Raw genomic sequence first — 119,834 nt, forward strand, 5'->3', positions numbered from 1 at the left:
GAACATTCCTCAAGGAAACACAGAAGCGATTCTGCAGCCGTCATACCATGAGCTCTGCCCCTAGTATTCATTCCCCTTCGAACACATTGGGTTAATTGCTGCAACGTTTTCCCCCAGAAATGCAACATAGTCTATCTTGTAACAGTAACACCCCACTGTTCCTAGCCAGAGAATAATTATCACTTTAAAATTTTCCAGGGAGGGGACTGTGCTCAGGTTTAAATCAAACTAGATCTACTCAAGGTAAATGATGGTTGAAAGTAGACAAGTTGCTCCCAAAGTGTGTGGGTGGGGTGACAGTACCATTCTCTATAATTTTGTGTGCTTGAAACTGTTCATTAAAGTTGTATTTTAAGGAGTAATCAGTAAACAGTGCTCTTGAAATTATAAATATGCCAACTGAACTACAAGAGTGTGAACGAAACATAAAAGAATTAGCCCTAAAAATTAAAAAAAAAAAAAAAAACATGAAGACTTGCTCAATAGGAAATAAAAGGCAGCAAAAAGAACAATGTCTCGATGGAAAGCCTGTTGGAAACCCATGGGCAGTGTGTGGCTGTCCCCGGGGATGGGGGCACTATGGGCTTGCAGGTGGGGTGGGTGGTGGGCACAGGAAGTGCCCCAGAGCACAAGGAGTTGCAGTGAGCAGACTTTCTTAGAGTCAGATAGTGAAACATCTAGGCTCGCAGGCCACACGGTCTGTCACAGCTACTTCACGCTGCCTCTGTTAGGGAGCTGCCACAGACAGTAGGAAATGAGAGAGGCTGAGCTCCTATAAAACCTTAACAAAACAAGCAGCAAACCTGGAGCCTTAGTTTGCTGACCCCTGAGTTGCGGCATCATGTGATGTGGGTGGGATTCCCTCCCACACAGTGAAAGGCAAGTTGCACAAGATGTCAAGAAGGGGGCACTGGGTCCCATGTGGCAGGGAGGACAGCCCTGGGGGACCAACCAGAGACGACAGGCATCTACAACGAGAGAGCAGATGAGTCTGAAGGAGAGAAAGCATTTCTGCTTTAAGGGAAATGTGAGACACAGGAGGGGCTGGCTGGTGGGGGGGGGGGGGCGTGTGTCTGAGGTGGTTTCTGTGTGGGAACAATGGAGAGACAGGGTGAAACTGAAAACCTGTGAGCGTGTGCAGCCGGGGCAGTCACAAGTGTGCACACTCACATGAGAAGGTGCGTGTGTGCAGCTGCATGTGAGAGAACACTCTAGAACACGTACATGAGAGGGAAGGTCTGTATGAGAGCGTGATGGCGCGTGTGAGAGTGTGGGTGGGGTGAGCGAGCTCACGTGTGTCAGTGTGTCCTGTGGGAGTAAAGCACTCTGGAGGCCTGTCCAGTGCTGGTGGCTGCGATTTCCTGAGCAACAGCCAAGGCCACTCAACCGGGGAGATGGGGACCAGGCCTTGGTCTCTGGCGCCACCTACTGGTCCCAGACCCACAGGCTCCCTCCCTGACCAGCTCCCAGACCCTAAATCCGGGCAGAACCCAGAGGCCCTCCCGCCATGGCCTCCAGCAGGAAACCTTGGTAGAAGCTTGTCCACTTCAACCCCCAGGAACAGATGCCCCGGTCAGAATGGCGCCCACAGGACCCTCCCCAGCACCCACAAAGGGCCCAAGCAGCTCAGCCCAGAGCCCGACATCTGACTCCCAGGGCCCTGGAGACACACTTGCCCTTGAAAGAAGAGACTGAAGCATATACAGCAAGAGTGAACTAATGAAGCAGGAATGAATGACTGCATTCATTCAACATTCAGTGCAAACCCAGGTGCTCAGGCTTAATGGGGAGGGACCCTTAAATGGCAGCTCCAGTTGAGAAGTGGTAGCCAGAATATTCTGGAAATGAGAATATATGAGAAGACTCAAGATTTTCAGAGCTACTGTGTATTTCATACTGTAAGGAATGAAAAGGAAGATGCCTAAGAGAGAATACTGAGATTAAGCCCCTAATTTAACTTATGTGGGTGCTGGTCTGAGTTTTGTTGTTTTTTATTGTCTTCTCCATTTTGACAAATAAGGAAACTGAAGAGAGAACTAAAGTCTAACCTTTACCCCTCCACTAGAGGAAACCAAAGTAGGACATTTTATGTTATCGTCCTCCTCTGCTTCTGTGGACAGAAGTGGAAGGACGGCTCCAAGGCATGAAATAATAAAACATGTGCTTAATTCAGTGAACTGAGGGTCTGACTTACAGTCTGGAAGGGGGAGGGTCCCCCATCTTGGGTGCACAAGAGGCAGCCACCCCTCCCCTAAGCCACTGAGACAGTCTCCTGGCACCTTGAATCCTTAACTGACCCCATGTGCTTCCAGCATCCCTGGGCCCCTGTCCTCTTCTGGATGAAGGAGTCACCCACTCTGTCTGTCCAGCGCCCCAGCCCTCCATCACCCCTGGTCTGCAGGAGGAGCCCTTCCTGACCCGTCCACCCCCAGCAGGGACAGGAAGTCTGACCGTCACCTTCACCTATGCACACTCACTCTTGCTCTACGATCCGTCTGGGGGCCACCATCCCCATGGCCACCCCCCTCAGGTCAGCCACCTACCCCGGAGACATGGTCAGCCCTGATCATTGCGGGAGGGGGCTCCTGGAGTCGGCCTCGGTGCAGCCTCTGGGCCCGTGACTTGGAGGTCTGCACCTGCCTGCCCCTCGCCTCCTGCCCACAGCAGCTCCTGGGCAAGAAGGCAGGCTAGCTGACCCAGGGTGCCCAGGCTCCAGCACAGCCTTCCCCCAGGCCTGGGAGCCCGAGGTGTAAAAGGATTCACTGAGGGAATGAATCCTGCTGTCAAGACCTGACTCCAGGCATGTGGGAAGGAGGCCCCACACGGAGGGGCCCCCATCACTGAGGCCCCTGAACTGCAGGGCCTGGAACAAACTGATGTCCAGCTGTTCGTGGAGATAACAGCGGCACCCACCTTGCTGGGTGATCTGTGGATTCACTGGGGTCCAGCACAGAGAAGGAACACAGATGACAAACACATGGCCCCTGGTGGTCCTCTCAGCTCCACCAGCAGAGGCTGACTGAGGTTTCCAAGGATGCTGGGTGGACCAGCTGCACCTGTGGTGGGTGTGGGTGGACGAGGGCCCTGCAGTGGGCACAGAGCTGACAGTGGTACCGCGTGTGCTGAGTACACGCCATTTCTCAGCAGTCACTTGTCACCATTCTTACGGATGTCTCACTGAACCCTGGACCCCCTCACCTCAACATGGTGTCCACTGTCCACAAACATCTGTCTGAAGTCCCCGAACCCAAGGACCGCATCAGCTCTCCAGTGGGCCCCCTGAGCCCCAAGTGTCCGGGTCGCCTCCTAACCCTCCTAAGGGGTGAGTGTCTGGCCCTGAGCGGGCTGAAGCTGGGACAGGCTCTCAGAGCTCCTGCCCCCAACACAGCCTACCCCCTGGAAGCTGAGTTTGGGGAAATCAAGGCTTCTCAGAAGGAGGCGCTGGCTCCCAGCCACACCTAAGAGGCCAGTGGGTTGGGAGCCCTGGGTCCCCCAGATTAAGAGGGTCTCGTGAACCATGAATGGGACTTGGGGGAGCCACGCCCATGAGAATTGCCATTTATTCCCGAAGTTACCAAAATCATCACCAAGGATTCACCGAGGGGTGCATGAGGGGAAGGAGGCTCAAACACTGATTGAGGGGCCCACCAGGAGCTGGAGAGAGGGGGAAGAGCGGGGGCCCCCAGCTGTCCTCCCCTTTCTAATGCCATGGGAAAGGGTCCTCCTCTGTCCAGCACCCCTCCCCATCCCCCTTGTCCAGTTTCTCCCCGGGGAAGTGGGGCAGGGGAACGTGGGAAGAGGGTGTAGTGTGAGTGGGCCCCAGGAGGGGAAGGGTGCTGGGGTAGGGGCAGAGTCCCCCGCTTCACATGCACTCACAACACTGGTCTCCCAGGGAGCAGACACGGGGGAGGCTGGGCCAGGCCGAGTCCCCCTCCTGCCCTGGATTATAGGAGGAAGGGATTAGTGTTGGTGGCTGGGGGGCCTGGGGGCATCATGGGGGTCAGGCCAGGGCCCCCACCAAGGGGAGAGATGTACGACGGTGGCGCTCCAGGGACTGGGGGCACGGGGCTGAGGCGGAGCTGGTTCAGGGTGAGTGTCGCAGGGGGTGCAGGCTGGAAGGGGTTGGTGATGGAGGGGCCAGTGGCCGGGGCTCCTGCAGGGAGAGAAGAGGACAGAAATGCACAGAGCAGAGTCAGGGGGTCTGCCTGGGTAGGAGGTCAGACGGCAGGACCGGCGTCCCTGCTCTGGGAGGCCACACTCACCGCTCGGCAGGAAGGGGTTGGAGGCCTTGGCTCCTGGCGGCATGGGGCCCGGCCGGCTCACCAGTGAGTCCAGGTCAACGAGGGCTGCATTGGGCCCCAGGAATGACTCCGGCGTCTTCCTCGTGGGAGGCGTGGGGGTTGGGGTGGCTGCAGGCGGGGGGCTCCCCACGGCCTCAGCCAGAGAGCCCCCAACCCCACTCATGTCGAACGCCCCAGGGCTGCGGGCGGGCACCTCTCCAGCAAGCAGCTCCAGCTCCCCTGGAAGGAGCCAGAGAAGAGGCTCAAGGGGCAGAAGGGCGTGGGGGCTGCCTTAGAAAGGAGGCCTGCAGCACCCTGTGGCAGAGCCCAGGGTCCAACCAGGTGAGTCTGATGCCAAGGACAAACGTCGAAGGAACGCTATGTGACAACCTCCAGGGCAGTAAGTGAGCAGAGGAACCACCAACAGGCCGAAGTCAGCGGCGAAAGGAAGCATGACAGACTGCTTACAGGATGTTCACAATCCCACAAAAACCTCACCAGTGCCAATCCCACAGAAACCGCATGGCGGGGAAACGGTGGCAGGCGCCCACAAGCCCGGGTCACTGATGACATTTGCTAGTTTGAGGTCTGATTTTTTTTTTTGTAAACAGATTTAAGAATCCTATCTAATGTTGGAAAAAAGCACAAATTTGTATGGAAAAAAAAAAAAAAAAAAACCTGCACGAATGCAGACTGCAGACTGAATGGTAATTTAAGGTCATACTGGGACGATGGAGGAGGGCTGCCTGGTGCCACGGCTCCTCCCTGCGCGGCGAGGGCCCTCATCGGTCCCCAGGTACTTCTGCTTCCATACAAGTCCGCTTCACTCGAAAAGAAAAAAAGGGGACCGAAGGAAACGTCACCAGTGGTGGGAACAGATACTGCATGTCTCCTGGTAGAGGCTGCGATGAGAGCTGCCAACACCGCGAAGACCCTGCCGGAAAACAGGTGCTGAACCGCCCCGGAAGAGGGGCGCCAGGACGTCCACACGTCCACTGTGGACGGGACTCCAGGCAAGAAAGGGCCCTGGGCCCTGAGACGCTGGGGGGGTGGTGAGGAAAGGGAGCACTGCCCCCACCCCCGTCCAGTCACCGCACGGCTGGTGACACACGGCATAGCCGGCCTGGCTCTCGGAAACAGGCACAGAAGTGCCTGGGGGTCTGCCACGCACTCAAATGTTCCGGGGTACAGAGATAGATCAGAGGTCAGCATTTTGGGAAACTCGAGGAAGGGAATTTTTTGTACTATTTTTACAACTTTCTCTAAGTCTGAATTATTTTGAAACAAAATTAAAAATTTCTTTTTAAAGAGTGGATCATCAATGGACGTGGGGTCTGCCCCAGGACTTCGTTCTCTCCCACTGAGCCCTTAACCTGCGGCACCCAGGCTACGGAACGGGGTCTCCTGAGGAGCCAGGCGCCTGGGGGCCTAGGGCGGGGTGGGGGGCTCACCCGTGCTGCTCCCGGAGGGCGGCAGGGCCGTGCGCAGTCGGTCGAAGTCAGAAAACTCGTCAGGCTCCGTGTCAAACCCCCCGACTGCTGTAGAGGTCAGGACGTCCACTCAGCTCCCCCAGGGGGCCTGCCTCCCACCCCACCCACTCCAGGCCAGGCCTCGGGCCCCTCCCCCACTCAGGACTCAGGCGACAAGACTGCTCTCATGCTCACGTGCACTCACACACTCGAGCCCATTCCCTGCGCCCACCTAGTACCTGCGGTGCCATTGGTGCTGGGCTTGGCAGGTGACCCCCCCCAGGGATCTGAGAAGGCAGGGGCCGGGGCCCAGGGATCAGAGGCCGAGGGTCCGCCGACTGGGGCCCCACCTGGGTGAGGAAGGAGGCAAGTGAGAGGCTGGCGGCCTCACCTGCCGGGCAGTTGGGGCTTTGTCTCCTCTGGATCTGTGGCTGCTCACAAACAGCCCCACTTCCAGGCCCGCCTCTCCCCCAGAAGACCCGCCCTGCCATCCCCCGATGCCTTGAGGACTGCCAGGGCCCCGCAGCTGGGCATCCCAGAGGCTTCAGGCCCAGCCCCAGCCAGCCTCTCCCACCTTGTCCCCCCATACCAGTCACGGGCGCTTACACTGCTCCCTGCCCAGCATGCTCAAACCCCCAAGGCCCCCCACTGCGCTCCCTGAAGTCCCTGCCGGACACCCAGCCCCTTCACAGCCTGCATGCCCCCAGCATGACCAGCCGCCCCGCTCAGACTTGGCCCAGCAGCCTTTCCCAGCCACATCCCACAGTGTCCTTCCTGCTGTCCCTCAAGGCCTCCCTCCCCCACCCTCCTCTGGGGTGTCTGATCTGACCCTCTCCTCCTCAGAGCCCCCACAGCACCCCCACAGCTGCCTGTCACCCACTTGGCTGTGTCTGCCCCCACCGCAGGGCATACCCAGGACAGCACACTGGACCTGGGGGCCAAGGCAGGTGGCTGGCACTCACCGTCTGAGCTCCCCCACGGGTCAGGCGTGGGCCCCTCTCCAGCCGCGGGGGCCTGGGTCCCACCCCAAGGGTCAACCGAGGGCCCTGAGGGGGCAGCTGGCCTCCAGGGATCCCCGGAGGCTGGTGTGGGGGCAGGACCACCCCAGGGATCAGCAGCCGGAGGGACAGGGGGTCCCCCCCAAGGGTCCGAGGTGGGGGCAGTCATGGGGATAGTGGCGGCCATGGGCGCTGGGCCCCCCCAGGGGTCCGAGGCCGGTGGAGGAGCTGGGGCCGTGAAGACGTCGGCGAGATCCATGAGGGACGACTGTGGTGGAGAAAAGAGAGAAAGCATGAATGGGCAAGTGGGACAGACCCTAGGACTCAGAGAGAAGGCCATGACAAGGCGACAGCCGCAGAACAAGGGAGGGAAGTGGAAGCTGGGATGTCAGGTAGCCCCACAGCCAGGTAGGGACCGCCAGGGGACAGGGCGTCCGTGAACCGCGAGACAGGAGGCAGAGGCCCTGCCACCCACTTCTCCAGCCCACTCCCACTCTGTCTGCCTCTCGCATGTGCTCTGGCCCAGTCCTCCACCAACACACCCAGAGCCCCACCCCGGCCTCCTCCTGCCCTTGCCCCTGCATCCACTCTCCGCAGAGCAGCGAGGCGGCCCTTCCACATCACCTGCCCAATGCCCACTGCTGCCCCCAGGGCCCCTGAACAAACACAGTGAGGACAGGGGCCAAGGCAGCCCCTCCCAGCCCCGCATGCACTGTTCCCACACCTCTAGGAAGCCTTTGCTGACCCGCCCACCTAAGTTGGCTGGGCGATCCCAGGTCACCCTGAACACCCCTGGCCTGAGGCCCAGCACACGTTTCACATCACTGCATGCTCCAGGCTTGCCAGCCCTGCACATGCACCAACACATGTACACACCATCTCCCCGTGTCCTGGGGGAGGGCCAGAGCCCCTCTCCGTCTGGATGTGGAGGTGACACCCACCCACCCACACCGCCTCCCCAGGATGGAGTGAGGCCCCGAAGCCCTAGGGCCGTCTTCCTCCGGGACCCTTCCGAGCTGTTCTGGCCGAGCAGGCCTGAACCGGCTTTTCTACCAAGACAGCCCTACTGTGGCTGATCAGCCGGCCACGAGCTGTCTGCTGCCCCCACAGGACGGGGTCTGCGTCCCCACCCCTTGAACCTGGGCCAGCCTTGTGACCCACATCTACCATCCGGGAGGACGGCTGTGCTCTGCAGACACTCGGGACACCCATAGCGACCAGTGCGAGGCCACGGGAAGAGGACAGAGAACAAGCCCTGCTTGGACGTCCTGGCTGTGTGAGTGACCTCAGCCCTGACACGTGGGGCGGAGCACTGTCCAGCCAGAGCCGAGAGAAGTGCGGAAGCTGTGGGCTGTGGAGGCTGACACCCACTGCGGGAACCTGAAAAGCCGCTGAAACGCCATCTGTCTGTCTCCTCTGGGGGACTGGAGGCACGCCCCGCACCCACTGTGCCCGGGCCTGCTCTGCGCGCCTCCCTGTCCTCACACAGCCGCGGAGAGGAGGCCCCGGCGGGCAGGAGGAACAGCGGGTGACAGAGCCAAGGAGCGCAGGCGGACAGGACAGTGCCCGGAGGGCAGGCCTGCCACACTCACCTCCTCCTGGCCCCCAGTCTCCCTCTTGCTCTCTTCTATGGCCATCTGCAGCCTCAGGTCATCCCCGCGGCGAATCCGCTCTTCCTGTGTGGGCCGTGGAAGCAGGCCATAGAGGGAGGATCAGAATTTGAGCAATGGAGCACATGCTGCCCCCATCCCTCCCAACTGGACAACCCCGAGAACCTTCTCCCACCTAGACAATGGCTGCAAATTAAAAATGGGATGTGGACAATGTGTGAGATGGGGTGGGACACAGGGTCGCACGGCAGGGGACAGGGAAGAGTGTGCGGCCTGGGGGATGAGAACTCGGGGGTGGCATGGGGGGACAGGCCAGGCCAGGCGCTGCTCTGACAGGCTTGGGAAGCAGGGGACCATGGGAGGATGGTCCCTTCTACCTGGGTTTCTGACCCAGGTGTTTTCTGCACTGGGTGGAAATGACCAAGCCCTGGGCTGTGAGGGAGGGAGAGGGAAGGACCCCCTCACCACCCGGAGAAGCTGCCAGGCATCTGCTTCACAGACCAGGGGTACATCTGAGGACCTGCTTGATACAAAGTCCTACAGCTAAAAATGCTGCGGTGTGAACTTGTGTGAACTCCAGACGGGCCGAGGGGGTGGGGGCAGGGGCCCTTCAGGAAGGTGCAAGGGGGCAAGGACCTGGGGAGGGTCTGTGGAGAGCATGGGCGGGCAGGGAGGCTGCTCTGACCTTATCGTGTTCCTCACGGCTCAAACTAAGGGCCAGCTGGAGCTGGACGTCATCCTCGGGGCCGCAGGACGGGGGCTGGGGGAGAGAGAGTGTGAGGGGATGGGCGGGGGCAGGGCAGCAGGCCGAGGGGGGTGGGAGGAGAGAGAGAGACAGAAACACACACACACAGAGCCAGGGCTGGACAGAGAGATGGTCACTCAAACTGGTGAGGGGCGGGCAGCGACAGAACAGACACAAGTGTGGGGCAGGAGCAGGGTGGGGGCAGGACAAGCAGGTGTCCAGGAGAGGAGGGGCAGGGGAATCCCCAGGATGAGGGCAGAAGGAGAAGACCAGATCAGGGGGCGAGCAGAGAAGCAGAGATGGGAGGCAGAGAGATGCAGAGATCAAGTCAGAGCTGGGAGAGGACGGAGGGGCAGGCGGGGCTGGTGGTGAGGCATGGAAATGGGATGGCAAAACAAAAGTCAAGCCCCACGGCGCCACGCCCCACCAGGCCCTGGTACCTGGTCGGCCTCCTCCTTGCTCATGGCCAGGGCCAGCTGCAGCTGCAGCTCCTCCTCCCCGCTGCTCTGCGGCCACGCCTGCTCTGCCTCGGGCGGGGGCCCCGAGCCCACGGCTGCCGAAGAGGCTGGCAGGGGGAGAGTCGGTGAGCCGACAGCAGGGGGAGAAGGGAACCCCACAGCCCAGACAACCAGGCTTCCGCTTCCAGGCTGGCAGAGTCTGAGATCCCCCAATCCCCTCGGGCCTGGCCCTCCCCCTCCAAGACCCCCCTGAGGACCCAGACACCAAGTTCCTCAGGACAGAAGGGGTGAGGAGTGCAGGGTCCCATGGTCCCGAGGGAGGGGACAGTGAGCTGGGCTCCCTGCATCTATCCGGCCCCCAGTGGGGGAGGGAGGGGGAGGGCAGTCCCAGCCAAGGAGGCCAGGGGTCAGGGAAAGACAGCCCTGCTGGCCCAGGAGCAAAAGTCTGCTGATAAAGAGGGAGGGGCTTCAGGAACCTCTGAGCCTGTGCCCTAGGTTCCCGCACTACATCAGGGTGAGGGCTCCCTGGTGCCTTGGGGCCTGTCACAGGGCCCCACGGGGACAAAGGTCCTCCTCCCTGGTCCCAGGCCGGGAAAGCTCCCAGCACGCCCCAGGTGGGGAGACCAGGGTCTCAGTTTCCAGGGCTGGCGGAAAAGTACAGCTCTGGCAGGGACTGGCTAGGCATCAGGGAGGATAGCACCTGAATCCCTGGCTCCCAGCCCCGTCTCAGGCACGGCTGGGACAAGGGGCGACTGGCCGCAGGGACCAATGAGGAAGGGATGGAGAGAGAATGGGAAGGAAGGGGTCTGACTGACTGAACGGACAAAAGGGGGAGTAGGTGAGGCTAACACAGGCGGAGGACCACCTGAGCTAACGGGACCACCCTGCTCCTCCCACCTGGCCTCTCACTTCGTGGGTAAATAACGGCACCAAGGCAGCACCGCCCTCACCCACCCAACACCGGGAGCGGGGCCTCAGAGCTCCATGTGCCCCCTCGGCCCCTCTCAGCATCTCAGGGATGCACTCCAGAGTGGGGTTGGCAAACCGGGGCCCACAGCCATGCCCAGCCTGACAGCCACCTGCTCTGCTCAGCCCATGAGCCAAAAAACGGTTTCACGTTTTTAAGTAGTTGGGGGAAGAAAAAAAGCAAAAGATGAATAACATGTCAACACATGTAAAAAGTACAGAAAATTAAGAATTCAGGGGCTGAGAATGAAGTTGGAGGGGTGCAGAGCCAGGCCCACTCACTCATTTACACAGGGGCCGAGTCCAGTGGCTGTGAAGGAGGCAACCGCTGAGGGCGAAACAGCGACCCGCCAGCCACCAGAGGCCAGTCCAGGACCCCCGCTCCGGGAGGTCCCCGCTAACACGCCCTCTTCTCTCACAGCCCTCAGCTCCTGCGCCGCCTGAGTGTGTCCCAGCTTCCTTCTCTCTACTTCACACCCCCTCCCTCTGCCTGAAGTGCCGTCTTCCGTGGCCCTGGGCAAGGATGAGCCTCACGCCCACAGCGGTGTCCCTGACGTCCCTAAGCAGGGGAACCAGACAGCGACCCAGGCGTGACGGGTCCTGCAGAAGGCCCAGCCTTCCCCACCAGGCCAGGCTCCTGGGGGTCAGGGCTCCCTCCTGCTGCAGCTGGTTCGTCCTGCAGGCCCAGGCAGCTCTGCCTCCAGGTAAGGCTCATCCTCCCACTTCTCTCCATCCCGACCACCACCCGCTAAGACACATCTCCTATCACCAGGAAAACCTCACCTGTCTCCTAAATGTTGCCCGCTTCCCCTGCCCCAGTCCGTGGGCGGCCAGGCCCAGCTCAGGGCAGTAATCAGACTTGAACCTTCCTGCCGACGACTTCCCGCTGCGCTCAGGACACCATGTCTGGAATGTTTTAGCTGTGACACACACCCCCTCCCAGGATAAGACGCCTTCCCCAGCACCACTCAAGACTCGCCTGGCTGTCTGTAACGTGGCACATTTCACGAGACCCAGCTCGGCCTCACAATGTGGGCCGCACTCTGATTTTCTATTTCCTCCATTTCAAATGCTTTTTTTAAATGCTGGTCAGCCCCCACCAAACGGAGTTCACCACCTACAGACAACTTTTTAAAACTCTCAAGAGCAGGCCCTGTAGGCTCTGCCTCCAGCCAACGCCCCCGTGCCCACCACACTGGCCTCCTTTCTGTGCCTCATGCAGCCATCTCGGGGCCCTGGCACCACCTGCTCCCTCTGCCTGGCATGGCTAGACAGGAGGACAGCTCTCTCAGGTACCAATGTGTACGTTCCTGCTCAGAGCGCTTTCCCTAACCACAGATCTTGGGGAGCCCCCTCTGGTCACATTCTCTCTCGGGCACTGACCGCTCTCAGACAGGACCATGGGTGCACCTATGTGGCAGCTCCAGGGCCCAGGGTGAGGGCAGGGGCACACCTGGGCATTAGGAGGCGCTCGGTTAACATCTGTGGGTGAACGGGACGACATTTCTCAGTTCTCGGGCCCCACAGCAAAGAGGAAGGGGCAGGGAGTTGCAGAGGAGGCTCCAGGCTAAGGGAAGGGCCCAAGTGAGCCTGCCGGACCAAGACCCCAGGGTGAGGAGCGGGAAAGGAGGGAGCAGCGAGGAGAACGCCTGAATTTGGAACTCTGGGCCCTGCTGGCCAGGAAGGGGGGACACAGGGCACCTGCACAGGAGGAGAGGAGGCCCAGATCCTCGGCCATCAGGGGCTCTAAGGAGAGAGATGAGCAGGGCGAGGCCGGGAGGGAACAGTGAGGAAGGGGAGGTGACGCCCTTCTGAGCGGCAGGGCCTCACCCGTGGCGGTCTGCGCCAGCTTCTCCTTGGTCTTGAGCGCATGGGCGCGCTCCTCCCGAAGCCGGTCCTCATCGCGCAGCAGAGCCACTAGCTGCTTGGCCTTCTCGCGCACGTTCACGCCTTGGTCCTTGCCGTCGCGGTCCACGTACTGGAAGTCCTTCAGCGTCTGCACCGCGTACATGTTTTCCTTGCACTGCTGCGACACGCGCTCCGAGCCGGTCTTGATGAGGTACTCCATCAGTGTCATGGCCTGCAGGGCGGGGGACACGCCGGGTCAATCACACGGCCAACGCGATTCAAGTCCCAGTGCCAACGCAAAGGGCACCAGCAGGTGGATAAACCCACGTGCCCGTCCACGTGATGGTGTACTATACGGCCACGGAAAGGAATGACACACCGACACACACTCCCACTTGATAAACCATGAAAAGACGATGCTGAATGAAAGAAGCCAAACACGAAAGAGCACAGAGCCTGTGACTCCATTCATGTGACGTGTCCGGGGGGGCAAATCCATACAGAAATGATTTGTGATTGCCAGGGGCTGGGGGCCTGGAGATGACTCTTAATGGGTACAGGGTTTCTGTCTGGGGTCATGAAAATACTGTGGAACTAGACAAAGGCGATGGTTGCACAACATGTGAATGTGCTTGATGCCGCTGAACCGTACACTTTAAGAGGGTCAACTGTACAGCATGTGACCTACACACATCTCCACAAAAACACGTAAAAGGGGAAATGGCAGCTGCTGTCACTGCAGCCCCCCCCGGGCATCACTAAGAGGTGTAGACCCGGCTCTGCTTCTTTACAGTTAAAGTCTACACTAGCGTGGCCAAAAAAAGCTGGCTTGTTAAATCACGGTCAAGAGTACCTAGCACACGGTGCTCTCTCTGTTCTTCTGTAAGTTTGAAAACGTCGTCATTTCAAGTGCAAAACATCACACCAGGACGACTCGGGACGACTCTGAAGCTAACACCATGCCCACAGGGCCTGTCCAGGCCTGGGCTCTCTGGGGACGGGCACAGAGTGCTGGGAGCAGTGGGAACAAGAGGCCGGGGAGGAAGGAATATCCTCTGGTATCCTGCATATCTCATGACATGAGAACAAGTTCTCTTTTCAACAAGTTAAAATTAAATGGAAAACACCCACAGGGAAGGCCTGTGTGGTCTCGGCCCAGGCTACAGAGCAGCCCGGGGAGCGAGTGAGGGTCACAGCTCCTTGCAGACCTCGAAGAAGGCCGTGGCTGCCGTCCACGGAAAAGGGCACATCTGAGACTCTGCGGGTGATTCCAGGGGCTTCACAGAGCCCCCGAAACCCAACCAGGGCTCCACAGTCCGCAGTAGAACGAAACACCGCCGGGAGGAGCCAGCCATTTCAGCTAAGCTCTCTGAACCGCTGTGACACTTGCCAAGGAACGTGCTGTGGGTCACAAATGTCTCCCCAGCCTTCCGACGGAGCCAGACCCGGATCTGGCACAGCCTCCTGAAGGTGTGTTAACAGTATTTACCTCCCTAATCAGAAATTAGTCTTTAACTGGCCCCCAAGGTGTTTACGCATTTGAGGAGAAAGGAAAGAATGAGATCACCCCCGAGGGAGAGGCACGCTCCAAGACTCCTGGGCCAGCTGTGTTCTGGAATTCAGACTCTTCCCAGTGCGGACCAGAAAGACCACAGACACCACACGTAGGAGAACTCCCAGGGGGCATACCAACGGCCAGGCTACATGGGACCAACAAAGGAGGATAAACCACCTCACTGCAGGCCGGGCCAGGCCTTGCGCCAAATGAATTATCAAGACTTGTTCTCGGAGCTCTGGGACTTCAGAACTACAGTTAAAGACTGTGAACCCGGAAACAACCCAAACGCCCACCTAGGGTGAAACGCACACGTACAAACCGTGGTGTGTTTATGTGATGGGAATACCACACACAACAATAAAAACAAATAAATGAACGGGTGCTACACACGTCAACCTCCCAGAGGCCACAGAAAGCAAAGGAAGCAGACACAAAGGACCACGTGCCGCACGCGCCCACGTGAGGAAGTTCTAGAACAATCTCAGCAGACAAAAGGCACACATAGTGCCTCTGGGGGAGGGGTGTCATGAGCGAGCCCCCTGGGGGGGGGAAACGTCCTCTATCTCCATCTGGGTGGTGGCTACGCAGGTGTGCACACAGGTAAGAGCTAACCAGGTTGTACACTCACCATGTGGGCCCCAACAGAGAGTAAAACTTTTTTTAAAAGTGGGTAACTGGACAGCCCAATAGTCCCTGTTAAGTTTTAAAACAGCGTGGTCAAGGACGTCCTGGGACATCAGAACACAAGTATTAGATTAAAACGCTGATCAGCAAACATTCTCTGTCAAAGGCCACATGATAAATACTCCAGCTTTTCGGGCCATGAGGCCCCTGTCCTGACCGCTCAGCTCTGCGCTCTAGAGCAGAAACAGCCGCAGATGACTGGGCCTGGCTGCTGCCAACAAAGCTTTATTTACAGAACAGGCAGAAGGCCAGGTTGGGCCCACTGGCCCACGGGCCGTAGTTTGCTGACCCCTATTTTAAGAAATAGAGACTGAGACCCTGCATTCCTCAGAGAAGGCAGGTGACAGAGCCTGGAGTCAAGAGGGCAGGCTCCAGGGCTCCCCTCCCAGTCCCACCACATCCTGGGTGGCCCTGAGCCTCTTCGTGCCTCAGTTTCCTCACCTGCAAAACAGAGACAGGAAAAGTCCTCCCACTGTTCTCTGTCCACAGCAGTGTCTCCCCGGCCATGGTAAGGAGAGCCTGCTGTCCGGGGCCCCTCAGGACTCACTTGTCCTCACACACTCGTCCCTCCAGCCCCACCAAGCTTCTCTCCCGTTTCAAGCCCTCCAGGCCCCATCCCTCCTCCTCGAGTCCACACAAAGGCTTCCCCGCCCTTCCCCTGATCCTCAGTTGGACAAACAGCCCCCCGTCCTTCACGTGAAATGATGGAATAACTGACTCGACAATGACTCAATCGAATCAGTGACCCAATCTTGGTTTGTCGGGATGGGCATGGAAAGGATCCAGAGCAAACGGGCCTCAAATCCCTGCTCCCACCGTAAGCAGTGCCACCTCTCTGGTGTCAGACTCCTCGTCTCAGAACTGAAGGACCCACCCCCACCTCCGCAGGAGAGTCCAGCCAGCGCAGGCCCCAGTCCGAGTCCACCGCCACAGACAGAGCAGGCCCTCAGCCAATGCCTACTGAAGAAAGAAGAGGCCTCACCAACACTGCTGAGCCTCACTCACCAGCCTCGGCGTCAGACCCTCACGTGGAAGGAAGTCCATGACTGGCCTGAGGCCACACCGCTGGAAGTGGGGCCTGGCCACCTGCCCCAGGCTGTGCCCTTTGCCGCTTCTTGACCTGAGGCAGGGACAGAAGGCCCCCCAGGTCCCCAGAGCAGCAAATAGGAAACCCGCCCACTGAGTGCTGCCCGCAGACACGTCCCCGTTGTCTAACGCCTACGCTCTGCCTGTCCACTGGATCAGGGTGTGCGCACGCATCACTGGGGACAGCAGACAGACCACTGCTGTGGAGGGCACTTTGGCCACATTTATCAAATGACATATGCACATGCCCTTCGACCCATAAATTCCGGTTCTAGAAAACGGCAAACATACAAGGCTGTTCACAGCAGTCTCACTTGTAAAAGCAAAACACTGCAGACCACTTAAAAACCCATTGCCACGTAGCTGGTTACACCAATTACAATCAACCCCTACAGTAGACTGTTACGCACTTGTAAAAAGCAACAAATCTTTTACGTCCCGATGGGGAAGGATCTCTAAGATATAGTCTCGTTTTCCTTTTTCAAATTGGGGTTTAACACATACAGTAAAATTCAGTCTTTTACGTACAATTCTGAGTTCTGATAACTGCATGTGGTCGCATAACCACCGCTGCAACGAAGATACAGAACAGTTCCATGGCCCCCCCAAATTCCCTGGGGCCGCCCGTGTGCTTGGACGTCCACGCATAAATCACCCTGGAGGAAAACACAGAGGCTAGGAACACCAGCTGCCTCTAAGGGAGAAAACTGGGCTCCAGGCACACAGAGGGACGGACACTGCACTCACTCAGGCCTTCTCGGTGGATGAACTTTGTGAATGTGCCACTTCTTCAAAAATAAATTTAAGTCACAATGGTCAAAATCCCTAAAAAGTTTTTTGTTGCCTCCCTTGAACAAAAGAGAGATTTTTACATAAAGACACAGAACTCCAGCTCCTTTCCATAACTAAGAAGGGCGGAGCAACTCCTGGCGCCCCTCCAGGCAAGGTGCCCCCAAGCCCCATCCCACGAGCTCGCACCCGAGCCCTGCGCCTGCCCACGGAGGGGTCGGAGTGTGAGGACCCGGCACTGACCTTGTAGACGTGCCGCCAGTTCTTGCCGTGGTCGTTGAGCCGCTTCCAGATCATGCTCATGATCTCCGAGAAGGCGACGACATTGTACGTGAGGTCGGCGATCTCAGACATGAGGGAGCTGGACGGGCCCCACGGGTCGTTGCTCGTGGCTTCTCGGACCTTGATCTCCGCCTCCGAGTAGTTGTGGACGATGTTCTTCATCTGGCGCCTCAGCGACGAGGTTGACATGGTGGCCAGCAGCAGCAAGGGGGACAGGCCCCCCGGGGTGTGGAGAGATGGGGCGACTTGAGGATCAAGGCCACAGCAGGAGCTGGTGGGTCACCGCATCTGAGGAGAGGAGAGAAACGCTGGAAACACAAGTGGGGCCTGGGGCTGCCCAGCCTCCCTCCTGGGGCCCCCCACTGTCCGCGGGATCGAGGAAGAGGTCATAACTGCAGCCTAGAAGGCTCTGGCCCTGATTAACCTCCATCTCAGACACCCCATCCATCTTTCAGTTCCTCAAACGTGCCCAGCTCCTTCCTGCTTGGGGCCCCTGCTCAGTGAGGCAGAGTGTGCAGTGGCCGACCACAGGCCCGGGGGGCACGCCCCAGCTCAGCACTTCCGAGCCCAGCCACCTTGGGCGGGCCGCGAACAAGATGCACCTCAGTTTCTTCCTCTGTAAAATGGGGCCTCATTCGGTAATCCAGAGACCTGAGAGAACGCGGCGAGTGGGAAGTGTGCTATGAACACAGGTCATGAGACAGTCCCCTGGTTTTCCTCTCCCTTGTCACCCAGTCACTCCCACTCACCCCAAGGGCTCCACTTAAATTCCCAGATCTTGAAACACCCAAACACAGCGGTCACCGTTCCCCAGGCCCTGGTCAGTAGACTCAGTGGCCCTCGTGACTTTAGACTCATTTGTCTGATTCTGTACCTAAGGCCGCCTCGTGAGCCCCACGGGGGCAGAGACCACGTCCGTCTGCACATGGCTCTTCCCATCAAGGGAGCTGGCCCGGAAGAGCTATTCAATAAACAGCACCGGAAGGAAGGGAAGGAGGCAGGGCAGGAAAGACCTCTGGAGCAGGGGTGGAAGGGGGCAGAATCCACGGCAGAAACAAGAACACACAGGGAGGAGGCTGATGAAGGGAGTAAGGAGATGGAGACATGGAGTCCCAAGGGTAGGGGAGCAGAGGGTCAGAGGAGGAGAGATAAGGAACAGCACAGCCCGGCAGCTGTGTGCCAGGCGCTGAGCACGAGACATCCATTATCTCATTTAACACCAAGGGTGGTGTTCTAACAGATGAGGAGAGGGGGCTCATGGAAGTCAAATAATTCAGCCACACAGCAGGCAAAGCAGCGCAGACTCAACCTCAGGACCACTTGGACTTCAACAACTGTACTTTTAAATTAACCTGTGCCGAGAGAAGGGAGATGGGAAGGTAATAGAAGGGTGGGAATCAGGCAAGTGATGATGATCAAAGCAAGGACTTACACAGCCCTTGCCCTGCGCCAGGTGCTGTGAAGTGCTTTACAAGAGGAACCCAATTACTCCTCACAACTCCATGATTCACCACCACCTCCCCGGAAGAAAACTGAGGCACAGAGAGGTCGATTCCCTTGCCCCAGGACACAGGCCTCATCCCCAGAGCAGCCTGTTCCAGAGCAGACACGGTCCGCGGCCTCTCCAACAAGCCACGGACGGAGATTTACTGAGCCCTCCCATGACGTGAGTCCCAGGGTAGGCGGCTGGCCCCTGCCTTGAACTCAGGCTGAGAGCCAGGCACTGGGCGACAAAAGTGAACAGTTGAAAAGAGATGCTCACGGCGCCAAGACAGGCCCAACCAGACACACTAAGATGAAGATATGACATGACAAATACAGAGGAGACTGACTGGAAAGGAAACGAGAGAAACGAGGAGAGAAAGAGGCACAGGGAAACCCAGGCAGAGAACCCACTCAGAGCCGTGGTGTGACAAAGACACAACAAGGAACAGGTACAAAAACGTGGAAAGACAGTGAGGCAGGAGGATAAAGAAAAAAGAAGGGGTTCCTAAAACAAAAAGTGGCAGTAACCTGGCACTGAGAAATAAGAGTCAAGAAAAATGAGATACAACGGACAGAACACAAAATTCTGGTTCAAATCCTGGCCGTCAGCTACCAGCAGAGCAACCTTCTTGAGATTCAGTTTGCTCAACTCTGGACCGAAGGAAAGAATTCCTATCTGGCAGGCTTGTTGGTTAAATAAGATGGGTACATAAAGTGCTTGGCACCATGCCCCAGATAGGAGCTCAATCCTCAATAACGTTACTTATTATGCTATCATTATCAGAGAAGAAACAGAACATTTCCAAACAGCAACATCAAAAGATGTGCTATCTTAATACCACACATTTATACTAAACTGTGTTAGAAAAAATACTACTGAACTAGTGCATCAAAGCTAAGACTTCACAGATACTGCTTAGAATGAGACTAAGTTTTCCAAAATAAGTTGATTGATAATTATTAAATAGAGAACAAATGATATGACAAAATTCTCCACGGGGTACTCAAATGACCGCTAGCGCACATTTATTGCGTGGAACAGAAAATCTATAAGTAATAATGGAAACGAGAGCTCCCACTAGTTAATTACTTCCTATCTGCCAGACAGTGTTAAGCACTTTACCAGCATCACCTCCGTTAATACACAGCGGCTCTAGGATGTAGGAACTGTGAATACCCTAATTTTACAAACTAGGAAACCGAGGTCTGGAAATAAGGGAAGTCACCTGCCCAGTCTCACAGGCGGGCAGGCAGCGTGCCTCTGATTCCAGAGCCGGGCCCTTCGCCACCACACCAGACTCAGGAACCTGGGGGAGGAGGCAGACCCTAACCGAGCACCAGACCTGCGGAGAGGGAGTCGGGTTGGAGGACACGGGTGCGAGGACGAAAGCGGGACGGCAAGGCAGGGGAGAGCGCGAGGCGCAGAGGCAGGGAAACGGGAGACACCTGGGGCACTGGAGACACGGAAGCCCGGCGGAGACGCGAACGCCGACCCTGACCGTCAGACACCGACACTGCAGAGACAGGACGAGACCCAGGGCGGACACACAGGGACGGCGCGTTGTAACAACACCAACACGGATACGGAGAGCAGCCACCCCGGGGCACCGGCGAAGGCCCGCGGGGGACAGGGCGCTGACAGCCGGAGACACGCCGCAGAGACGCGGGCGGTCCGAGCCGACCAGGCGCAGACACACAAAGGCCGCGGAGACGACCGGGGCCGACGTGCGACCGACGCCCGAGCGCCCCGGCCCGCGCTCACCTCGGCCCCCTCACGCCGGGCTCCGGGGGGTCATGGCGGGCAGCCCCCTGCCCCCGCTCGGCCTCGGTGTCGCGGGGCGCGCGGCGCTCAGACGCACGCGCGGATGCACGGACGGCCGCACGCCGACGGCCCCGCCGCCCCGGCGCCCAGGAGGGGCGCGGAGAGCCGGGCGGGGGAGGGGAGCCGCCGAGAGCACGGGAAGCAACCGAAAGAGGCGACGGACCGGAAGCGGAAATAGCGGTGCGCCCCGCCCTCCGCGCCGAGCCCTGCGGCCCCGCCTACGGCGAACCTGCGCAGCCGCCGCTTCCGTGGCCCCGCCCATCCCCAGCGTCACTTCCGGCGCGCGGGCCCCACCGCCAGACACCACCTCCCTCACTTCCGCCTGCCGCCGCGAGGCGCTATGGCGTGCACGCAGGCGCAGTGAGCCGAATCCGGCCCGCACTCCCGGCTGGGGGAAGCAGGGAGAAAACCGTGCCCGTGCTAGCGCCGCGCCAGCCCCAGGGCCGCGACGCCACGCCCCCACCGCCTCGCACCGGGAGTGCCATAGGGACGTGCACGAGGCCGGGCTGCCTCCCTCCTTCCCTCCCTCCTTCCCTCCCTCTGCTGTGCCGACACGGAGCCCACGCGGGGGCCACGCCCTGCGCCCGACACAGAGGGGCAGGCCACGCAGGCGGGGTGTGCCCCTTGTGCCACTTGTGGGGAGTGCCTGGGGCCAGAGGCCCAGGACAGCCGGGCTCCTGCCGAGCCTCGGCCTGGGGCCTAGGGAACCGCCAGGGAACTACCGGGGAGGGAGTTACACACACCGGACACAGAGCAGCTCCATAAAGTAAAATACAACAAAATGTTTAATGAGCAAATTCGTCTTAGCAAATATGAAACTGCCACAGAGAGTAGGAGAGGGACAGGGGCCACGGGGCTGGGGGCAGGTCCGGGAGACTGAAGAGAGAATCGACTACATAAGAAACCAGGGAGGACCAGAGGCCAAGAGGACGGGAGCTGTGGTCCTGGAAGGGAGAGGGCAGGGCACGGGGCCGGACAACAAAATTCAAAATAGTTTGGCCATAAAATATAAACACGCTATGTTCTACGTGGAGAAGGAGAGGAAAAACGGGGTCTAAGGGAGGAGAGGCTGTTCTGGAGAGGGGCTATGGGGGTCCTACCCCGCCCTGCTGTGCACCCCCTCCCCATCCCGACCCCTTCCCTCTGTGTCTGTGGGTGTGTGTATCTGTGTGGGCCTGTGTGCGCACTTCCCCAGTCCCCTCCCACCCCAAACCCCTACCCCCACCCCCCACCCTTAGTTGCTGCCATTCCAGTTGCTGCCGGCTGTCATTCGGCTGTCACTCGGCTGTCACTCCTCTGCCCATCATCTTCAGAGAGGGAAAAGAGGGGGGGCGGGAGGGGGAGAAGCCCCCAGCCAGCCCTGCCCCCGCCCTCCCCCACGGCCTCTACCAGAAGTCCCGGCGGTGGTAAGAGTCGGGGTCACAATATTTTGTGACAACCACTCTGTTGGCGAACTTGCGACCCGTCAGGCCCTGCATGGCTTTCTGGCAGTCAAACACAGAGGTGAACTCCACAAAGATCTGCAGGAACAAGAGGCAGGTTGTGAAGGCAAGGTGGCCTCTCCACCTCCAAGGATGAGCCAGCTTGCTCACAGCAACCAGCCAGCATCTCCCCAACCCAGAACTCCTGGGGAGTGAGAGGCAAGGAAAGAGGGCCTCACCACAGGTTTGGGGGCATTTACCCCAACATCCTCCAGAACCCCAGGATCAAACAACAAGAGAGCACAGAGCAGACATGCAGATGTGTGGAGAGTGAGAAAGAGCAGAGGCAGGCTTGAATCAAGAGCCACAGGGAAGAGGGGTGAGCTCCCCAGAGCAGAGATCACTGTGTTAAGCCAATTCCACAAGAAAGAAACACACTTAAGTATCTCAGGTGAAATATAATACGTGAGATATGCTTTAAATTATTTCAGCAAAAAAAAAAAGAGAAGCTAACATAGAAACAAAGAATGACAGGATACTAGTAACTTGAACCTGGTGCTGGGGCACTACAGTACTGCTATATGTGCTGTAATACAACTTAAATGATATGCTCTAATGTTACTACATCACTAGGGTAATTTCTCTCTACTTTTAAGTACGCTTGAAAAGAATGATGATAAGGTTTAAAAAGAAAACAGGCAGGCTGATCCCAGAGACCAGGCAGAGTCTTTCCCTTAGTTCTTCCCCCAAATTTTTACTCAGCCCCTATGCAAGCCGGGCTCCCTTCTAGTGCCGATGACAGCACCGAACAAAACTGACATGGTCAGGGACCACGTGTTTCCACCACCCCACAGTGAAGAGCGGGCGAGATGAAACACTGCCCGCCCTCCGGTGCCCACCCTCCTCTTCCTGCCCTGTCCCTTTTGCCCTCTGCTCTCCTCCCCCGCTCCCCGCCCCGTGATGCTCTTTCCACTGCTGGAGGAGCAAGCTCATCCGGCCTGACACCTGAACCAGATGAGTGTGTCAATGGTGCCTGCGTTTTATCGGACCCCATGCTTAGAACGCGGCTCTGTCCAGCTCACTGCTTCCTACGCCTCTTTGCTGGGCTGTCTCAGGACCCCAAAGCCAGGCCCTCAACACTGACCGTGGTCCCCCTCCCCTGAAACCTGCTCAGCTCCCATGCTTCTCACCGGCCGTTTCCACCCAGTCACCAAGGCCTGAAGTCGCAGCACCCCACCTGACTCCTCCCTCCCTCTCCTGGCATCCCCAACTCCCCACCAGGGCCTGGGCATTTCCAGGCAGATGTGACTCCCAAATCCATTCACTTCTCTCCAGCCTCCCACTCCTACATTACATCAGGTCACCATCTTTCCCCAAGCCGACAGCAGGCTGGTAGTTCACAAAGCTCCAGCGATCACACGGCCGTCACCTCTGCCCCATCCAAATTCCAGCCTGCAGGTCCCCGCTCTGCAGGACTAGACTAAGTCCCTGCTTTGCGCTCCATGCCCACCCTCGTCCATCTTCCTACAGGGACCATCTCTGAGTGTCAGGCATTCAACCACACCCAACGCCTATCAAAGGCTTTCCTCCCTCCTCACTCAAAAGAACACCAATCTTCTCACTACAAGACCTGCCTCGCCGGGCCCCAGCCCCTACCTCAGCACCCACTGCTCTCTGCTTTCCTCCACTCGAACTACACCAGCCTCCCTGCCGTCCCCAACCACACTGAGCACTTCTGCCCTGGGGGCTCCGCACTCACTGCACCCTCTGCCCAGCACCCCACCTGCCTCACTGGAGCCTGCTTGACGCCACCTCTTGACCTTGACTTTGACCTTCCCATCCAAAAACAGCACCCAGCGCGATCCTGCTCCCTTCCCTGCTACTACCTAATGTAGCATACATGACTCTATCAACACCCCCCCAGGACCTGGCCTGCTTGAGAACAGGAAAGGCACCTCGCTGAGTCACTGAGTGAGAGGATGGGTAAACTCAAGTCATGCACACTCCCCGCCTCCCGAAGCGTGGTGTGAGGTTCTGACAGCTGGCACAGTGCTTGGACGTGACAGGACGCAGTGGGCTGGGAAATCAGACCGCAAGAATCAGACACCTGACCGTGTGGGCCCTGTCCTCCGAGGAGGGGCTCCAGGAGCTGCCGTGAGAGTTCAGGGGTGACACAGGTGAGCTTAGCAAAGAACAGGGCACCCGGAAGACACAGTGGGGTTATGTGGTGACTACTTTTAGCACTTTCCTCCCCAGTCCACAGGCAAGGCCAAACCACTTGCACGAGGTCACATAACAGAGCCAGGTTTTGAACCAAAGTTGCGTCAATATAGAGCCCAAGTCCTCGGCCATGGCAGTACTGCACTGTACTCCCAACCCCCTACCGAAGGGCCACACACCTCTCTGGGCTATAGTAGTAGAGTGGGTGTGTGTGTGAGGGAGAGCGAGAAAGAAGACAGCAACAGAGCGAGAGGTGGGGGGGAGAGGACACCCCCACACACACCTTTCCGCAGCCAGGCACCTCGACGCCGTCCACAGGCCGGGGGATCTCGATGGACTTGACAAGCCCGTACTTGCTGCACTCGTCGCGCACGTCCTCCACAATCTCCTCATACTCCTCATCGTCCAGCAGCTCCTCGGGCAGCACCATGTTCATGAGGCACAAGACCTCGGTCGGGTGGCCGCCCATCTGCACCTGGGAGCTCATCAGGCCCGGCACTTGCAGGGTCACGGGGGTCTGGTTGATGGTGCTCTGTAGGGTGAGCGGGGAACAGGGGCGTCACGGGGCCTGATCCAGCCCGTGCCGTCCTCTCTCGAGGCCCGCCTCCCCGGCCCAGCCCTCCCTCAGATGCTGTCCCAGTAAAACCTGGGCCCTGCCCTTGAAGGCCCAGGCACCCACTCCCAGCTCAGCCCAAGAAAGCCAGGGGCAGAGCTTAGGAGGACCTGCCCCTAGTCCCGCCACCCAGTCCCACCCCCCAGGTGTCCCTCTAGCCAATGGAAGATGACGTGCCGGGGGGCTCACCAGCGTGGCATTCTTGGCTCCCACACTTGCCCTCTGGACGAGCAGTTTCTTATCCCCCAGCTGCATCCCGTTCAGCCCCGCAATGGCCTGTGTTTGGAGGATGAGGGGTAGGGGGTGCAGGGGAGAGGTGCGGGTCAGGGGCCAGGAGCCTGACACCTCCCCCCAAGCCCCAATACCCCAGAGCCAGGTACTGGTGGGGGAGAGGGGAAGGCAAGGGGTGAGAGCTTAGAAAGAGCCGTAACTGAGGGAAAGGGGCCGAGTCCCCCACTCGGGGCCCTGCTCGAGGCTGGCCTCCTCCCGCCCATCCCGAGGGGAGACCTCCGCGTGGACACAGAGCGGGGCAGGGGGCGGGGGTGGGCGAGGCAGCATCAGGGCCCAGGCTCACCTGATCCGTGACGTTGATGTCCACGTACTCACAGAAGGCGTAGCCCTTGGAGAGCCCCGTGGCGCTGTCCTTGACCAGGTTGAAGGCCTTGAGAGGCCCAAACGAGGTGAGCAGCTCCTTCACCTGCAGCGGGCCGAGATGCCATCAGGCTTTGTCTGGGCCAAGGCCGGGGGGGGGGGGGGGGGGGGGGGGAGGGAAGCTGGGAGGAGGCGAGGGTCTACCTGGTCATCATTCAGGTAGTTGGGTAAGCCCCCGATGAACAGCTTGTGGGCAGAGTCCGGGACCACGGTGGACACGACTCCTGAGGGAAGAAGGAAGGAGGCAGACTTGACTCCCAGCACAAGAGCACTACCCAGGACCTGGGCAAGTCTGCAAGGAGAGGCCCGCGGCTCCCCGTCCACACCCACCCCACTCCAGCAGCCAGGGGACAGAGAACATGCTGTGTCTCCCAAACCTGCCCAGGCTCCGAGTCTCACTCTAGCAGCATTCGTCAGGATGCACTGTGATAGACACCAGCATGGAACAGCAGCGATAATTCCCACCCTGGGGCCACCAAGACTTGAGCTCACACTCAACCCACCACCTGCCACTGTGTGACCTTCACAGGTCACATGCCTCTGGCCCTACTGTTGAGGGATCATGATGACACATAACCCCCTTCTTCATCCTTCAGGCCTCAACTCGGAGCCCTGTCCCGTCACTGCTGCCTAAATCAGGTCTCCCCATCAAGCCTCTAGGTTCCCTCCCTCCATGGTCCTGCACTTGGCACAGCTACGCAGACCCCAGCAAGTCACACTCACAAGTTGCGCTCTGACCTCAGTCATATGTGACACTGGAGGGATCTGCTGTTTGGCGTCCGCGAAGACTAGGACATGCCCAGCTCAATCAGCACTCTGTCCCTGGCGCCCAGCAGGGGCTGACACAGCAGGGTCAGGTCAGCTCAGTGGGTGCAACCACCACTGTGCATCCGCCCCCAATCCTGCCCTCTCCACTGAACTCTGGATTCAGAGACAAGCACCTGCCAGGTGGCTCAGCCCAATGCCCCACAGGCTTCAAAATGTGTCACTCAATTCCTGGAGCATTCCCATGGGGCTTGAGCTGTGCAGAGCCCCAGCCTGGCACCTGGACACAAGAGGATGGAAACGCGGACCACCACCCATCTAGCCTGACCTGCTCCTGACTTTCCAAGTTCAAAGCCCACTACCGCCGGCCGCACGGCCTACCCTTCCTCTGCAGTCCAGCACCAAGCGGCCCCACCCCACCTGCTCCTGACCCTGGGGGAGGAACAGGTGAGATGAGGAAGGAGAAAGAGCCTCAAACACTGAGCCACTGGGCCCATGGGAGGGTGCTCCCTCTCCCACTACCCACTCAGCCCCTCCAGCCCACACTCACATCACCCTGCAGAAGTGCTGGCACCAACCCAACCACTCGGATCGCCAGAGCTGAGCCTGATCAGGGGGGTGCCATGGGGCGTGCAGACCACAGACACCCCACTTGTCCAAGGTGGGATGCTCGGAAGCACTGTACAGGGAGCAGGGGCTACGGACCCAGCATTCACTCACCACAGGCTAAGCACCACGTTCAATTTATTCCCCCAATGCTCTCCAAAACCCTACCCACAGTCTAGGAGAAGTAAACCGAGGCACAGGGAGTAACCACTAGCCTGAGGTCACAGAGGCAGAAGGGGCCTCCCTTCTTCTGGGCCCACACTCGCCCAACTCCACAGGCAGCTCTCGGCAAGCTAAGGGTTTTGCACGAATGCCATTATTCTGCCCAACAGCAGATGAGAATACGAGCAGAGGTTACATCACCCAGCGGGTGAGTGGCAGAGCCAGGTGAACGCCAGCGGTCAGGTCCGGGCTGTATCCACTATGCCATACACCTCAGGGAAGCGCATCGTGCTGAGGGGGACCAGGGTCAGGCTCCCTAGGTTCAAATCTGGGGTATAGCACCAAGGAAGGCTCCACTGAGCCTCAGTGTTCTCATCTGTGAAATGGGGAGAGCACTCGCACCTTCTGCAGAGGGTGTAGATGAGAACAATCTGTGCAGAGTGCGGACGTAAGACGGGGCCTGAGGCCAGGCCTGGGCCAGCACTAGGGGTGGTCCGTCAGTGCCGCAGTGACTGCAGACCCCTCGTGGACACTCGGCTCTGACGCAGACAAGGGAGGAGAGCGACCTACTCAAGGTCACTCGGCCGGGAAAGGGCAACGCACACTGGGAACCCAGGTCTATCCTAGCGCCCAAATCAAGCCCCTGACCACGTCATTTCCTGACACAACAGGCAGGCCTCCAAACACACCAGCAGCAGGCTCCTCCCTGCTTCACACAGCTGTTCTCTGCCCGAGGGGCTACCTCCCGTCCTCAGCTCTAAAGCCTCCCCTCCCCTCTGAAGACGGCCCTGGACCCCCCATAACCAAGCAATCTCTTCTGGCGCCAGCAGTCACCTCTGCCTCGGCAGGAGGACCATCACTGCCTCGGGCACCGCTGTGCCCCCAGCACCGACCACAGGGCGTGGCAGAGGAAGATCTTGCGGAGGGAGTGGGTGACACCCCACAGGCAGGAGCCTCCTGAGGCAAAGTCAGACTCACCCCTGGGTGAGTTTGGCACAGGGCAGAGGCTCAGGGATAAACTGATTCACAAATCCAAAGACTACTGTGCCTTCCTGTCTCCCAAACACAGCTCTGGCTCTCCCTACTCCCGGTTTCCATCTGGTCTTAAGAGGACCGACCAGGATCCCACATCAGCACTGGACAGTGGCACCTGACATCAGTGAGAACGCATTTAAGGTTCACAACTCCAGACTACGCACGCTTACAGTTTCAGGGCCCTACCCTTTTATCAAGGAAAGGAAGTTGCCTTCTAGGTTCCTGAAATGTTTCTTTTCCAGATAATAAGGTCTGTTAAATTTTATCAAGTGCTTTTCCCCTCTAGTCATACAATTGATTTTTTTTTTTTTCTTGGAAGAGAAAGGCAGATCAAAACATTAGCTTTATTACACAGAAAGTTGGACCAGAGGGTGGTTGACCTACTGGCAGAATCCTCCTTCCTGCCACCACCCTCACAAAGGAAGAGACTCACCCCGCCACAAGCGACGTGGAGCCCCAGATCCCTCGGGTAGGCAAATCCCAAAGCAAGAAGATCAATGAATAATCTCTTTACTGCTTAATTGTAGTAATGGCCACCTCTAGAAAACAGCCTGTGGCTAAGGGAAGGTGGTCAAGAGCAACTATCCCCGTGTCTGCAAGGCCTTCGTTTCCACAAGGAGGAGGCAGTACAGGGAAGGAGGCGCCTAGACTCTGGAATCAAAACACCTCACTGGGAATACCACTAATCATGCCCCTGAGCAAGTTTTGACTCGTTTTGTGCCTCGGGTCACAGTTTCCGCAAGCAGCGGATAGCAAACCTATTCAGTAAAGGGCAGGTAGTAAATATTTTCAGTTTCTCGGCCAGGTGGTCTCTGTCACTACTCACCTTAGCCACCACAGCACAAAAGCAGCCTAGATGATGCGCGAGCAAGCACAGCTATACCGATAAACCTTTATTTAAAAAACAGGCAGTGGGCCGTATCTGGCCCCCTAGTTGTCACTTGCCAACCCTTGTACTACGGGACTGTCACAAAGATAAGCAGATGATCCACGGAGCACACTTGGGACAGTGCCTGACACAGTAAGCGTTGGCAAGTGGGTGGTCTCCTTAGGTAATTAAAAATGAGTTAAAACACATCAAATTTCCCAGGAACAGGCACAAAAAAACGTTCTGGAGCTTATGTGGGAGATGGTCCCACACATGTATTCACAACATAAAGTCACCAGGCTGTACACATGAAGAATGTCAGTATGCATCTTCCCTCGACTTTTAAAAAAGTTAGAGACGCAATGAATTTACCCAAACCATTATGATGGCACTGGAGACAAGCCCGGAACCCAGTCCAAGTCCCGAGGTGCTGCCCCAAGACTCCATATCCCCCGATTTGCAAAGTGCTGACTCAGTTTCTAAAAGGCGTCCTTCAGTGCGAAGCCTCAGCCAGCAGAACCCCCCATTCTCTAACCCCAAGGGCCTGGCTTACTCCCTTCACTCCCAGCGCACACCAGTGCTCACCCCATCTTTGCCAGAACAACGCCAGGGGCCTGAGACCCGGGCCTCCCAGCTCAGCTACAGCAGCACGGGCTCCTCCAACCCCACTGTGCTCTGCACACTCCAACAGGGCCTCAGAGGCCCGAATCCTCACACCCCATCTGCTGGCCACAGGGATGAGCAAACCACAGCCTGTGGGTCGAGTCCGGCCTGCTGCCTGTTTCTGTACAGCCGGCAAGCTTTTCAAAGTTGTCTCGTGACACGTGAGTACCACAGGAAAGCCGCATGTCGGTGTCCACAGACGTCAAGGCGCATGGGACACAGCCACGCCCATTGGTTCAGGTGGCGGCTGCGGCTTTCACACTGCAGCCACGGACACAGTCACTGCAACTACTTACGGCCTGCACAGCCCGTGTTCACTATCTGCCCTCACCAAAGGCTCTGCCAGCCCTAGGTCTGCTATCTCATCTGCCAACCCAGGAGGATACTGACACGGCTGTGGGCAACGGCCCAGAGCACAGGCGAACAGAAACACTGAAACAAAAAAGGAGAGAACGCCCAGGTGCGGGAGCCCACACCAGGAGCTTTCCTGACAAACCGCTGACCCGCGCGTGCGCACACATGCTCAGTGACCCAAGGTCGCAGAGCCGGAGGCCCCTCGCTTCCCACAATACCCTTGTTCTGGTCGAAGCTCTGCGACTTACGACCTGTGAATCTTCAAGCACATCAATCCACCCTCTCTGGGCCACCTCTACCAAGCAGGGAGAACACCCAACTCCCAAAGGTTTGGGGGACTGGACGAGAAGACGAGTTGATTCCGAAGCACTCACACCGCTTCCCAAATAGCTCCAGCTGGGCTGGAGAGGGGAAGGTGGGACAAGAACCCCACTCACCAGGCACATAGACAGAGGGGTTCTCCGACATGCCAGGCAGGGGCTGGTAGTCATGAGGCCTGCGGATCTTCAGCGACTGGCCCTGAAAGATGATGCCATCGAAGGCCATAGCCTGGGTGGTCTCGTCCACTGAGCGGAACTGCAGGAAAGAGAAGGGGGTGGTGAAGGGCACGGCCGAGTGGCCGGACCAGCCCCCCAGCCCCTGGGAGCTCTGGACAGCAAGCCAGTGGAGAAGAGAGCGCAGAACGGCCCAGGGAAAACAAAGGCTGCTGCTGGGTGCGGGAGCCGAAGCAGCATGCACGCCCAGTCCACCCCGCACCCAGCTCACCTCCAAGAAGGCAAAGTTCTTGTCCTGGTTAATCTGCACAGCCAAGACCGGGTTGCCGGGGGCCTGAGTCAGCCCCCCGAGGCGCATCTGGGCGTTGAAGAAATCCATCATGGCCTCCTGCAGAGGGAATAGGAGACAGGGGGGGGCGGGGGAGGGAGGTGGAGAGAGGAGGGGAAGGGTGAGAGAGGGAGACACAGAGGGGTTTGGGGGTAAGGGGAGAGGGAGGAGGGATGAGGGGGTGGGAGGGGGCGGGAACAGGGGAATACAGTGGGCATAGAGTCCACGGTAGGAAAAGAAGCAGGAGAAAATGAAAGACAACAGGGAGGAGGCAGAGGCAAGCGGCAGCCAGGGGCCAGGAGGTGAGACAGGAGGGTGGGGAGAGCCACAGGGGCCCCAACCACAGGAAAGAGAGAGATGAAGAGAGCGTTCACAAAAGATGCAGGAAAATCACAACAGGACAGGAGAAAAAACACAAACCAGTGAAACAAGAAGACAGAACACATAAGAAAGAGAAAAGTCCAGCAGCGACAACAACACGGAGGTGGTAGGAAAGTGGAGCGCAGCAGCAGGACAGAGAGCAGAGCAAAGGGACAGAGGGGAGGGGCGGAGGGACGCAGGGCGGAGGGAGAGGGGGCAGGGTGGGCGGGAGGGGAGAAGAAAAGAGTGATGTGGAGGGATCTGGCCCTGGAGTCCGGGGGCTGGTTTATCAAATGTAGCAAAGTGCAGGTTGAGAAAGTCAGAATGGACCTTACTTGCCTTCGACGATGGTAGCAAACTTTTTGTTGCTACGAGGGATCTCAGCCCCACAATATTTCACTTTAAAGAGAAATGGAAACAACTCTTTGATCTCGGGATTCTCAGGGGGTGCCACGGGAGGGGGTGGGGAAAGGGGAAGGGGAGAGGAGGGGAGGGAGGTGGGGGTCAGGGCGATCAAAAACAAAAGAGCAGCGACCACGGGAGGGATGTGGGAGAGGATGGGGACAGGCGGCAGAGAACGAGAGGCGTGTCAGAAAACACTGAGGGGAGCGTGCGTCTGTGTGTGTGTGTCCGAGTCTCCCTCTCTGTCTCTCTCGATTCAGATTCGGATTCGTAGGTACGTTCTGTGTGTGCTTGAGCCCTGGGTTGCTGGAGGAGGTTGGGGGAGGGGAAACGGGAGAGGGGAAGAGGAGGGAGGGAGAGGGCCACCCCCAGCCCGGCCCCTGGCTGGCTCAACTCCATCGGTCCGTCTGGGAGGGGGCCGGGGGGTCTTGCAGGAGCAGAGTCTGACCCGTGCAGGTTGGGGAAGGGAACGGAGGAGAGGAGCGGGTGGGAGTCGGGAGAGGGTAGGGCAGGGTATGGGCAGGGGAGGGCAGTACCTCAGTTATGCCAAAGGGGATGTTGCCCACGTAGAGGCGCCGGGCCTGTCTGGTCATCTGGCTCCCGACCACGGGCACCGGCGTCGGGGTCACGGCCAGACCATCAGGGGTCATGGTGGGGAGAAGGGCGGTGGCTGGAATCTGACCCGCGGCTTCAAGAGGAACGGAACAGGATCAGACGGCATCAGGGCAACCCTGGCCCCGCACCCCAGGACCGCCCCATGCACTCCAAGAGCCCCCTGTCCTCGTCTACGGTAGCGGGGCCGGTGCCCTGACAGGCTCAGATGGACCAGCTCAGCCACAGCACCCGCCCCGAACTGCTGCCTCTGAGAAGCCAGGCATCCTGACAGCGGCCCAATGGAGGCCTCATCCCCACTCCCCCACGGGGATTTCAAAGAGGCAGAGGCTGAAAGCCCACAGCACAAACCTCATTTGCCCCTTCCCCCCAAGAATGGGGGTCTGCTTCCTCAACCACCAGGAGCAGAAATGCAGAACAACGAATGACAGAGCGGCGGCCAGCGCCTACCTTGCATAGCCTTATACTGCATGGGCGTGATGTGCTCGAAGCCGGGCGGTGGCACGTCCCAGTATTTACGGACCTTCTTCTTCTTCTCATGGCGAGGGGAACGACTGGGGGAGGGGGAAGGGAGAGCGGGGCAGGGCGACCTCAGTCTGACCAAAGGTGGGCCTGCGAGCCCCCCAGGCTCCCCTTGGCTTCCCACCAGTAACTCAGCTCTCTCCAGGAGAGAGAGGATTTGGGTCAGGACCGCGCCCAAGCGTGGGGGAGCGTGCTCGTTTCAGGGCAGGTGGAATCTCTTCCCCAGTGCCTGGGCCAGGGCTGGACAAGGGCAGGGCAGGATGCACGGAGGGAGGCAACGGGAGCGGACGTCAGGGGAACGGACAAGAAGAGAAGCTCACATCAGTCCACCGTGCTCCTCTTTAGCGCCTCTGGTCAAAGGTTTGCTGGTGGGGGAGGGAAAGGCATGGGGAGAGTGACTTGGGACCCTCGATCCCCCACACACCACACCCCCCCAAGGGCACTGAGCCCCGAGGCCGGGGACAGGGCCGAGGCAAACAGGGGGCAAGCAGGCCCCCTCGGCCCTGCCAATCCCCCCCAAAACCCCCCACCCCAGGAAAGAGGAAGGGAAAAAGGGCCAGACAGACCACTTTCAGGTCGGAGACACTAAAATGGAAGGAGACAGAAGGACTGTCACCTACCCCGCCCTCCCTCACCTAAGGCAGCAGAGGGAACAGAGAAGGGAGCCTAGGAAGGGAGGAGGCATGAGAAGAACAGAAAATCAACATCTCAGAACCAGAAAGGGGCCCGGGGGGAGATGTTGGCCAGCTCCAAAAACTCCCTTTTCCCGGGAGGCGGCATGCAGCCCTACCCTGAAGACAAGAGTCCCACAGAGAACCAGAGAAAGAGTAGAAAAGAAGGAAAGACCCTCACTCAGGGAAGGGGGGGAGCCCCTTCTGAAGGAAGAGGCAGAATCAACACTCTGTCTCCAGACTCGCCCCCAACAACCCACCGGAAACTATGCGAAATCAAAGAAACAGGGAAAAACCTGAATTCAAGACAGATCAGCAACAAACCCCTCCCCTAGTTACACACAGAGAGAGAGGCCACAGAGGCCCAGGGACACAGCAGCACACACAGTCTAAGTGTAGGGACACCCCCACTGCTCCCCTCCCAGGCTGGCTCCCCCCATCCGTGCCCAGCGGAGGTCCCCGAGCCCTGGTACCTTCTTCGCCTCCTGTCGCGGGAGGCGCTCCGCTGGTCCCGGTTTCGCCGGTCCCGGCTCCGGCTCCGGCGCTTGCGGTCCCGGCTTCGAGAACGGCTGTGGCTGCGCTTCCGGTGGCGGTTCTCCTTATCCCGCTCTGGGCAAGGGTGGGGGGCAGGAGGATGAGCTGAGGGAGGACCCGGCCCAGCCCACCCTCGCACTGGTGGCTATGACCCAAGCCCCAGGAAGGCCACCCCCAAAGGGACGGGATTTGATGGAGGAAGGGAGAAAGCAGGCTTCCTGGGTCCACAAGTGAGTCCAGGGACCTGGGGACCAGGGGGATGGGAGCTGGTTACCTGAGGGGACAGGGCCTGGAAATGCCCCCGGGGTGTAAGATACCTGAGGATGCTCAGGAGGAGCTGGGGAGCCAGAGAAGACAGAGGAGGCTGGCTCCTGGTCCCCCTCGAGGGCTGAGGGGCCTGACCCCAGGGTCGTCCCTGAGAGGGGCAGGGCTAGAGGCTGGGGAATCAAGAGACCCAATGATGTTTTCCTGAAGGGACCCAGTGACCCCTTAGGAAAGACCTCCTCAACCAGCTGGCACCCACAGCCCCACCATCAGGCCTGGGGAGTCAGGTGCCAGGCAGGATCTCATATCCCCAGGAAGTAGGCAAACCCAACCCATACCTTCCCAGCCAGGTAAATAACGCAGGCCACCCTCCCCAGAGGCCCCTCTTTCTGAATTTGGAATGGGGACAGATACCCTGCCCACTGCCCCACCCAGACCTGAATCCCAAACCACCCCACCCTGCCAGCTCACTCCCTCAGTCCCTCAGCCTCACAGCCCTGGGCTGGGGGGGCATGTTGGGGGCTGGGGCTGGGGGCTGGGGGCCAGGGGCCAGGAATTTCTCTTGGAGCTATCCGCCAGCTCTAGACCAGCCTCCAGTCATCCTTCAACCCCTCACTGGCCTGGGGGTGGTGCCTAAGAACAAGCACAACCTTGCCAACAAAACCACAGACACCACTGCCACCAACAGACCTCTCAGCCTGTGAAGGAGGTGCAGGCTAAACCAGGAACTCACGCGCTGCACTGTACTCTGTTTCCTTGGTTCAAAGACACCACTGACTCAACTCCCTGTCAGCCACATGTTAACGTACCTATAAACTCCACCACGTGTCTGGGGACAGGAGGCGGAAGAGGCCATAAGCAGAGCGCGTCCAAGCGAACTTTAACCTCATCCAGTGTTTTGTGTTGTTTTTATGATTTAATTAAATATGAACTTTTTGTAAATGCATCTCAACATCAGAATCACTAAAAACCCAGGAAAAATATGCACCTTACAAGGGAAAAAAACACAGTGGCAAACACTGGGACGCTTCCTGAAACCCTGCTGAATAGCTTCACTTGCACTTGATCCTTGGGAAAACACGCTGGGGGCTCCCGTTACAGAGAGGGAAACTGAGGCGCGGGGTGGTCACACGACTGGCCCAAGGCCAAAAAGCAAGAACGTGGTGAAGCCTGAATGTTCATCCTGTCATGTCAGTGAGTTCAGTTAAGCACCAGGCTACGTTTCTAAACGCAGGTCAGGCAGAACACTCCAGGATCCGGCTGAAACCACTAATAACAATGAGATTATCTCCTTGCACGTAAAACAAAAAAATAAACACTGGCAAGACAAGCGGACGGTCAGGGGCCCGGGCCAGCAGTGTGAAGTAGGAGGGAGGCACTCAGGCATGGCACTGGGCACAGGGAGGAGCGCTGGCCTGGGGCTTTGGGCCTCTGGCTCCACGCTTGTGAGATGGGCAGCCCCAAGTGCCTCTTCTGCTGCTAAGGCTCCAAAACAGACAAGCAGGCAGACAGACACCGACACAGAGGGAGCAGTGACGCCAGCTGGGTACCTGGGACCCAGGCAAGGAAATTAATTCCCTGCAAACACAGGTACTGCTAGGCAGGGGCTGAAGCTGGGAAGAGGCCAGCCCACAGACACAAACACGTGGGCAGAGCTTCCCCCTAAGGCAAGAGCTCCCCCTCCCAGACACACACTGATCCCGGACAGATCAGAACAGAAAGGGAGCTTCAGCGGCTCAAAACGCTGTGGCCACCTTGTGGGATCAGCGCCACCAACACAGATGGTCCAGGGCTGAAGGACTGGCCTCCACATACCAGTGGGGACAAGAACCCAGGGGCACGGCAGCAAGAGCCTCAAAGAAGGGCTCAACCAGCTCCACCTGGCGGACCAAGGTACTGGAACCTGGCCTTGCAGCCACCAGGCCTCAGGGTCAGTTTCAGCTTTCCTGCTTTCCAACTGCATAAAACCACGAAAAAGCAATCGAACCTGTTAACACTCCGCTTTCTCTTTTTTAAACGAGGATCATGTCTACCCACCAGGTGTGTGAAGACTTGGCAGAATGACATTTGTACAACACCTTTCCCTGCCATTCCTCAACTTGGACACCATCTCTGAGGGAGCCGAGGACCTGCCTCTACTTCCTAAGAACGAGCTCACTACGCTACAGATGATTTCACAGTAAGAAATACCACTTATTAGACACTTAGTGTATACAAAACCACACGCCACACACTTTACATATGGTATCCCATTTAATCTCAGCTCTGCCTCTAACCAGGCCTGGGACAGTTTTTAAACTTTCTGAGCCTGTTTCCTTCTCTGTTAAATGAAAAAAAATCATTTCAGCCTCACAGAGCTGTGACAATGACCCACTCAGAAAACACCACACAAAGAGCTTAACAAAAAACGCTAGGAGTTTACCTATCACTGCTACCACCCTTATTAATTCCGAAAAATCAGTAACAAAAAAACAATAACAATCAATCCACAGACGAAACAAACAAGCACAAAAATATTCAAGTAGCAGAGCTACGAGGCAACAAAGTAGACATGTAAACCAGGTACGCCCAGCTCCCAAGCCTGCGCTGTTAGGCGACACCTCACGTAAATGCAGACGCCCCGCGGGCACCCATCAACGTGGCTTCTTCCCCAGGCGCTGTCTCCTCACCCAGCCGCCCCTTACCCAACTCTAGGCTGGATTCGAAAAAGAACTGCTGCGCCCCTTCTCAAGCCCCCCACCTTCCCTCAGCCTAAGTTTCTTCACTCTTAAACCGAAACAGAGCGACAAGAGGGATTTCTTAACTAGCGACTTTCCCAATTCTAATAATCTTGGAGCCTCCAAACTGATCGGCACCTGCACGGCCCGGTGCTAACTCGGCATCCCGAGGAGGACTTGCCTCTCACCCTCCCCTGCGATTCCCCACTGGACCAGATCCCCCTGCGCGCTCAGAGCCTGTTTCCTCATCTCCACGTTCAGGCGATTTACGAGGCTGACTCTAGGTGCCTCGAGCCTGGGGTTGGACGGGACGCGGGGCTTGTGTCCAGCTGGGGCGGGATGAGGGACGCCCCCTATTGCAATGGTGGGAACATGTAAGGAGAGTGCCCGCGCGTGGGAGGGACACTTTAGGAAGACACGAGACGCCCCCCTTTCAGGAGAAAACCCGCGTGCGTCCCCCGCGTTGACCCGAGGCGCCCCACGACCAGAACCAGGGCGGGGATCCCGGCGGGCGCCTCCGCAGGACACGGCGCAAAGGGCGACAGCGGGAGAAGGCCGGCCGACCCCGCGCCCTGCCCAGCCCGCGCCCACGTGAAAAGGGGGGGGCTCACAACCGCCATTTTGGAACAAAGGGGGCGTGGAGAGCCGAGACGCGCGCCCGGCCGGAAGCGGAAGTGCCCAGGCATCGGGAGAAAACGAGGGATTTCGGGACCCGATACGTATATATCATCTCCTTTCTGTATTATTAAAAAAAAAGACCCTGCGAGCGGACGACCGGCGAGCCCGCGCCGCCTCCGCCGGGACCACGTGGGGCGCGGAACCGAGCGCGGCGCGCATGCGCCCAGGGCCCGCGCCCGCCGCCCCCTCCCCTCCCGCGCGCGGCTGCACGCCGGACGGTCACGTGAACGAGGCGCGCGCCGGGACGAGGGGGGGCGCCGCGCGGCCCTGAGAGGAGGGGGAAGCAAGGGGGAAAATGGCGGGGGCCGCGGAGAGAAGCCAAAAGCCGCCCCGCCCGCCGCCTCGCACCCCCGGCGCCCTCACCTTGCTTATTCTCGTTGAGCTGCCGCTCGAACTCGTCGAAGTCCGACATGCTGAGGCGGCCGCGTAGGGCCCTGTGCAGCTCTCGCCTCGCCTTGCCGCCCGCCCGCTCCGGCCGCTTCGGCTACTTCCGCCGCTCGCTTCGGCTACTTCCGGCCGCCGCCGCTCCGCCGCCTCCTACCTAATCAAGCCCAGGCCGCCCGCCCGCCCCGCCCCGGCTCCGCCCCCTCTCTCCCCGCCCGCCGGCCCTCCCCCCCAGAGCCGGCTCCGAAACGAGTCGGCTACTTCCGGACCGTAGAAGAAGGAGTTGGGAGCGGCAGCTTCGGCTGCTTCCGAAAACACCCGAAGCGAGGGTTTCGCCGGCTTGCCAGGTTTTCGTAACTTTTCGGAAATTAGCTCCTCAATGTTCGAGTGTTTCCGTAGGTCCTCGCGTTCCTCTGCGCCCAGCCCTCCCCCTCAAGAGTTCGGCTTCTTCCGGCAACTCAAACCGTCCCAGTCTTTGGCAGCGTCCACAGATTTTTCCTGCTCTTCTCCGCTGGCGCTGTCCAAACAATCGTCTACTTCCGACAATCCTAACCGTCCCAGGCCTTGGCACTTTGCGAAGGTTTCCAGCGCCCGCCCTCGGGCTCTGCCAGAGATTAAACTCGATTCCAAGCTTCGGCTCTTTCCGGAGATTCCACTCGCTCTCTCCTCCCTCGACGGAGAACTTCGGCTTCTTCCGCCACCGCTTCGGGACGGCCTCAGTCAGGGGAGACAGCTTCGGCTTTTTCCGTCAGCACTTCGGCCCCTTCCGGCTTTGGGTACCGAAAAGGGAGGGAGGACGGAGGCGAAGTGGGTCAGGGGAAGGTATACGGAGAAGGGGCGGGGTCCCGGCTCTCGGCACCTGGCTCTCCGGGTGGGGAGTGTGGAGGAAAAGAACGGCCGATCTCGCAGAAGGCCTAAGAAGGTTGCGCGAGACAAAAGTAGCCCGTAGGGTGACGAGTGCGCGCGACCGCTGCGGAGGTTGGTAGCGCGGCTTTGTGCGCTTGCGCAGAGTGGTAGAGGAGGGGCGCGAGATGGGCTTTTGCGCCTGCGTAAAGGCCAGTCTGAGGCGCGGTTTGACTGCTCCGGAAGGGGGCGGGTTTCAGAGCCCCCAGCGCGCGTGCGCGAGACGCTCCCTCCCTCCAGGGAAGGTACTGAGTTCCAGACCGTTAAGCAAGGCTGACCTCCTGGTTGCCGTAGCAACCGCGTAAGCGTGCCCGCTCCTCTCCGGACGCGCAGGCGCAGCAGGCGACATAGGGGGCACTTCCGGGAGACAGATATGTCGCATTATCGCCTCCTGGCGGGCGAGTGAAAACCTCCGCTCAGAGATGCTCTGTTCTCTCAGGTGGCCGCCTCCGCTAGAGGACATTGAGTCCCGCCTCCTGCTGCCGCGCCCCGAGTCCAAATAGCCCACCCGGTAGAGTTCAGGCCTCTTTTCCGGAGCTCTGCCCCTCCGAGTTCCCCGGGGCACAGCTGCTTCTCCCCCTCCCACCCCGCCTCCGGGGGGCTAATTACACCCTGTCTCCCCAGCCTCCCCGTTTCTCGCCTGACCGCCCGCTCCCTGGAACCCCTTAGAGCCCCCATCTCCGTGGCAACGGCCACCCCCTCCCGCTAAGAGGCGGGGGCCTAGTTTATTCCAAATTTTATCGTTTCTTTTTAATTTAAATTCTCTGAATAATTCTGTTTCACGTGGAGTCGGGGTTGGTCCTGGAATGCGGGTGGGGAGCTCCGGGCACGGCAGGCTGGGCGGGCCGGCCTCTCCTCGGGGCTGGGGCGGAGACGGGGTGTGGAGAGAGCCCCGGCCCGGCGGAGTCCCGCAGTTTTCCCAGGAGGAAGGACCCAGTGAGAGCAGGACGGTGCAGCTCAAGTGGAAGGGGTGCCAGTGTTCAAGAAGGGACAGAAACCAGCCCCTGGGCAGTAGTTCGTGGGAGCCTGGCTAAGTGAGATCCCCCCCACCACAGGGAATGCGGAGGAAGGGGAGGATGCTGGGAATGTGGGAGGCAAGGGGGGCGGATCTATATACAAGGGACCTGGGGCGGGAGTGGGGGTCTGCAGGAGGAGAGGCACACGCCGCCCACCCGCGAGGCCCTCGAGAGGGGCACAGCACTCATGCACACGCTCGCCCGGGTACCGGAGGGGCGGAGTGGGGGCCGGCGGGGGTGTCCCGGCCAGGTGGGGCAGGATCACCGCTTGAAGCGGTAGGTGATGGGAAGCAGCAGCTTGCTCTTCTTGAGGGCCTGCACCTTCTTGAGGGTCTCGTCGTCAAGGGCCAGGAAGCAGCGGCGCGAGTACTCGAGCAGACGCTCCTTGGAGGGGTCGAACTCTCCCACCTCCGCCAGCTTCTCGGGGGCCACGATGAGCAGCTCGGCGATGGGCGTGGTCAGCGCCACCGTGTTGCGGTCCACGCGGTGGTGCTCAAAGGCCCGAGACATGCTCTTCAGCTTCTGGAAGGTGCCCAGGATCTTCTTATAACGGCAGAGGACTCCATCCGCGTCCTTCACTGCAGGACCAAGGGGGTGCATAGAGAGAGAGACATGAGGGAACGGAGAGACACGTGAGGGTAGATAGAGATAGACACCGGGGGAGATGTGGAGGAAGCCGGACACAAACGGGAAGGCAGATGCAGAGGACAAGACAGAGATGGGGTGTGGGGACACAGGACAGGGATGGGGACAGGGAAGATAAGCGCAAGCAGAACAGACAGGTGAAGAGTGACGAGGAGCCCAATACAGGAAGAGCCAGGAGAGCAAAATGGAAAACAGGAGGAAAGCAGGTGAAATTGTCCAAGAAGGTGAGAGAAATGGAGACAGAAGGAAAATCGGAGGAGGCAGGGCCCAGAGAGGAGGAGGGAACATGAAGGAGAGGGTGGGCTAAACGGTGAGCTCTCAGCCCACCTGAGCCATCACGCCTTACCTCCTTAGTGACAGGAACCTGAGGGTCAGGAAAGTCAAGGAGGCCTCTGGGGACCATGGTGAGGGGGGACCAGCATGTAAAGACTAAGAGAGGACCACACATGGAGACTGGACAGGGTCTGGTCTGTTTACAGACGGAGAGACTGAGGCTTGGGGAGGAGAAGGGAGGCCCTCTGTGGAGGTCACACAGCAAGTCCCCGGCCCAGTCCCCTGGAGCCCCCACCTCCTTTGCCTCGCTTACCCCGCTGCCTCTCCCGGGCCTTAGGCCTCCCGAAGCGCCTCCGGCCAGCACCTCCCTTCTGCTTCTGCCTCTTCCTCTCCACGTTACTGCCTTCTTCAGATGCTCCACTGAGCGAGGAGGCGGCAGACTCAGGGTCCGAGGCCTCACCCCCGGCCCCACCTCGGCCGTCACCCTCAACCCGCCGGGGCCCAGGCTTCACTCGGCAGTGGTCCTCTGGAGGGAGGTAGGGAGAGACACGCACACATGTGAACTGAGGGAACGGGAGGGAGGAGGAGCAAGAGGTCTGTCTGCAAGGAGGAGGTGGAGGTCATGTCACACAGGTCCCCAGGCAGGGGGGCCCCCAACCAGGGCTGAGGCCCCGAAGGAGACAGATGAGCAGGAAGTACAGTATAGATGCTGAGGTCCCTACCGAGACGGCTGGGATTGGGGGGCGGGACAGGGGAGGTCGAGCTGCAGACGGTTGAGGATGCTCAGCTAACTCCTAAACTCGGTGGCAAGAAGTCTGGGGGAGGGGTGGAGTGGACCAAGACAGGACCGGGGACCTCAGGAGAGCCTGGGACGCTATGGGGTTCCCACAGTGGAGGAGGGTTTTTCTGGGGAGCCAGTGGGACCTCCAGAAGAGTAGACTCTATAAACCTGGGAGGCAGGCAGAGATTGGGGTGGGGGTTCAGATCCTAAGAGAAGTCTCAGGCTCTGGGTCCAGTGGGCTGGGAAGGGCAGGCACTTGCCTTCTCCCAGACAGAGGGAGCGGCTGTGGCTCTGGCCACGGCCCTCCAGAAGGTGGGTTGGGGGGAGGTCTGGTGTCGGGGTTCCCACTGAGAAAGTCCCCTGGGCCCAATCATCCTGGGTAGGTTCCCATCAATGTGGGGAGACAGCAGTACATCCCAGCAACCTGGGCTCGAAGTGGTTCCGGAGCAGAGGGTCCCCAATAATGGAGCAGTTAAAAAAACACAGGCCCCCTTGCCCAGGTTTTGGGTTGAATTCACAGAGAGGGATGCGGGATTTTGAGGGAGCCGGGCAGGGGCTGAACACCAGGAGGGGGAGAGTAGAGGTTGCATTGCCCAAAACAAGGCGAAAGATTTGGCAAAGAAAAGCGCCGACTATCCGCAGAAGGGGATGCCTAGTGTTCAAAGTCCATAACACACGGGGCACAGGGTCCTCGCCAGAAGCAGTAATAGAGCAGGAAGGAAGCTGGGCTTGAAGTCCTGCAGACGGCCACAGGGTAAAGATGCCAGGTCCCCACTGAGCCACTGAAGGATGACTGTGTGGGTGAGAAAGATCCCATGTCCCTGAGAAGGGTGGGAGCTGGGTTCCAGGGCCCAGGAGTGAGACAGGAGGGGACTGGCTCATGCTGCGCCCTCACCTGCATCCATACGGGCAGAGGAGATGAACTTGTCCAGCTGACACCGCAAGAAGTCCCTCTCCTCCTCCAGGTCCTCAATGCGCTTCTGCAGCCACGAGTTCCTCTCCAGGGCCATGTGCAGCTGGGCCCTGACCCCGTTCATCAGGGCCACTGGCGGCGATGCGGCCTCCGGAGGCTCTAGGGAGAGCCGGGGACCCCAGTCACACCTGAGCCTCGAGGGCTCTGCATCCCAACTGACTCAAATCCCTCTGCGCCCGCCTCCACAGCTCACCCTCGAAGTTTCCCCGAGAAGGACTCAGACTGTAAAAGAGCTGTGGCTCTAGGTGGGGCGTCTCGTCGAAGGGGATGGAGATCTCGAAGGCCTCATTGTCCTTCTTCACTGGAGACGAGAGGCCGAGGGTCACCGCAGGGAAGTCACCGGGCCCCTGGGACCAGCCCCCAACCCCCGCCCTGGAGAGGAAAGGGCAGGGATGGGCAGAGCGGCTGTGGGACCAAGGGTGGGGCAGGGCCCCAGCTTCCTCACGTGTCCTCTTCCGGCTGTTTCGGTCATTCATGGCGCGGCCTCCAGCGGACCCGGGCAGCTGAGCGCCTCAGGGGCACTGGACAGAAACAGCAGCCATAGATGGAGGAACACAGATGGACTCCTCGGGGACATCCCGGGGGAGGCGGGGCCCGACTCAGGATTAGGGGAGAGGTGCTGAGTGCCGGGACTCCTGGGTCTGATGGAGGCGGGAACCCAGACCCCCAGGCACACCTGGGGTTCCGAACTCCGAGACTCGTAGGGAATGAGGGGGCTGGGGGCTCAGATACCTAGGTACTGACGGAAAAAAGAGCTGGGTTCCCCATGGAGTCGACACAGCGGGGACATCCTGGCCTGAATGGGACGGGCCCTCATCACGGGTCACCTCGGGGCCAAAAGAAGCGAGAGGTGCAGGGGATGGGGAAACTGTGCCCCAACTTCCAGGCAGAGGGTGGGGGTCCAGCCCACGCGCGGCTCCTTCCCCCCCACAGACCCCCCCCGTGCCCCTCCCTCGCATTTGCGTGGGCGAGCAGGACCTCTCCCCCGTGGTGGGGGGTCTGGGCGCGTGCGCAGTGCGGGGGGCGGTCACGCGTGGGGGTGCACCCCCCGCCCCCGCCCTTTGTCCCACGGGTGGGAGGGGGAGCGATGGTGGCAAGGGTTCCCAGCGGGGATGCGCCAGGCCGCAGGCGCAGACGCGGCCCACCCCACTCCCGCCCGCAGGTGCCTGGGGTCCGAGGGGCCGGGGCCCCGCGCTCACCCACCCGCGCGCGGAATCCGGCCCGGGGACCGACGGCGGCGGCGGCGCCCATTCCCGGCGCCGGGGAGCGTCTGCAAAGTGTCGCGGGGAGCGGAGGGAAGCGCCCACCCACCCGCTGGCGGGCGGGGCGGCGAGTCTCCGAGCCGGGCGGCGGGGCGGGCCGGGACCCCAGCGCTCGCCGGGTCCGTCAGTCGGCGCGCCTCTTCGGGAGTCCCCGGCCGCAGGTGAGGCCCGCCGTTTGCGGCGGAGGCCAGGGCCGCACTTGCGCCATGGCCCCTTGCAGCACTCCCCCGCCCGCCGCGAAGCGCGGGCAGGGAACGTCACGAAATTCCCAATTCCTGGAGAGCGGCGGATCGGGGGTCCCCCGGCTGGTGGCGACGCGGAGAGGCGGGGGAGTGCAGGAGACAGCCAGGAAAGTTGGAGCACGGGGGGGGGAAGAATCCCCTTAAACTGGGATACCCTGGGAACTGGCCGGTGTGGACCCCGCATCCCGCTCCTTCATCCCCCACGCGGCATCAGACCAGACCGCAGGATTCCCAGGATAACGGGCACTGCGAGTCCCTCTCCTGAAAACAGGGGCCTAGACCCGCCACCATCACCCCCGTGTAAGCGAATAAGAGCTGGCTTTGGGACAGTCAGACCTACACCCCAGTCCTGGCCGCTCCTCCTCCCCAACCTCAGCTGACTTACCTGTAAAGTGGGCAGATTATAACCGCTTTTATGTTCGCTGTGAGGATGCAATGACACGACACGCAAAACGCTCAGCCCAGCGCCCGGCCGTAGTCAGGGCTCAAGATCTGGGCGCCGGTGGTGTTATTTGAGGTCGGACAGTGGGAGGCTGTCCCTCTCTGGGGAGTGGAGACGGCTGGTTTGTTCTTCCTCCCAAACAGAGGTCGGAAGAAGAAATGAGGCCCAGCACAGTGCCTGGCACAGAACCGACGCGCAAGGAAACCTCATTGAGAAGGCAGACGTTGATTCAGCTCCCGGCGCAGCTTTCCTGCCTCGCCGCCTCCGGCTCCCCAGTAGCATCCGTGCGCTGGAGTTTTCCCCCGCCCTTTGAGAGCGCGGCTTTAACCCTGCAGAGGGGGAGCGAAACGCCTGCCCCACGTAGCTGTGGCCACACTCCTCTCCTACCCACTTCACATTACAAACACATTGCCGCCTGGGTCAAAACGCCCAGGGGGAGGCCCCTGCCCTAGATGGGTGTTTCTCAAACTTACAAGTTCATGGACAGAGAATTCAATACAGTAGGAAGATGGAATCGGCAGTTTAAAAAAAAAATTATAGGTGAAAAAAGTATCAGTGACCTGCACATGGCAGAGGAAACTATCGTTAAACTTTTGTTTCACATATATTTTGTGTATCTGTCTACTGGGTTGCCACATAAAATGTTTCTTACAATGGATTGTGGTTTAAGAAAGTTGAAGAACACCGCTTAGATGACACAGGTCCTGAGGAGCCAAGCTAGGACTCACCCCAGTGCAAAAACCCAACCTTCCCATTCCCCAGCCAGGCGAGCTGGGCCTGAGGGGGCCAGGCACTTCCTGAGCACCCCCCCACCCCCACCCAGCCCCGGCTACGCAGGGCCGGTCCAAGCCGCTGTCCCCAAAAACAAACCTCCAGTGCTCAAAGTAGAAAACGTGTTTATTCGGTATTCAGTCTCCAGCCCTGGCTGGGGGGTGAGGGGGGTCCCTTCCCCCAACATCAACCTGGAGGCCTCAGGAAGATGGTGCGGATTCCTGAAGACCCCCACCACGATTTTCAGGCGAGAGAATAACCTCCTGCCCCTGCCGGCAGGGCTCAGCCGTGGAACAGCTGATGTCTCGAGGCCGGAGAACTCCACTCTGTGAACGTGCGGTCTTGTTCCCGTCTTATCTCCAAACACTGAGGACCCGAAGATTACTCGGGGGGCTCCTCCTTCAGGAGGCTCGGCCTGCACACGAGGTGGGCCTTTGTTTGTGTCCAGAGGCCGCATCCCAGCCTCCAGCGCTGGCGGGTGTCTGAGAGAGACAGGAGTCCAGGCTCCCCCCAGAACCCCATGGTGCCTGGGGTACCCCGCAGCCTGGCTCACGGATGCTTCCACCGAGTGTGCTTCTGCAGCGTGTTCTGCTCCATAAACCGGCTCGGGCAGTGCGGGCACTGAAACGGGCGCTCCCCGGAGTGGACGCGGCTGTGCTCGGCCAGCTCGCCCGCCTCGCGGAAGCGGCGAGGGCAGAGTGGGCAGCCGTGGGGCCGCGCGCCGGCGGCCCGGTGGATGGAGTGGTGTCGCGCCAGGTGGCTGGCCCGCTTGAATGCCTTCCCGCAGGTGTCACACTCGAAGGGCTTCACCTCCGAGTGGGTGACACTGTGGCGCTGAAGGTACGACATGTACTCAAAGGCCCGGGAGCACACGGGGCAGCTGTAGCACTTTTTCTGAGCCGAAGCCCCGTCGGCCCCGGGCTCCCGCTGAGGCTCCCCGTGTTGGTCCACCAGCACGGTGTAGGGAACGCCCTGGGTGTCAATCAGCAAGTAGTGGCTGGGCCTCGCAGGGGACGACGTTTGGGGAGATCCTGTGGAGGAGGAGGGTCCGGGTTCTGGGGACCGGCGCATCCGAGGGGGAGGGGCCTCCATGGCCTCAGCAGAGGGAAGCGCCAGGGGGTGGGGGCAGGGGGCCGGCAGCACCAGCATCCGGAGGGGTGGCTGAGGCCTGGCGGGTGGGAGAGAGGATGAGAAGGTTACGGAGAGGAGGAGCAGCCCCACGGCTCCATGCTTGCCCCCTCTATGCAGCCTGCCCAGAACTTCTGAATCCCCCGGTCTCCGTCTCTTCTCCACTCCTTCCACCCTGGGCTCCGTGACCCTGTGTAAGGCACCTAGGGTCTCCCTCCTGGGGAACTCCTCCTGTCCTCTGATCACAGCCCACTGTAGGCGCAGGCCCTCTTCGCCACTCGAGGCACAACCCGGAACTCGCTCCCTCGGCCCCCTCTGTGCCCTCCTCGGGTCACGGGGTGCCCCTCTACTCCGGCTACCCCGCAGGGCGTCTCTGCCCCACCCAGTAGCCCTCCGGATCCCTGCACCCTCCTCTACGCCCCTGCCCCCGGTGTGGGTGTGGGCCCGTCCTCCATACTCCACCCAGAAGCATTTTCCACCCCCCTACCTACGCCCCAGCTTCTCCAACGGGCTGCCACGTCGGGACCCCCAAGTCCCCACCTGCCCCCTGGCCTCCTCCCTGAACTCCTCTGGGCCCCCCGCCCGGCCACCTTCAGTTCTCCAGCCCACGCCCCCCACCCCCAGCTCTCTCTAGGGCCCCGCGCTCCCGAGGGGTCCCCCCCAGCCCGCGGCCCCGGCCCTGGCGCCTTTCTAGCGAGTTCTCGGCGGCCCCGGAGCGGCCTCCCCGCGCTCACAGGTACCCTCTCTCCCGCCCCGCCCCTCTCCGCGGCCCGCGCCCCGCGCCCGCCTCCCGGCCCCCGTACCCGGTGCAGCAGCCTCTCGGGTCCGGGCGACTCCGGAGCGGCCCCGGGCTACCCCCGAGGTGGCAGGTGGCGGCGGGACGGGGGCCTCCGGGTGTTCCCCGGGAACTGGCGGCGCCGGTGAGTGGAGAGAGGACCGGGGGACAGAGAAGAGGGTCTAGGCGAGGGAAGTGGGGGCGGGGCGCCTGGGCCTTCGGGAAACGGCTCCGGCCAGAAACACACATCGAGAGGAAGGTTCCCAGGCGCTTACGGTCCGATTTCCACCCCCAACCCCGCTGCTCCCCTAAGCCCCATACGCAAACAAGAGCCCTAAAGTGTAGTGTGGAATGTTTATTGAGTCAAGGTTGACGGTAGTGGGTGGAAGGGGGGGGATACAGACATGAACCAGACCGTGCCCGTGCTCTTTTGTCACATCTACCATGCAGACGACAACCGTTCACCACCTTCGAGCAGAAAACCAAGGCTCAGAGAGGTTTTGTCACTTGCAAAGGCTCACACAGCACAGCTGGGCCGGGAACCCCGTTCCGACTGGCTCCCAGGCCCAGGGAGGGGCAACGGCTTGGTCTACATCACACAGCTAGAGAGGGAGGGAGGGAAGGAAGGAATGATGCTTCTCCCCTTGGAGACGTGGGGAAACTGAGGCCCAGGGTGAGGCAGCAACCTCAGCAGAGCCGGGAGCGTGTGCGCGAGGCCCCGAGGGGCTCAGTGGAGGCGCACGTGCTGCGCCAGCTCCGCGGCGTCCTGGAAGCGGCGCGGGCAGAGCGGGCAGGTGTGCGGCGGGCCGGCACGCGCGCGGTGCGTGGCGCGGTGCCGCGACAGGTGGCTGGAGCGCTTGAAGGCCTTGCCGCAGGCGCCGCATGTGAAGGGCTTGAGGTCCGAGTGCGACACGCGGTGGCTCTGCAGCCGCAGCGGGCTGGCAAAGACGCGGGCGCACTCCGGGCAGCTGTAGCCCTTGCGAGGGCTGGGCTCTCCCGGCGGCGCCTCGCGCTGCGGCGGGCCCCGGGGCTCCTCCTCCAGCTGCACCGTGTACGTGTAGGGGACCCCGTTGGCGTCGATGAGCAGGTGGCGGCCCAGCCGCGGGGGGCGGGGCCCCGCCGCCGAGGAGGGGGTGGAGGCAGGGCCTTCCGTCTTGGGGAAAGGCGGAGCCTTGGGGGGCGGTGGGTCCATGGCCTCCGGGGAGGAGGACCGAGGGTGGGGTGGCCGCGGCGGCAGCAGCAGCATCGGGAGCGGCAGCTGGGAGCGGCGGAGGAAGACAAGTTAAAATCGCCCCTTCCTGGGGAAAGTGTCCCCGTTCTCACTGCTCGTTACTCCCTCTGTGCCACTGGCTTACCTCCCCTACAAAAAAGAAACTGAATCCAGGCCAGATCGCTGTGGTTCCACCAAGATGCTTGGGGCTGCCTCCAAATGAGCTCAGCTTACCCCAGCCCCAACCTGCCTTTCCTCCTGGGTCCTCTCTCAGCCCCCAGGTCAGACCTGGAGGACATCATCCTGCCACTCCCCAGCCCAGCCCCCAACAGCCAATCAATTTCCAACTTTATTTCCCCTCTTTACATCTTCAAGGCCTCTTCTATCTCAGACCCAGGCCCCCTGGGTCGCCTCCTCTTCCCAGCCCCAGCTCAGGTGGCATCCTCCCCCCTACCCAGGACCACCACAGCAGCCTCCTCTGGCCTCCAGGCCCTCCTAGATCTCCCGCCCCACCTCGGGTGGCATCCTCCCCCCCCTCCGCCCCCCAGGACCACCGCAGCAGCCTCCTCTGGCCTCCAGGCACTCCTGGATCTCCAGCCCCACTGGGTGTCCGGAGGGCCTCCCCATCTCTAGACACATCCGCGGCCTCTCTCAATTTCCTCTCTAGGCACATCCCCAGAGTCCCACTAACCCAGTTCCCCACTTTCACTCAGGGCTCCTCTATCCCGCTCCTACACTGAGCACCTCCGGGCTTCGACATCCTCCCCCGCTACCTAGCCCATCGTCTCGGTTTCACGTGTGCATCCCCAGGACGCTTCAGCTGCCCGCCTTCTGCGCACCCCACGGCCCCTGCACGTTGCTCCTGCCACCTTCCCCCCAAGGTGCCTGCGTTTGAGCCCCTGACATCTTTACTTTTCTCTCTGCACCCCTCAGGGCCTCCTCCACTCCCGGTTACACACAGCAGAGCCCCTGGACCCCCTTCTCCCTCCTTTCCGTGCGCATCCGGCATCCTTTCTCCATCGCCCCCCTGCCGTACCCGGCACGGCCTCCCCCAGCCGCTCCTCTGACCCCCTCCTGCACCCCCAGGACCCCTCCCGCCCCCCACTTCTGTAAGGCGCGCGGGCATCTCATCTCGGCCTCCCCTCCGGCCCGCCCCACCCCCACTCGGCAGCGCCCCTCCCCCGCCCTGCGCGGCCTCGCGCCGTCCCGGAGCCAGGCTCCTCCCTCCCTCCCGGCCCCCGTACCCGGTGCAGCGGCCTCTCGCGTCCGGAGGAGCGCGCCGAGGTCCCGGGCGGCCCGGGCTTCCCCTCGCGAGGGCCGGCGGCGGCGGGACCGAGACTAGCGGGAGCTCCGGGCCGGCGGCGCCGGGGACGCGGGCGCGGGGGGCGCGGGCGCGGGGGCGCGAGGGGCGGCGGCGTCCCTGGGAAAAGGCGCCGATCGGAAACGCGCGCGCCTCAGCCCAAGTTCCGCCGCTCCCGCCGCCCGCCTCTGTGAGCACCCCGCGGAGAGGGAGTAGGGGGGCGCGGGCGCGGGAACAACCAAGCAGCCCGCCCCTGCCGCGCCCTCCGCTCCCGCCCCGACGGGACGTTCGGTCGCTGCGACAGAGATCGATTGGTGATAAACGGAGGCTAGGCGAGGTTAGGTCTTCGCCCGAAGTCCACAGGGCGTGGGCGCAACCGGGTTTGTCCTGTTCCCCCCGGGCTGTGCCGCCTGCAACCCTCTGCCCTGCAAGGCCGAGGGCGGGGGACGGCTCTGTCGGTGGGGCAAACGGGGAGACCGGGGTCCAGACACCAGCCATGGGCTCCGATGTGGCACAGCCATGATCTCTCGCTCAGCAAATGGGGAAACTGAGGCCCAGAAAAGGCCAGACGTTGTCAGACACGGAGGGGGAGGAGGGTGCATTTCCCACCGGACGGATGGGGAAACTGAGGCCCAGAGAAGGCCAGATGTTCCCAGATACGGAGGCGGAGGAGGGTGCATTTCCCATGGGGCGGATGGGGAAGTTGAGGCCCAAGGAGCAGCAGCGGCCCCGTCTCGATGGCACCGGCACCAAGCGCGGAGAGACGAACGCCCCCACGGCGCAGAGCGGGAAACTGAGGCCCGGCGGCAGCGCCCTAGTGCAGGGCGTTGACCCGGAGAGGCAGGGAGGCGCAGGCCAGGCCTGGAACCGAGCGCAGCCGGCGCAGGCAGAGCCGGCAGGCGCGGGGCTCGTGCGCCCGGGCGCTCGAGGTGGCGGGAGCGCTGGAGGGCCCGGCCGCAGGCGGCGCACGCGAAGGGCTTGAGCGCCGAGTGCCACGGGCGGCGGCGCTGCCGCTGCACCGGGAGCCGCCCTCGGGGCGCCCGCAGCCCGTCTTCTGGGCGCCGTGGACTTGCAGACACGCCGCGCGGTACTGGCGCGGCGGGGGACGCGCTGCAGACGGCGGGTGCACGGCCTCCGGACAGGGCGGGAGGGCTGGCGGCCGAAGCGACGTCTGGGGGAGGGTGGTCTGGGAGCGCAGAGGGGAGAGGAGGGCCGTTATGGTCGCGCGCAGCCCCAGGATCCCGGGCTGGCCAGAGCTGCGTCCCAGGGAGCTGTCGAAAAGAACTTTCTACAATGATGGAGATGTTCTGTGATCTGCGCGCTGTCCAATGGGACAGCCACTAGCCACCTGGGGTTCTCGCGCACTTGAAATGTGGCTCTCGCAGCTGAGAACCTGAATTTTAAATGTTATTTAATTTCCCTAAATTTAAGTCTAAATAGCCACACGTAGCTACTGGCTACCTCCCACACGGGACGGCTCCTAATGCACCCTCAACCAGCTGGAAACTGGAGGGTCAGAAAGGGCTCACGATTAATTAGGTTTGGACCACAAAATATTTTTTAATGTTTTACTGGGCTATGTTTTAAAAGCCAGAAAATGCACATACAAATTCAAGTTCCTCAGCACACTTGGGAAAAAATCTCTAGATGTGGCAAGAATAAGCTGGAAATGAGTAAGTATTCTTCAGAAAACCTTCAAGAAACCCCCAAGTGACCCAACAATTGTGATATTATGCTAAAATTGAAGATCCTCTAGAATTGTGCTGTCCAAAAAGGCAGCCACTGGCCACATGTGGCTCTTGAGCCCTTGATATGTGTCTGGTCTGAATTAAGATGTGCCATAAATGCAAGACACCCAACGCATTCTGAAGACAGTACAAAAAAGTGTAAACTATTTCATGAATGATTTTTATGTTGATTACATTTTGAAATGATAACACTGGATATACTGGGTTAAGTAAAGTGTGTTATTACAATTAATTTCACCTGTTACTTTTCACTTTTTTTAGCATGGCTTAGGTTCTATTTCTACTGGACAGCGTTGTCCTAGAGGTTCTTCCTCTTGTAATTTCATGGGGGGGGGCAGTAGGGAGAGTAGAGACTGGGGAACTGAGAGGATGTGCCTGGTTTAAAGGGGCCACTACCCCTTCTGTCTACACCACGTTTTCTCAACTTGGGCACTACTGACATTTGGGGGCCAGATCATTTTTTGTTGTGGGGGGCCGTCTTGTGCATTGTAGGATGATGAGCAGCATCACTGGCCTCTACCCTCCAGATGCCAGTAGCCCCCTCCCTCATCCTTTCTCCCCGTTGTGACAACAGACATTGCCAGATGTCTCCCTCAGTGGGCAACATTGATCTGGTCTGCACAGACAACTACCCAATATGAGTCTCGCCCCCAGATCCCTTTTTTGAGTTTCAGACCTAGATAGTCACTGGCTGCATCCATGATGGCCCCACCCACCCCACCCCATGCACATCCCTGGAAATAATGACCACAATGACCAACATTTATGGAGCCCTTACTATGGCGCCAGCAATTGCTAACTGCACCGCGTCCTCAGAGCAGACCTCCAAGGTGGAGGCCATGAGGAGCCCTATTTTATAGATGAGGAAACTGAAGCTGGGGGAGATCATGTGACTGGCTGGGGGTCACACATCCACAGGTGGGAGAGCCAAGACGGCACTTCCTTCTGCCTGACCCCTGAGCCACAGCTGGTGACCATGGTCTGCAAACACCTCACACCTCCCCAACCCACCGCCACCACCACCCCACTGCAAACCACGGATGGCCTGCGGCTTACAGACAGCCTCCCCCCACCCCTCTGCCTCCTCCGGTGCCTTTTCTCTATGCCAATATTGCAGCAATCTATTTTTTCAGCCCACAGAATCGTGTCATTCCCTAACTTAAAACACTCCTCGCTGCACCTAGAATAAAACCCAGAAGCCCTGCAGCCTGTGTGGACCGGCCCCGGCTGCCCTGCCTCCCTGGCCCCCATCACCACAGGGCTGCCCTGCCAACCTCTCCCATCTCCAGGGCCTTTGTGCTTGCTGTTCCCCTCTCTGGAATGTTCCTTGCAGCCCCTCACAGGGACAGATCCTTTCTGGCCATTCAGGTCTCAGCTCAAATAACACTTTATCACTGAAGCTTTGCTGTTTATGTTAGAGATCAAGTTGGTGGTGCCCTGCTCTGCCTCCTCAGTCTGTTTATTTCCTTCGCATCCCATGATGGTCTTGCTTATTTACTGATTCGCTATTTTACTGTCTGCGTTACTCACTCTCCATGAGCAGGCAGCTCTGTTCTGGTCAACATTCTATCCTCAGAATCTAGCAAGGTCTCGGGAGAGGGTAGGGGCTCAATTCAATATTGGTTGAATGAATTCATTAATTCAATCACCCTGTCCAAAAATGAAGCATTATCTCCTCCCCACACCCACCCCCAAAAAACCAGCTTCTCTCCTGGGGCGTGATCACGATGAAGCCCACACCCACACAAGTCCAGGACCTCCAATATCCTCATCCCCCCCCTCCTCACTCAGCAAAGCCAGACAGGGACCAAGCTCTGTCCCTCCCTCATCTAGAAACGTTCTCAGAGCCGTATGCTCCCCTCCCTTCCCCAAGCCCCAACCCTGGCTCCTTCCTCTCCACCTGGACCCCTGGACCAGCCTTCTCTCATAGCCTGGTCTCCAGCTTCCCTCAAACACTGGCCCGGCAGAGACTCTTCTCACAGACTCTGCACCATTCAAAACCCTGTTGTGGGCCCCATCACCCTCAGGACCAAGTCCCCAGGTTCTTCCGCCCGGGATTTGAGGCCCTTCATGAGGGGGCCCCTTCACCTCACCTCTCGCTCCTGTGCTCCAACGGCACGCGGTGTCTCGCAGCTCCCTGACCAGCCCCTGGACTTGCGGGCTCTGGGTGCAGAGGCTCCTGTGTTTTCCTCTCCTGGGACTCTTCCCCTTGCCTTTGCAGGCAGCCCCCTCCTCAGGCTTCCGGAATCCTGTGTCCCGACCTCCCAAGCTGCCTAGGCATCCCCGACATGCCGCCTCACCAGTCCACCAGCTCCACAAGGACCCTTCTAACCCCTCCCCTGTGTGGGACCCTCCCTACAGTTAAAACCCCTGAGCCCGGCATTCGAGGCCTCTCACCATCTGCCCCAGCCACGTTTCCCACACCGCCCCTCACCCACCCTGTCCAGTCAGCCACAGTGAGCCACTCTGACACCTCAGTCCACGCTTCGAATTTTGGAACCCTGTGCCTCTGCTCATGCTGTGTGGGGTTCCCACCCCAGCCTCCTCCACCATCAAACAAATACCTTGGCCCTCAGCAGTCCCTCTCTCTCTCTCTCCAGCTTCACCTGTGACCAATTACTCATGTCCCCCAAACTTCAGTTCACACAGCATGTTCATAGCCTCGCTTAATCCTCTCCACAACCCAGTGAGGCAGGCACTGCACTGAGCCTCAGAAAGGGCAAGAGCCTTGCCTCGGATCTCCAGCCCAGGTGGCAGAGACAGTATCCAAACCCGGTGCCCCCACTCCAGCATCCTCATGTCCCTCTGGCTGCCCCAACCCTCCCCAGCTAGAGCCTGAGCCCTGCCTCCTTCAGGAACGTTTCCTGGATGACTCTCTCCTCATCGTCCACCACTCATCCCACGTTATCTTGCGTCCCCGTGCAACAATCCCTTCTCCCCTGTGGGGAATGAAGTGATTGCCAAGCCTGTGCCTCTAGGTCAATTTGGCTCCAAGGAATCCACTCGCCAGGCTTCCTGCCCTCCTCTCCGTACCCTGCCCCGAGTCTCCTGACTCTCCCTGGGGGGGATTCTCAGTCTGCAATCTGAACTTCCCCTGAGACCACTCCGTCCCACACCCCTACTTGCTAAAGGCATCAGTTTTGTGCCGTATCAGTAATAGACTCTGTCTGTCCTAATGCACCAGGACGTGCTGAGCAGCTCCTGGTAATCCTGGACCGCCAAGGGCAGGAGGAACAGCTATAGGAAGCCGGGTGGATGGCAAAGCCTGCTGGGTCACTTGAAGGCCTCCCCACAAGCCTCACAGAGGAAGTGTCGGACATCTGGGTGGGAGAGGCGGTGAGCCTTGAGAAAGAAAGCATTCTTGAAGACCGGCAGGCACTCAGGACAGCTGTAAACCAGGCAGGAGTCAGCTCCGTTGACTTCCTGGTTGTAACCGGGCTTCTCCGCTCTCGCTGTGTACGTGTGGGTGTACTATACGCCCTTCTAGTCAGTGAGCAGGCACGGCCTTGACTTGGGGCAGAGAGAGGAGGAAGAGGGTCTAACTCAGAGGAGGGATACCTGCTGGGGCAGGAGAATCCACGGCTCATCAGGATAAACTCACTCTCACCCGTGAATCCAGAGAAGCAGCTAAAGGAAGGGGACACTGCATTAACTGAAGGAGGGGAGAGGTACTCCATCACCTCCCCCACCCCCGTCCAACTCCATCACCTCCCCCGCCCCCGTCCAACTCCATTACCTCCCCCGCCCCTGTCCAACTCCATCACCTGTCCAACTCCAACACCTCTCCCACCCCGTCCAACTCCATCACCTCCCCCGCCCCTGTCCAACTCCATCACCTCGCCCGCCCCTGTCCAACTCCATCACCTCCCCACCCCGTCCAACTCCATCACCTCCCCGCCCCTGTCCAACTCCATCACCTGTCCAACTCCATCACCTCTCCCACCCCGTCCAACTCCATCACCTCCCCGTCCCTGTCCAACTCCATCACCTCCCCGCCCCTGTCCGACTCCATCACCTCCCCGCCCCTGTCCGACTCCATCACCTCCCCGCCCCTGTCCGACTCCATCACCTCCCCGCCCCTGTCCGACTCCATCACCTCCCCGTCCCTGTCCAACTCCATCACCTGTCCAACTCCATCACCTCTCCCACCCCGTCCAACTCCATCACCTCCCCAGCCCCTGTCCAACTCCATCACCTGTCCAACTCCATCACCTCTCCCACCCGTCCAACTCCATCACCTCCCGCCCCTGTCCAACTCCATCACCTCGCCCGCCCGTCCAACTCCATCACCTCGCCCGCCCCTGTCCAACTCCATCACCTCCCCGCCCCGTCCAACTCCATCACCTCCCCCGTCCGTCCAACTCCATCACCTCTCCCACCCGTCCAACTCCATCACCTCCCCGCCCCGTCCAACTCCATCACCTCCCCGCCCCGTCCAACTGCATCACCTCCCGCCCCTGTCCAACTCCATCACCTCCCCGTCCCTGTCCGACTCCATCACCTCCCCGCCCCTGTCCGACTCCATCACCTCCCCGCCCCTGTCCGACTCCATCACCTCCCGCCCCTGTCCGACTCCATCACCTCCCCGTCCCTGTCCGACTCCATCACCTGTCCAACTCCATCACCTCTCCCACCGTCCAACTCCATCACCTCCCCGCCCCTGTCCAACTCCATCACCTCCCCGTCCCTGTCCAACTCCATCACCTCCCCGTCCCTGTCCAACTCCATCACCTCCCCATCCCTGTCCAACTCCATCACCTCCCGCCCCTGTCCAACTCCATCACCTCCCCGCCCTGTCCAACTCCATCACCTCCCCGTCCCTGTCCAACTCCATCACCTCTCCACCATCCCTGTCCAACTCCATCACCTCCCCTGCCCCTGTCCAACTCCATCACCTCCCCGTCCCTGTCCAACTCCATCACCTCTCCACCATCCCTGTCCAACTCCATCACCTCCCCCGTCCCCGTGCAACTCCATCACCTCCCCCGCCCCTGTCCAACTCCATCACCTCTCCACCATCCCCGTCCAACTCCATCACCTCCCCCGCCCCTGTCCAACTCCCTCACCTCTCCACCATCCCCGTCCAACTCCATCACCTCCCCACCCCGTCCAACTCCATCACCTCCCCACCCCCATCCAACTCCATCGCCTCCCCACCCCGTCCGACTCCATCGCCTCCCCACCCCGTCCGACTCCATCGCCTCCCCACCCCGTCCGACTCCATCACCTCCCGTCCTGTCCGACTCCATCGCCTCCCCGACCCCGTCCGACTCCATCACCTCCCCCACCCATCCGACTCCATCACCTCCCCACCCCCGTCGGACTCCATCACCTCCCCCGTCCCTGTCCAACTCCATCACCTCCCCACGGTCCCTTCACGGCCCACCAAGGCCTCCCTGGTTTCTGCCCCTTCTATGTTCCCGAGGGTGCTCTGACATGAACCTCCTCCCCCATCATCTCCCCAGCTAGTCAGTCGGCTCTGGTCTTTCCCACCCCCCTGGATGCCCACCCGAGCATCACCCCAAACGTTCTGGGGGACCCTCCCTCTCAGCACTCCGTCCTCACGCTCCAGGGCCCCTACCCGAGCAGGGCCATTTCCGCCCGTGCAGAATGAGGAGCAGCCACCCAGGAGTCTGTTCCCAGGGACACAGGAGGAGGGGGGACTGGACCACCCGGGAGCCCTAAGGGGGCCATCGGGCTCCAAACAGCAACAAGGGGGAGGGTGTTCACGTGAAAGCCTTCCGGCTGGAAATACACACCCTCAAAGGAAGTGTTCCCACAGCCTTTTGTCCCCCTGATCTGAATCACAGTCATTCATTCAACAAACATTTAAGTGTCTCCTATGTGCCCGTTTCTGGGGATAAAAGCGTGAGCGAACCAGACGCAAGTAGTCCCTGCCTTCCTCCATCATAGAGGCGACAAATCCTACCTTTATTGGACACCTGGTGCAACAAGGAACTCTCCCAGGCCTCGTGGGGGCGACAAAGACCAAAATATGGAAAAGTGCCCCCCCCCCGCCCCCCTCACCTGGGAGAAGCAGGGGGGATGCTAATCAGGAGACTGAAAATCAGAGACACGCAGGGATGCATGTAGCATCACTAATGAATCTTACACAGGCCGAGACTAGAATTTCCAAGAAAGTCCTTTAGTGTTTCAAATTCAGCTCTAGCATCTTGCAGATGAGGAAACTGAGGCCCAGAGAGGTTCAGTGACATGTCGATGGTCCCACAGCAAGTGGACGGCAGAACCAGAATCACAACCCAAAGTTGGGGAGGTCTTCACGGTGTCTCATCCCGAGATCTTCATTTCAGGGAAATTGTTCTATGGCCCCTGAGAGCTACAGGGGCCTAGAAGAAAGTTTAGGTGGAGAATGAAAGAGAGCTCCCTTAAGGAAAACTGCCTGAGTGTGAAACAGAGGCCTCAAAAGGGGTCAGTCTTCCAGCCCTGGAGCCAGGGGTCTGGGCCGGTCAACCACGTGCTGGCTGTGGGGGCCAGCAAGGAAAGGCAAGAAAAACCAGAAAGCGAGGACTTTGAATTCCCGACCACGAGAAGCCCTGTGAATTCATCCACGAAGAGCCACCTTCTTGCCTCAGTGCCCCCTGCCTTGGAGGATTAGGCATTCCATCAGGATTTCATGGCAAACATCAGATTTTAATGAGGCAGCTGAGAAATGACTGGATCCCCATTCTGGTCTCAAAACCACCAGACCTCAAGCCTCTCCAGGCAAATCCGAAACGCACTGTGTGACACCAGTTTCCCCATCTGTCATGTAGAGGCCACCATGCTTTTTTTCCCCATTTGACTTTATTTCTATACATTGAGATGAAAGTTACGTAAAGTACAGAAGTCTTAAGGTTACAAATGAATTTTTACATATGTACATAGCCATATAACCAGCACTCCAGAAGGCCCCCTCGTGTTTCCCATTCATCATTAACCCCCACCAAGAGTAACCACTATTCTGATGTCTATTCCCAAAGATTACTCTGCCTTAGCTTTTAAACCTCATATAAACATAATCGTATTGTAGGTACTCTTTTGAGAGTGACTTCTTTCACTCAACATTATGTCTATGAGATCATCCGTGCTGCTGTTGTATATCAACAGTTTTTTTTCCGCTGTTGTGTAGATTCTATTGTATGACTATTCTACAATTTCTTTCTTTCTTTTTTTAACTGTCGATGGACATGTGTTTTGAGTTTTGATGTATTGTAATAAAACTACTAGGAATATTCTCGTACACGTCCTTTGGTGGACGTAAGCACTCATTTCTTCTGGATGTATACCTGGGAACGGAAGTGCTGGGTCCTAGAGTATACATCTGCTTAGCTGTGGTAGGTAGTAACAGTTCCCTAAGTGTTTGTACCAGTTTACATTCCTGTCAGCAGTGTGCGTGAGGTCCATTTGCTCCACACCCTCCCCAACACTTGATATTGAGAGTCCTTTTGTTTTGGGCCATTCTAGTGGGTGTGCAGTGGTGTCTCATTTCACATCTCCCGCCTAATGATGCGGAACCCTTTCCTGTGTTTATTGACCGCTTTAATAACTTCTTTTCTGCAGTATCTATTGAAATATTTTCCCATTTTTAAGTTGAGGGATCTCTCATTCTTCATGGCCAGGTAGGAGGCTGGGAGGGTTGGGGAAACTGAGGTCTGGGAAAGCTAGACGACTTGCTCATGTTGCACAGCTGTCCTAGTCCTTTTGGGTGGCTATAACAGAATATCACAGACTGGGTGGCTTATAAACAACAGACATTTATTTCTCACAGTTCTGGCGGCTGGAAGTCCGAGATCAAGGAGCTGGCAGATGCGGTGTCTAGTGAGGGCCGGATTCCTGATTCATACGTGGCCATCTTTTCACTATAACCTCACATGGCAGAAGGGGTGAGGGAGCTCTGTGGGGTCTCTATTATAAGGGCACTAATCCCATTCATGAGGGCTCCACCTTCATGAAGTAATTGCCTCCCAAAGGCTCCACCTCTGAATACCATCACATTGGGGAGTAGGTTTCCACATATGAATTTTGAGAGGGCACAAATATTCAGTCTATGGAAACAGCAAAGAGGGGAAAGATGCATAATCTCCATCTTAGCACCCAAGTTTCTGATAGTGAATGGAGTCGGATAGTGCCCCGCCTAAGGGTTCCCCTAAATGCACCTACCAAGAATCTGGGAAGCAGCTGTGACAGAAAGGGCAAGGAAAGGAAGCTGGATGGATGAGGTGGGTGCTTCCAGAGGTCATGCATACTTGAAGGCCTTGAATCCAAGTGGGAGTCCAAGCTGCAAAACTTGAAGGAAGAAGCCATCTCCTGAACCCAAAGACACTAGAATTTAATGAGGATGTGGGAAAACTGGAACGCTCATACATTGCTGGTGGGAATGCAAAATGGCACATTTCCTCAAAAAGTTAAAAGTTACCATATGACCCAGCAATTCCACTGCTAGATAATATATCCAACAAAACTGAAAACATGTGTTCACACAAAAACTTATGCATGAATGTTCAGAGCAGCATTATTCATAATATCCAAACGCTGGAAACAACCCAAACGTCCATCAACGTTTAATACGTGAATAAGTCATATGCGTTATATCCGTCCCGTGGGATATTATTCAGCCAGGACTGAAAAAGCCTAGAAAACTACTTGTCTTTCAGAGTGACTAAGCGTAATGTACGCAGCCAGGGTGACGTAAAGTGACTAAGCATAATGTGCACAGCATAAGTGCTGGCTGGAGACATCAGCAGGTACCAGAACTTGGACTTGTGCTGCAGGCATCATGGGAGTGTTTCAAGCTTAGCAGGGACAGTATCATGTAAGGGCTTTAGAAGGATTCCTCTGAAACTAGTGTCTGAAGGCAGCAAAGGAGAGAAGCAGGGGTGTGTGTCACTCAGCCTGGCAGCTGGAGGTGGACAGGAGGTGGAGGTTGCTTTCTAGAGGAAATAAGTCCTGAAAAAACGGCCGGGTTCCACGGGAAAGGAGCAGCTGGAACAGTGCAAGACCCAGCACCTGGAGGTACGAAAGAGTGAGGGCTTTAATGGGGGTATGACGTGCTGTGTGGCCGGAGCACAATCACACAGGTGCGAGGCCAGGCTGGACAGCTTGGTGGGCGCCGTATCAGGAAGGGCTTCAAATGCCAGGCTGTGGAGTTGAGCTTTCTGTCTTGAGTCAAGAGGTAGCCAGGGAAGGGTTTTGAGCTGGATGAAATCAGAGCTGAGTTTTAGGAATATCTGTCTGCGTATGTTGGCCAGATAAAGAGTGGACGCTGAGAGACTAGTGAGGCTGGTGCTGTAATCCAGATGAGAAAGAATGAAGTCTGAGCCAGGGAAGGGGTGGTGGAGATTGAGAGACCTCAAGGGCAATTATATGGCAATCCTAAAGTCCTTTTTTTAAAATGCCTGATTGCCTGATTTTAATGCCCTAAAGAATTTCAGAGCTACAGAAAGGAGTTCAACATGCGAAAATAATAATAGCATTCGTTCCCACGTGTTACCTACTGTCCGTGCAAAGGCATTATGATGCTTGGCACTTTCATACATGGTTTTATTTAATTACCGAGAGGTAACAAGTAATCATTCCAGTTTTACAAGGGAGAAAAATGAGGCGCAGAGAGGGAGTTCACTGCTCAAGCGACAGACCCAGAAACGAAGGCCCGAAAGCGCCCCCCAAAATCCCCATCCCTCAATCCAAGACTCTTTCCTGTTGTCTCTAGCTCCCGCCTTCGGAGGCCAATCCCCCTCCCCACACCTCCTTTCGTCTCCAGCCCACGATGGCTCTTCTAGCCTCCGCCAGCCTCTCTATGGTTTTCCTCTCCCACCCATCTATCCACACGCTTCCTCTCGTTTTCCTCCCACCTTGGCCCCTCTGTCCGCCGTCAACCTCTCTATGGTCTCCCCTCTCCCTCATTTCCGTTAAATCCGCTCCGTCTCTAAACTCCTCAATATTGGCCATCTGCGTCCCGCGCCCGTCAGGTCCGGTGTCTGGGCTGCCTCTCTGATCCGGCCGAGCGGAAACGGCGGCCAGTAGTGGGAGAGTGCTTTTAAAGAAAGCCCGAGAAAGGAGGAACCGTGACTTGTAGAGAGCGACCCTGGGAAGAAGCTGCGCGTTTCAGGCCCTTTGCGAAAAGGCTCCGGCTGGAAACACGAGGCACAGGCAGAAGGGATCCGCTTTGCGCTTGGGCCTCCCTCTAATAAATGGGATCCCCAAAAGATCACTCTCTACAGAGGAGTTTCCTGTCCCTTGTTTCATTTTTGTTCTGACAGCGCCAGACGAGGAAATCGGGAATTGCCCACCTCATTACACAGATGGGGGACAATGAGGCCAAGAAAGGGGAAGGAACTCATTCAAAACTAGTCAACCAGGAGCCCAATGGGACTAAGGCAGGGTCTCCTGACTCCCAGTTCCCAGAACCTCAGCGTTTTTATGTTTTAAAATAGGAGGGGTAGATGGTGACAGGAAGGCTCCTACAAGAGGCATGCAGGGACCTCACAGTCAGGTTGCAGTCTGATTCCCAGCCTCGTCTACCAAGATTCCCCTTTACATGTTGCAAAGCACATATTCTTTCCTTTAGAAGTAGTTGAGCTGCAGAGGGGGATTTACCATGAGGTTAATAAAGCTTAAGCATCCGAGGCTCCTCGCTTGCACAAGCTCCTCCCTGGGCGATGAGTGTTGACAATTCAGAGTAATTAAGATTAGTCACTGCTGAAAAACACTTGCAAAGCCCGGTAGCCTTAAATTCATAGATGAAAGAAACTAGGATTCTCCTAAACTTGACAACAATACTAAAACTAGAACAATTGTGAGTCCGAAATAAAAGTTTCTTAAGCTATCAGTAATGAAAAGTTTTTTGATCACGTTAAAGGAAAGATCAGATTATCTTTCTGTTTTCTCTATAGAAAGTGATATTATGAAATTGTTGTTGTATAAAGAGCCAATCAAAGAATATACGGTGAAAGTATTATAGAGTTAAAAGTAAGGTAAATTGTAGGCGGTAAATTAATAAAAATACTGTATGTACTTTTAAATTTGGGGGTTGTATATGGTAATTGTCACTTTTTAAATTTTGTTATTGGTTGGAATTTATTTTGTCACACTAAATAAATGTCCACCTGTATACTTTATTTTGTATTTTAAATTTTGTATTCTTTTTCTTAGTTGTGTAAGATTCACACCCCGCAAAACGTGGATCTGCTCCTACCTCACACTCAATGAGCTATCAATAAACACTAGTTACTATTGTTAATATTATTGTCATTTGCAGACCCAACAGGAAGGTTTGAGGATGATCTACTCTTTAAGGATCAATATTGGCTTAGCACTTCAGACAGCCATAGTTACCAGCTACTTATTCATTCACACACTTATGTGTTGATTCATTAATTTGATTTTTTTTTTTTTTTTGGTGAGGAAGATCAGCCCTGAGCTAACATCCATGCCAATCCTCCTCTTTTTGCTGAGGAAGACTGGCCCTGGGCTAACATCTGTGCCCATCTTCCTCCACTTTATATGGGATGCCGCCACAGCATGGCCTGACAAGCAATCAGTGCATGCCGGGGATCCAAACCCAGGCTGCCAGCAGCGGAGCGCGCGCACTTAACCGCTGCGCCACCGGGCTGGCCCCAAATTTGATAAATGTTTATTGAATACTTGTAACACCCCAGATACTAGTGGGGGTGCTGGAGATGCAGCAGTAAATGATATACACATGGTCTCTACCTTCAGGGAGCTTACAGTATGATAGGAATTATCCATGGAATTGATTTGAGGTTTTCAAAAATCAGATTTTAAACATCGTCTACAAGCACCCCCAAACACACAAATTTTATTATGAAAATTTTCAACCATAGAGAAAAGCTGAAAGAATTGTAAAGTGAACATCCATATACCTACCATACAGGCTTATAAATATGATCTACAGTTTGATCCTAAGAGAGCATCATAGTCAGCTGATTCTTTTTTTAACAGCTTTATTGAGATATAACTCACACACCATACAATCTACCCATTTAAAGTGTACAATTCAATGTTTTTTAGTATATTGACAGATATATGGAAAGATCACCACAATTTTAGAACACTTTCATCACCTGAAAAAGAAACTCTGTACCCTTCAGCTATCACTCTCGTATTCCCTCATCCACCCCCCCATCTCACCTCCCCCCAGCCCTAAGAAACCACTAATTCACTTTCTATCTCTATGCATTTCCCTGTTCTGGACATCTTGTGTGAATGGAATAATATAATATGTGGTCTTTTGTGTCTGACTTCTTTCATTTAACATAACATCTTCAACATTCATCCACATTGTAGCATGTATCAGTACTTCATTCCTTTTTGTGGTCAAATAATAATATTCCATTGTATGGATATATACTAAATTTTGTTTATCCTTCATCAATCAATGGACATTTGGGTTGTTTCCACTCTTTGGCTATTATGAATAACGCAGCTATAATAATTTGTTTACAGGTTTTTGCATGGACATGTATTTTCATTTCTCTTGGGTACATGCCTAGAAGTGGAATTGCTGGGTAACTCTATCCGCCAATTCTTTTAAAAGGCAGGGGATCCAGGCCCAGTGAGGAGAAGTGATGTGCTCAAGGTAGGGACAGAGGGAAACACACTTAGACCCCACATCTCCTGGATTCCAAGTCTAGGACTTTTTCTGCCATTTTCTAGTGGTTCCATGTAGCCAGACTTCTAGTCTCAGCTCATGCAACAGACTGTTAGAGTCGTGTCAGGCCCTGAGGGACTCAGAGGCAAACAGGCAATAGGAAAAAAGTCAAGGAACCCACATTTATTGAGCACCAGTTGGTTTCGAGAATTATCCTAGACCCATAGCATTCTCAAACTGTGGCACTCTCACTACAACCCTGCCAAGTGGCATGATAGTGCCCACTTTGTAGATGACAACTGGACACTGAGAGGGGACATCTCTTGCCCAAAGTTACATAGCAAGTCGATAGATGGATCTGGACCCAGGTTTGTCTAACTTGAAAGCTTATGATCTTTCCACTGAACTATGCTCTCCTCTTCAAATATTTAATATTCTCAAACTCTGGTACCCAACTCTTCCATCTCCATTAATACAGTTATTCATTCATTCAGCAAACATTCACTGAGGCTTCTATATGCAGAGATGAAATGGACCAGGCCCTCAAAAAATGGAGAACAGAGGATGAGTTCTGTGTGCTAGACCCTGTGCCGTGAATAATCTCATTTAATAAAGAGAATCTCAATGAGAAACCATTTCACACCCATCACATTGGCAAAAATTTAAGTTTGACTATCAAATATCGATGAGGATGTCGAGCAACAGGAGCTCCCATTCGTTGCTGGTGGAAGTGTAAATTGGCAACAATTATAGCTAATACATCGTGCCTACTTTGTGTCATAAAACACTTTATATATAACGACTCATTTAATCATCATAGCACATAACACTTAACTGTGTTAAGTAAGTACGATAATAATTTGTATTTTGCAAGTGAGGAAACGGACAGAAAAGGCTGACTTTCTATTAGACACAGCAGGTGCATACAGTGCCTAGGGCCCATGACACTTTTAGGGGCCCACGAAAAAAAATTTTTAATTTTTAAATCAGAAGACAAGGTACATAATTCAGCCTAGCTTACAATCATCTTTATACCAACACAGTCATAAAATATAACTTTTAATATATTTTTTGGAATGAAGGGGCCCACAAAAGCACAAATGCCAGGGTCTATGGCAGCAGTGGAGACAGCGAGGGGTTAAATAACTTCCCCAAGATCTCCCAGCTAAGAAATGGCAGAATTATTATGAAGAACAATTTGGCAGTATCTACCAAGTTGACGATGGATGTGGAAGATGTTCCTCTTCTTTGATCTAGCAACTCAACTCCCAGTTACATATTTTAGGGAAAAATCCCTTTTGGGTTCAAGGAGACGTGAGCAAGAATGTTCATGGCAGTATTGTCTGTAATAACAAAAAATTGGAACCAACCCAATGTCCATCAACAGGAGAATGAATAAATGAAACACGGCATCATCGTCAGCGGGATATCACACCAGCATTGACAAGGGGTCAAGACTACAGGTATCGAGGTATACACCTGTAAAAAACAATGGTGAGAGGAAAAATGGAGAAGGTTACCCTGAAATGACATCATTTATCATAAAAGTGTGAAAATATGCAGAACAATATCACATCATTTCATATATATAGCAAAATAAGAAAGACATGCATGGGAATGATATACAGAAAATACAAAACCTAATAACTTCGGGGGAGGGAGAGAGGAGAACGGATGAGGTAAGTACACAGAGGACTTAGATTGCATCTGTAATGTATATTTTAAGTTTATTAGAGTACAGTGAGTTATTTATAGTTAATCTGAATACTTTTTGTATACAGCTAAGGTTGATAATAATATTAATAAAATACTCCCTATGTTTATCAGTTAAGACAGAATAGGTTATGCGGCAGTAACAAACAACCCAAAGCTCGGTGGCTTAACACAGCAAACGTTTATTTTAAATGCTACGTCTCCAAGGAAGATCAGCACCAGGTTCTGTTCACTGTAGATCCTCTGGAACTCAGGCTGATGGAAACTTCACTTCATCCGACAGAGCCCCAAGCACAGGACGGCAGGACTGGAACGTGGTGGACGGCTCACCGGCTCTTGCTGTGTGCTGAAGTTGACACACGTCACTTGCACTATAGTCCACTGGCCAGAGAAAAGCATATGGCCACCTCTAACTTCAAAGGAAAGTGTAATCTTATCATGTTCCCAGAGGAGGAAAAACAGTGAATTTAGGAATGATAGTAATGTTTAGGCATCTCCTACCCTGCTCTTCAACAAAAAACATTTAAAGGTGTTCCAAAGGTCTTCCATATCTCTTTCTCATTGGATTTTACAACCCTCTACAGTTTATACATGAGAAAATACATACACCGTCCAGAGAAGTGCAGTGACTTCTCCAAGGTCACACAGCCAGGCCATGGCATGAATAGGCGGACGGCTAAGCAGAGCCCAGCCCTGTCCTTGGTGCTGCCGAAAAGCCCTGTCTTGGGCTCTTTCCTCCAGAGCTGCGTTTCCCAAACGTCACACCAATCTGTGGATTTTTGCTAAATCCCATACCACCAGTGTTGCTGTTGGCTGAATATCTTTCTATAAACTGACTTAAAAATCCTTACATGCGTAAACTTTGTCTCACCACGTTATCACGAACCATGCAGAGGAGGTGACGACAAAAACGTGCAGCACGAAAACAGAACAAAGGTTATTCAACGCTGGTGAGGGTCAGTTGACTTTCAGCGCCTATACTGTAGTTGGTTAAGAAGAGAAATTCGAATTACTTCGCAGCCACCCCACCGCCACACGCAGGCTCTCTCTTTTGGGGAGCTGGCAGGTAATTGCGAAGAAAATGCATCACTTTCTCCCTGGTTGGGGGGAGGGGCTCAGCCTGCCTGGAAGCCCCGCCCCTTTCAGTGCGCCTGCGCGGTGGCTCTGACGCCAGCCTGAGCCCCGCCCCCCTCCCAGAGAGACCGCTGGCCTCGGGGGCGGGGCCTGGGCACAAGATGGCCGCCGCGCGCCCGGAGCCCCCGAGTCTGAGCTCAGCGGCCCCGGAGCCGCGATCCCCGGAGCCGCCGGACCTGGTGCGGGCGAGGAGGGGGCCTGGGCGGAGAGCTCGAGGCGGGAGGCGGTCGCAGGGCAGGGGGCGGGGCCGGGGCGGGGCTTAGGCCGGGGCGGGGGGAGGTATTTAGGACTCCGTCCCAGGGGGCGGTGCTTCTCGGGGAAGGCGAGGGGCGGGGCTTGGGGAGGAGCCTATGGGGTGTGGGGGCGGGCCCTGCGGGGGCGGGGCCTGAAGAGGGCGTTGGGTGGAACATGTGGGCCAGAGGTGGGTCCAGGGAAAGGAGTCTCAGAGATTGCATTTGTCTGTTTAGGGGGCGGAGCCTTCAGAGGGGGCGGGGCCTCCGAGAGAGATTCTGGACCTGTGAACTTGGGTAGAAAGTTGTGGAGGTGACCCTGAAAGACAAGGGCGGGGGGTTATCATGGGGCACCCACGTTGGGGTCGGGGGAGATGATTCGGCAAGGGTCTGTATGATGCATCTCAAATGCCCAAGGGAGGATTTGGGGGGAGAAATGACTGCTGCAGGTGACTTTGGAACCTCCCCAGGTTCCCCTACTGAAGACTGGAGAGTAACTGAGGACATTCATTCATTCAACAAACTTGCTGATCTCCTGCTTGGGCTCAGTAGATAGGGAGACGAACCAGACAGAGAAGGACTTTATTTTCTTGGACTTGCAGCCTAGGAAGGGAGAGAGACAATAAAGGAGATTTATTGTGTTGCATTCTATGAAGGAAATAAAAAGTGAGCTGATACAGCGGGGGTAGAGGGAGCTAAATTTAGACGAGAGCAGTCAGCTGTGTGCCGGCTTATATTTACGCAGGGGTCAGAGAGACAAGCAGGAACCAGATTATGATGGATATTATGGTGATGGTTTTGGGTTTTAAGCGCAGTTGGAGCCATGAGAGGGTTTTGAGTGGTATAATGACTTGATCTGATTTCCGTCTTCAAAACGGCATTCAGGCTGCTTTGGGGAGGTGGGTTATAAGGGAGCAGCGCTGGAACAAAGGTTTGCGTTCAGAAGGCTTTTTCAGTTGTCAAAGCGAAAAGCGATTGGCTTTTAACTGGGGTAGAGGAGAGAAATGGCTGGATCCGGGATATATTTTGGACAGGAGGGGAAGTCTTGATGGGTGAAGGCAGGATCCTGCAGGATGAAGAGCGGGATCTAGAACTTGAGGGGCCCAGTGTGCTACAGAGGAGTGGGTGTTTCCATAAGTGTGGGCGTGCTGGGGAGGCCTTGAGGCAGAGTCCACAGGCTCCTTGTTTCTTCTCCCCCTCACCCAGGTCCTGGTGCCTGATGATGGCCGCCCCACCACACCCCCGAGTGACCTCATCGAGATCCAAGTGGTGAAGGTGACAGACACCACGCTGGTACCTGAGCCCCCGGAGCCAGGTTCTCTTCACTGTGCCTTGTGCCCAGCTGCCTTCCGGCTGGTCTCCGAGCTGCTGTTCCACGAACATGGACACCTGGCGGGGGCTGAGGGCGGCGGGCAGGGTGGGGACCCCAGCCGGTGTCACGTGTGTGGCCACAGCTGTCCGGGCCCCGCCAGCCTGCGTGCCCACTACAGCCTGCACACGGGAGAGCGGCCCTACCGCTGCGCCCGCTGTCCCCGGGCCTTCAAGGCCCTGGCGCCTCTGCTGCGGCACCAGCACCGGCACGGGGTGGAGCCGGGGACCACTCAGAGGCCCTCAGAGGCGGCCGCGGCTCGGGAGCAGAGGCCGGGGGTGCCCCGGGAGAGGTCGGAGGTGGTGATGGCGGCGGCGGCGGCGGGCGCGGCGGTGGGGAAGCCGTTCGCCTGCAGGTTCTGCGCCAAGCCGTTCCGCCGCTCGTCGGACATGCGCGACCACGAGCGCGTGCACACGGGCGAGCGGCCCTACCACTGCGGCGTCTGCGGCAAGGGCTTCACGCAGTCCTCGGTGCTGAGCGGCCACGCGCGCATCCACACGGGCGAGCGCCCCTTCCGCTGCGCCCTCTGCGACCGCACTTTCAACAACTCCTCCAACTTCCGCAAGCACCAGCGCACCCACTTCCACGGGCCGGGGCCCGGGCTGGGAGACCCTGGAAGCCAGCTGGCCTCGGGGGCCGAGGGGCCAGGGAGTGGGTACGGCGCAGGAAACACCCTGGAAGAGGGATGTGGGGGGACGGTGAGGGTGAAGGTGGAGGTCGACCAGTAGGCTGGCAGAGCAGGGCCGCCGGGGCGCTAACGTGGGAAGGAGGAGGCAGACTGCAGGGGAAGCGGGGTGGGAAAAGGAGACGGAGGACAGAAGAGGGGAGACTGGAGGAGAGATGACCTAAGAGCTGAGAGAGGTGGTCATGAGCAGCTAGTGTTGGAGAGCGGAGGGAGGACTTGGTGCAGGACGCCCACAGACCCACACAGCACCTCCGTGAGACTCCGAGAAAGGCGCAGATGCCGCGCTGTGGGTGCCCAGCTAAATGCGAGGAACAAGGGCTGGATTTCATTGCCCCATTTGCCTGCTCATTGGGTTGTCCTTGTGCAAGACACAGCTTGTCTCAGCAGAGCCTGGGCCCTCCAGATGGGGAGCCAGGGTTGAGTGGAAGGGGCAGAATCAGGGTGTGCCATAGTGTCCCTGGGCCAGCCCTTCGTCTGCAGAACCCTGGACTATCTTGGGGGCCCCTAGGGTGGACCGGGATGGAACCTTTTGCCTACCTCACTGGATTGCACTGAACATGGGACGCCGACCCACCCTCAGGCAGAAGGCGTCTGCCAGGTTCTCCATAAAGAGACTCTGGATCCCATCACCTCGAAGCCTGAGGGTCCCCAAGTCATAGCCGAGAGCACTCGAGCCTCAAGGATGTAAGCCTGGCCATAAGGATCTTGACCCCAAGAGCTGCTGCCCCCCGCTCCTGTGCTGGTCCCTCCTTCACCCACCCAGACTCCTTTTCCAAGGCAAATGAAAACCCGGACAGCCAACAGCCACTTGATATCCCCCTCCTAAAGCTTTAGGCTCAGAGCCCATGGCCCCCCAGGTCTACACAGTAGCCTCAGGTTTCTCCAATTTCCTCCACTCCCAATTTGAAGCAAACGGTCTACGGCCTGGTCCCACGCTATCCCAAGGAAGGGCTGGCGGATGGCGCTGTGGTTGTGGGTGTGGAATGAGTTGAGGGACTGGTGGGGTTAAGAGGAGGACTCGGGAGCTGGAGGTCGGATGCCTCCAGTTTTATTCCTATTAAAGGACTTTGTGAAGGGTTTCTCTCTGTTGGCCTTGTGTTTGGGTTGTGTGCATTTGGTGGGTGGGGGCAGAGGGGCCACACTGTGGTCTTGCCACCAACAGTGAATTGCAGCATACCTCTCCCCAAACCTGTTTTCTTATCTTTAGAATGGGCGTGGACAGCATCTGGCTATTCAGAGATGTTATGCGGTTCGCTATGGGAGTGGGGGCCAGAGAAAGTTTGGCAAAAGGAAGGCACTCCCATGATCAGTGTGTTTATTAAGGAGGGAAAGCTTCGGATTTGCACACTTTCCTGTTTGCCCAACACCCCCCACAAGATATCCCATAGACAAGTCATAAGTGAACAGAACTCAAACAAACGTCCATGTTTCCTATCTCATTGGCATCACCACCCAAGCTAGAAAGCTGGCAGGTTCCTTAAGCCTTCATCCCTCATCCACTTATCTAATCCCTTATCAAGTTCCTGCTGTTGATCCAGTTAAATATCTTTGGAATCTGAACACTTCTTCTCATCATCACTACTCTCGTAGACCAAGCGAACAGTGGTCTCACCATCTGGATAACTGTCCAGCAGCCCAGCCTCCAGGGCCTGCCCTCTTCATTCCCCATACCGCAGCCACATGGATCTTTCAAAAATGGATCCCGGGCTTGTCACCAACCCACAGCTCCTTGTGGCTTTGAGAAGACACAAATCCCTGTAGGATCTGCGTGGCAATGGAAATCAGTGAGGAAGGTGGCCGGGTTCAAGGGGAAAATACCAACATGGGCGAAGTGAAATATGGCACGTGGGCTCAGTGTTGGGATTCGAAGAGTGGTGGGAATTGGCAGACTGGAAAGTGTGTGCCCCGCCTGAAGAGGGAAAAGGCTGCTCAGTTCCGGGCAGATGCAAACTGTGTTGCTAGATCTTCCAAATTTGTCAGAAGTTGCATTAGTTCATATTATGTAAAATCTTGTGATTATCAAATGTTGGCAACTAAATCAAACTTTATTTTTTTTAAATGCACGGGTTAAACAAAACGTGTCAGTGGTTTGGGTCCAGCCTGGCAGCTGCCAGCTTCCAGCCTCTGGCCTATGCGACCATCCAGGCTCCTCCATTTGGAATTCAAGGCCCTTCAGGATCCAGCCTCCCACACCCCACCACTCCAGCCATACCAATCTATCTGAAACTCTGGAAGAGCTAGGTTTGGTCAGACTCACCAAACCCTCCACCTGAAATCCTCTGCCCACTTTACCTGGTAAGCCCCATGGCTTTGCATCATCGTTCAGGCATAACTCCTCCTCCGGGAGGCTTGTTTGCCCCCCAGTCTGATCAGGTGACTCCTCAGTGCTCTCACGTCTTTTAGCGTGCAGTGCTCCACATCCCCGGGACTTTTGAGCCCCGGGGCCCTGGCACGAGGTCTGTCTCACGCTGGGTCTTCAGCGTCAGAGCATGGTGGCCACACTGGGTTGCCGCCCTCTTGGGGGTCAAACAGGACTCACCCAGGCAGTGCCCCCTGAACGGGCTCTGCCTTCAAGTGTCAGCGTGGAGACAGCCTGGGACCACAGTCCTGGTTCCACTATGGATTTGCTAGGTGTCCTCGGGGCCTCTGTCTTCTCCAGGATCCCAGCCTCCTCCTCTGACAAATGGAATAACTAAACACATGTCGCAGGGCATATAGCTCACTATATTTTGAAGCTCTCCCAAATCATCCTGGAGGCACAGGTGCTATGAGCGAGCTTTATCATAAATACGAGTCCACCCATGGCTGCCCCGCAGCAGTGGTTCACCAGGAGTTCTCTTCCATCTCTCGAGGACCAGAAGCATGTCTAATTCATGTTTCCCCAGTGTCCAGCTTCAGGAAAAGGGGCCGAGTGAACAAATGCTGAAAGCATCTTGAAGGGAAAGGAGTCCAGGCACGTCGTCAGTTCCTGAGAACAGACTTACCTGTCTTGTTCATGCCCCATTTGCCCAACTCGCAGACTTTAAAGCTTGGCTGTGGTAAATCCTCAATAAATACCCCGTGAACGAGGAAAAGCAGAGAGCCTGAGGGTGAGGCAGAGGGGGCCAGGGAATCAAAATTCCTGGGAGGCAAGTTCTCAACCTTCCTTTTGCCAGCACTTAATCCCCTTTCCCTGGGATGCAAGAAAGGACTCCAGCGGCCCAGTGATAAGATTTATTATTCTCCACTCTGTAGAAGCCTCGTCTGCCACCCCGCCCCCCACCCCCACAATCCAAAAGAGCACCCAGTCCCCCCTTGACCCTCCCAACTCCGCTCATATTCCACTGTCCCGCCAGAGCCCAGAAGAACAGGGAGGGGCAGTTCAGACCCATCTCCACCGAGGCTTATGGGGGACAGAATGCCACGGGGGCGGGGGGCCGATGAGGGTTACAACACGGGGTTGGACAGAGGATCAAGTTCAGTGTCTGGTGGGATGAGAGGAGGGCCAGAGAGGTCCCGGATGGGAGTGATTCAGTCTTGAGTTTGTACGGCATGGGCCTTGAAGGAGGCTAGTCTGTCTGAAGGTCTGAAGGATGAATGGGACAACAGCAAGGAGGGGGAGGAGTCTGATAGGCCGGGGACGGGCCAGTCCGGAAGGGGACATCTGACTGGAGTGGCAGACGGGAAACCCTGTGGTCAGGCATCCTTCCCGGCCAAGGTGCCTGCCCCTGTTCCCGGCCCCCCCAGGCCCTCGGCCTTGTGGGCCAGGCGGTGTTTCTTGAGGCCGTAGGTGTTGGCGAAGCCCTCGCCGCAGGAGGAGCAGCGGAAGGGCCGGCCGCCCTGGTGGGCCGCCAGGTGCTTGCGGAAGTAGCCGGGATCCTTGAAGGCCTTGAGGCAGGCGGGACAGCGGAGCTCGGGCCGCGGCGGCTCGTGGGCGCGCTGGTGGCGCAGCACGGAGCTCAGGTAGAAGAAGCCCTTGCCGCAGTGCTCGCAGCGGTAGGCGCGCTCGCCCAGGTGCAGCCGCTGGTGCTCCAGCAGGTTGGAGCGGTAGCGGAAGGTCTTGCCGCAGGCGCCGCAGCGCTGGGGCCGGGCCACCGCATGCAGCCGCCGGTGCTCCGCCAGGCTGGACGACTGCGCGAAGCGCTTGGCGCACACGCCGCACTTGAAGGCCCGCTCGCCCGTGTGCACCACGCGGTGCTGCCGCAGGTACCAGGAGCGCAGGAAGCCTCGGCCGCACACGCCGCACCGGTAGGGCCGCTGCTCCGTGTGGCAGCGCTGGTGGCGCATCAGCAGGGCCGCCTCCCAGAAGCGCTTGCCGCACACCGGGCAGCGGAAGCCGCGCTTCTGCCGGTGGCTGCGGCGGTGCAGCAGCAGGTCATAGGCGCCCGCGAAGCTCTGGCCGCAGAGACCGCAGCCCAGGGTCCGCCGCACCAGGTGCACGTATTTGTGGGTCACCAGGCCCAGGAAGTGCTTGAAGCTCTGGCCGCACGTGGCGCAGCTGAAGCGCTCCGGGCCCGAGCTGGCACCCCCACCGCCCCCGGCCGCCGCCGCCCCGCTGGCGTCATCGCCCCCAGACACCCCAGCCAGCGCCGCCACGGCCGCCCCCACCTCTCCCGCCAGCCCGTTGTCCAGCACACTGGCCGCATCCGTGCTGCCGGAGCCATCCGGGGGCTGCGGGCCGCCGGGCGCAGGCGGGAGCAGGCGCTCCGGGGCCGCCTGGTGGACCAGCTTGTGCCACATGAGGTTCTCGATGAAGCCAAACGTCTTGCCGCAGGCATCGCAGCCGTAGGGCTTCTCCGCCATGTGGGCCTCCTTGTGGCTCATGACGTGGAAGAGATCCGGGAAGTGCTCGCCACAGTCCGAGCAAGCGTAGCTCAGTCCGTCGGCGGCCCCCGCGGACGTGGCCGAGCCGCCCGGGCCGCAGGTCCCCGGCGCGCCCTGGGTGGCCGGGAGGCCGGCGGCCCCGGCCAGGGCGCAGGGCAACTGCAGCCGGTGCACCTGGCGGTGGCGGGTGAGGCTCTGCGGGTAGCCGAAGACCTTGCCACAGAGCTCGCACTTGTAGGGGCGCTCGCGCGTGTGCACCACGTGGTGTTTGCTCAGGTGGAAGGACTCCCGGAAGCGCTTCCCGCACACCGGGCACTGGTGGGGCTTCTCGCCGGTGTGGATGCGCTCATGGCGCTTCAGGGTCTCCCGGCGCCCAAAGCCACGCCCGCAGATGCCGCAGCAGAACGTCTTTCCGGGGACGCTGGCACCGGAGCCCCCCGACCCGCTGGTCCCGGCCCCGCCGAGCAGCAGCGGGTGGGCCCCCAGGAGGGGGACGGGCACGGCGCCATACACCACGGCCGCCGCGGCGGCCGCCGCCTTCTCGCTGTCCGTGGCGGGAGGGTCAGGGGGCAGGAGATAGGGGCCCGGGGGGAAGGTGGGCGGGGGCTGCGGCACGGAGGCCACCCCGTCCTTCGGCGCGTCGGGGGCGGCAGGCGGGGCGTGGGCGGCCTTGTGCCGGAGCAGGCTCTGGGGCGCCGAGTAGGACTTGCCGCACAGGTCGCAGGGGTACACGGGCCGGGGCCCCGCCGCGCCCGCCGCCGCGTGGGCCGCCTGGTGCTTGAGGAGGTAGGCGGCGTCGCGGAAGGCCTTCCCGCAGATGCCGCAGGGCAGGCGCAGCAGGTCGGCCGAGTGCGTCTTCACGTGCCGCTTGAGGCTCTCCCTGCGGTTGAAGCTCTTGCTGCACACGGAGCACGAGAAGGGCTTCTCGCCCGTGTGGATGATCTGGTGCTGGTGTAGGTGGCTGGGCTTCTTGAAGACCTTCCAGCAAAGCGGGCAGGCAAAGGGGCCCTCGCCGCCCCCCGCCGCCGGAGGGGGCGCCCCCACACCCGCGGGGGCGGCGGGGGCCGAGTTCCCGTCCGTGGAGGAGGCGGCGGGCGCGGCGGGCGTGACCGGAGGGCCCGAGGACGCTGGCGGCGGGCGGCGCGCTATCGCGGGCGCGGGGAGCCCCAGCGGCGGGAGGGGCGCGCCCGGCTGCGGCGGGCCCCCGGCGGCGGGCGGCACGTCCTTGTGGCAGCGGCGGTGGCGGATGAGGCTGGAGACGTGGTTGTAGGTGCGGCCGCAGACGCCGCACTCGTAGGGCCTCTCCCCCGAGTGCACCAGCATGTGCTGGACCAGGTGCGAGGACTGCTTGAAGGACTTCTGGCACACGCCGCACGGGAAGCGCCGCTCCATCAGGTACTTCAGCCTCCGGAAGTAGCCCTTGTCGTCCTTGCTGGGGTCGCAGGCCGCCCCCGCGGCGGGTCCCGGGGGCGTCTGCGAGGGGGCGGGCAGCGGCCCGGGGGTCCCCGCAGGAGCGGCCAGCCCCGGCGTCGCCCCCGACCCGGACGCGGGCCCTCCGCGTTTCAGGTTCCCAAACAGGTGCTGGTGTCCCGAGAGGTCGACGATGCCCCACTGCGGGGCGGGGAAGGCGGCGTCAAAGAGGGGGGGCGGCGGCGCCCCGAAGGCGGGCGGCAGGGGCGGGTCGGGCTTCTTGGCTTGGGAGGAGGAGGACGACGACGACGAGGAGGACGAGGAGGACGAGGACGGCGCCTCCGCCTTGGGCTTGAAGGTGGCCTGGGGCGGGTAGTCGTACTGCGGCGGCGGCTGCGGCGGCGGCTGCGGCGGGGGCCCCGGGGTGCAGGGCAGGGCCGCCACCGCCTTGGCGTGCTCCCCGTAGAGCTCCATGGGCTCGAAACGCTGGTGGTTGAGGAACTCCAGGAAGTCGAAGGGGTAGCTCTGGAAGTGCACCCCGTCCTCGCCCCCTAGGCCGCTGCTCCCGCCGCCCCCGGCGCCGCTGCCCGCTGGGTTCGCCTCCATCTCGGGCGGTGTGGGAGACGGGAGACCCTGCGGAGAAGAGGACAGGGCTCAGGACACGGGACCGCCGGGTGTCCCCGCCAGGAAGGGGCTGTGTGCGCTGGAGCCCCCTTCCCCACCTTCCAGCCTCGCTGGTCTCCCTCTGGCCTCCCGGCCCGGAGAACAGTACCCCCCCCACCCCAGCTCCGCGCCCCACAGACCTCTCCTCCTCGGCCCTCACCTCCTCTGTGTCCTCACTGCTCCTCATCTCCCTTCTGTCTCTTGGAGTCCCTCCATCTCTCCCATTTCTTCCGGGGTCCTCACACTCCTCTCTATCCATCCCCCACCCTCTATGCCTGCCTGCAGGCCCTCCTTCTCCGACTCGGATAGTCCCAGCACCACAGTCTCTGCTCTCAGTGCTGTTTGCAAATTCTCTCAGGCCTGTGCGTCCTTGCACCCCCCTCCCAACACACACACAGACACACACCAGCCCTCTGTTCTCCATCTCCTCAGGTTTTGCCTCTGTCGAATGGTAATAATAGTTTCTGTCAGAGTGGTTACAAGGGTGGCCTCTGGAACCAGAATGCCAGATTGGAATCTAAGCTGTGTGACCACAGGCAGTTCCTGAATCTCTCTGTGCCTCGATTTCCTCATCCTCACGGGGCTGCTATCTGTGTAAGGCTCTTCAGTGCTTCCTGGTCCTCTGTAAACACTAGGTAGGTGGAAAGCATTCTCCTGTCACCACTGGTAGGGGGAAGTCAGGACCAACCAAGGGAAGTGGGATAAAGTCAGTGTGGGGGAGGGGCACGTCCTTTTACTACAGGTGGGAAGGAGACCTGCTAGCTTGTGAGAAGCAAGTTACAGCAGGGGGGCTGGCACTTCGAGAAGGCGCCTGACACAGTGGAAAACATGGGGCCCAGGGCGAGGCAGACCTAGGTTCAAGCCCCATCTCCTCCCTGATCCACACGTGCCATTTCTAAAAGGGGGCGGTAACCCCAAGACTGTGGGAGGATTTAAGGCGGCTGACAGGATGACAAAGCTCATTCAGTCTCCTTCAGTGATGTCACACCTGGGCAGAGCCTGAGGCAGATGCTCAGGGAACACGGGTTCCTGTCCTCACCCGTGGGGGCTCTTCCTGCCCCCTCTGAGATGGTGGTCATTCTCTGGGCACCTCCTTTACAGCTCTTTCCATCCCAGATGACAGCTTTCTACACCTACCCCCACCTCACACCCTGGAACCTAGGCTCCTGCAAGGGGTCTCTGAGCCTCAGACCCACCCAGGGGCCTTGGGTCACGTCTCCACTGAGTCGGTGGAGGGTCTGTGGGAGAAGGGCCCCCGAGGTCCAGCATGCTTCCTGGCCATCATCCCTCCCCCAGGGGCCTGGCTCTGCGCCCAGCCCACTGTAGGGGTCAGTGGGCCCACCAAGGCCAGGGCCCGTCAGCCCCCATCCGCCCCCTGGCTCTCTCCCCCCAGAGGTGTAAGGTGAGTGTCTCCTCCAGCCCTGCCTGGAGGGTGATATTTTTAGCCACCAGCTCTGGGTGTTCTTGGATGAGACTCAATGTCCCATGCCCTTCACACCCCCTCTAGTTAATCTGATCTCCGGAAGGAGCAAAGGCGTGGCTGGGGTGGTGGTGGAACCTCAGACCTGGAGACAGCGCTGGAGGGGACTGGGGGACGGAAGAAAGCACAGGGAGGAGGGGACCGATGAGGGTGCCACGGCAGAGGGGAGGGAAGGTGTCTGCGGAAAGAAGCCGCTGGCCTGGCTCGTCTCCATTAGAGCCCATAGTAATGACAGCCTCTGTGGACTGGGCATTTCCTGCAGGCCAGCTACCATTCTAGCACGTCACAGGTACTTGCTCACTGAATCCCCACCACCACTCTATTAGACTACGACATAGGGACTCTTGTTATCCCCACTTGACAAATGAGAAAATGGAGGCACAGAGAGGTCAAGTGACTTGCCCAAGGTCACAGAGCAAGTCTGTGGTTCGACCCACCCTTACCCCTCACAGGGCTGTTTTACCAGGGTTGTTCCCTGAGGTGGAGGAAGGTGGAGGTGGAACTGTGGGGGTAGGAGCCTTAAGTGGGGGTGCTCTTTGGGTTATGAGGGGCATTTATACATGGGGCTGGTGGGAGGGGAAGGGGATTACTGTCCTGAGCAGACAGAGCAGTGACATGGTGAGACTGTGCCCTCTGCCTGGAACGTTCTTCCCCAGATCACAAGGCTCCCTCCAATGCCTCCTTTAGGTCTCTGCTCAGATGTCACCTCCAAGAGAAGTGACACCCCCCACCCCATCACTCACTAGCTCTCATCCTGCTGCATTTTTCATCAGGGTCATTGCCACCGACTCACTGTGTATATTTCTTTTGCTGTGTGTTTACTGTCTGACCTCCTCACCTAAGAGAATGAGGATCTAGCCTGTCTTTTTTTTTTTATTTATTTATTTATTTATTTATTTATTTATTTATCCCCCAAAGCTCCAGCAGATAGTTGTATGTCATTGCTGCACATCCTTCTAGTTGCTGTATGTGGGAGGTGGCCTCAGCATGGCCGGAGAAGTGGTGCGTCGGTGCGTGCCCAGGATCCGAACCTGGGCCGCCAGCAGCAGAGCATGTGCACTTAACCGCTAAGCCACGGGGCCGGCCCAAGCCTGTCTTGTTCACTACTGTGTCCCCAGCACCTAGCCTGGCACGGTGCGGGTGCTCCATAAATATTTGCTGGTATGTGGGAATTAAACAACACCCACCTAAGTCACCAATGGATCCACGAAAAAATCACAAGGGAAATTAGATGAACAAAAACGGAAACGCAACATACCAACTTAGGAGATGCAGCTAAAGTAGTGCTCAGAGGTAAATTTATAGCTGTAAATGCTATGTGTATAAATAATTGTTGAATGAGTGAAGGGATGAGACTAAGCTGACCAGAACTCCTCGGGGGGGGGGGGGGACATTTAGCAGAGATGAAGCTGACATGAGGGAGCAGGGTCCCCAGGAGAAGGAATTCTGGGGGCAGTGATGTTACGAGGAGGGCCCTGAGGGCAGGGTGAGCAGACACTGAAGGGCTGCCACTGAGAGAGAAGCAGGGAATTGATCAGGCTCACGATTATTTCCACTGGGAAATAAGAGACATTTCTTCTTTCAGGGCACCCAGGCCTTAATTGGTGTCTTTCCAAGGGGAGATGTGTCACAGGAGGGTTTCATGCAGAGAAGCATGATGGGGGGAACCTCTCCCAAGGGGCAGGAGTCCCTCAGCAACCACAGCCATAATTCTAACAGCTCGTGTTTACTGTTCGACCAGTTTCATATGTACCATTGCCCTGATGCCTCACAATAGTCGTGGACCATTATTGGTCCCATTTTATAAGTGGGGAAACTGAGGAGAAGGGGCGGGTCTTTTCCCCAAGGTCATGTAGCCAGTAAAGGGGAAAGCAGGCATTGGATTCCAGGTCTCTGATGCCAGGACCTGAGGGCCATTTCACTGCAACAAAGATGCCTTGTGATGAAATTCTGGTCTGTTAATGACAGTAACATATAGTAACACATAACACTGAATGAGTGCTTTCTACGTGCCAAGTACCCTTCTAAATCCTTTATGTGTGTTCACTCAATGAATCTTCCCAATAACCCTAGAAGATGGTTATGATTATCAACCTTGTTTTACAGAAGAGGAGACTCAGGGCCAGAGGAGGAAATTAATCTCCTAAACTCATACTACTGACAAGTGGCAGATCCAGGATTTGAAGGCAGGTGGTGGGGCTCCAGAGTCCATGCTGTTACCTCCCTTTCAATATGTCTCCAAAATAAAGGAAGGACCCACTCCACCTTATACTGGAAATATACTTTGCCCCACCCACTTCCCTGCCACCCAACTCCAGGCCTAGCCACAGGCATTTATTGAACGCTCACAGGGGCTGTACTATGTGCCTTATATGGCTTGTGGCACTCAAACTTCCCAACAGATTCATTAGATAATTTATACATAGGACGACTAACGCCAAACCCTGTCCCTCCTCTGCTCAAAACCCTGCGGTGACTCCATCTCACTCTAAGTCAAAGTCCTTATAATGACCAACACAGCCCCCATGGCCTCCTGGCTGCTCCTCCAATATGCCAGCTCCATTCCTGTCCCAGGGCCTTTGCACTGGCCATTGCTTCTGCCTGGAATGCTCTGACTCCCACGTATACACCTCTCTCACTCCCTCACCTCCTTCACGTCTTTGCTCAAATGCCGTCTGCTCAGTGAGGCTCTCCATGACCACTGTAACCTGTCACCCACACCCACACTCCTGCCTCAGTACTCTCCTTTCCAGACAGCATCATCTTTAAACCATATATTCTGCTTGTTTGTCTTATTGGTGGTGGCCTCCCCTCTAGAAGGTGGGCTCTGTGCACGCAAGAATTTTATCTGTTCTGTTCACTGCTCCATCCCCAGGACCTAGACAGTGCGTGTCTCCAAAAATATTTGTGAAATAAATGAATGAATGAGGCTAGGAAAAGAGGGCATGGTTGGCTCAGAGAGATAAACACTAGTGGACTCCAGGCCCCATCCCCTTAACCATTTCCCTCTTGGGGGAGAGGAGCTGTTAAGACAGCCCCGTGGTGGCCCACAGTTGTCCAGAAGGAGGGAGAGTTACACACAGGTGTAACTTTTTGGTGCGAGACTTTCTGGGGGGACAAGATGACAATAGGAATCTCTTGAAAGAGGCCTTCCTGCCACCCTCTCTGACACTGCAGCCCCTATAACTCTGTACCCTTATCCTGCTGTATTTTCTTCACACATACACACATATTTTGTTTTTTAACTGTCTGCCCCATGAACTAGCATATGCACTCCACGAGGACAGGGGTTCTTGTCTATTTTGTTCTCTGCTGCATCCCCAGTGTAGGAGGTGCTCATTAAACAGCTGTTGAACAGTGAATGAATGAACAAATGAAAAAAATTCTCGGCTTGGTAAAGCTGACAAAGGCCAGATAATTGATCAAAATGCCCTCCCCTCCAAGGTCCTATGAGCAAACTCTCTCCCTTCGTTCTTCCCTTCAATTCCTCCACTCTGACCTCACAGGCCTCCCCTGTCACTCCTCTATGCACCATGATCATGGCCACCTCAGGGCCTTTGCACTTGCTATTCCTTCTGCCTGGAACAGTTCACCCAGATCTCTGCATGTTAATTCAGGTTTCGTCTCTGAAGTCACTCATCAGGCTCCCGGAGAACCCAGAAGACAGCATTTATCTTGTTTATTTATTTAATTGTTTTTGATCTGTCTCCTCAATGAGACTGTAAAACCCTACAAGATGGAAGAGTGTGTGCCTCTCTCTCCTTCTCAACTGTATGCCCTGAACTAGGTTCAGTGAAGAACGAACAAATGAATGAATGCCCAGGGGAAAAAGAGGTCATGCCCTAGTGAAGCTAGGGGTGTTCTCTAGGATGTCCAGGAGGATGGAGTGAGAGCTGGGTAAGAAGTGTGAGGTCAGGACGAGAGGTGTTATTGAGGGGAGGGGGCGCATTCTGAGAGGGACAGCCTCACTGTGGGGCACTGTTCTGTGGGAGAAGGACTGAAGACAGGAGCTGACCTGGATGAGGGTGCGGTGGGAGGCGGGGCAGAAGTATTCCGTGGGAGCCTGAGGCTAGACAGGCAGCTATTTCTACCTGAAGAGCGAGAGGATGTGGGTGTGAGAGCAGAACTCTAGAGGGAGCTGTTCTATGGGGAGGGTCGGGGCGGGGGGTGGCTGCAAGGGGTATTCTCAAGGGGAATTACTGAGGGGCTGCAGAAGGAAAACAGGGCATTGTTGGCCGCTGACCAGAATAGAAAGTATTTTTACACCAAGGCAGGGAGTGTTCTGGGGAGGGGAGTGGTTAGGAGCTTTAGGGAACTGTTGTGTGTGGACAGAGATAATGGGGGGCAGTTGCACTAATGAACAATTTTTGGAGGCAACCTATAGGGGATACTAACGGAGGGTTCACGGGTAGCTGCCCTGCAGGGGAGGCAGGCAATGCTGGTGGCATGTTGGGGGCTGTCCTGAAGGAAGCAATGATGGAGGGCTATATAGAAGGGATCCTATGAGAATGCATTTGTGGGGGGCCTTGGCAGCAGTTTAGGGGATCGCCACGAATGAGGGCGTTTTGGCAGCCATCCTACATAGGGGCGTTGATGGGGAAATATCTGGAGCGGTCTTACGGGGGAGCAGTGATCTGGGGCCCACCTGGCGAGGGCCCGGCGGGAGAGGCACTGATGGGGACGTTCTGGGGACCAGAGCGGGCCAGGGCGGGGCCCCCCGCCCTCGCTGCCCCCGGGCCCCCGGGCCACGCGCCCCGTCACTCACCGGCGCCGGGGTCTCCGCCGGGAGGAGGCCGAGGAGGCGGAGGAGGCGCCGCCGCTCGGGGGAGACCCGAGGGCCCGACCGGAAGTGCCGCCCCCTCCCCCTCCCCGGCAGCCCCGCGCCGCCCGCCTGCCGGCCCGCCCGGAAGCGGAAGTCGCGCCCGTCTCCGAGGCGCCGGCGTGGAGGAGCGGAAACAGGAGGCGGCGGCGGCGACGGGCAAGGGGAAGTGCGCCTGCGCACTGGCTCGGGGACGCGGGCGGGGAGAGCCCAGGCCGCTTCCGGTGAGCGAGCTGAGAAAGGTGCGCCTGCGCTCTGAGCGCCCGCCTCTTCTAAGGGCACCGCCCACACGCTCCGGACATCCAGTTAAGCCACGCCCCTCGCGTAAATCTGCACTTAGGCCCCGCCCTCAGTTCTGAAGCACGCACATTTCAGAGCTTAATTATGAGCCCCGCCTATCGCCTCAAAATCCGGCCTCCTCGCCCCAGCCCCATGAAGTTTCTCGTGTTCTTCCACGCCTCCAAGCGCCTACTCTCTAGAACTCCACCTCCCTCCTAAGCCCCGCTCTCAGCCACGCCTCTTTAGGCCCCGCCCCTCAGCTTGTTAGGCTAACCACGCCCCTGCGTTTAAGCCCCACCCCTTCCGCCCATACCATTTAAGCTCCACCTCTCTCACAACTTCTACGCGATAATTCTGCCTCGCACCTCTAAAGCATTCCCTTAAGTCGCCGGTTCTCAAAGTATAGTTCAGAGGCCAGCAGCAGCAGCACCCAGGAAATTGTGAGAAATGGAAATTCTCAGGCCCCCTGCCCCAGACCTTCTGAACCAGAAATCCCAAGGGTAGGGCCTAGGGATCTGTGTTTTAAAAGTACCCTTCAGGGGATTCTGATGCAGGCTGAAGTTAGAACCACAGCTCTAACACTTCACACTGCTCTTCTCCTATACTTTCTATAAGCCTCGCCCCTAACTCGGTGCCCCCCCCCCTCCGCCCTCAAGCAGCTAAGACCAGTCCCACTCGGCCGTTCCTACTAAGCTCCCTCTCTCTCAGGGACTTCCCTTAGTTACTCCTCCCTTAGGCACCCCCTTCTCTCCCCTGGGCCTGAATAGCCTGAATGCTCACGGCTCAGTGTCTTCTCTTAACAGTTAAGTCCCACCTCTCCTGACACCTTGCTTTCCCGCAGTTTCCCCATGAAGCCCCTCCTGTCGGATAAACCCTATCTACTCCCTCTAAAGGCTCTCTCACTTTCTGCCCGTCAGCCTCTAAACCAATTTAAGCCCCACCGCAGTTCTCAGCACCTTCTCCTAAGCTCTGCCCGTAGGTCTCACCTCCTGCCCAATAAGCCTCGCCCCTCAGTCCCAGCCCCGCCTCCTGCTCCCTCAGCCCCGCCCCCGAGGCCCTACCCCTTATCTACCTAAGCCCTACCAAAGTTGTCAGTCTTGCCCACAACCTTCAACTCAGTTTTTCCTTCCAAACAGGGTCAAGATAAAGAGATGGGTCAAACTGGTGGCTGCAGAATTTCCGGGAATCTGGCTGGAATGGGGAGGGGGACCTAGCGTCACGTTTGCACAGAAGGCTCAATGTTTTACTTAGAGTGGATATTATAGGGAGTGCTTTGGGGTCTGCTGGAGATGGGAGAGAAGGCAAAGGCACCAAATTAATGAGGCACAATCATGGGGTCCCCCCAAATTCCATGTGCTCCTATCGGGGTGGTGTAGCGGCAGAAGGACATTTGAACGGAGGAGAAGGGGGGGCCAGCCCTGCTACCATCACTGAACACACGCAGGAAGCCAGTCGGCAGAGATTTATTTCCACGGCCCCTGCCTCCAAGGGCCTGTTAGTCCGGGGGAGGGTGGCAGGAGGCAGCAGGACCCTGAAGTTTAGGTCCTCACCCTCAAGCCCCTCCCACAACGGGAAGACCACCAGACACGAGGGTGTCCCGACCTCCCTGCCCAGGCCCAGCTGAACTCCCAGCTCTAAACCTGGCCCAGGGAGCAGTAGCCGGGGTTGCGGGTCAGGCCAACTCCTTGCCCTCCAGCTCCTCCTCATCGGCCCCCGCCGTGGCCGGGATGCCCTCGTCGTCCCATGGTGGTTCAGGCCCTGGGTCGCACAGGGGTGCCCCCATGGCCTCCGGGTGCTTGCGTTTGGCATGGCGCCGGAGCGTGTTGGCCTCCGTGAAGCGCAGCCGGCAGACCGGGCACTGGTAGGGGCGCTCCCCGGAGTGGACGCGGTGGTGGTGGGCCAGCTCGCCCGCCTCGCGGAAGCGGCGGGGGCAGAGCGGGCAGCGGAAGGGCCGCAGGCCGGCATGGATGTTGCAGTGCCGCCGCAGGTGGCTGGACCGCTTGAAGGTCTTGCCGCAATCCTTGCACTCGTGGGGCTTCAGCTCCGAGTGCGAGATGCTGTGGCGCTCCAGGTCGGAGAGGTAGGGGAAGGCCCGCAGGCACACCGGGCAGAAGTGCGGGGCCTTCTTAGGGCCGGAGCCCTCAGGCCCGCCTGTCGCTGACCCTTCAGAGACTGTATAGGGCACACCCTGAGCATCGATCAACAGGAGGTCACTGCCACCGCTGCTGCCCACCGGGGCTGTCACCCCCTGCGCCAGCGGGGGCTCCTGCCCCGACTTGGGGGGGCGGCCCCGCTTGCGAGGGAGGGAGGCCTTGAGCGTCCGATTCGAGGAGGTGGCCCCCCCGGGACGTCGGCCTCGGCGGCCCCGGGGAACAGGAGGAGGTAAGGCCAGAGGTTTCTCTTCCTCCCCGGGCAAAGGCGAAGGCAACAGGTCTGGGCTGGGGGTGTCCATTGAGCAGTGGGGGGCTTGGGTCTGGGCACTGGAGCCGGGCTGAGAGGAGAGAGGGGGCAGCCGTCAGTGCAGGGAGGGTCTGGAGCACCCCTTGTCCCCCAGCACCTTGCCATCCCTGGGTGCGAGTGTCTCGACCTGGGCATGGCTGACATTGACCCGGACGCACAATCATAGCCACGCTGGTGGGTAAAATGGCAGGATAATTCTGTACCGCCTGGTAACCTGGTAAACCAGCACGGCCCTCGGGCCCCACAAGTACACCCTAAGCCTCCCTTACCCCTCCCCTGGATCTCGACGTTCGGGGCCAACTTGAGCCGAAATAAAGAAAAATCGTCAGTGGAGGATAGAGTCCAACTGAGGGCACAGGCTAGTACTGCGATCCTCAAAACTGAGAGCCCATCAAACCCCAGAGCCACAGGGGCCTCTGAACCGTGTTTGTCCCGCCTCCTGACTGGCAGAATGGGAGGAGTTGGGATTCAAGACTTGGAAGAAGAAAGGAACTGGTTTCAGGTGATGCTTAGCCCTGAGTCGTGGATGAGGACATTTATCGGAGCTGTTAAGAGTCTGGGCTCCAGAGTCAGAGGTTCTGGGTTCGATTCCCGAGTCTGTCACTTACTCTTTGCAGGGCCTTGGGCAAGGCGCTCACCTCTCTGAGCCTCAGTTAAGCCTTTTGCAAAACAGGATGAATAGTTCCACCCACTCACACAGACGTGCCGTAAGGATAATACGCATAAAGCGCTCAGTACACTGTAGCACTTAGGAGACATGAGCTCTTATGAATAAGGGTAAATCACCCCCATTTTCCAAATGGGGAAACCGAGGCACCAGAAAGCCAAGCCTGTTGCTCACGCTCCCTCTGCCAGTAAGTGGCAGGGCCAAGACTCGACCCAGATCTTGCGGACCCCAATGGCCCAGGGAGTGAGAAGAAATGGAGCCAAGGGGACATCATGGGGTCCCTTAGCCCTGGGTTAGAATGCAGCTCTGCCGCTAATTAACAAGTGGCTTTGCCTTTCTAAGGCAGTTTCCGCCTCTGTAAAATGGACATAGCAGGGTTGGTGGATGGCACACAGTAAGCACTCAGTAAATTGCTGTCACTCCCTCATCATGATCATTAGAGCCGGGGACCAGGGGACTGGGGTGTAATAAAGGGGAGGGGGAGAAAGCACAAGTGCGGTTAGCCGCAGGGGCTGCAGGTGCCACGGCACCCCCTTGGAACAGGCACACAGACTGAGGTCCGGAGAAGGGCGGCCACTTGTCCATGAGCGCAGGGTTCGCTCCCGTGGGGGAAGGGGGCTGGACTACAACCTCGGTCCCTGGAACGGTGCCCTCGCCCCTCGCCCTCCGCCCGCCCCGTGCAGGCGCGCGCCCGTCGGCCCCGAGCGCGGGGCGGGCCCTGCGGGGGCGGCGGCCAATGAGCGGCGCCGGGCCGCGGACGGCGAGGGCCGCCAGGAAGGGGGTCTGCGCGCGCGCGCCCGGGCCGGCTCCGCGGGGCGCGAGGTCGGCGCGCGCGGCGGGGCGAGCGCAGGAGCAGGAGCAGGTGTGGGGGGCGCGCCGCACGAGCGCGCGGCCCCGGGCCTCCCCTCCCTCCGCTCCCCTCCCCCCGCCCGGGCCCCCCGCCTCTCGGGTACCTCATTTGCATGTCGCCGGGGCTCGCGGGTGTGCGCGCGCGGGGGGCGACGGGGCCGGCGCGTGGGAAGGGGCGGGGGCCAGGGGGCCCTGCCCCTCGGCGGCGCGCGCGCGGAGCGGCCCCGCCCCTCGGAGCGGACGCCCGGCGGCCCCGCCCTCCCCCTCCCCTTCCCCGTCGGGCCCGCGCCCGCGGGGAACAAAGGGGACGCGCTGGGTCCTAAGGCCCGGTCACGTCCGCGCCTGCAAACCGCGCCTGCGCACCCGTCGCCCTTGCTGGCCCCTTGCGGGAAATAACCCCACCGGCACATCCCCAGCCACGTAGAAATGTCTTTCCTCCCATAAAGCACCCAGCCGGTGACCCAATCAAAGACAGGTACCGAAAGGATGAGGAGCGGGAAAATGGCTGCTCGTTCCCGTAATTAACATGGCGCCTGACAGGCTTCAAAGCCCAGTGGACGGCTAAGCACAAGATGGAGCCTGGTTTTTCCTCCTATCTCTGTATCGCAGTCGGCGAACTTCGATTTCTCTTTTCTCCTAATGCAACTCTACATCCTACTCAAGAGGAGTCTGAGGCTGCGAAAAAGGAATTTAATCTGTCCTTATCTGCGTTGTCATCCGCCAACGATGACACGGCGGGGAGGAGCCTCGCGCAGAGCCTATTGCCCTTAGTCTGTATGGCGCCGAGGGTCACCCTAAGTCCCGCCCCTTCTCCCTGCCCTCACCCAAGATGGCACCAACCTGGCTTCTATAACCCCAGTGCTGGGAAAGGGACGGGAAAGAGGGAGAAGGGCGGGCGGCGGGGAGGGGGAAGCCAAGAGGGCGGGAGAAAGGTGGAGTGCGGGGGAGAAGGGAGCCAAGGCGGAAGTCGAGGGGCCCCCCGGGTGGAAGTGACGCTGCCCCCGCTGCCCAAAATGTCGGCGCCCAGAGGGAGGTGTAAGTAATTAAAGAGGAAAGCCGACTGACTTTCCCGGCCTCCCGGGGCCGCCCCAGGGCTCCAGAACCCCCGCTCCGTACGAGCGAGGTGGACTCGCCCGGCCGCGGGTCCCGCCTGACCTGCCCCCGCCCCGGGTGCCCGGGGCCGCACCTTTTAGGGACAGGAGGGAGGGGCACAAAAGGCCGGCTCGCGGGGCCTGGGTTCTCGAGCAGACTGGGGAAGGGGGGGGCCAGACCCGCAGGCGATGGGGTGGGGAGGAGGCGGGGCTTAGTGACTGCTGGGGCGGAGCAACGGCTGGGAGGAGCCTGAGCGGGCGTGGCTTAGAGTGGAAGTGGGCGGGGCTTGGTAGAGGGAGCGAGGTTGTGGGTAGAAAGTGGGAGGGGCTTAGGCAAAGGGGTGGGGTTTGATGAGGGGGCGTGACTAAAAGGATGGTAGGCGGGCCCTTGGTTGAAGAGTCTTAATTGGGGCTGAGTGGGGAAACAGAGCTCAGGGTGAACGTGGGAGGAGCTTAGAGTAGAAGGGGTGGGGTTTGTCTGGAGGTGTGGCTTAGAGAAAGTGGTGGGCATAATGAGGGAGTCGGTTAGGCGTGTAATTTGGGAAGTTTTGGTGGAAATATCAAGTCTTTACAATGCAGGTGAAATGTCTTAGACGAAATGGGGCGGGACTCAGAGGGGCTGAGACAGTGAGAGGAGTTGAATGGAGGGGGTCTTGGCAAGGACGGGGCTTAGAGGCTGGGTTTAAAGGAAAAGTTGAGTGGAGTTTTGGGGGCAGATCTTAGTGAGGAGATGGTAGGACTTAAAGAGGAATCTCGGAGGAACTTAGTGGATAGCAGTAATCTAAACAGTGTACCTGTTGAGTCCTTGCTGTGCGCCCGCCTATGTAAGCACTCAGCACACATTGCTACATTTTGCTTAGTCCTCACCACCACTCCCTGAGTAGGTATTCCCATTATCCCTATTTTGCAGACAGAAAGGTTCAGTTGGTTTTACCCGAGGTTCCAGGACTAGTTCTGGTCGCCCTGGAAGGTTGACTCAAGTGCGCTTAGCCCCAGATCTTTGTCCTCTCATTCGCTAAGCATGTGAATCTTCTTCTGACGGTGGCTTTCGTCTTCAAAGAAGAGTGAGAGGGGCTTGCGGAAGGGAAGGGGCTTGTTAGGGAATACAAGAGCCTCTGGGAACAGTGTGGGGACTTTGGAAGGAGTGGGCGGGACCTGAACAAGAGTGGGTGGGGCTTAACTACAGTGGGTGGGGTTTGGAGAAGAGCAGTGGTCCTTTCGAAAAGAGGGAGAGAGGCTTAAAAACACTCAGTGGCATACAAGCGACTTGGCAGGGATTAGGTGGATTGGCAGATGAGTGGGAGAAGGGGTTGTAGGAGAGTGGGAGGGGCTTGTGGAAGGGAAGGGATTTGTCAAGGAATACAAGAGGCTCTGGGAACAGTGTGGGGACTTTGGAAGGAGTAGGAGGGACCTGAACAAGAGTAGGTGGGGCTTGACCACAGTGGGCGGGGCTTAACCCCAGAAGGCGGGGCTTTGAGAGGAGCAGTGGTCCTTTCAAAAAGAGGAGGACACGCTTAAAAACAGTGGCATAGAAGCAACTTGGCAGTGATTAGGACGATTGGCAGATGAGCGGGAGAAGGGTTTGTAGGAGAGTGGGGGGGGCTTAAGGAGCAGTGGGCGTGGCTTGGAGGGCAGTGGGCCGGGCTCCCAGGGAACAGGTTTCGGGTCTGTGAGTCCAAGGAGCCTGATGGGGGAGGGCTGATGGGGAGGTGACCCCCTCACCCCCCCTTCGTCTCCCCCTGCTCCAGAGAGAGCCCCCACCCGCCACTGCCCTCGCGCCACGCCACCATGGATGACGCCCCGCTGCCGGCGCCCCCGGTCCCCGCCCCGGCCCCGGCCCCGGCCCCAGCACCGCCCGCTGCCGCCCCCCGCGTCCCGTTTCACTGCAGCGAGTGCGGCAAGAGCTTCCGCTACCGCTCGGACCTGCGGCGCCACTTCGCCCGGCACACTGCGCTCAAACCCCACGCGTGTCCGCGCTGCGGCAAGGGCTTCAAGCACAGCTTCAACCTGGCCAACCACCTGCGCTCGCACACCGGCGAGCGGCCCTACCGCTGCTCCGCCTGCCCCAAGGGGTTCCGCGACTCCACCGGCCTGCTGCACCACCAGGTGAGTCCCGCAGGCTGGCCGCGCGCCGCGCGCGCCCGGGGCTCTGGGCAACACACCGCTGACCCAAGGCCCCCGCCCCCACCTCCTCCCCTTGGAAAATTTTTCTCTCCTTCCCTCCCTTCCTGCCAAAGCACCCTGGCGCGTCAAAACATGAGCATTTCTCCTCCAGTCACCACCCAACCCACACAGTGAACCGTTTATGGTAAACTTCCGCACCTATAGCTCCTCCCCACTCCCCTCCCCTGCTCATACCCCCACGCATGCCAGCATCTGCAATTTTGTGTTTATCATTCCCTTACCGTTTTTAAAAATAGATTTACCATGTATGTACTTAATTCCTTCATTCAGTGATTATCTACTGAATGCTTCCCTGCTCCCAACACCTGGTCACCAAGGTGAAACCAGTACAGTCTCTGCCTTCGGAGAACTGACATTCCGTTGGAGGTGGTCAGTAGCCAGGTAGATGACCAACAAGAAAGCAAAGGCACAAGCAGAATGTTCTGGAAAGGGAGAAGTGTTGGGAAGGAAATTAAAAGCAAAAATAAAAAGTCGATGTCAAGAGTAAAGAGGAGAGAGCTGTGAGCTACTGGACAAGGTGGGGAAAGTCAGGGCAGGGTGATGTTTGAGCTGAGACCTGAAGTACGAGCAGGAGTCTGGCATGGGAACAGCATTCCAGGCAGAGGGAACAGCAGGTGCAAAGGCCCTGAGGTGGGAAGGAGCTCAGTGTGTTCGAGGAAGTGATGGGAGACCATGTGGTTGGGGTGGAGCGAGGCTGGGCAGAGTGGAAGGAGGTGAGGTGCAAGGCAGCCGGGGGCTGAGTCACGTACAACTTTCTCTGCTGTTGTAAAGAGTTGGGATATTATTCTGGGTGCCAGATAGTCATGCCTCGAGGGTAAGTAAAACCAGATGTGTCACTGGTCTTTCACACTTGTCCCCTTCTCCCTGTCCTCATGGTGTCTGCCTTGATTCAGGACCTCACATCCTGGATGTTGGCCCCAAATTTCTAAGTGATCTTCCTGCCTCCTGTCTCTCCCTGTCACGTCCAGCCTCTGCGAATGTCACAGAGTGACCAGGACCACCCCCCCCCTTAAAACCCCTGATCCTTAGGATGATGGGGAAGCTTCTTAACTTGATGTGACATACACAGCCCTCTGAGGTCTCACCCCTGCCCAGTGGTAGGTTATAATTCAACTGAGCATTTAATGAGCACCTAGAGTTTGTAGGCACAGTGCCAGGCTCTTTGGGAAAAAAGGGAAGAGACAGACCGACACAGTCCCCATGGCCTCCCAGAGCCAGGAGTCTGGTGAGGGAGACATTAATGGAACAACCAGGTTAATAAATGTCAAATTGCAATTGAGACATGTGAGGGCAGAGGGTCACTGTATTCTGAGGCTAATACAAGAGAGATCTGAAGTGTCTGGGTCAGGGACGGGGCCAGGGACGGTTTTCTGGAGAAAGAGGTGATGAATGGGCTGCCTCTGAAGCATGAGAAGTAGTAACCAGGCAGCGGCATGGTGGTGGTGGAAAAGGGCTTTCCAGCCTCTGGGAAAAGGACCAGCACTCTCAAGGAAGCAAGGCAGGCTTTTGAGGAACTGGAGGAAGGCCAGTGTGGCTGGCGCACAGAGCCCCAGGGGCGCGGGAGAAAGCTGGAGATTCTGCTGGGCTTGTGGCACCTACTCTGTGCCAGACTCTGGATGTACAGCAGTGAGTAAATCCAATATGGTCCCTGTTTTCGCCACCTTTACCTGATGGGGAGACAGACGACACCCAAGCTAGATGTAGATGCTGAGTGTGATATGAGCCATAAGCTCTGAAGAGAGAGGTTGGGTGCAATGAGAGAATAACATGGCAAGCCAGGGGCCTACATTCAGGGAAGGATTTCCAAGGAGGTGGCAGATAAACTGAGACTTACAGAACAAGGGAGGAGCCTGTCATTGGAAAGAGCATTCCAGGCAGAGAAAACAGCACATACAAAGGTCCTGAGGCCAGGACAGCCTTGTTGTGTTGGAAAGTCAGAGTGGAGAGAGAAGAAATTCAGCAACAAGATAGTGTTCACCACACCCACAGGGTACTCCTGTCGCATCACCACGTCTAGAGTCAGAGTGGCAAACGGGTAGCACTCCCAGTCCCTTCTCCAAATCCATGCCCCTGGTAGACATGACTAATCAATCACTACACTCCTTCACGTGCAGCCTCAGAGTTCTGCCCACAGATCCCCAGACAGACACTACCAGTCAGTAGGACTCTGCATTCACCACCTGTCTCTGCTATTCGGGACTCTTAAAAAATAAACCACAACAGCCAATATCTGTAAGGCACGGACTCACTAGCCACATTTCAAGTGCTCAATAGCCACATGTGGCTAGTGGCTGCCATTTTGGACAGGACAGATATAGAACATTTCCATCATTGCAGAAAGTCCTGTTGGACAGTTTTGCTCTAGAAGGTTGGACATTTACCTCGAAAAGCCACCTCTTACCCTAGAGGATTATGAAAGACCCTCTCCACCTCCCCCCAAATAGCCACTGGTTTAGAGGACATCTGTGGGACATGGGAAAGTTTATCAATAATAATTCTAGTTTCTAGGAATTCTGTAGTTATTTGTGATGATTTTACCCTATCCTCTTGGCAACCCTGTGTGATGACACGCCTTGCGCCCATTGTACAGAGGAGAAAAGCAGAGTCCCAGAGATGCAGTTACTTGTCCAAGTTTTCACGGAGAGTAGAAGGCCGAGATGGGGTTTGAACCCAGGTCTGTCAGTGCTCAGAGCCCTAGTACTTAGCCACCTCCCCAGGGAGTCCCAATCTCCTAGGTGGGCTTGTTGAAAATGAGTAGGAGTTAGGAAGAGCAGAAGGAAGAGTTTTCCCAGTCTGAGGGAACAGCACGTGCACAGGTCCTGAGGCTGGAGGGACTAAAAGCATGTTAGCGTGGCCCAAAGCAGAGAACGAGAGTGAGAGAGTTGAAGCTAGATCTTGGCCTTGTAGGCGTGGCAGGGAGCGTGGGCTGCATCCCTCTGAGAGTCCAGGAATCTGTCCTGTGGGCTAGACCCTTAGCCCTGATGTGTTCTCCCTCCCGCCCCCCCAGGTCGTCCACACTGGTGAGAAGCCCTACTGCTGCCTGGTCTGCGAGCTCCGCTTCTCCTCACGCTCCAGCCTGGGCCGCCACCTCAAGCGCCAGCACCGTGGGGTGCTCCCGTCCCCGCTGCAGCCCGGCCCAGGGCTGCCGGCCCTGAGCGCACCCTGCTCGGTCTGCTGCAACGTGGGGCCCTGCTCGGTGTGCGGGGGCTCGGGGGCCGGCGGCGGAGAGGGCCCAGAGGGGGCAGGCGGGGGCCCAGGCAGCTGGGGGCTGGCGGAGGCGGCAGCCGCAGCGGCAGCCTCACTGCCCCCGTTCGCGTGCGGCGCCTGTGCCAGGCGCTTCGACCACGGCCGCGAGCTGGCGGCCCATTGGGCCGCGCACACCGACGTGAAGCCTTTCAAGTGCCCGCGCTGCGAGCGCGACTTCAACGCCCCTGCGCTGCTGGAGCGGCACAAGCTGACACACGACCTGCAGGGGCCCGGCGCGCCCCCCGCGCAGGCCTGGGCCTCGGGGGCCGGCGCCGCCCCAGAGACGGCCGGCGAGGGTGGCGCTGCGGAGGCGGGCGGCGCCCAACCGGCCTGGGACGGCGGGCTGCTCCTGGGCCGCTGGGGCGGCGTGCCCGAGCTGGGGGCTGCTCCCCGAGGGCGGCGGGGAGGCCCCTGCGCCCGCGGCCGCGGCCGAGCCGTCGGAAGACACCCTGTACCAGTGCGACTGCGGGACCTTCTTCGCGTCGGCCGCGGCGCTGGCCAGCCACCTGGAGGCGCACTCGGGCCCGGCCACCTACGGCTGCGGCCACTGCGGGGCGCTGTACGCGGCGCTGGCGGCCCTGGAGGAGCACCGGCGCGCCAGCCACGGCGAGGGCGGCGGGGCGGAGGCGGCCGCGGCGGCCCCCGAGGGGGAACCGGCGTCCGGGGAGCCCGCGTCCGGCTCGGGCCGCGGCAAGAAGATCTTCGGCTGCTCCGAGTGCGAGAAGCTGTTCCGCTCACCGCGCGACCTGGAGCGGCACGTGCTGGTGCACACGGGCGAGAAGCCGTTCCCGTGCCTCGAGTGCGGCAAGTTCTTCCGCCACGAGTGCTACCTCAAGCGCCACCGGCTGCTGCACGGCAGCGAGCGGCCCTTCCCCTGCCACATCTGCGGCAAGGGCTTCATCACGCTCAGCAACCTCTCTCGGCACCTGAAGCTGCACCGGGGCATGGACTGACGGCGCCGGCCGCGCCTCCACCCAGACAGCCCTCCCCCGGGGCTGGACGCACGGCCCGCGCCGGGGGACCTCCCGAATCCAGACTCGGGCCCCGAGGTGAGGGGACCCTGGCTGGAGAGATGGGGCCACCAAACACCCACACAGGCCCCTGAGCTGGGGGACAGCGAATAAACAGAGACATTCCTCAGCTCGGGGTCCCAGATCTACGGAGAGACTCCTGACCTTGAGGATCCGGGAATACCTGCTGTGCACCCCCAAATCAACAGGCCCCTAATCTCTGGGGACCTAGGAACGAGAAATGGGTCTCCACAAGTGCTTCTCATCTTGAGGGCCCTAATAATTATAGATGGGCACCCCTCCCGCAAGGGAGGACTGCCCTTCTCCCTGAGAGCCATCATTCCCAACGACCTTGATCTGGAGAATGTGGGGGACCAGGTCCCCGAGTTTCCCTGGATCCCTTCCAAATGCTACCCACCAGAGTCACTGGTGCCCCCCAAAAATGCATATAGCCGGAATCTGCCTCTCCCCGCCCCCAGTTCATTCCCTATGCGGAAAGAGGACCAGGGTAGATGCCCCCTGCCCTCAACCCTCCTCTCCAATTAGGTCTCCCTCCCCACTGCGGAATGGATCAACCCTAGTGATCTTCCCCACCTTCAAACACTAGAATAGGCTGGTTCTAAATCCCCCCGCCCGGTAGGATGGATTGATCCAGATACACACACCCCTGTCCACTGGAATAGGCTGGGCCAGGTTACGGCCTGTACCCCATTCTCCTTAGAGTGAGTAGGGCAGACACTCCTCCCCTTCCTCTAGAGTGTGGACCAGTCCACGTCCTTCCCCATCCTGTGAACTCATCTGAGTGGGAGGTCGTGGACACTGGGGTTTCTCGCCCGCTCTGCTGTAGCCCCTGTTGGTCTTTCTCTCCATCTCTGTCGGTTTGTCTGTCTCTGTGTTCCTCAAAACCCCAAATGGAAGGGGGTTTTGGCTAAAGGGTTCCCCCCGTGAGCCTCAACCTCACCCCTCGTCCCACTCCTCAATGTCTCCAGGACTCCAATAAACGTCATCCTGTCAGTCACTGCCGTCTCATTTTCTGACCCTTGGCTCCAGAGAGGTGGGGATTTCTCCCTCCCTGACTTAGGACAGGCCCCCTAAATAGAGACAAATCCTCCCTCCCTCCTGAGAAATCTCGAGTCTTTTAGATAGCACAGGACCTTTCAAGTTGAAGACGGTTTGTCTCATCTAAATGGAACCCTGCCCCTTGAACACAAAATCCACCTCCAAGAGAGGGACATGCCCCCTGGAAGTCAGACACGCCCTTTAGAAATCACCAATGCCATAGGATATGCCCCCTAAAAACCAATCTGTCTCCTGAGACACAAGTTCCTACCCCTTGGAAGAGGCTCCGCCCCTTACACTCTGCCTCTCAGCCACGGAATTTGTGGGTTAGATGCTGCATCTAGCATCTTAGAATAGGATCCACCCATCAGAGAATGGGTGGGCCCTTCAGATTGCCTCCTAAACTCTGGATGCCATTCCTGTACTGAGGGCCTATTCCCTACCGGGCATTGTAACCCCCTCTGGGGATCCAACTGTGAACACAATAACTCCTCGTGGAGTTGATATTCTAGTTCGTGGGCGATGGGGTGTGGAAGAGAGTACTCAAACGAAGAAGGTCATGTCAGATGGCTATTAGCACTCTGAAGGAAATGAGGAAGGACGTTAAGAAAGTGGGTGGCTGGGCTATGCCACCTGAGGTGTGGTGGTCCTTCTCGGAATGCCTTCTTGGCAGAGGTGGCATTTGATCTGAGGCCGGAAGGGTGAGGAGGGACCAGCCAGGAGGACACCTGGATGGGCCCAGGAGGGGAGTGAATGCAGAGGAGGGAGGAATGAGATGGGGGGAGGGGTAAGCAGGGGTCAGGTCTCGCAGAGTCTGGTGGGCCAAGATAGGCATTTGACTGTGCTTTCCCGGCAATGGCAAGCAAGAGTTTAAGTGTGGGTAGATGTGATCACTCTTGCACTTGACAAGGATCCCTCTGGCTGCTGAGAGGAGGAGGAACTGGAAGGAGCAGAGTGAAAGCAGCAGAAGGCTACTGCAGTCCACCAGGAGAGAGGGTGGGGCCTGGACCACAGGGATGGGGAGAAATGGTGGATGCAAGATGAATTCTGGAGGTAGAATGTGTGAGTGCGTGTGTGTGTGTGTGTGTCTGTGTGTGTGTGCATGTGAGTGTGTGTGTGTGTACTGGAGAGGGAGGAATCAGGAGGGACTGGCTGGGTGATGGCACTTTGTATTAAGACCAGAAAACCGAGGAAGAACCAGTTTGGGCGGGGGCATAGGGGGATCAAGAATTCCATCTTGAGCTTCTTAAATTTAAGATGCCTGGGAGATGGGCATGCTCTAATGAGGCTGAGGATGTGCACATCCTGCGATGCAGTAATCCCACTGCTAGGCGTGAACCCTAAAGAAACTCGTGTCCCCCTGCACGAGGAGACAGGTATGAGAACACTCGCCACAAGAATGTGTACAGCCCCAAACCAAGAACAACTGAAATGCCCACTGCTGTGGTCTGAATGCTTGTGCCCTCCCCACCCCAAATCCATATGTTGAAATCCTAATGCCCAATGCGATGGTATTTGGAGGTGGGGCCCTTGGGAGGTGCTTGAGCCATGAGGGCGGAGCCTCATGAATGGCAGTAGTGACCTTATAAAAGAGGCTCCAGGGAGATCCCAAGCCCCTTCCACCATGTGGGGACACAGGGAGAAGGCGCTGCCTGGAACAAGGAAGAGGGCCCTCCCCAGAAGACGACCATGCTGGAGCCTTGATCTCGGACTTCCAGCCTCCAGAACTGTGAGCAATAAATTTCTGTTGTTGATAAGCCACCCAGTCCATGGTATTTTGTTATACCCTCCCGAACAGACTAAGACATCCACCAACAGTACAGTGATAAATAAATGTTGGTATATTATGCTATGGAATACTATACAGCGACGAGAAGGCATGAGTACAGATACACACAATTACGTGAATGAAAGTTACAAAGAAGCCAGATACATAGAGTATGACTCCGTTTCTGTAACATTCAAAGCAAGCAACACTAAGCTGTAATATTGTTTAGGATGCACTGTGGGTAGAAAAGCAAAGAAAACATTTTTCCATAACTCAGGACAGTGGGGTTTGACAGGTTAAGCTCGGGATGGCACATGCCAGAACCTTCCATGGGCTCTGGGGTGGCTGCTAACATTCCGTTTCTTAATCTGGTGACCATTTTATAATTATTCTATAATTGTGCATTTGTATCGTACCCTTTTAATCTACGTGTCTTATATTTTCACAAGAAAAAACATTTTAAGGAAGGAGACATACATATGTGGGGAGAGAAAACAGATAAGAGATTGGCATTCAAGAAAGACATTTTGTCTGGAGATCCACGATTTCCCTTTTTGAAAAGGCTCCAGGTGAGCCCCAGGGGGCCCTCATCCTTAGAGATATTCCTCTCCATTCTGCCACCGCCACCAGGGAACCAGGAACCAGACTCACCCTTCAGGGTGAAAAAAAAAAATCTTCTGCTTTGAAGAAACAAGACCCGCCCCCTTAGACACAGGCACCGCCTCTAGGGACAAGACCCACCCATTTCCAGATGGGCTTGGCCTCGAGAGACCGGGGCCTGGAAAAGTGCTAGGGTTGCCATGGAGATGGCCGCTGGCTACGGAGTAATAGGGACCTCAGAAGGCTCCCGCCCGCTCACCTCCAGCCCGCCCTTTCTCTTCTGAGACAGTAGCGAAAGGGACTCACCCCATTTCCCGAGTGTCTCCTGAGTGCCAGGCGCTGGGCCGGACCTTCTACCTAACTGGCCTCACTGTGGCCCCATTGTATAGACGTGCTAATTGAGGCTCGCAGGGGTTTACCCTGGGGGCTATCTCAATCCCTCCAGAGCATCAATTACCGTCCAGACGCTGACCACTTCCACGCAGCTGTCTGTCGGAGCACCTGATTCTATACCTGCACGCTCGCCTGGGCTCCCATCTCCCCGTCACCTCAGGCTTCTCCCCTTCAGGGGCGTCCCCCCGCCGGAACCTGAGCCCCAGTCCGCCTGGCTCCTCCTCACCCTTCATCCCCCTTTATTCACCCACAAATATTTGTAGATGTGCGAGGCTCGGTGCTGGGGGTAGAGCAGTTACACAGACAGGCCAAGCAAACCCCTGCCCTCGGGGAGATTATATTTCAGAGGGAGGGGAGATATGCCATCAATGGGTGATCACAGGTAGCCCAATGCTTGTTTGCGATACATACACGTTGAAAATTAAAGCAGAGCCAGGACTAGAGGTGACCGGAGGGCTATTTGCTAGGGTGGATGGGACAGGCGCCTTTGAGGAGATCTGAAAGAAATGAGGGAAGAAAGGGAAACTCTATGGAAATCTAGAGGACGGGCATTCCAGGCAGGGGAAAGGCATGTGCAAAGGCCCTGAGTCCGGAAAGCAAAAAGGGCGTGTGGCTGGAGCAGAGCGAAGCAGAGGGAGAGAGTAAGAAATCAGTGGTGGGAGGCCCCAGGGGCCAGACAGGTAGAGTGTTATAAGCAGGCTGCGAGGAAGTCGGAGAGGAAGGGATGGGGAGCCCCGGGAGGATATTGGGCGTGGGAGTGACGTGATGCGATTTCTGGGTGCTGGAGACTGGATGGGAGGGAGAGGGGTTAGAAGCAGGAGAGCCAATGAGGAGGCGGTTGCGGTGGGAATGGCATCCAAGGGTGCAGCCCTGAGCCAATCAGCGCCAGGTCCCGCCCCCCCCCACCCGGAGCCTCCTTCCCAGCCCCAGGCCCCCTCTCTCACCTGGACCCGCGCCCCACCTCCTCCCTGCTCCCCGCCTCGGCCTCCCCTGCATCCGGCTGGGCCTCCACGCGGGTCCCACAGGAATTTCTCTAAAACACTAATCGGATCATATGACTCTCCAGCTTAAAACCTTTTCAATGGCTTCTCAGTGCACTCGGAGTGCGTCCAGCGTTCAGCCGGACCAGTCGCTCGTGCAGCTCCGGCCTCTCTCCGCCACACTGGCCGCCTTTGATGCCCCAATCCAAGGCCTGGGAGCTCCCCCAAGGCAAGATCCCGCACACGCAACATGCTGATCTCTCTGCTGGAAATTTTCTTTCCTACTATCCTCATTCCTGAATTCATTTCTTTTTTTGTTAGGAAAAAATATTTTAAACCTTTAAAATATAGATAATAACACACACACACACCCTAGGCATATACTCAAAAGAATTGAAAACAGCCACTCAAACAAAAACTTATACACAAATGTTCATAACAGCACTCTCCACAATAGTCAAAAGGTAGAAACAACGCAAACGTCTATGAACAAATGAATGGATACACAAAATACAATGGAATATTATTCAGCCATAAAAAGGAATGAATTACTGATACATGCTACTACATGGATGAATCTGGAAAACATTATGCTCAGTGAAAGAAGCCAGTCATAAAAGACCACGTGTTGTACGACTCAGTTGATGTGAAATGTCCACAGTAGGCAAGTCCACAGAGACAGAAAGCTGACTATTGGTTTCGAGGAGCTGGGGGGAGAAGAGAATGGGAAATGCTGCTTAATGGATCCAGGTTTCTGTTTGGGGTGACGAAAAAGTACTGGAAGTAGATAGTGGGGATGGTTGTATAATAACATCATGAATGTCCTTAATGCCACAGAATTGTACACTTTAAAATGGTTAAAATGGTAAATTTTATGTTATGTGTATTTTATCAAATAAAAAAGTACACACACACACACACACACACACACTCATATACTAACTACCAGCTTTAAAACATGAGCTACACCTGACTCCCCATAAACCCCCTCCAAGATCTGATTGTCTCTCCCTTCTCAAAGGTAACCCCTACCCCGAATTTGGTGCTAATTGTTTCCACGGATGCATTGAGACTTTCACTCCATATGTATATATCCTTAAAAATATAGTATTATCAACCAAGTGCTTTTTTGTGTGTGTGAGGAAGACCAGCCCTGAGCTAACATCCAATGCCAATCCTCCTCTTTTTTTTTTTTTTTTTGCTGAGGAAGACTAGCCCTGGGCTAACATCCGTGCCCATCTTCCTCTACTTTATATGGGACGCCACCACAGCATGGCTTAACAAGTGGTGCCTCGGTGCGTGCCCGGGATCCGAACCAGCAAACCCCAGGCCACCGCAGCGGAGCACGCGCACTTAACCGCTTGTGCCACTGGGCCGGCCCCCCAAATGCTTTTCAAATCACGCTCCTGATCCACCATCATTTCTCCCATCTCTTAGTGAAATGCAAAGACTTACTGAGACTCACTAGCTTTGAAACATTTTAGCGCCTCACTCAACTGCTCTGCAAAATGGGAGAATAATGTTACCCACTTCATCAGGTAAGGAGGAACAAATGGGTTTGTGTTTGTGAAGCACTTACAAGAGTAAGCTATCATTTATTTTCATTTTATTTATTTCTATTATCCCCATTTATTTCTTTTTCCTTCACTTTTTTGAGTGTGAAGCCCATTCACATGGTTTCAAATCCAAAAGTACAAAAAGATGAGAGTGTGGTAAGTTGCCGTCCTGGGAGTTAGACAATGTTGCTGGTTCCTTCCCTCTTCTTCCAGACACAACCCACTGATAAGCACAGAAGGAACAGCCTGCAGGCTGTTCTCTGCCTTCTGTTTTTTCTCCCCTTCACATTATCACTTGGAGCTTTTCCATATTTTTACACGACGAGCTTCTTCATTCTTTTTTTATGGATACATGGCATTCCACTGGGTGGATCAATCGTGATTTATTACTCGGATCCCCTGCCGATGGGCACTTAGCTCATTTCCAGTCTTTCACAGTGATGCGCAATCCCACACTCGTTAACCTGGTACAGACATTGTTTTCCACGTTTCTGAGAAGATCTCTCTGAAGGATAATTTCCAGGATTGCTCGCTCGTTAAGGCTGTTCTAAATTTCACTCACCCAGCCATGTACGAAAGGTCCTGTTTCCCCATACTCTTGCCAGCAATGCTGAGCATGTCTTTCGCCTTAAACAAACAGCGTCAAGCTGCAGGCACACTCCTGCAACAGGCGTTTCTGCTCAGCATTAGGTATTTGAGATGTGGCCGCGTTGGTACATTTCTCTCCCGTTTCCATTTGCTCCCCTTCCCATTCCTAACCTTTGGCTTTCATCCGGCAGGTTTCAGCTGAAACATTGTTGCCTCCAGGAAGCCTTCGGGAAACACTCTCACTCCCAGCGTCAGCTGAGCTCATTGCCCTCTCCGATCTCTGTATTCGCACTGCATCCTGTTTCCTGCAATAGAACACACTCTCCAAGAGGGTGACAGCATAGCATCTGTGTCTGTCTGCCTCCTCCATCTGACCGTGAGCTCCCTGCCGACAGGCTCCAATGGGCTCTGTCTTTGCCACTGTAGCTCCAGCACCAAGGACAGAGCTGGCCCATAGTAGGTGCTCAGTAAATATTGGTGGCTTGGGATCCAGCAAATATCTGTAGCAAAATAAATGCAGAACTAGCCTACAGTAGGTGCTCAGTAAACACCAGTCTCTTAGGATCGGATGAATATATGCAGGGCTTATCACAGAGGGGAAACTGAGGCTCAGAGAAGGGAAAGTCACCGGCTCAGGCAGTCGAGTGAAGGCTGGAGTCAGGTTCTACCCAGAGCCCATACTCTCCCTGAAGCCTCTGTCACTGCCTCATTCATCTCCCTCCCCTGGTCCCCCCCCTCCCCCAACACAGTGCCTGGCACAGATAGGACCTGATAAATGTGTGTTTGTTGAAGGAATGAATGAATATGTGTGTCTGTTGGGGAGGGGAGGGGAGCTGGACCCAGCCTCTCAGGCCCCCAGCCCCCTCCTCCCTCTGGGAACCCAGAGGAGTGGCCCCCAGCCCCCTCCCCTTACAGGACCCAGGAGTCCAAACCACCCTCCCTCCCCGCCCCCTGGGTCCCCTCGTCCTCCGGCTTCCGGCTTCCCAGCCAGTCTTTCCTCTTTCAGGCTCCGCTGAAAGGCCGGGTTTCCGGGGGGAAGGCTTAGGCGGTGACACCGAGCTCAGCCTCCTCCACCCCCCACCACGCTCGGGGCCCTCCCTCCCTCCCCGCCACCACCGTCGGTGCTCGGCGGGCCGCGGGGAAGGAAGAAAGGAGCAAAGGAGGCGGAGGTAAGAGCCGGGCACCGGGCGATCGGCACCGAGCCGCAGGCCCCGGGCTCAGAAATCTGCAAGGCCTCCACCCTCGGCCCCAATTCTGCTGATCTTGCCTGCGGGGAACCACAGGCTGGGCCCAGCCAGGAGATCGGCCCCCCTAGGGGACTTAGGGCTTCGACCCCCCCACAGCCTTCTCAGGGATCCAGGGGCCTGGCCCTCAGCCCTCTCCTCCCGGGGGAATTCTGGCAGCCGGGCCCCCAGCCCCCTCCTCTCCCTTGTCTTAGGAGCTCAGCCCCCTCCCCCAGCCCTCTCTGCCATTGGGACCCAGGAATCCATACGCTTCACATACAGGAGTCTAGCTCCTGGGTCCCAGTCATCTCCCAAGCCCAGGGTCCCAATCCCCAGCTCCCACCTCTCTCAGTCCCAGGAGTCTGGGCCCCCAGCCCCCTCCCTGCCCAAGAGGCTGAGCCCTCCTACTCCAGGCCTCTCCCGGCCTCTCCCAGCTGCAGCGTCTAGGCACCCACACCCCATTTCCCTGGCCTCCCCATTCTGAATCCCACCCTCCACTCCACTCCAGCACCACAGGCTGGTTCCCAGCCCCTCCCAGATGGTTCCAGCGGGGCCCCTGGAGAAAAAGCAGTTGGCTGACTTTGTCTCTCTCTGTCTCCTCTTCTGCCTGTATCTCTGGCTTGTTCTCTGTCTCTCGGCTTCTCTCTCTGTCTCCCTATCTCTCCCTACCTCCATCCTGCCGACTTTCTTCTGATCTCTGCATCTGCACCCTCTCTCCCTAAATCTCTTTGTTTTCTCTTCATTTCTGTCTCTGCTGGGTGTCCCCATCTCTCTCTCCTGCTCTCACCACCGGTGTCTTTCTGTTTCTCCCGGTCTCTGTCTCCCTATCTCTACTTCTCTGCCTCTCATCTCTGTCTTTTTCTGTCGGTCTGCCTCTCTCCTTTGCCTGGCTAAATATCTGACCCTCTGCATGTCCATCTCTCTCTGTCTCTGCTAATCTCTCTGCCTCACCCCCCTTCCACCCCCACCCCATCTCTCCATCTCTCCCCTCTCTCTTTACAGGCATGGATCCGCAGCCCCCTCCACCGGCCCAGGGCAGCCCACCTCACCGTGGCCGGGGCCGTGGCCGTGGCCGAGGCCGTGGTCGAGGCCGAGGCCGGGGCAGGGGGGGCACTGGAGCTCCTCGGGCACCCCTGCCCTGCCCCATCTGTGGCCGCCTCTTCCGTTTCCCCTACTACCTCTCCCGACACCGGCTGAGCCACTCGGGCCTCCGACCCCACGCCTGCCCGCTGTGCCCCAAGGCCTTCCGTCGGCCTGCACACCTCTCCCGCCACCTGCGTGGCCACGGGCCGCAGCCCCCGCTGCGCTGCGCCGCCTGCCCCCGCACCTTCCCCGAGCCCGCCCAGCTCAGGCGCCACCTGGCCCAGGAGCACGCGGGTGGCGAGGTCGAGCTGGCCATCGAGAGGGCAGCCAAGGAGGCAGCCGAGTCCAGCTGGGGCTCGCAGGACGAGGGCCTGGAGCAGCCCACCACCGCAGCAGCAGGGGCCATGAAGGAGGAGGCGGCGTGGCCCAAGACGTGGTCCGCGGGGGAGCCTGCCACGCCGGCGGACCCCACGAGGGCTGAGCCCCGGGAGCCGGAGGAGGAGGAGGCCGAGGCCGGGGCGGCGGAGCTGAGGGCCGAGCTGGCGCTGGCGGCCGGGCGGCAGGAGGAGAAGCAGGTCCTGCTCCAGGCCGACTGGACGCTGCTGTGTCTCCGCTGCCGCGAAGCCTTCGCCACCAAGGGCGAGCTCAAAGCGCACCCGTGTCTGCGCCCCGAGGGCGAACAGGAGGGCGAAGGGGGGCCCCCGCCGCGCCCCAAGCGCCACCAGTGCTCCATCTGCCTCAAGGCCTTCGCCAGGCCCTGGTCGCTGTCCCGCCACCGGCTGGTCCACTCCACCGACCGCCCTTTCGTGTGCCCAGACTGCGGCCTGGCCTTCCGCTTGGCCTCCTACCTCCGCCAGCACCGCCGCGTGCACGGCCCGCTCAGCCTGCTGGCCCCGCTGCCCCCGGTTGGCAAGAAGGACGACAAAGGCTCGGGCGGACGGAACTCAGGGAAGGGGCCCGAGGGGGGCGAAGGGGCAGAGTGCGAGGGTGCCTCCGAGGGGGGAGAAGGCGGCCAGAACGGAGGGGATGCCGCCCCCGCCCGGCCCCCCGCCGGGGAGCCCCGCTTCTGGTGCCCCGAGTGCGGCAAGGGTTTCCGGCGCCGGGCGCACCTGCGGCAGCACGGGGTGACCCACTCGGGGGCGCGCCCCTTCCAGTGCGTGCGCTGCCAGCGCGAGTTCAAGCGGCTGGCCGACCTGGCCCGCCACGCGCAGGTCCACGCGGGCGGCCCGGCCCCGCACCCGTGTCCCCGCTGCCCGCGGCGCTTCTCGCGCGCCTACAGCCTCCTGCGCCACCAGCGCTGCCACCGCGCAGAGCTGGAGCGGGCCGCCGCGCTGCAGGCGCTCCAGGCCCAGGCCCAGCCGTCGCCCCCGCCGCCCCCGCCGCCGCCACCACCAGCCGGGCAGGAGGAAGAAGGGCTCCCGCTGCCCATCGCACACATCAAGGAAGAGCCGCCCTCCCCGGGGAGCCCACCCCAGTCGCCGCCGGCTCCCCCTGTCTTCCTCAGCGCCTCCTGTTTCGATAGCCAAGACCACTCAGCCTTCGAGATGGAGGAAGAAGAGATTGACAGCAAGGCTGCCCTGCGCGGGTTGGGCGGCCTGGCCTCCTGACCCTCACACCCACCCTCGGCCCCTCCATTTGGCTCCCCGGTTTGCAACATGGAGGAAGGAAGTTGAAGGAGAGGCACCTCCTCTGTCTACCCACCCGTCCCCTTCCAGCCCTCGACACTAAGGAGGGGGGGCCTGGATCGCCCCTCCCTCCCCATCACCCACTCCCAGGCCCCCGATGCTGGTTAGGAACTGCTCGCCCCAAGACTGCTCTGAAGGCAGGACGACTTGGAAGAGGAGGCGGAGGACATTGGCCAGAGGGATGGAGACTGGGGGACCCCCTGCCTGGCTGTCCCCCATTATACACACTGGACACCATCACCTCTTTGGAACTGCCAGACCCTGGGGTCCCCAGTGAGCAAAGGTCTGTCCCTGTCCCTTGTCTGTCTGTGAATAAATGTGAGTTCGTGAACCTGGAGAGAGTGAGCCTGTCTGTGGGGGCTGGCCGAGGGGATCTGGGGTGAGCCGGGATTTGTCCAACAGGCTCTGAGCTCAGGTGCAGAGCAGGAAGAATGCAGATACCCACATCGGGGCACATGGGGCCTGAGCCGAGCAAGAAACTCAGGAGAAGCAGCAGGAGTTCCAGAAGACAGGTTGCCATCTGCCCCGGGCATCTTCGGGGAGCCCCATGGCCCCCCTGTGGAGTCCCTGCATGCATTCCTTCAGGAAACATTTACAGGCGTGATGCTAGGCCCTGGAGATGCTGAGGAGATGAAAGCCACAGCCCAACCGTGAAGAGCTGGAATTCTAGATCTGCGCTGGCCAACACAGTTTACCCACTAGCCACACATGGCTGTTTCCATTTAAATTGAGAATAAGTAAATACACTTAAAATAAGATCATTTAAATCGAATAAGATTAAAAGTTCAGTCCCTCAGTCTCACCGTCTCAAGTGTCGGATAGCCCCATGTGGCTGGTGGCTACCCTATAGGACAGTACAGATCTAGAACATTCCATCATCGCAAAAAGTTCTATTGGACAGCGCTGTTCTAGATAATAAACTGGTCTGCAATATAGCATCAGGCATTGATAAGGACCCCCAAGAAACCACAGGGCACTATGATGATGGAGCAGGACTGGGAGGGGGGAACCTCTGGTGAGATGACCTCTGACCTTTCGACCTAAGTGAAGACCCAGGTGGAGGGAACAGCAGGACAGCAGGAGCAAAGGCTGTGAGGTGGGTGGGCACTACATGTTTGAGAAACCAGAAAGAATTGGGGGGTGGGGGTGGGAAATGGCATTTTCTAAAAATCCTCTGGGTGTTTTTTTTTGTTTTTAACTCATTTGTTCGGGTCCTAGGAGTGGAGGAGGGAAGGATGTGTCCAAGCCAATCTTCGTTAATCCCCTTCTCTTTCCTTCTATGGACATCCTGCCTTCCCCCATCACCGTCAATGGCTCTCTCTTGCCCTATGCAAATAATGACATTGACCACTTAGGTCTCTTCACACCTGTGAGGCCAAGCAAGAGAGGGGAGAGACGCTCTCCGTTTTCCAGGGCAACAAACCGAGGCTCCGGGAGGGAAGGTTGTTCCCTGGTGTGATGAAAACACCAGGCAGAGAGAAGCAAAGAAGCTGGGAAGATGGTAGTTGAGGGTCAAGGAGGGGAGACGATGACCAGCCAGAGCTTCGAATAATTCCCTCTGTCAAAGATTTAACACATCTTGGCTGAGCCCTTAGAATGGCGCCTGGCAGTCCGTAAGCCCTCAATACGTGTTAGCCCATTTGATTGTCACTGTGTTCACTGCCACCAGTGCTAGATGTTGGGGAAAGAGAGATGAGCAAGACCACCTGGGCACCTGCCCTCGTGGAGCTTACAGACCAGGGGAGGACACGGACAATAATCAAATATTGTCACAATAAATTAGGGTTTCCAAGTGAAACCCGTTCTCCAATGACCTGGATCCTACCAGAAACTGTCACTAAACCTCAGGTGTTGGGGAGATGGGAGGCTGGGATGTGCTTTCATTATATCAAAGCCACCTCCCTCCCCAGGAACCTTCAATGGCTCCCTATTACCACATCTAAATGGGGCCACCATTTAGGGAGCACCTGCCACGGCCAGACATTGTTTCAGCACAATCTTTTGGACAAAACCCATTGAGGGAGGCAACGTCATAGCCTCGTTTATAGAAGGGGCAAACTGAGGATCAAAGCTAAGTAGCTATTTGTCCTACTTCTGTAAGTCATTTGTCCTACTACAAATTGAGCCCTTCATGTTAAATGAGTTACTTTGTGGGGAGGACTGAGGACTGTGCTTGGCACCTGGGAGGAAGGCGTTGCTGTTGTTGCTTTGTTATTATTATCTCCCAGGCTGGTATAGACATGATCTCAGGGAATCTTCACCACCCCATTGGGAACGAGGGAACACCCTCACCACTTTCCAGGAGTGGGAACAACACTCAGAGAGGAAGTCCCTTGTCTAAGATCTCAGAGCTAGGAAATGAACCCAGGATTCGAACCCAGGCTGGACCAGCTCCTCACCCTCAACCCTTAACCAGGTCAACAGAACCCACAAGATCAGCTCCCAGCCACACCACCCACCTTCCAAGCCCCAAAGCATCATCCCCCCCGGGGTTTGCCCACCACCTTCCCCCACCCACACGCTCACTCTACCTTCAGGGTCTGCTGCGTCCAGAGAGAAGCATTCCTAGAACCAAATACAGAACTCACGATGAGAAAAGGCCTTAGAGGTGGAGCCCGCTTCTCCCATTTTGCAGATGAGAAAACAGAGGCCCAGACATGTGGGACAGACACAGGAAATGATAAAGTAACCAAATGATTACTGTCCTTACGAAGCAATAGGAGTGGTGTTCATGAATTGAACCCTATTGCTCATCTTTCCCTGTGCTGAGCGTTTCACATATATGATCCCAATCACATTTGTAATAATAATAGAAAACACCTTTCTTGAGTGTTTACCCTGCCTCTCTTTCTAAGGGGTTACATGGATTAGTTCATTTAATCTTCACAACAGCATCATTAGCTAGATACTATTATGGGCTCCTTTTTTTTTTGTTTTTCTTAAACACCTTTATTGAAGTATCATTTACATACCACAGATTTCACTCCTTTTAAGTGTACGATTCAGTGATTTTTAGTAAATTTACAGGATTGTGCAACTATCACTGCAATCTAATTTTAGAACATTTCCATCATCCCCAAAAGATCTCTTGTGCCCATTAATGGTCACTTCCCATTCCCACCCCCAGTTCCAAGCAACCACTAATCTACTTTCTGTCTCTATAGATTTGCCTTTTCTGGACATTTCTTGTAAATGGATTACACAATACGTGGCCATTTGTGTCTAACTTCTATCACTTAGCATAATGTCCTCAGTGTCCATTCATGATGTAAATTGTATCAGTACTTCATTTCTTTTTATGGCTGAATAATATTCTGTTGTATGGATGGACAGACCACATTTGTCTACCGGTTCATCCATTGATGGGCATTTCAGTTGTGTCCACTCTTTGGCTGTTGTAAATAGCATTGCTAAGAACATGGATGTACAAGTGTCTGTGTGGACGTATGTTTCTGTTTCTCTTGGGCAGATTTCCAGGAGCGGAATTGCTAGGCTGTGTGGGAAGGTTATGATGAACTTTTTAAGAAACTGCCAGACTGTTTCTGAAGGTGGCTGCCCCATTTACAGTCCCACCAATGCTGTATGAGTGTTCCCTGTAGGGGCTCCATTTTACTGAGAAGGAAACTCAAGTACAGAGATGTGAACTGACTTGCCCAAGGTCACACAGCTAGTATGTAGCAGATCTGGATACAACCCCAGGCATTGTGGTTCCAAAGGCTGTGCTCTTAACCCTCAGACAAGGATTCATCCTTACCCCATTCATTCAATCATCCATTCATCCTAAAACTCTTTACTGAGGACCTACCACGGGCAAAGGGCTGTGCTTAGAAGTGGGAGAATCATCAGTGGATGAACAGATGAGGCTACGTTCTGGTGGGAGACACAGAGAAGCAAATATACTCAGCACATGGATTCAACAAATATTTATTCAGCCCCCACTATGTGCTGGGCGCTGTCCTAGGTGCTGATTATCCACTGGTTAACAAAACAGACACAAATCCCTCCCCACAGGGGATTTCCATTCTGGTGGTAGGAGGATGGACATGAAAACACAGTGAGCAAGTAAATGATAAGCATCTTAGGAGGTGATGAGTGCTATGGAGAAAGATGATGTAGGGCCAGGCAGTGGGGCAGGGGGTGGGAACTGCAGGCCTATCGAGCAGAAGCTGGAGGAGAGAGCCTTGCAGACGACTGGGGACATGTCCTGGGAGTGGGCACAGCTGATGCAAAGGTTCTGAGGTGGGTCTGGGGCTGATGTGTTCAGGGAACAGAGAGGCTAATATGACTGGAGTGAGAGAGAGAGAATGAGGGAGTGATGGGGGAGGAGAGCAGGGAGGGGATGGGGGTCCAGACGGGGTAGGGACCTTCCAGGACTCTGCTTTCTACTCCAAGTGAGATGAGAAGAGAGCCTCAGAGGGATTCATGCAGAGGCTGGCATGATTTGACTTCCCTTTTTCCTTTTAACATTTTATTATGAAAATTTAAAAACATATGGAAAATGGAAAGAATTATGGAGTGAATACCTATACACAGGACTCACCCCCTAGAGTTTACAATTAGCATTATGCTCTATTTGCTTCATAATGAACCTGTCCACCTATCCATCCTTTCATCCATCCATCCATCTATCCATCATCCCTCTTTTTTAAAAGCAATAAACTTGCCTTTTTAGAGAAGTTTTAGGTTCATAGCGAAATTGAGTGGAACTTACAGAATGTTCCCATACATCTATCTTCTAAAAATTCATTTCAAAGCAATTTGTAAATATCAGTTCACGTCACCCCTAATCACTTCAGCATGTATATCATAGGAAGATATCAATTATTTATTTAAGCTTCTTGTCCTTGGTAAAATTGAAATACAGTGAAATGCATACATTTTACATGTTACCATTTGATACATTTTGAGAAATACGTACAGCTGAGTGGCGCAAACTCCTCTCCTATTTTAACAGATTCCCTCTGGCTTCTGTTTGGAGAAGAGACTGGTGAGGAGGGGGAGCAGAAGTCCTCTGAAGCCCACCTTGCTTTCTTTTTAAACAACCTTCTTCTTTTAGAATCATTTCAAACTTACAGAGAAGTTGCAATGATGGTACAGAGACTTGTCGTGTACCCCTGACCCAGGTTGCCCCAATGTTGTCATCTCCCTGCTCTGTGATCATTGCTCAGACTTGCCTGTGTTTTCAATGACCTTGACCGTTTTGAGGAGTCCTGTGAAGCACACTGCTCACCGCATCCTCCCAGGGGGCACACGTTATCCACATTATTTATTCCTGGCGATGTTAACCTTGACCACCTGGGGGACAATGACCTGGTGTTTGCCAGATTTCTCCGCTGCAAAGCGGCCCCTCCCTTCCCAAACTCTATGCTCTGTCAACACTCCACTCAGTGCAGCCCACATGGAGGGGAGGGGAAGCAAGCTCCACCTTCTGGAGGGGGAAGTGTCCACATACAGTTCTTGAAGTGCTTCTGTCTCTCTCCCTCCTCTTGTTTGATTATTTATTCAATGATTTATTTGCATCTGTATGGACTCACAGAAGTTTATTTTATACTTCGGGTTGTAGTCCAATAAGACATTATTTCACATAAACTTATATTATCGTCCAATATGGCGTTATTTATTTCGTCGAAGCCCACCTGTCTTAACGCCAGGTGCCATCAAGAGAAAGTAAAGCAGCGCTGAGGGAAAAGAGGGGCTTCTGTCTGCGTGATGGGAGATGCAACTTCAGCTAGGATACCAAGGAGGGCTTCTGAGGAGTCATTGGAGGGAGACCTGGTCCAGCTGAGCTAGGGAGCTGAGCACGTGAAGCGGGAGCTGGGACACCCTCCCTTTCCAGAGGGGATCTGAGGCTTCAAGGGGACGGCCACCTGCCCAAGGGCATCCAGGGATGCAGAGATACACCCTCCTTCCCGGGCACCGGACCCACAGCAGTTTCTACCCGCCGGGCAGGCAGTTTGGAATTCAGCCTCAAGAGGCCAAGGCCCGGTGCCTCCTCAGCCCCTTATCTCACCACGCCCAGTGCTGTGCCTGGCACCAGCTCGAGCTCCATAAATATTTGCTGCCACTCACCCAGCTTCCCGAGTCCCAGCTTCCCTCCCTTCCCACTACTGGGCCTTTGCCCGAGCTGTGCCCTCCTCCTGAACCAGCTCTTTTGTCTCAAGGAGGGAGGGGGGCGTCGGTGGAACCAGACGTGGAACCAGGGGGAGGGAAGTGACCCACTCAAGGTCACTGGGAGAGGGAGGGCCACAGAGAGGGAAAGAGAACTGGGCCACCTCCACACTTCTAATAACGGGATAATAATTATAGCTACTATTTATCACCACTGCCAGGCACTTACACGCATTAGCTGGTCCCGTATCCACAACAACTCTGCAGATCCACAGCACAGGGCACAATTTCTCACCTCATGGCCTTGGACAGGCCATTCTCTTTGCCTGGAATGACCTCCCCACCCTTCCCTTCAGGCCTCCCCTTAAATGTCCCTCCCAGGAGGCTCTCCCCACCTCCTTCTGCACCCCATCACTAGCAATCCCTGTGGTAGGCAGAATTCTAAGATGGCCCCAAGATCCCTGCTTTCCTGGCGTATGCACACCTTCTCCCCATTATTCAGTCAGGGGCTGATCTGGGTGCTGCTGTGAAGTGACATTGCAGATGGAATTAACGCTCCAATCAGTTGATTTATGATAGGGAGGTGATCTTTGGTGGGCCTGGCCTAATCAGGTGACCCCTTAAAAGGGATGGGGCTCTTCCTGGAGAAAGATATTCGAAGCGTGAAGGGAATTCAACAGGAGGGAGATTCTCCGTTGTTGGCTTTGAAGGTGGAGAGGACCCCATGGCAAGGAATGCAGTCAGCCTCTGAAAACTGAGAGCAGATTCTGCCTGACATCCAGCAAGAAAAGGAGAACCTGAGAGTCTACCCCAGGCAGAGAACCCGGTCATGCCCACCTGGGCTTCTGACTCACAGAAACCAGGAGCTGACAAGGGGGTGCTGTTTTAAGCTGCTACATTGGTGGTAATTTGTTAGGCAGTGTAGAAAATGAATTCAGTCTCCCTCTTTTGTTTCCTCCAGGCCCTCACTATCAAAGTAAGTTGGTTTCTTTAATTGTTTAATTGTTTCATGTCTATCCATCTGTATTAGTTGCTAGTGCTGCTGTAATGAAGTGCCACACACTGGGTGGCTTAAAACAACAGAAAAGTATTCTCTCACAGTTCTGGAGGCTGGAAGTCCAAGATCAAGGTGTCGGCAGGACCATGCTCCCTCCGAAACCTACAGGGGAATCCTTCCTCATCTGTTGCTGGCTTCTGGTGGTTGGCCAGCAATCTCTGGCATTCCTTGGCTTGTAGACTCATCACTTCAATCTCCACCTTCATCGTCATATGGCGTTCTCTCCGGTGTTCATGTCTTCACATGGCTGCCTTCTTTTTTTTTTTTTTTTCCGCTGAGGAAGATCAGCCCTGAGCTAACACCTGTGCCCATCTTCCTCTACTTTATATGTGGGTTACTGCCACAGCATGGCCGACGAGTGGGGTAGGTCCAGGCCTGGGATCCGAACCCACGAACCTGGGCCACCTAAGCAGAACATGCCAAACTTAACCACTACGCCATGGGGCCAGGCCCCACATGGCTGTCTTCTTGTAAGGACACCAGCCATGGTGAATTAGGGGCCCGCTCTACTCCAGTATGTATGACCTCATCTTCACTAATTACATCAGCAATGACCCTATTTCCAAATAAGGTGACACTCTGAGGTACTGGGGGTTAGGACTTCAACATATCTTTTTTTTGGGTGGGGGGGCGCACAGTTCAACCCACAACTCCATCCCTGTCCACACGTGCAATCTTCCAGGTACAACCTTTGCTCAGTTCTAACACTAGGTCCCTAGATCCTAGAGCAGTGGCCTGGCACATAATAGATGCTTAAATTTTTCTTTTGTTAAATCGTCTGATGAATTATTTCTCTGGGCCTCTTTCCACATCTTTTGAGTGGGGATAAAGCCACTACCCTCTCTGTTTTCTTCTCATTTATTCGTTTGTTTAGTTTACTTACTGGCCACCCACCACCCGTCACTAGAACGTAAAGGTCCCCCTGTGGTCCCCGCCGTGTCCCCAGCGCCTGGCACAGTGCCTAACACACAGTAGATACACAGCAATTAATTGTTCAATGAAGGAGGTGACGATTATCACTGACCCCACCCCCCACTTTACAGAGGGGAAAACTGAGGCTCGGGAAGGTGAAGTGACTTGCTCAAGGTCACTGTCACTGCCACACTGGCAAGGTAACTGCAGCCTGGAGAGGTCAGGAGAGAGCCAGGAGGCATAACACCTGTCCATTCACTCCTCTCACCTCCTGATCACCTGCCGACTCCTCCGGTTGGCTGAACCCAAGCTGAAGACAGACGCAGCCCAGGTGAGGGGTCAGAAGGGGTCACCTGGGCAGAGAGGACACAGATGGACAAATGGAAGGTAACCAGCATGTCCGGATTGCCTTCTGTGGGAAAATCTCTCAGGGGTATACACCAAGAGGAATCCGCAGACTTGGGGGTCTCAGGTCCTCCATCTCGCTCGCCAGAAGATTCCCCAGTCTACACGCTCACACGCCGTGCCTAAGGCTGTGCTTGCCCCACAGACACGACCACGTCCTACTTTCTCCCCATCGAACGGGTGTCAGATGGACTCTCCCCTCAGTGGCGTGCGTGAGGGGCGTGGAGTGGTCTGCCCCAGCTGCAGGCATGGGGGGCCTTCGGCTGCAGGGGATATAGAAACAAAATAAAATCAACTAAAGGTTTGGTCTGCTTTTCGCTTTTACCACGCGCCAGCAATTGTAAACAATGTGGGTGATAAAGCACCCCTCCCTGCAAAACGGCTTTTGTTGGTCTTTCTGAACATTTGCTGCAGATCTTATCATGGAGTTTAAAATATATACATACACGTATATGCATATACATATACACATACATGTGCAAATGTATGTATCTATACAATATATACGTATATACAACTGTGTATATATGCACATATATAATTAGCGCATTTTTATTATTTTTGATTCCTTACCTTTCAATAATCATCGTATTGTCCATGGAAGTTAATTCAGAGAACTCCAGCTTTTTGGCCTCGATACACAATGGACTCTGCTACACACATTCATTTTGAGATTAATTTCCTGATGGTTGGGATTGTTCAAGATCTCTTCCGATGCAATTTGTGTCCCCAGTATCTGTGGTGCTGCATATTCCCGCTCTGTTTAAAACAGTAGTTTTGACATAAACATGGAAGGTGCAGTGATTATAAAGAGGAAGACACAGCTTGAGTGACTTCCGTGCTGTCCTTCTGGGGTTCGCATTTGTGTATTGAACAGTAAAGCAGCGAACAAACCATGAGGTGTAATATGTTTTGTTTGGTAAGTACGAATTTTAGCCCATACCTAAAATATTAACTGAATTTGAACTAATAGCTCTAAAATTGAAATGTGTTCTTCTTTTCAATTTCTTTTTTTTTTTTTAAAGATTTTATTTATTTATTTTCCCCCCCAAAGCCCCAGTCGATAGTTGTGTGTCATAGCTGCACATCCTCCTAGTTGCTGTATGTGGGACGCGGCCTCAGCATGGCCGGAGAAGCCGCGCATCGGTGCGCGCCCGGGATCTGAACCCGGGCCGCCAGCAGCGGAGCGCGCTCACTTAACCGCTAAGCCACGGGGCCGGCCCTTCTTTTCAATTTCTAATTGTTTTCAAACTAAAAAACAACTCAAGGAAAGGATAACAAATGTTGATTACTGAAAATGGTTCTGTTATTTATGGGAGAGTTTCTTACAAAACTTAACATACTTATACCGTACCATCGAGTCCCGCACTCTTTGGTATTTATCCAAAGGAGCTGAAAACGTGTCCACACAAAAACCTGCATACGGATGTTTATAGCAGCTTTATTCCTCGTTGCCAAAACTTGGAAGCAACCAAGTTGTCCTTCAGTAGATGAATGGATTAGTAAACTGTGGTCCATCCAGACAATGGAATGTTATTCAGTGCTAAAAAGAAATGAGCTGTCAAGCCACGAAAAGACAGGAAGGAAACTTAAATGCATATTACCAAGTGAAAGAAGCCAATCTGAAAAGGCTACATACCATATGATTCCAACCCTACGACATTCTGGAAAAGGCAAAACAATGGAGACAGTAAAAGGATGAGTGGTTGCCAGAGATTGGGGGGGAGGGATAAAGAAGCAGAGCACAGAAGGTTTTTAGGGCAGTGAAACTTCTCTGTATGATACCATATGATGGATACATGTCATTACACATTTTTCCAAACCCACAGAATGTACAACACCAAGAATGAATCCTAGTGTCAACTATGGACTTTGGGTGACGATGATGTGTCAGTGTAGGTTCATCAGTGGTAACAAATGTCCCACTCTGGGGGGAATGTTGACAATGGGGAGGCTGTGCATGGGTGGGAGCAGGGGGTGTATGGGAAATCTCAGTCCCTTCCACTCAATTTTGCTGTGAGCCTAAAACTGCTCTAAAAAATAATAATAATAAAGTTTGTTAATTAAAAAAAGAGAGAGAGGAAAAAAAACACAAATCAAGAAAAGGATGCTGATGATTATTCCATGGTGATTCCTGAAAATAGTTCTGTTATATATGGGATGAGGGGGTGTTAAATCGATCTGGGTGTCCAACCCTTCACGTTCGCTGTGGCCTCTCCCCAGAATGTGCTCTCCACCAGGGGAGGGGTGGTCTTATAGCCTTATTGAAGCATAATTCCCATACCACACCATTCACACATTTCAAGTGTGCAACTTGGTGGCTTTTGGTGAAGTCACAGACTTGTGTGACCATCCCACAATCGATTTTAGAACATTTCCATCACCCCAAAAAGAAGAAACTCGGTGACCCCTTAAGCATCGCCCCCTAATGCCCGGTCCCCTCCAAACCCTGGACACCCCACTCATCCACTTCCTATCTCAGTAGCTTTGCCTTTGAGGGCAAGGATTGTTCCCTTTGCTCTCTTTGCTGTATCCTCAGAACCTGCAACTCTGCTTGATACATAGTAGCAGGTAGGGGCACCATAGTTATTTAACTAATCTGTTTGTTTTCATTTGAATCCCAGTGAGGACTGACTGGCGTCTGCTGGAGGCCTCTTCCTCCTCTGCTCATTGTTTCATCAGGACTTTCCAAAGTCACCTCTCCTCACCTCCATTAGAACAGATAACAACACTCTGCTTTATAATTGCCTCCATCCTTGTCCATGGCACCTCCCAGACTCCTCTGGGGCAGGGACAGAATTTATCTGCTTGTCTTTGTCCCCAGCTCAGGCCCCAGGAAATGTGTGCTGAATTTGAACGGAAACAAGAGAAGTCAGCCACCTGGACATACATCTGCCCGGAGCTCCCGGCCCGCGAATATCCACACACAGCAGAAAGGCCCAGGCTGGGTAAGGCGGAGCCCACGGTCTGGTTTCGAGGCCCAGCTCTGCCGTTGACCCACAGCAGGACACTGGGCAAGAGATTTAATCTCGGCCAGTCTCCCTTTCCTCAACTATAAATGGGAGCTAATAATAGGACCTACCTCTCCCGGCTGCTGCGAGGATTAGCACAGGGGCTAGTAATACACAGAGTTCAGTAAATACTAGCTATAATTATCGTTAATCACGCGGGATTTACGAAGCTATTACAAATGCACTTCATTCTGCCGGCCGTCAGTCTCCTCGTCCCACACACATTTCCCGAGGAGAGGGAGAGAGAATCCAGTGCCCCAGGGAACTGTGAGTCCTTCCGTGTGACTGGGGTGTCGGGTGAGATGGGGTGGGGCGGCAGATAAGATGGAGCAGGTGCCAGCTCCAGAAGGGCTCGGAGGCCAGGCTGGGGAGCTTGGACTCTCTCCCAAGGGCAAGGGAGCCATGGGAGGCTATTGAGAAGGTGAGGGACAAACGTTATCTCTGGGTGTCAGAAAGATGCCTTTGGGGGTGGAGGGTGGGACACTCTAGGGGGAAGAGACTGGGGGTAGGGAGGAGGCTGGGGTGATGGTCCAGACGGGAGAGGGTGGGACCAGGACCTCTGCCCGCGGCCCAGTGGACATGGGGAACGCAGTGATTCTTAGCCCGTGATCTCTGGACTTCCAGAGAGATCCAGCAGGGTCTGTAATCCTGATGTTGTCTGCCAGATTGTGTTTCCATTTTTACAAAAGCAAAAGAGAAATAAGGTGAAAATAACTTTGATAGTATGTTTTATTTCACTCGATACAGTGTATTCTTGTTATTCCCATCACCCAATACAGTCGATTCTCCTTATTCACGGTAGTAATGGTCTACAGAGTCACGTGAACACTGAATTACCGGCCCGGAACCATCATCCCTGGGGGAAATACGGGGTTAGGATCCTGCGAGCCTGGTCACAACATTTTAGTCAACTGGTCCGTATATAACTTTGTTTTATGTGTGTTTCTGTTTAAACACACCTTATTTAATACACATCATTGATTCACTGACATTGAGCTTATGGCTAACACGCTTGATGGAAGCTTATCTAACACAAGTATTTTTTCCATAAGGCACATCACAGCCCTCTTGCGCTTAGGACACTAGAAAGCACTTAGACACTATGCTTGGGGGCCATTTTAAACCACAAAGTCACCAACAAAAGCACAATACTGCAAAAACCATGTCATTAACTAGATTGCCAAAATGGACAAGATGAGAGCTGAAACAAGAAAGGCAGAACGCTGTCTTGTTGAACCTCAGTGGGGACCGTGCGGATCAGGGACTCAAACTTTCCACCACTCTATGCCCACCAGTGAAAGCACCATGATTGTTGATTTGAGGGTCACAAATAAATTTTAGCAATTAAACGAATTCACGAATTCGTGAATAATGAGATCGACTGTATATCCAAAACATCACGTCATCACATAATTAACACAAAAATCATCAATGAGATAGTCTGCATTCTCCTTTTCGTGCTAAATCTTTAACATCGGAGTCTACTTCACACTCAGCACATCTTAACTCAGATGGGACACATTTTCGGTGCTTAAGAGTCACGCCTGGCTAGTGGCTTCTGCATCAGACAGTGCAAGTCTCTATAGCTTTCTTCAGATTCCCAAAGGGACCTATGAACCCAAAAAATAAAAATTAAAAACCAATGCCAGATACAACCACCTTGGAGAGCTATGTGTCAGTGTTTAGGAAAGCTGCTCATTCTCTCTTCTGACCCAGGAATTCCACTTCAAGGCCAATGCCCTAGAGAAAGTGTTTCACTTAGCGCAAGGCAACACGAATAAGAATATCCTGCACCCCTGCTTGGAAGCGCACACTACTGGAGAAACATAAAAAGCCCAGAAAATACAGTACGTTCGTACACTTTGCAAAGGAAAGAGCTGAGCTCGAGCTAACATCACAGATGAAACTCACAAACACAAGGTTGAGCTGGTGAGGACAAAAGCAGGCTGCAGAAGGTCACGGTCAGGATACTATTTACACAACATCTAAAAACATGCAAGGTGATACTCTATAGCAGCTATGGATTTATACCTATGTAGCAAAAGTGTTTTGTTTTTTTTTTAATGAAGAATAACAAACATCTGGTTGAACATAGTGGTTACTTCTGGGAGAAAAGAGAAGGATTTGGAGTGAGGTAAGTACACAGAGGGTTCCAATTATATTTGAAAAGTTCTATTTCTTCAGCTGGACGGTGGTGGACATCTATGTGCTCATTATATTATTTGGGATATTTTTGGTGTGTGTATGCCTGAAAATATTCCATTGCCTGGGGAACCAGAGCAGGGTTTTGTACTGCTGTGTGACCTGGTCAGAGACAATGATGGTTGACACGTGTGACCTGTCTGTGCCTTGGAAAATAATAGTACCCATATCACAGGTTAGATCATGTGGATTATATGAGCTTCCTGTACAGGTGTGTAAAGCCCCCAGAACAGCGCCTGATCCGTAGTAACTGCCATGAGAGTATTTGTGGATAATAATCATTTTGTTAAGCCATCACTCCATTCTGGGTGCTATGTTTAGTGCTTTCATCTGTTATTTTATTTAACAATATTTATTCAATGTACATATGGACAGAGGGGCTCCATGGTGCAATAGAGAGAAAATAGCATCAATGTCACTAAAACAGGAGTGAAGGCAGCCCAGCCTTCAGCACCGTACTGTCTACTGCACCACGATAGCTACTCAGAGCTGAGGTTTTTTTTTTTTTTAATTTTATTTATTTATTTTTTCCCCCAAAGCCCCAGTAGATAGTTGTATGTCATAGCTGCACATCTTTCTAGTTGCTGTATGTGGGACGCGGCCTCAGCATGGCCGGAGAAGCGGTGCGTCGGTGCGTGCCCGGGATCCGAACCCGGGCCGCCAGCAGTAGAGCGCACGCACTTAACCGCTAAGCCACGGGGCTGGCCCAGAGCTGAGGTTTTGATTTACTAATTTATCACCTTATTCTTTCCAGACAAATCATTTTAATGTCACTGTTTCTTTTTCTTTTCTTTTGATCTCTTTTTTGGCCCAAAAATGGGGTGGGAGGGCAGGTGGGTTAAGTTGTCAACTGCACAATCTTTGAAGCATAAGTTAATTTTTATGTAATCTTTCAGTGTACATTTTATTCATGAAATTTATTTGGGAAAATATAAAATATATGAATAATTTACAAAACATATACTCTACTATATGTAATATGGAATATATGATAGTATATAGTATATATAATACAAGATATAATTATACAAGGTAATGCATATTACCTTTATTATTTTATTATATATAATATATTATATATTACAAGTATATAATGTATTATAGAAGTCAAATATTTCTTTAACAGTAACTCTCTGGGCAGGAGCTGCAATCACGCCCATTTCATAAGGAGGAAACTGAGGCACGGAGGCAGCTGGACACTTGTCGGAGAGCACACACTCAGCCAGGAGGGACAGAGCCAGGAGAGGCTCACAGGAGGAGCTCTTGGGGGCTGGTGGGCAGGACACAGGAGGGGACAGGCAGGAGGCCCAGAGGCTAGCTTTCATGAGGGGTGTGTGCACCCCAGGGCCAGGGCTGGATCCTCCCCCACCCACGCCTGCCGCTCCAGGTCACTCCAGGTGACCCCGCGGACGGCGTTGCTAAATGGGGAGGTGCAAAGCTCCCCGGATCATCAGTGAGCCTCTGGTGGGGGCGGGGGGTGCTGGGGAGGGCTGGAGGCCTGCAGCGTCCCCTCTTACCCTCCACGCGGGGGCCCAGGTGGCCGGCTCTGTAGCCTGACCTTTGGCCTCCAGCACAGCTGCTCTGCAGTCCCTGGGGCCCCCCCGCACGTGCACAGCCGGCGCTGAGTCC

At 56.7% G+C, this 119,834-nt stretch overlaps 10 protein-coding genes across 20 annotated transcripts; 3 read left to right on the forward strand and 7 right to left on the reverse strand.

Annotated features, from left to right (window-relative positions):
• Window positions 1-3,542: 3,542 nt before the first annotated feature.
• EPN1 (epsin 1) lies at window positions 3,543-20,225 on the reverse strand. Of its 4 annotated transcripts, none has more exons than XM_004439094.3 (11): window positions 20,021-20,223; window positions 16,735-17,061; window positions 12,357-12,606; window positions 9,543-9,667; window positions 9,043-9,117; window positions 8,340-8,423; window positions 6,712-7,015; window positions 5,989-6,099; window positions 5,732-5,818; window positions 4,263-4,520; window positions 3,543-4,153 (listed from the first exon to the last, which is right to left on the reverse strand). In XM_004439094.3, exons 2-11 carry the CDS (start codon window positions 16,960-16,962, stop codon window positions 3,945-3,947), a joined length of 1,731 nt encoding a protein of 576 aa, XP_004439151.1. In that variant the 5' UTR covers window positions 16,963-17,061; window positions 20,021-20,223; the 3' UTR covers window positions 3,543-3,944. The 4 variants fall into 4 exon arrangements, with proteins under 4 accessions (XP_004439151.1, XP_087277200.1, XP_014649843.1 ...); XM_087421074.1 differs by lacking the exon at window positions 20,021-20,223 and adding an exon at window positions 19,705-19,727; XM_014794357.2 differs by lacking the exon at window positions 9,043-9,117 and having other exon boundaries at window positions 20,021-20,225.
• A 1,085-nt stretch (window positions 20,226-21,310) lies between these two features.
• On the reverse strand, window positions 21,311-37,553 carry U2AF2 (U2 small nuclear RNA auxiliary factor 2). 2 transcript variants are annotated; one of them, XM_087421077.1, is made up of 12 exons: window positions 37,384-37,553; window positions 33,301-33,436; window positions 32,477-32,521; window positions 32,085-32,188; window positions 31,559-31,710; window positions 30,204-30,320; window positions 29,876-30,014; window positions 25,130-25,209; window positions 24,909-25,031; window positions 24,524-24,610; window positions 24,005-24,253; window positions 21,311-21,600 (listed from the first exon to the last, which is right to left on the reverse strand). In XM_087421077.1, the coding sequence occupies exons 1-12, from the start codon at window positions 37,430-37,432 to the stop codon at window positions 21,466-21,468; spliced, it is 1,416 nt and encodes a 471-aa protein (XP_087277203.1). In that variant the 5' UTR covers window positions 37,433-37,553; the 3' UTR covers window positions 21,311-21,465. The 2 variants fall into 2 exon arrangements, with proteins under 2 accessions (XP_087277203.1, XP_087277202.1); XM_087421076.1 differs by having other exon boundaries at window positions 24,512-24,610.
• A 1,451-nt stretch (window positions 37,554-39,004) lies between these two features.
• On the reverse strand, window positions 39,005-43,368 carry CCDC106 (coiled-coil domain containing 106). 3 transcript variants are annotated; one of them, XM_004439093.3, is made up of 6 exons: window positions 43,199-43,368; window positions 42,441-42,516; window positions 42,189-42,296; window positions 41,918-42,094; window positions 40,555-40,767; window positions 39,005-39,901 (listed from the first exon to the last, which is right to left on the reverse strand). In XM_004439093.3, the coding sequence occupies exons 2-6, from the start codon at window positions 42,469-42,471 to the stop codon at window positions 39,585-39,587; spliced, it is 846 nt and encodes a 281-aa protein (XP_004439150.1). In that variant the 5' UTR covers window positions 42,472-42,516; window positions 43,199-43,368; the 3' UTR covers window positions 39,005-39,584. The 3 variants fall into 3 exon arrangements, with proteins under 3 accessions (XP_004439150.1, XP_014649927.1, XP_087277206.1); XM_014794441.2 differs by having other exon boundaries at window positions 43,195-43,216; XM_087421080.1 differs by lacking the exon at window positions 43,199-43,368 and adding an exon at window positions 42,728-42,894.
• Window positions 43,369-44,820: 1,452 nt separating this feature from the next.
• Window positions 44,821-49,162, reverse strand: ZNF581 (zinc finger protein 581). 3 transcript variants are annotated; one of them, XM_087421078.1, is made up of 2 exons: window positions 49,070-49,162; window positions 44,821-45,880 (listed from the first exon to the last, which is right to left on the reverse strand). In XM_087421078.1, the coding sequence occupies exon 2, from the start codon at window positions 45,859-45,861 to the stop codon at window positions 45,262-45,264; it is 600 nt and encodes a 199-aa protein (XP_087277204.1). In that variant the 5' UTR covers window positions 45,862-45,880; window positions 49,070-49,162; the 3' UTR covers window positions 44,821-45,261. The 3 variants fall into 3 exon arrangements, with proteins under 3 accessions (XP_087277204.1, XP_004439149.1, XP_087277205.1); XM_004439092.3 differs by lacking the exon at window positions 49,070-49,162 and adding an exon at window positions 46,644-46,848; XM_087421079.1 differs by lacking the exon at window positions 49,070-49,162 and adding an exon at window positions 46,044-46,302.
• On the reverse strand, window positions 46,956-49,189 carry ZNF580 (zinc finger protein 580). Of its 2 annotated transcripts, none has more exons than XM_004439091.3 (2): window positions 49,070-49,189; window positions 46,956-47,873 (listed from the first exon to the last, which is right to left on the reverse strand). In XM_004439091.3, the coding sequence occupies exon 2, from the start codon at window positions 47,859-47,861 to the stop codon at window positions 47,343-47,345; it is 519 nt and encodes a 172-aa protein (XP_004439148.1). In that variant the 5' UTR covers window positions 47,862-47,873; window positions 49,070-49,189; the 3' UTR covers window positions 46,956-47,342. The 2 variants fall into 2 exon arrangements, with proteins under 2 accessions (XP_004439148.1, XP_087277207.1); XM_087421081.1 differs by lacking the exon at window positions 49,070-49,189 and adding an exon at window positions 47,971-48,272.
• A 17,211-nt stretch (window positions 49,190-66,400) lies between these two features.
• ZNF784 (zinc finger protein 784) lies at window positions 66,401-69,693 on the forward strand. The gene is made up of 2 exons (XM_004439090.3): window positions 66,401-66,509; window positions 67,767-69,693. Exons 1-2 carry the CDS (start codon window positions 66,432-66,434, stop codon window positions 68,655-68,657), a joined length of 969 nt encoding a protein of 322 aa, XP_004439147.1. The 5' UTR covers window positions 66,401-66,431; the 3' UTR covers window positions 68,658-69,693.
• Window positions 69,694-72,144: 2,451 nt separating this feature from the next.
• On the reverse strand, window positions 72,145-82,181 carry ZNF865 (zinc finger protein 865). The gene is made up of 2 exons (XM_087421082.1): window positions 81,736-82,181; window positions 72,145-75,460 (listed from the first exon to the last, which is right to left on the reverse strand). Exon 2 carries the CDS (start codon window positions 75,431-75,433, stop codon window positions 72,290-72,292), a length of 3,144 nt encoding a protein of 1,047 aa, XP_087277208.1. The 5' UTR covers window positions 75,434-75,460; window positions 81,736-82,181; the 3' UTR covers window positions 72,145-72,289.
• Window positions 82,182-83,515: 1,334 nt separating this feature from the next.
• Window positions 83,516-86,995, reverse strand: ZNF524 (zinc finger protein 524). 2 transcript variants are annotated; one of them, XM_004439089.3, is made up of 2 exons: window positions 86,524-86,995; window positions 83,516-84,559 (listed from the first exon to the last, which is right to left on the reverse strand). In XM_004439089.3, exon 2 carries the CDS (start codon window positions 84,518-84,520, stop codon window positions 83,741-83,743), a length of 780 nt encoding a protein of 259 aa, XP_004439146.1. In that variant the 5' UTR covers window positions 84,521-84,559; window positions 86,524-86,995; the 3' UTR covers window positions 83,516-83,740. The 2 variants fall into 2 exon arrangements, with proteins under 2 accessions (XP_004439146.1, XP_087277210.1); XM_087421084.1 differs by lacking the exon at window positions 86,524-86,995 and adding an exon at window positions 86,149-86,262.
• FIZ1 (FLT3 interacting zinc finger 1) lies at window positions 86,793-93,665 on the forward strand. The gene is given in 6 exon segments (XM_087421083.1): window positions 86,793-86,890; window positions 86,892-86,953; window positions 86,956-87,079; window positions 88,884-89,241; window positions 92,327-92,946; window positions 92,948-93,665. Coding segments are annotated over 6 exon segments (1,752 nt in total). The 5' UTR covers window positions 86,793-86,873; the 3' UTR covers window positions 93,519-93,665.
• Window positions 93,666-101,590: 7,925 nt separating this feature from the next.
• Window positions 101,591-104,873, forward strand: ZNF579 (zinc finger protein 579). Its single transcript, XM_004439088.3, has 2 exons — window positions 101,591-101,688; window positions 102,745-104,873. The coding sequence occupies exon 2, from the start codon at window positions 102,747-102,749 to the stop codon at window positions 104,430-104,432; it is 1,686 nt and encodes a 561-aa protein (XP_004439145.1). The 5' UTR covers window positions 101,591-101,688; window positions 102,745-102,746; the 3' UTR covers window positions 104,433-104,873.
• The last annotated feature ends 14,961 nt before the right edge of the window (window positions 104,874-119,834 follow it).

Source organism: Ceratotherium simum, chromosome 33 (assembly GCF_057802395.1).
Source record: "Ceratotherium simum simum isolate JZ-2026a chromosome 33, ASM5780239v1, whole genome shotgun sequence".
Classification (NCBI taxonomy): Eukaryota; Metazoa; Chordata; class Mammalia; order Perissodactyla; family Rhinocerotidae; genus Ceratotherium; species Ceratotherium simum.

What these genes read in the sequence shown, in the direction of transcription:
- EPN1 (XM_004439094.3), bottom strand. Translation starts at nt 16,962, where the DNA reads ATGTCAACCTCGTCGCTGAGGCGCCAGATGAAGAACATCGTCCACAAC. An exon ending in CAGCACCAATGGCACCGCAG is followed by an intron (nt 5,819 to 5,988) that starts GTACTAGGTGGG and finishes TGACCTCTACAG; the next exon opens with CAGTCGGGGGGTTTGACACG. An exon ending in GCCCTCCGGGAGCAGCACGG is followed by an intron (nt 4,521 to 5,731) that starts GTGAGCCCCCCA and finishes GGCTCCTTCCAG; the next exon opens with GGGAGCTGGAGCTGCTTGCT.
- U2AF2 (XM_087421076.1), bottom strand. Translation starts at nt 37,432, where the DNA reads ATGTCGGACTTCGACGAGTTCGAGCGGCAGCTCAACGAGAATAAGCAA. An exon ending in GAGGAGCACGGTGGACTGAT is followed by an intron (nt 32,189 to 32,476) that starts GTGAGCTTCTCT and finishes CCCCTCCCCCAG; the next exon opens with TCGTTCCCCTCGCCATGAGA. An exon ending in ACATCAACGTCACGGATCAG is followed by an intron (nt 24,611 to 24,908) that starts GTGAGCCTGGGC and finishes CTCCAAACACAG; the next exon opens with GCCATTGCGGGGCTGAACGG.
- ZNF580 (XM_004439091.3), bottom strand. Translation starts at nt 47,861, where the DNA reads ATGCTGCTGCTGCCGCCGCGGCCACCCCACCCTCGGTCCTCCTCCCCG.
- ZNF524 (XM_004439089.3), bottom strand. Translation starts at nt 84,520, where the DNA reads ATGGACACCCCCAGCCCAGACCTGTTGCCTTCGCCTTTGCCCGGGGAG.
- CCDC106 (XM_004439093.3), bottom strand. Translation starts at nt 42,471, where the DNA reads ATGAATGACCGAAACAGCCGGAAGAGGACAC. An exon ending in CTCTGCCCGTATGGATGCAG is followed by an intron (nt 40,768 to 41,917) that starts GTGAGGGCGCAG and finishes ACCTCCCTCCAG; the next exon opens with AGGACCACTGCCGAGTGAAG. An exon ending in GGCCCGGGAGAGGCAGCGGG is followed by an intron (nt 39,902 to 40,554) that starts GTAAGCGAGGCA and finishes TTGGTCCTGCAG; the next exon opens with TGAAGGACGCGGATGGAGTC.
- ZNF579 (XM_004439088.3), top strand. Translation starts at nt 102,747, where the DNA reads ATGGATCCGCAGCCCCCTCCACCGGCCCAGGGCAGCCCACCTCACCGT.
- ZNF784 (XM_004439090.3), top strand. Translation starts at nt 66,432, where the DNA reads ATGGCCGCCGCGCGCCCGGAGCCCCCGAGTCTGAGCTCAGCGGCCCCG. An exon ending in CCCCGGAGCCGCCGGACCTG is followed by an intron (nt 66,510 to 67,766) that starts GTGCGGGCGAGG and finishes CCCCTCACCCAG; the next exon opens with GTCCTGGTGCCTGATGATGG.
- ZNF865 (XM_087421082.1), bottom strand. Translation starts at nt 75,433, where the DNA reads ATGGAGGCGAACCCAGCGGGCAGCGGCGCCGGGGGCGGCGGGAGCAGC.
- ZNF581 (XM_087421078.1), bottom strand. Translation starts at nt 45,861, where the DNA reads ATGCTGGTGCTGCCGGCCCCCTGCCCCCACCCCCTGGCGCTTCCCTCT.